General features: G+C 40.1%; 2 protein-coding genes and 1 long non-coding RNA gene across 7 annotated transcripts; 2 read left to right on the top strand and 1 right to left on the bottom strand.

Annotated features, from left to right (window-relative positions):
- Positions 1–21,845: 21,845 nt before the first annotated feature.
- On the bottom strand, positions 21,846–58,502 carry LOC124252449 (inhibitor of carbonic anhydrase-like). The gene is made up of 17 exons (XM_046685969.1): positions 58,378–58,502; positions 51,607–51,779; positions 47,908–48,016; positions 46,837–46,998; positions 45,665–45,812; positions 44,779–44,834; positions 41,459–41,637; positions 39,933–40,104; positions 38,876–39,018; positions 36,373–36,463; positions 35,165–35,221; positions 32,136–32,291; positions 29,149–29,290; positions 25,166–25,230; positions 24,306–24,490; positions 22,800–22,986; positions 21,846–22,052 (listed from the first exon to the last, which is right to left on the bottom strand). The coding sequence occupies exons 1-17, from the start codon at positions 58,418–58,420 to the stop codon at positions 22,018–22,020; spliced, it is 2,103 nt and encodes a 700-aa protein (XP_046541925.1). The 5' UTR covers positions 58,421–58,502; the 3' UTR covers positions 21,846–22,017.
- Positions 58,503–58,636: 134 nt separating this feature from the next.
- LOC124229842 (uncharacterized) lies at positions 58,637–64,965 on the top strand. Its single transcript, XR_006886007.1, has 3 exons — positions 58,637–58,849; positions 64,134–64,177; positions 64,282–64,965. It is a non-coding gene; the product is annotated as an uncharacterized LOC124229842 (long non-coding RNA).
- Positions 64,966–75,521: 10,556 nt separating this feature from the next.
- TOPBP1 (DNA topoisomerase II binding protein 1) lies at positions 75,522–137,009 on the top strand. 5 transcript variants are annotated; one of them, XM_046676177.1, is made up of 28 exons: positions 75,522–75,658; positions 76,271–76,361; positions 78,336–78,470; positions 79,955–80,098; positions 80,767–80,948; positions 82,385–82,581; positions 83,563–83,742; positions 84,465–84,619; positions 86,169–86,332; positions 86,480–86,727; positions 95,888–96,204; positions 97,114–97,286; positions 100,799–101,010; positions 102,279–102,565; positions 109,224–109,397; positions 109,480–109,595; positions 116,003–116,126; positions 116,701–116,847; positions 116,962–117,064; positions 118,350–118,542; positions 120,148–120,368; positions 121,227–121,393; positions 121,635–121,746; positions 124,233–124,396; positions 125,140–125,277; positions 129,364–129,453; positions 129,616–129,777; positions 136,203–137,009. In XM_046676177.1, the coding sequence occupies exons 2-28, from the start codon at positions 76,278–76,280 to the stop codon at positions 136,344–136,346; spliced, it is 4,533 nt and encodes a 1,510-aa protein (XP_046532133.1). In that variant the 5' UTR covers positions 75,522–75,658; positions 76,271–76,277; the 3' UTR covers positions 136,347–137,009. The 5 variants fall into 5 exon arrangements, with proteins under 5 accessions (XP_046532133.1, XP_046532127.1, XP_046532141.1 ...); XM_046676171.1 differs by having other exon boundaries at positions 84,450–84,619; XM_046676185.1 differs by lacking the exon at positions 109,224–109,397 and having other exon boundaries at positions 84,450–84,619.
- Positions 137,010–139,426: the final 2,417 nt, after the last annotated feature.

Raw genomic sequence — 139,426 nt, 5'->3', positions numbered from 1 at the left:
TGTTGTGCTCAGACAGAAGGAAAGTGTCCCGTTGTCAGCTCTTCCATGTACCAGGCACAGTTCGGGGGCAAGATCTTGTGATCTTGACCAACTACCTTAGGAGATAAGATCAGTCCCCCATTTTTCAGAGGTGGACACTAGCGTAGAATGACAGGTCCTCATTCACAGAGCTCCAGGACCTGAACTCAAATCTCCTACATCCCAGCCTTCCTTAGACCACAGCAGCCTTCTTGATAGTCATCTTCTCTTTATTTATCCAGAAGAGGAGGAAAGGGAAGAAGGGAGGGAGGAAGATGAGAGAGAGAGAGGAGTTAAGAGAGCTTCCAGTTACGGACCAATCCAAGTCATGACCCAAATCTTCCACCGTAAACTGGATAAAACTCTTACATTTCAACAGGATTGACCCTCTTGTAGAAAGAGCTGAGCTTGTGTGTACGTGCAGGGGGGTTGGGGAGCTGACCTAAATGGGGTGGGCAGGAAGGCACTGGTCCTCTGAACCAATATTTGTTCTTTGCAAATGTTGTCTCATTTACAAAGCAGCAGAGCAAACAAAGAGCCTCTGTCTGCTTGAACCGCCCCTGCCCCCTCTCCCCCACACTGCTCTCTGCCCAGCACCAGGGCCAACTCCTCTCAAAGACCTGCCCCTGAGTCTTCAGGACGGTGGGATCAGGCAGACTGAAAACTGATGATCGCAGACCTGTTATCCCACAGACCCGCTGACTCAGGGCGAGTATGGAGAGACAGGGGGAACCAAGGGCAAGGTCCTTTTAGGAAAATGTCAGGCAATTTGAAATGCCATATACCACCACCTCTCTCTCTCTCAGATCTACCCCTCAGAAGTCCCTAGACAGTGGAAGATTCCTAGGGTTTCTATTCGTTTCCAGGGGGAGTCCATAAAAGTATCATTTTCATGAAGAATAGTCCTGGGCCAGATAGCTTCACCAACAAATTCAACCAAACATTTAAGAAGAATTAGAAAAATCTCATACATGCTTATCCAGGAAACAGAAAAAGAAGGGGCACTCCCTGACTAATTTTTTGAAGCCACTAAGTATAGTTTGAAAGCAAAACCCGTCAAGGACATCATGACAAAGATAAGAAATACCTTTTATGGACATGGATGCAAAAATCCGAAGCAAAATATTAGCAAACTGACTCCAATTAGCAAATTGAACCTAAAAGGGACACTAAATCATTCCAAGTTAGGTTTTTTCCAGGTATGCAAGTTATCTTTTGAAAAATCAATCAGTGCAACTGATCACATTCACAGAATAAAAGAGAAAAATTATATGGCCATATCCATCAGTGCAGGAACATCATTTGGTAAAATTCAACATCCATTCATCTTAAAACCTCTTAGCAAACTTATCCTAGGAATCTTGCTTAATCTGATGAAGAGTATGTATTCGTGTGTGTTTTATATAGATATACATATGAAATACATATGTACAAATATATATAAAAGAAATCTATATAAATTCAGTGGTGGAATGGTGAATGGAAGCTTTCCCTTTGAGATCAATAAGAGGATCAAAAGATGTACTATTATCATTTTTATTCAACATTTTTACTTGCAGTCCTTGCCAGTCCAGTCAGATAAGAAAAAGATATAACATGTAAAAGGATTGAAAAGGAAAAAGAAAACTGCCATTTCCACAGATGTGATTGTACATGTATAAAATTCTAAAGAAACCAGATTAAATATTAGAAAAATAAATGTTAGGCGTTATTGCTGGATGTGAGGTAAATATACACAAATCAATTGTATTTCTGGATACGAAGTGAAAAATACATGAAAAAATGCTATTCAAAGTAGTGTAAGAAGAACAAATGCCTAGGAGTAAGTACCAAAAATGTTTAAAATTTTTACACATCAAACTATAAAATAGTATTGAGAATAATTAAAGAAACTCTGTTAATGAAGGGCTATACCCAGAACATGGAGTGGAGACCTAATATTATAAAGATGTCAATTCTCCCAAAATTAATATATAGATTCAATATGCTCCCAATATAATCCCCAATAAGTGTTTTATGTTTTTTGGAGGGAATTGACAATATAATTGTAAAGTTTATTTGGAAATGCAAAAGACCTAAAATGAACATTTGGTATAAGTTGTAGCACACCAAGATAAGAACAGGATGTCTTTGATTTTTCTAATCTTTTCTGTGCAACTCTGGGCACTGAGATCTGTAATACAATTGTCAGGTTCATCCAATTCAGGTGTTCATTATCAATAAAATTACCTAAGTGCTTTCTGTTACTTGACTGGACTAGTAGTAAGGAATAAAAATTATATACTGTACACTAAATACTTAAGGATTTGTAGACATACATCCACCACAATTGGTATATTGTCTAATTTTTATGTTCATTCTAATTCTTCCACGTTAAGAAGTAAATTAAACTCTTGACCACCTATGGTTCAAGGTCTTTTTAAGATTCTCCCCATCTTCCTCTTCCTTCTGATACATATATGAAAATTTACAAAATACGCAAAAGTTGAGATAAATAATGTAATAAACTCCCATACGCACCTTACCCAGCTTCAGGAAATGTCAGTATTTTGCCACTCTTATTTCATCCATCCTCCCACTCTGCTATTTTTTCTGGAATATCATGTTATTTCACCCACAAAAGTGTGTGCCTCTGACAGCTAAGGAACTCTTTTTTACATAACCATTATACATTTATCACACCTGTCCAAATTAACAATTATTCCATGTTACCATCTAAAACCCAGTTAATATGCTAAAATCTCTAGTTATCTTCAAGAAATTTTTTTATTGAGGTTATGATAGTTTACAACATTGTGAAATTTCAGTTGTACATTATTATTTGTCAGTCACCATATAGGTGCACCCTTTCACCCTTTGTGCCTACCCACCATCTCCCTTGCCCCTGGTAACCACCAAACAATTCTCCTTGTCCGTGTGTTTGTTTATCTTCCACATATGAGTAAAATCATACAGTGTTTGTCTTTCTCTATCTGGCTTATTTCGCTTAACATAATCCCCTCAAGGTCGACCCATGTTGTTGCGAATGGTAGGATTTTGTCTTTTTTATGGCTGAGTAGTATTCCATTGTATAAATATACCACATCTTCTTTATCCAATCATCAGTGGATGGGCACTTGGGTTTCTTCCACATCTTGGCTATTGTGAATAATGCTGCAATGAACATAGGGGTGCATAAGTCTCTTTGTATTGTTGATTTCATATTCTTTGGGTAAATACCCAGTAGTGGTATAGCTGGGTCATATGGTATTTCTATTTGTAATTTTTTGAGAAATATCCACACCATTTTCCATAGTGGCTGCACCAGTTTGCATTCCCACCAGCAGTGTATGAGGGTTCCCTTTTCTCCACAACCTCTCCAACATTTGTTATTTTTTGTCTTGGTGATTATAGCCATTCTAATGGGTGTAAGGTGACATCTAAGTGTAGTTTTGATTTGCATTTCCCTGATGATTAGTGATGTTGAACATGTGCCTATTGGCCATCTATATATCTTCTTTGGAGAAAGGTCTGTTCATATCCTCTGCCCATTTTTTGACCAAGTTGTTTGTTTTTTTGTTGCTGAGTTGTGTGAGTTCTTTATATATTATGGAGATTAACCCCTTGTCACATATATGATTTGCAAATATTTTCTCCCAATTGGCGGGTTGTCTTTTTGTTTTGATCCTGGTCTCCCTTGCCTTGTAGAAGATCTTTAGTCTGATGAAGAAGTCCCACTTATTTATTCTTTCTTTTGTTTCTCTTGTCCGAGTAGACATGGTATTCAAAAAGATCCTTTTAAGACTAATGTCAAAGAGTGTACTGCCTATAGTTTCTTCTAGAAGTTTTATGGTTTCAGATCTTACCGTCAAGTCTTTTATCCATTTTGAGTTTATTTTTGTGTATGACGTAAGATAATAGTCTACTTCCATTCTTTTACACATGGCTGTCCGGTTTCTCCAACACCATTTATTGAAGAGACTTTCCTTTCTCCCTTATATGTTCTTAGCTCCTTTGTCAAAAATTACCTGTCCACAGATGCGTGGTTTCATTTCTGGGCTTTCAGTTCTGTTCCATTGATCTATGTGCCTGTTTTTGTGCCAGTACCATGCTGTTTTGATTACTATAGCTCTGTAGTATATTTTGAAGTCAGGGATTGTGATGCCCCCAGCTTTGTTCTTTCTTTTCAGGATTGCTTTAGCTGTTCGGGGTCTTTTGTTTCCCCATATGAATTTTAGGATTCCTTGTTCTATTTCTGTAAAGAACGTCATTGGGATTCTGATTGGGACTGCATTAAATCTGTAGGTTGCTTTAGGTAGTATGGACATTTTAACTGTGCTTATTCTTCCAATCCACGTGCATGGAATATCTTTCCAACTCTTTATGCTGTTATCAATTTCTTTCAGTAATGTTTTATAGTTTTCATTGTATAGGTCTTTCACCTCCTTGGTTAAATTTATTCCGAGATATTTTATTCCCTCTGTTGCAATTGTAAATGGGATAGAGCTCTCAAGTTCTCTTTCTGTTAGTTCGTTGTTAGAGTATAGAAATGCAACTGATTTTTGTGAGTTGATTTTGTACCCTACAACTTTGCTGTAATTGTTGATTATTTCTAAGAGTTTTCCAATGGATTTTTTAGGGTTCTCTGTATGTAAAATTATGTTGTCTGCAAACAGTGAGAGTTTCACTTCTTCATTGCCGATTTGATTCCTTTTATTTCTTTTTCTTGCCTAATTGCTCTGGCCAAAACCTCCAGTACTATGCTGAGTAAGAGTGGTGAGAATGGGCACCCTTGTCTTGTTCCTGTTCTCAGAGAGATGGCTTTCAGTTTTTCCCCATTGAATACGATGTTGGCTGTGGGTTTGTCATATATGGCCCTTATTATGTTGAGGTACTTTCCTTCTATACATTTCATTGAGAGTTTTTATCATAAATGGCTGTTGGATCTTGTCAAATCCTTTCTCTGCATCTGATCATGTGGTTTTTGTTCCTCATTTTGTTAATGTGATGTATCACATTGATTGATTTGCGGATGTTGAACCACCCTTGTGATATAAATCCCACTTGATCATGGTGTATGATCTTTTTAATGTATTGTTGTATTTGGTTTGCCAATATTTTGTTGAGGATTTTTGCATCTATGCTCATCAGCAATATTGGCCTGTAATTTTCCTTCTTTGTGTTGTCCTTGTCTGGCTTTGGTATCAGGGTGATATTGGCTTCGTAGAATGTGTTAGGAAGTGTTCTGTCTTCCTCAATTTTTTGGAATAGTTTGAGAAGGATAGGTAATAAATCTTCTTTGAATGTTTGGTAGAATTCTCCAGAGAAGCCATCTGGTTCTGGACTTTTTTGGGGGAGGAGGTTTTTGATTACTGTTTCAATCTCTTCACTTGTGATTAGTCTATTCAGATTTTCTATTTCTTCTTGATTCAGTTTTGCAGGGTTGTAAGAGTCTAAGAATTTATCCATTTCTTCTAGCTTGTCCAATTTGTTGGCATATAGTTTTTCATAGTATTCTCTTATAATCTTTTGTATTTCTGTGGTATCCATTGTAACTTCTCCTCTTTCATTTCTAACTTTATTTGAAACTTCTCTCTTTTTTTCTTAGTGAGCCTGGCTAAGAGTTTGTCAATTTTGTTTATCTTCTCAAAGAACCAGCTCTTTGTTTCATTATTCCTTTTCTACTGTCTTTTTTGTTTCAATTCATTTATTTCTGTTCTAATTTTTATTATTTCCCTCCTTCTATTGACTTTGGGCTTTGTTTGTTCTTCTTTTTCTAATTCCGTTAGGTGTAGTTTGAGATTGCTTATTTGAGATTTTTTTTAGTTGTTAAGATAAGCCTATATGCAATGAATTTACCTCTTAGGTCTGCTTTGCTGCATCCCATATGAGTTGGTATGGTGTATTTTCATTTTCATTTGTCTCCAGATTTTTTTAATTTCTCCTTTAATTTCTTCAAGGGTCCATTGGCTGTTCAGTAGAATGTTGTTTAGTCTCCACATCCTTGTCCCTTTCCAAGCCTTTTTCTTATAGTTTATTTCTTGTTTCATAGCATTATGGTCAGAAAAAATGCTTGATATTATTTCAATATTCTTAAATTTATTGAGGCTTGCCTTGTTTCCCAACACGTGATCTATCCTTCGGATTGTTCTATGCAAATCTGAGAAGAATGCATAATCTGCTGTTTTTGGATGGAATATTCTACTTATATCTATTATGTCCATCTGGTCTAGTTTTTCATTTAATTCCACAATTTCCTTGTTGACATTCTGTCTGGATGATCTATCCATTGGTGTGAGTCAGGTGTTGAGGTCCCCTGCTATTATTGTGTTGTCATTAATATCTCATTTTGGGTTTGTTAATGGTTGCTTTATGTACTTTGGTGCTCCTGTGTTTGGTGCATAAATATTTATAGGTGTTATATCTCCTTGGTGGAGTGTCCCTTTTGTCATTATATACTGCCCCTTTTTGTCTCTCTTTACCTGTTTTGTCTTGAAATCTACTTTATCTGATATAAGTATGGCAACACTTGCTTTCTTTTGTTTGCCATTAACTTGGAGTATCATCTTCTATCCGTTCACTCTGAGCCTGTGTTTGTCATTGCAGCTGAGACGTGTTTCCTGGAGGCAGAATCCTGTTGGGTCTTGTTTTTTAGTCCATCCTGCCACTCTTTGTCTTTTGATTGGAGAATTCAGTCCATTTACATTTAGAGTGATTATTGATATATGAGGACCTAATGCTGCCATTTTATTGCTGGTTTCCTGGTTCTTCTGCATTTCCTTTGTTTCTCATCATGTATTTCAGACTACCAATTTGGTTAGGTTAGACATACCAATTCTATGCTTGTTTTCTTAGTTTTCTCCTTATTTATCATTTGTGCCTCTGTTCTAATTATTTGTTTGGTGGTTACCATGAAGTTAGTATAAAAAATCTTATAGATGAGATAGTACATTTTCTGATAGCCTCTTATTTCCTTAGACTAAGCTGATTCCATCTCCTTCCTCTTCCCCTTCTAAGTTGTTATTGTGACATCTTATTCCATCTTGTGAGTTTGTGGTTAAAATTACAAGATTATATTTATTTTTGGTGTTTTCCTTCCCTTTATCTTTAATTTATAATTAAGTGTTTGCTAAATTTTTCTGATAGCTCCAATTTTCTGATTTTGTCTATCTATTTATCTCCTTACTCAAGGTTTTGTAACCCCTTTCTTCTTTTTTTTCAGGTATCTTGGCCTTCTTGAGGATTTCTTGTAGGGGATTCTTGTGTTGATGAACTCCCTCAGCTTTTGTTTATCTGGGAAAGTTTTTATTTCTCCATCATATCTGAAGGATGTTTTGCTGGATAGAGTATTCTTGGCTGAAAAAAATTTTTTTAAGTTACCTTGTTCAAATTAGAACCTAAAACAAGATCCAGGAGTTGTGTTGGTTATATCTCTCAAATCTCTTTCACTCTAGAACACTCCTTCTCCCTTTTACGCCATTTACTTGTTGAAGAAACTGCATCGTTTGTCTTTTAGAATTTCCAACATTCTGAATTTAGCTGATGTATATCCCTGTGGTGTGATGTAACATGTTATTTTGTATGTAACAGTATTTTGTAGAAAGCCCCTCAGTTTGTGTTTGTCTTATATTACCTTGTGATTTGATTCAGGTGTGCATTTTTGGCAGCAACATCACAAAAGTGATGCTGGGTTCTTTTCAGGGTATTGCATTAGAAGGAACTCGATAGTGATTTGTCTCATTATCATTTCTGTTAACTTGGTTTTCTTGGTTAAGGTGATGCCTGACAGGTTTCTACACTGTAAATTTCCCTTTGTAATTAATAACTAGTTAATAGTCTGAGGCTATTTAATATTTTGTTCCTTATCACACTTTCACCTCCTTTAGCATCCATTGATGATTCTTGCCTGAATCAATTATTACTATATTGGTTGCCAAATAGTGATTTTTTCTGATGTATCATCCCTTGTACATTTATCAGTTGGCATTCTAAAGTAAACAAATGCTTCCCTTTCTCCATTTGGTTATTTCCTTTTATTTGTTTTTATCAGCATGGACAGAGGGGGTTCCTTCTTTATTCAGCAGGTTATGATCCTTTACTGGCATCCTTTTTTTTCCATTTTTTTATTGTGGTGAAATACACATAACATAAAATTTACCGTCTTAGCCGTTTTTAAGTCTACAGTTCAGTGGCATTAAGTACATTCATATTGTGCAAACATCATTACCATCCATCTCCAGAACTCTTTTAATCTTGCAAAACTGAAACTCTATACTCAATAAACAATAACTCTTCATTTTCCTCTACTCCCAACCACTGGTAACTACCAGTCTGCTTTCTGTCTCTATCAGTTTTACTACTCTGAGTACCTCATATAAGTGGAATCATACAATATTTGTCTTTTTGTGATTGGCTTACTTTGCTTATTGTAACATCCTCAAGGTTCATCCATCTTGTAGGCATATGTCAATAATTTCCTTCCTTTTTAAGGCTGAATAATATTCTATTGTATGTGTACACCGTATTTTGCTTATCTGTTCATCTATCGATGGGCACTTGGATTACTTCCACATGTTAGCTGTTGCAAATAATACTTTATAACCATGGTTGCATAGGTATCTCTTTGAGACCCTGCTTTCAGTTCTTTTGGGTGTATATTCAAAAGTAGAATTTCTAGATCATATGGTAATTGTATGTTTAATTTTTTAAAGAAATTCCCTATTGTTTTCCAAAATGGCTGTACTATTTTACATTCCTATCAACAGTACACAGGGTTCCAATTTCTCCACATCCTCATCAACACTTATTACTTTCTGTTTTTTTTTGATAGTGGTCATCCTACTGGATATGAGATGGTATTTCATTGTAGATTGGATTTGCATTTCCTTAATGGTTAGTCATGAAAGAAACCTTTTCGTGTGCTTATTGGTCATTCATATAATTTCTTTGTGGAAAAGTCTGTTCAAGGCTTTTGCCCATTTTTGAATTGGTTGTTTTTCTGTTGTTGAGTTTTAGGACTTCTCTATATGTTCTGGATATTAATCCCTTAGCAGATATCTGATTTGCAAATATTTTATCCTATTGTGTGGGTTGCCTTTTCACTTTGTTCATAGTGATTTTGATTCACAAAACTTTTAATTTTCATAAAGCTCAATTTGTCTATTTTTGCTTTTGTTGCCTTTGCCTTGGTGTCATATCCAAGAAATCGTTGCCAAATCCAATGTCTTGAAGGTTCTGCCCTATGTTTTCTTCTAAGAGTTTTATACTTTTAGGTCTTAAGTTTATGCCTTTAAACCATTTTGAGTTAATTTTTGTGTATGGTGTTAGGTAAGGGTCCAACTTCACTCTTTTGCATGCTTATATCTTTTCCCAGCACAGTTTGTTGAAAAGACTGTCCTTTCACTCATTGAATGTTCTTGAACCCCTTGTGGAAAATCATTGACCGTATATGCAAGTGTTTATTTCTGAGCTCTCTATTCCATTCCACTGGTCTATGTGTCTGTCTTTATGCCAGTATCATACTTTTTTGATGTCTGTGATATTATGGTAAGTTTGAAATCAGGAAGTGTGAGTCCCCCAGTTTTGTTCTTTTTCCAGAGTGTTTTGGCTATTCAAGATCACTTGAGATTCCATATGAATTTTAAGATTTTTTTCTCTATTTCTGAAAAAAGCCATTGGGATTTTGATAGGGAGTGCATTTAATCTGTAGATTGCTTTGGGTAGTATTGACAACATAACAATATTAAATCTTCTAACCATAAACGTGGGATGTCTTTACATTTATATATGTCTTCTTTAATTTCTTTCAGCAATGTTTTAGTCTTTCACCTCTTTGGTTAAAATAATTCTGAAGCATCTTTTTGATGCTATTGTGAATAGGATTGTTTTCTTAAATTCCTTTTTGAAATTTCACTGTTAGTATGTAGAAAAGCAACTGATTTTTGTGTGTTGATTTTGTATCCTGCTACTTAACTGAATTTGCTAATTAGTTCTGACAATTTTTTTGTATGCAATCATTAGGATATTCTACATATAAGATCATATCATCTGCCAACAGGGATAATTTTACTTCTTCCTTTCCAATTTGGATGCCTTTATTTTTATTTCTTGCCTAATTGCTCTGGAAGGAGCTTGCACTTATGTGTTGAAAAAAAATTTTTCTCCCCAAATCCCTCCAGTACATAGTTGTCTATTTCAGTTGTGACTCCTTCTAGTTGTGGCATGTGGGATGCCGCCTCAATGTGGCCTAGTGAGCGGTGCCATGTCCACGCCCAGGATCCAAACCCTGGGCCGCCAGAGCAGAACGTGCGAACTTAACCACTCAGCCACGGGGCCGGCCCCCAAGTTTGTTTTTTTTTAATCATGAAAGAATGTTGGATTTTGTCAAATGCTTTTTCTGCATCAATTTAGATGGTCATGTGGGATTTTTCCTTCATTCTATTAATTTAGTGTATTACATTGATCAATTTTCATATGTTGAACCATCTTTGCATTCCAGGAATAAAACCCACTTGTTCATGGTGTATAATCCTTTTAATATGCTGCTGAATTCAGTTTGTTAGCATTTTACTGAGTATTTTTGAATCAATGTTCTTAGGGATATTGGTCCATAGTTTTCTTTTCCTGTAGTGTCCTGTCTGGCTTTGGTATCTGGATAATACTGAGTTCATAGAATGAGTTAAGAAATATTCCCTACTTTTCAATTTTTTGGAAAAGTTTAAGAAAGATTGGTGTTAGTTCTTTAACTGTTTGGTAGAATTTGCCAGTGAAGCCGTCAGGTCCAGGTTCTTTTCTATTTGGGATAGTTTTGATTATTGATTCAATCTCCTTACTAGTTAAAGGTCTATTCAGATTTTCTATTCCCTTGTAATTTAGTCTTGATAGGTTTTCTGTTTCTAGGAATTTGTCTATTTGATTTAGTTTATCCAATTTGTTGACATACTATTGTTAAAGTACTCTCTTATAATCCTCTTTATTTCTGTAGAATCAGCAGTAATGTCCCTGATTTCATTTCGGATTTTAGTAATTTGAGTCTTCTCTCTGTTTTTCTTAGTCAAGCAAGCTAAAGGTTTGTCACTGTTGCTGATCTTTTTGAAGAACCAACTTTTGGGTTCATTTATTTTCTCTAGATTTTCTATTCTATTCTCTATTTCATTTATCTCTGCTTTAGCCTTTATTTTTCCTTCCTTTTTCTAGCTTTGTTTGTTATTCTTTTTCTAGCTCCTTAAATTGCGAAATTAGGCTGTTGACTTGACATCTTTCTTCTTTTTTAATGAAAGCACTTGTTGCTATAAATTTCTTCCTTAGCACTGCTTTTGCTGTGTCCCATAAGTTTTGGTATGTTGTGTTTTCATTTTCATTCATCTCTAAGTATTTTTAAATTTTACTTGTAATTTCTTCTTTGATCCATTGGTTGTTTAAGAGTGTATTGTGTAATTAACTTACACAAATTTATGAATTTCCCAGTCTTCCTTCTACTGTTAGTTTCTAACTTCATCCTCTCGTAGTCAGAGAAGATCCTTTGTTTCATATCTATCTTTTAAAATCTATCAAGACTTACTGTGTGGCATAGCATATGGTCTAACCTGGAAAATGCACTGTGTGCACTTGAGAAGAATGTGTATTCTGTTGTTGTTGGGTAGAGTGTTCTGTATATGTCTCTTTGATCTATTTGGTTTAATGAGTTGTTCAAGTCTTCTATTTCCTTACTTCTCTTCCTTACTATCTGGTTGTTCTGGCCATTATTAGTAGGGTATTGAAGTCTCCAACTGTTACTGTAGAACTATCTATTTCTCCCTTCAATTCTGTCCATTTTTGCTTCATGCATTTTGATGGTTTGTTGTTAGGTATATAAATGTTTTTCATTGTTATATCCTCTTGCTGTATTAAACCTTTTGTTAATACACAATGTCATTCTTTGCCTCTTGTAGGCTTTCTTGATTTAAAGTCTTTTTTGTCTGATATTATTATAGCCAACCCTGCTCTCTTTTGGTTACTATTTGCATGGAATATCTTTTTCCATTCTTTCACTTTCAATCTCTTTGTGTCTTTAGATCAAAATAAGTCTCTTAGATACAGTGTGTAATTGGATTATGTGTTTTTTCTATTCTGCAAATTTCTGTCTTTTGATTGGAGAGTTTAATTTATTTACCTCTAAAGTAATTTATTGATAAGGAGAGACTTACTTCTGTCATTGTACTATTTGTTTTCTATATGCCTTATAGCTTTTTTCTCCCTCATTTCCTGCATTACTGTCTTCTTTTGTGTTTAGTTGATTTTTTTTTGTAGTGAAACATTTTAATCCCTTCCTATTTCTTTTTGCGTATACTCTATATTTATTTTCCTTGCTGTTACCATGGAGATTAACTTTAGCATCCTAAAATTATAACACTCTAATTTGAATTTATACCATCTTCACTTCAATAACATAAAAAACTCTGCTCCTTTACTGCTGTATTCCCCCGCCCCTTTCAGTTGTTGATGTCACAAAATTAAATCTTTATACATTGTGTGTCTACAAACATAAATTAATAATTTTTTAATGCATTGGTCTCATATATGTAGAAAACAAAATGTGGAGTTACAAACCATTGTTACAATAATACTAGCTTTTATAATTGCCCATATATTTTGCTTTAAACTTTATTTTTGCATAAGGCTTTGAGTTATAGTCTAGTGTCTTTTGATTTCAACCCACAGGACCTTGCCTTAGCATTTCTTGTTACTGAGCATTTCTAGTAGTAACAAACTCCTTCAGCCTTGATTATCTTGGAATGTCTTAATTCCTCCCTCATTTTTGAAGAACAATTTTGTCAGATATAGGATTCTTGGTTGACATTTTTTTTTTCTTTTAGCACTTCAAATATTTCAGCCCATTGTCTTCTGGCCTCCAAAGTTTCTGAAGAGGAATCTGCTAATTATCTTATTGAAGATCCCTGTATGCGATGAGTTGCTTCTCTCTTGTTGCATTCAACATGTTTTTGTTGTCTTTGGCTTTTGACACTTTGGTTATAATATGTGTCAGTGTGGGTCTCTGAGTTCATCCTACTTGATGTTCATTGAGCTTCTTGGATATTTATATTTATGTCTTTCATCAAATTTGGGGGAGTTTTCAGCCATTATTTCTTCAGATATTCTCTCTGCTCCTTTCTCTTCCCTTTCTGGGTCTCCCATAATGCATATGTTATTCCACATTGCTGTGTCCCACAGGTCCCTTAAGCTCTGTTCACTTTTCTTTCATCTTTTTTCTTTATGTTCCTCAGACTCAATAATTTCAATTGTCCTAATCACTAATCACTAATTCTTTGTTTTGCCTGTTCATATATGCCTTTGAATCTCTCTAGTGAATTTTCATTACAGTTATTGTACTTTTTAGCTTCAGAATTTCTTTTTGGTTTCTTTTTAGGCTTTCTATCTCTTTATTGATATTTCCATTTTGTTTATTCATCATTTTCTTGACTTTCTCCACATCTTCTTTTAGTTATTTAAGCATTTTTAAGATGGTTGTTTTTAAAGTCTTCATCTAGTAGATTTATCATCAGGTCTTTTTCAGAGACAGTTTCTTTTGGTTTATTTTTTTTTCTTTGAATGGGCCATACTCTCCTGTTTCTTAGTATGCCTTGTGATTTTTCATTGAAAACTGCATTTAAATCTAATAATGTAGTAACTCTGGAAATCAGGTTCTTCTTCTTCCATAGAGAACAAGAAGCTTTGTCTTTTTATTGCTGTAGGCTGTCTTTGTGCCAAGAATCTGCCTGGGGTGTAAACTTAAAGTCTTTTCAGGTCTTTTTTGAACCTTCTCTTTTCCCTGGGTATGTGCAGTGACTTTCTAATGTCCCCTGAATATCTATTTTCTTTTGACTGTCCTAGTCTTAATGTCTGGCTCTCAAAAGGGAGAACAAGAGAAAAATGAAGGGGGAAAGAAGCGTCAGCCCTTTAAATACTCTGGAAGTCACTTCACCTGGAGGAGGAGGTCTTGCAACAAGGAGGGGAAGTAACAACAATGGCTTCCCTCTTCTGTATCTGCACCTCCATGTTCAGAAGCAGCAATCAGTGATAATAACACAGATCCCTAATATTTGCACGACAGGATCCTTATTGCCCACCCTGACTCGCACAAGCTGTGTGCAAGCTGCTTCCGTAATGTGTGCATAGCCATGTGATGCAGGGCATCAAGGAGGGGAATGTGTAGCCATTTAGCCATTACCTAGCTAAAAAATGAAATTGACTGAAATTAATGGCAATTTACCTTTCAAGCCATTCCTAGAAGTTGGAAGTCTTCAATAAATTCCAGAGTTCCAAAATAGTTACGACAGAAAGATTCTACCAGTCTAATTGTTGTCCGGGTAGGGAGACAGATTTCTGGTGCTTCATACTCTGCCGTCTTCCCAGAATTTTTCTCCTCACTTATTTAATTAATTAATTTATTCACTTATTTATTTATTTTTGAGGAAGATTAGCCCTGAGCTAACATCTGCCACCAATCCTCCTCTTTTGTGCTGGGGAAGATTGGCCCTGAGCTAATATCCATGCCCATCTTCCTCTACCTTATATGTAGGACACCTGCCACAGCATGGCTTGATAAGTTATGCGTAGGTCTGTGCCCAGGATCTGAACCAGCAAACCCAACCCAGGGCTGCCAAAGCAGGGCATGCAAAGTTAATCACTACACCACCAGGCTGGCCCCATTCTCCTCATTTATTTTGATGCTCAGATTCTTGTGAATTTCACTAGTGGGTGGCTCTTCAAGCTTGCTCCTATGTATTTTTTACAAGCCCCATCATTTTTTTTTTCAGTTTTTTTTTAATTGGACTGTCTTTTTTTTATTAAGGTTATAAAAGTTAACATCCTTGTGTAATTACAGTTGTACATTATTATTAGTCATGTTGTAGGTACACCACTTCACCCCTAGTGCCCTCCCCCCACCCCCCTTTCCCCTGGCAATCACCAATCAGTTCTCTTTGTCCATATGTTAACTACCACCTATGAGTGGAGTCATACAGAGTTCGTCTTTCTCTGTCTGCAAGCCCTATCATTTTTTAAGCGCTTCACTTTCTGGCAGATAAGACATTCAAGCCTATTTTCTACTTTCCCTGGACCAGCTCTGGAATCTCTGTTTCTGGAATCTTATTTCCCTAAGAAAACTTTATCCCTTTAGTATAGAATGGTATTTAGGAAACAAAATCTGGTGTTAGGTGTAGTAACTTCTTTGGAGAGAAACTGATACTAGGATCAGACAGAGCTAAGAAATATGTGTGTGTGTGTGTGTACACCTATAACACACATTTATATCTATTTCTCTCACTCTCTCTCTCCCCAACCGTGAGTTCACACTGATTCCTCCAATTCCAGTTGAACACCACAGCAAATCTAGTTTTCTTCCTCCTATATTTGTAACTCCCTTCTCTAACAATGAGAAAAGTGGATCCAAATATTCTCCATATTTTAAGCTCTGCTCACTTCCCCTGTACATAATCAATCTCCTGATCCTCCAGCTGCCTCTTTGGCCCCAGTCACTCAGGCTCCGCTGCCCCTGACCATCTCAAGGAAAGGAAAGGGAGGAGAAAGAATACATATTTTTTTAACTAAAGAAAAAAACAAAAAAGGGAAGGGAAGAGAGAAAGGTCAGGAAAAGGGAGAGAAAGAGGAAAGGGAAGACTTTTTATCTGCCTCCACAGTCACACAGTACTGTGACGGGCAGATAGCAGGATCATGTACAGAATGAGGAATGACTGAACAGAGATGGTCAGCATCTTTCAGTGTTACAAAGCTCTGGCTCCTTTCCCTCAACTCAGTCATTATTCTGTAATGTACTGGGAGACACTAAAGGCTGTTTGTCCTCAATTCAAGTCAGAGATACTTGGTCTGCAAGCAAAAGAACCTCCTAAGAAAACCCTTTCCTCGTCAGTATAATGTTCAACCTAACCCAGCTGCACCTGACCTCTAGGCCAACAAGTGCAAAGGCCACTGACTCCGGAGCTGAGTGGACTCTGGAAACCGTTATGTGTAAAGGAACAAAGGTCCCTGTTCAAAGGCAGGCATACAGGAAAAGCTGGTCTTCTCTGGCACTCTGTTTGCAGGACACTTGGACAGGCTTGCCAAAGATGGGAAGGGGGTTAGAGGTCAGGGCTGGGGGCGCAGTTTAGAGCTCCATGGCTGGGCCAGTTTCAGGCAAAATTGTGAAACAGACAACATGTTACAGGAGCTGCTCCAGTCCCCACTCCAGAGGCCCCTCTGGCCATTGACTTCTCCCAGGCCACAAAGTTGGATGGTGAGGAGGGGGAAGGAAGGCTAGGGAATTCTGAGAGCCTGGTATAAAGTGGGCCAGGACACCAGGGTGTCAAGCAGTCTGAATTTTAAAATAAAGGAAGGATCTCAGGTAGAGGAATCTGCTCCCAGAAGTGAAGCTTATTCTAAGATTTGTGTTTGGAAATCATCTGCCCAGTGCAAAGAGGAACATAGTGGAAGTGGCTGTGGCATGAAGTAAACATGGGAGGGGATAACAACTGCAAAGATTAGGACAGGAGGAGCACATGGCCCTGGTTCTCCCTGACGGGGCACCACTGAAGCCTATGTGATCTGGTCATTTGCTTCTATACATTCACTTCTCTACAGTAAGACTTTCAGTTGTTCCAAGAATTAGGCAAATTACTTAGCTCTCAGTGCCTCAGTTTCTCATCTAGAAAATGGGAATAATGATACCTACTTCATAGAGTTATTGCGAGAACCAAATTAGCAATTAAAGTAAATCAGCTAGTACTATACCCAGTGCATTAATCTCCTTCTTATTTTCATTTGTGTCATTACCAATATCTTCAAGTTCCTTGTACACAGCAGTGTGAGTCCAGCCCATCAAGTCATAGCACATCAGGGAGGCCTGCAAGTGTGCTGACCACTAGGTCTTAGACAACACATCGTAGAGAATATACAGACAGATCTGGTAGCATTTTTTTCCCTGTATAACAGTTACCTGTGCACTCCTTTTATTCACCTGTCCATTCTTGTAGACAGGTACTGGGTATTATGTGCAATCTGTGGAATAAAGTGAGAATGACATTGGAATCAGAGACTCCTGGGTTTGCATCATAGGCCATATAGAAGCGGTATGATGCTGGACAAGTTACTTATCTATTCCTAGCCTCCCTTTTCTCATTAGTAATAGGAATATGAATACCTACCTTATAGGGTCATTTTGAAGATTACTTGCAGTGCTATTAAAATGCTGGCCCTGCCTGACATGTAGCAGATGCCAATAGATGGCGATGACTATCATTATTACAGAACACTTAGCGTGGACAAAGTACCGACAACACATTCAATGAATTAATGAAGTGATTCTACATAATTTCTTTATGACTCCTTGCATTGCTAATGGTCCCTTCAGCAAAACATACCCTGCGAGGCCATCTAGTACAATGACTTCATTTAATAGAGAGAAAAACTGAGGCCCAGCCAGAAGATGTAACTGGTAGGCTGCCCAGCAGGGCAGAGAAAGCTAGAACCTAGGACTTGGGTCTCAATGTCTTGAGCAATGTCAAAGCATCCTGTGACATGTTTTCTTGGAAGGTGTCATTCATATTTTCTTCCAAGGTTATTTAGAGCTTTCACTTCCCATTGCTCTTTCACCAAGAGAAGCCAAGTCCCGAGATCTTCAGATGGGCCCGCAAGAAGTGGCTGGTTAAGCTGAGCAGAGTCTAGTGCTCCTGGGGCCAAAACAAACAGATCACTGATCCCTCTACTGCCCCACAGCAAATGCCATTGTTTACTGTCCCTGCTCCCATAGAAAGAGAAAACCAAAGTCCACCTAGTTTCTCAGCTTTTCCAAAGTAAACCTCTGACCTATACGGATTTGTAGATAATTGATGTCAACTGTTGTTTTCCACAATTGATTTATCTTATCCTTTTAGTTGTTCTAAATGTTTCCACAGATAGGTCTTCTACATAAATATGTGCAGTTTGTCTACATGTGTAATCTAACAACACATCATCCCCACAGGGTAGCATCTGCCTAAAAACAGGTTAACTAGCCTCTATTCCCACTCCTTCACCCTAGGGAAGGTGGTGTGATGTCACTAAAGAATCACTGGACTGGGGCCATGAATATACAAAAATTGTACACCCAGTAGTGTGTGTGTGTGTGTGTGTGTGTGTGTGTTACTAGGGTGAGAGTCCTAGGCTTTTATTAAACCTCAAAAGGATCCATTAGTACCTCAAATATGTTGAAATGCTAAACATTAATCTGTTCCGGTCTTCTTTCTAAGTTCTTAGAATTGGGAGAGAGTGGAGGTAGGGAACATGATAGCTCTTCCTCAGTGCCAGTGAAAGGTCCCTGTTGGACTGGGGTCCTCAGGCTCCTGCCACAGGTCTATGTCACTTAAGAGTGCAAAGTTGGCTCTCCTGGTGGGGGAAACTGGTGGCAGAAACTCAAGCCCATCAGAGTTAACAGTCTCCAAGGCTTTGGGCAACGAGCCTGAGGACTTTGTGGCAGATGAAACTCCAGGAGAGAGTCTTCCTAGAAGGCCCAGCATAAAGTCTAAGCATGCCTGTGGCTTTCTAGGGGCAGCCACAGGGAGATGATCCAGGACCAGCTGTGAAAATACCTTTCCCAAGAAGGACTAAAGGATCTGGAGCAATCTGCACCCGGGATCTGAACCAGCGAAACCCTGGGCTTCCAAAGCGGAGCACACAAACTTAACTACTCAGCCACGGGGCCGGCCCCTATTATAGGATCTTACATTCTACACAAAGTGGTATAACATTATTTGATGCTAGTATTAAGCTAAAGATGTATATTGCAAACCTTGGAGAAGACGTTAAAAAAGAAGAAGACTAGCTAATAAGCCAATAGAGAAGATAAAATGGAATACTAAAAAATACTCAATTAATCCAACAGAAGGAAGAAAAGAGGAAGCAGGGAACAAAGATGAGACAGAGAGAAAGCAAATATCAATAATTACATTATATATAAATGAACTAAACATATCATTTAAAAGGGTAGTGCTTGTCACACTCAACGAAAAAAGAAAGACCCATCTACATGGTCTTTATAAGAAACCCACCTTAATATAAAGAAAGGTGGATTAAAAGTAAAAGGATAAAAAACAATTAACTAAGCACACACTAATAATCAAAAGAAAGGTGGAGTAGTAATATTAATATCCAGTGAAGAATACTTAAGGACAAGAAGTATTACGAGAGACAAGTAGGGATATTTCATAATGATAAAAGGAGTTAATTCATCAAGAAAACCTAACATCCTAAATGTGTATGCACCTAACAGAGCCTCGAAATACATAAAACAAAATCTGATAGAACTGGAAGGAGAACTGAGCAAATCCATACTTATAGTTGGAGATTTTCAGTAATTAATTCATAAAACAGAAAGAAAATGGTCAAGAAAGAGGATTTGAACAATAACATTTAACCAACTCGACCTAATTGCTATTTATAGAACTACATTGCATATTATAGGACTATACATTATAGAACTACACCCAACAATTACAGAAAACAGATTTTTTCAAGTATACATATAGAAAAGTATACATATCAAAAAGATAGACCATATGCTGGCCATTAAAAAAAACTCAATAAATTAAACAGAATTGAAGTTAAACAGAATGTATTCTCTGATCACAAAGGAATTAAATTAGAATCCAATAACAAAAACATCTCTGGAAAATCACCAAATATTTGGAAATTAAAAATAACTTTTAAATAATCAACAGATCAAAGAAGAAATCTTTGGAAAGTTAGAAAAACAATTTTTACCTAAATGATAATGAAACTACAACATAGCAGAATTTGTGGGATGTAGCTAAAGTAGTACTTAGAAGCAAGTTTATAATTTTAAATGTCTATATTAGAAAAGAAAAATGTTCTAAACAATTGATCTAAGCTTGCACCTTAAGAATCTAAGAAAAAAAGCAAATTAAATTAAAAGTAAGTAGAAGAAAGGAAATAAGGCTAAGAACAGAAAATGTGATAGGAAATAGACAAACAATAGTGAAAATTTATAAAACGAAAATTTGTTCTTTGAAAAATTCATTAAAATTGACAAAGCTGTGGCTAGGCTAACCAAGAAAAAAGAAGAGAGAAAAAAATTACCATCATGAAGAATAGAAGAGATATCACTACAAATCCTATAAACATTAAAAGAATAAGGAAATATTTTGAACAATTTTATGGCAAAAATAGACAATTTAGATGAAATAGACAAATTCCTTGAAAAACACAAATTTTGCAGCTCTAGATTTTCATTCATTCTTTTTTAAACATTACACTTTGCTGTTTGCTATGTTCATGTTTTCATTTAAATGCTTGGGCATGTTCATAAGAACTGTTTTAAGCTCCTTGTCTGAATACCATCATTTCTGTGGTTTCTAGGTCTGTTTCTATTGGTTGCTTCTTCTCCTGACTCTGGGTCACATTTTGTGCTTCTTCACATATCTGGTAATTTTTGCATTTGATGCTGAATATTATGTATGCTACCTTGTTGAATATTTAGATTTTGTTGTTTTCCTTAAATGAGTACTGAGGTTCATTTTAGAAGGTGGTTAAGTTACTTGCAGATCAGCTTGGTCCTACCAAGGCTGGTTTCACTCTCAGTAAGCGTGGTTAGAGAGCAGCCCTTAATCTACAGCTATTTTTTTAGCCCCATGTCCAAGGCATGACCTTCAGTGAAATCCTTAGGTGTCCAATGACGTCTCTTCACTCTGGTTGGTAGGAACGTGAATGATTCCTGGCCTGAGTGAGCCCTGGGAATTGTTCAGCTTCTAGGTCTCTCAGTTATTCACTGCCTAGCCTGATGGATTTCAATTTCATTCTACACACATGTAGATTGGTGTTTTACCAGAAACTCTTATACAGATCTCTTCTCTATACAAACTCCAGTCCCCTTGGCTTCCCCAAGCTCCATCTCTGAGTTAAACAGAACGTATTCTCTGATCACAAAGGAATTAAATTAGAATTCAATAACAAAAACATCTCTGGAAAATCACCTCTGGAAAATTTCCTCAACTCAAAGTAATGGGCTTTCTTGGGTTCCCCCTCCCTGTGCTGTGATCTGGAAATTTCCTCTAGCCAAAAAGTAGGGTCATCATTCTGCTCTCCTCTTTTCTGTTCCTTCTTTCAAGGATCATAATCCTATGCTGTTATTGTCTAATGTTTGAAAACAGTTGTTTCATATATTTTGTCCAGTTTTTTAATTGTTAATGGAAGGAGGGCAAGTCCTGTACTGGTTACTCTTTCACAGGCAGAAGCAGAAGTCCACACTCATAATACTGACATTTAACAATGTATAACTTAGGTTCCTATTCAACATTTATTGAGGCACTATCATAGGCTGGCATTATGGTATAATAAATATGGCAATATCTCTGATAAGAACGTGACTTAAAAGAAATGTGTAAATCACTTTCAGGAAGTTGACTGTAAAAGTGTAGTCGGATTGTATTTTTACAGTAACGTTAATATTTTCAAATTAATCTGAATCAGGAGTTTGATTCCACTTGACATTATGAATTTTATATGTTAAAACACACAAACTCATTCCTTATCCTTTGTTTTTATTATATAAGTCCTTGATACTATGCACACTGAGGCTTTTTTTTTTTTTTTGCACACTTGTAATCACCATTCAGACTCCCGCCAGACATATTTATTGCTTAAATCTTATTTAAGTGACTTGACTCTTGGGTAAAATAATCAAAGAATAGAGAGTGACGTTGATCTAATCTTGTAGAGTTCTAAAAAAAGGTACACTTGATTACATATTAAATTCAGATGCACAATTCTAGTATAAAGAAATAGTTTTCTCTTCCCGAAAATCTGAGAACATTTCATGAAGCTTTCTGAAAAGATACAGTAATTTTTATTCATTTTAATTTTTGCATCAATTACAGTACACAATTATAAAGATAACTAATGTTAACACAGACCCACATTTAGACAAGTGAGCATGTGGCCCCACCATATTTGCAGGCTCTGAGCATCTCTGCGGTTGCCCACTTTCACCAGTTTTTAATTTCCATGGAACGTGCAGGCATCCACAAGTTCTGTGAAGTAGAACAGAAGAGAAAGACCTTCAGGTACTGCCTGTGCTTACTAAACACAATTCTATTCCTATTTTCTAAAAGTAAATGGTAGGTAATAAAGGTTTTTTTAAAACTCACTCCCTCTCTCTCCTAACCAAGGTGAGTGCTATCCTTAAATACCTACTTTTTCTTTTCCTCCTGTTCTCATCATCTCCAACGTGCAATATAGTTCAACAAAAATTCAGGCACACTACCAATAATTTGATTATTATTATTTTATATCTCCAACATTTCTCTCTCTATATAGAAAGGGCCTACTATAGGCTAAATACCTTTGTTTCTATTAATATTATTTACATATTTTAATTAAAATATTTGAAAATTGGTCCTTTATGAGTGGTATATATGTGTCATTTCCCAACCTTCTCCATATACTGAAGTACTCACACACATACATTTTCATTTTATTAGCAAAAAAAATGGAAATACACATGTAAACAAGTTCAATTTCCAAATGATCTCAAGGCCTTTTGCACTCTCTGTCTCTTTCAAACAATTTGGCCTTCTTTCAGGCAGTGTCTTATACTGTTATCTAATTGGGTCACCCCATTGATAAGTCTGAATCCTCCTGCAGGGCAAGGAGCAAGCCCTACACATCTTTGCGTTCCTGTTGGTATTGGCCCAGGGCTTGGCACATGATGAGCCTTAATCCAAACTGGTTTACCTTGACCCCCGTGTTATTACTCCTCGGTGTTGTATTCTACTCACCAAAGGATAAGCATTGTTTCACATTAGCAATAGCCATGAGATACTCTGGCCCTAAGTATTTTTGATAAGTTGTTGTGTCCTGAAGGTTAGCCAGACATTCCGTGTCATCACTGAAGAGCAGGTCCTTGGGTGAGGATTGGAACAGCTGGAACATCCTGTATTCAAACCCATTTCTTCCAAAGAGCTCCTGGGTCAGACAGACAGACAGTGAGTGACCAGCAGCAGCAGGGAGCATGAAACTGTACAGTCTGCCTCAGAAGACCTGAGTCTGCTGGGCCACTCAGCCCCAGCCCCTGGGAAACCCAGCACACGGCAGCAGTTTAGGAGGCACGGGAGTAAAATGGCAAAAAGTATGGCTTATGGGTTCAAATCCTGGCCCTAGCTTGTCCTTGTCATGCAATTTTAGGAAAATTCCTTCCTGAACTCAGCGAACCTCAGTTCACTCATTAGTAAGTAGAGATAAGAACACTAAATACGAGATGATGTATGCAAATCAACTGCTAAATAGAAAAGGCTCCAAGGTCACTGTATCACTATTCTGCCAATCATTGCTGAGTGTTTTTAACTTTCTAGGTCATACTTGCATGTCTTCCTGCTGCCCAGAGCCCTTGCTACCTTTCCTCTTCTATTCTCTGGATCTGCCAAAGGCACCCAAAGGAAATCCATCTCTTCCTTCCCCTCCCTTCTCTTCCTTTATCCACTTCCCTTGTGGCCAAGGTGGCAGCTCACCCTGTGTGGGGCCCCTCCCTTCAAAAGTCCATGACACAGAGCCTCTCGTTTTGCCAGCTCTCCTTGGCTCGCCATCCTTTAACTGGGTGTGTGGGCAGCATATGCTAAGACTCGGATTACATCTTTGGGGCTCCTCCCAGAATGGGGTGTGCTAGTGCAAAAGGGAGACGAGGCTTTGGGTTTTCTTTAAGACCATTTGATTTAGGCAGCCCGCTACTCCAGAGGATCAGCTTTTGCTGGCTGCCTGTAGAGGTCATACATTGTCTGACTATTGGCTCTTTAACTTTCACGAAGCCTAAAACAGTGCTCATCCTGCTCAAGTTCAGGAAATGCCCTGGCATCCACCCAAGGTCAGGTAGAGTCACCTCCATTCTGCTTTTCCCACATACAGCTCAGCCAAGTGCGAAGGGCACTGAGCCAGCTCCCCTATTCCTGTGACAAAAGAAGAGAGAAGGGGCTAACTCTCACGGAGTAACTGAACCAGCCCAAGAGGCAGCATGACTCTGCTTGGAGAGTCCAGAGAGTCTCGGGAAACCCTCCAGGTGCCCACGTGTCTGAGGCTCTTTCAGTCCTCTTTGATACCCTAGACAACCCCAGAACAAGAAGTGAACGCAGCCACCAGCTTTCCGCTTTCCTCAGAGGCAGAGCTGCAAGAATCAAGTTCTAGCGCCCAGGGAGAAAGAGTGTGAGCCTGGGCCGGGGTGTGTCCCTTCAGCTCTGCAAGTGAACTGAGCACTCAGCTGGGGCGTGCAGACGGGACCCCCTGGGTGCCCGTACCTGTTGGTTGAAGAGCCTTCTGCGAATAAAATCTGCCTTATTTTGCCTTGAGACCACAGCATGATTTGGGACTCTGGCCAGGTGGCAGCTCTGAGCCTCGGTCACAGGCTTCCTGGTACCATCAAGGCACAGCAGCTGAAAGTCTTCCTTCTTCAGATCCTTAGCCCATGCTTCAGGGTTCTTTCCTAAGGAGAGAGAATGGGTCAGCCATAGCTGACAGCTTTGGTCAAGGCACCCTCACTGGGGAATGTGACCGACCACCAGTGTCTGGGAGAATCACAGAGAATCACAGAGAAATAAAACAATTAAGATTTCAAAATAAAACAGAAGAGAAACATTCATCAACTCACAAATTCATAATCTTTCTGGTTAGTGATTTTTTGGTCCTGTTAAAAGCAAAGATTTTCTAACCAGACCGGTAAAAGCCCTAGCCAGAAAGGACAAGATTGATAAATTGAACTATATTAAAATTAGGAATGTCTGTTCATCAAAAGACATCATTAAGAAAGTGAAAAGCCAGGCTTTTCAGAGAGGGACAAGATATTCTCAATACATACAGCTGACAAAAATTTGTATCCAGAATATATAAAGAATGCCTATAAATCAAGAGAGCCAGATGTGCTCATACGCACTGTGGCCTCGTGTGTTTGTGGGTTGAGCTCAAGGCCAATGTGATAAATAACCCTATCAAGTCTGACCAGATGTGAAGAATTTTCTCATTCCCTAAATAAAAAACGTTAGAACCAAAGTCACTGGAATCTGGTAGAGTTAATAAACTTCCCTCGTTGCCCGATGGGGAGTGATCTCCTGTGAGAGCCTCAGATTTTTCCAGGGGAGGAGAGGACAGTGCAGGCGCGTACCGTCAGTGTTCTGCAGGACCGCGGAGTGCTTCACGAAGGCCACATCTCCCTTCTCAACCAGACACCTGCACAGCGAGGGTCAGCTCAGTGGGGAGGATCAAGGAGTGGGAGAGAAAGACGCCAAGAGGGAATCGCCGAGAGCTCACGCCCCCTCCACCTGGGCCACGGGCCACATCTAACACTGACCACTTCTGCACACACAATTGTAAGGCCCAGCTGTCCTGGGAATTACAGGGTAAATGGAATAGGAAAAGAAATCCGCTCCTTTAGTTTCCATTGCAGATAACCATTGTTGGGTTCCTCATTTTAAATACTGATCTGATTCTCCAGAGATGTTTGTGTTCTCCTATTAACAGGGATATTCAAGGATGACTCTGGTTGGATCAAAACTCACATCAGAGATTAAAATCAGCAGGGAAGATGTGATTTTGAAGGAGTCTTGTCACACCTATACGTCTATTCAGCCTTAATAAAAGTTAACGTGCTTCACTAGATATTTGGTCACTCATAATTCCCTGAAAAATGTTTCTCTGTGTTTAAGGTGCATTCTTTATGAGAAATGTTGAGCACATTAAAAATTGGTTTTATGACATTCAGGCAGTGGGAAACTGATATTACTTGTTAATTACCAGGAGCAGCTCTCCAGTTTTCTCTCTCTCCTAACTTCAGATCCCTCTCTCCTTAGCTAGGATCAGCTACTCCCATTCAAGTCCCCTCAGCTCCCTGGCCCTATTTCTTCCTTTACCCCTCCCCTTCATGCATTCCCGGCCCTGAACGAGCACGACCATCTGCCTCAGGTGTGTCCACACCGCAGCAGTGAGGTATCACAGGCCTCCCGACCATTAACTTCACCTGAGGTTCCTGCCTGCCTTTCTCTGCTCTAGACCTGTGCTTCTCAAGGCCGGGACCAGCAGCATCAGCACCAGCCGGGAACTTGTTAGAAATGCACATTCTCGGGCCCCAACCCAGACCCACTGGATCAGAAACTTCTTCAGCGGGGAGTAGGGCAGGGGTGGGGGGACCAGCGATCTGTGTTTTAACAAGCCCTGGAGGAAATTCTGATTTGTGCTCCACTGTGAGAACCACTGCTTGTGACAGCCAGCTCCCCACTCTGTAATGAGTTCAAAATGTTTTCCCACTTCCCTGCAAACCTCTGTGTCTCCCCATACCCGCTCCCCAACACTCACTCTGACATGTGCTCCTGCTTCTCAGAGAAAACATAGAAATCATTACATGAGCTTTCTTTCAGCATCCCTCTGCCAAAACTGCCAGACCCAGGCTCTAGTGCTCTTCTCCCGCCCTCCAGGTACAAAGAAGGAAGCAAGGTCTCCCTCCCAGCAGAAGCGTCTCCCTGCTCTGCATCCCACCCTGCCTGCACTCTCCGACACTTTCCGCTTTAGCTATCCTCTTTCTCTTAGATAATTGGAGCCTTTCCCTGTTCACTGGGCTCTCTTCATCAGCACTCACACTTCTTTTCTTTTTTAAAAAACAATAAGCCCTGCCTTGATCCCACACTGCCCTCAGTTATGGGCCCCTTTCGCCCCCACTCATCCAATCACCTAAATGGAATATTGCACTTACCATAACCAGCCTGTGTTGATCACAGTATTACAATATTATATAGTATTATAATGTGATTTTTATATCTAGGAAGACAAAATTCCTTCTGTAAAATTTTATTTAAAATTTCTTGGCTCTCTTTTGATCTACCAAGCTCTGACACTTTTTTGAGAACTGACTCCTGCCCCCCAACCCCCTCAATTCACCTGGTCACACTCAAGGCAGCTACAACTTTACAATGCAAAGTCACTGCATGAGTTGTGTAAGTAGGAAACTTTCACCTGAACTGGGCTGACAATCCCATTTCCTGGGAATTAGGACTAATACATTATGGTCTGCGTTTGACTGCTTCTTTATAACTGAGGAGCTGCGCCAGCGCTGGGGCTGCTGGTCACAGACATTTCCCTTCATGTAGACTGAGAAATAGAGAAAACCACTCTGCAGGGAATGAGAAAATGAGGCTGATGTGCAGAAAGAGAGAGAGAGAAGCAGCAGAGTGTGTCCCCTCACACAGTCATGTGCTGCATAATGACGCTTCAGTCAACGACAGACCGCATATACAAAAGTGGTCCCCTAGGATTAATACAACATAGCCTAGGTATGTAGTAGGCTATACCATCTAGGTTTGTGTAAGTACACTCTGTGATGCTCGCACAATGATGAGATCTCCTAAGCACACATTTCTCAGAACGTTTCCCCGTTGTTAAGCGACACAAGACTATACTAAAAACTTATTCATTGTTTTTCTGGAATTCTAATTTAACTGGACATCTTGAATTTTATCTGGCAACCCTTGCCTTAAAGTATCTTGGCTGGTTCCCGAGGCTCAGGTCTCAGCGCTTACAAGGAAGCTCCCAGAGCACCTGTTAAAACTTCTCCCTTGGCTTAAGGTGGTTCACATGAGTTTTCATTTGCAACCAAAGGCATCCTTATTCATTTTATTAAAGACATTAGACAAGATAAGTAGACAAAATGTATAGTATTCTAGAGAGTGACACATGCTAAAGAAAATATAAAGCAAGAAAAGTAGATATGAAATATTGGCAAAGATGTGTGTATGTGTCTGTGTGTACGCACGCACATGAAATTATAGATGGAGTGGCCACGAAAGACTTCCCTAAAAAGTCCTAAAGGAAATGAGGGAATTACCATGATGACATGAGGAGAAAGAGCACTCCAGATGGCGGCAAGAACAAGTGCAAAGGCCCTGAGGCAGAAGGGTGCCTGATGTCTTCAAAGAACAGCTGGTAAGCCAAGATGGCTGGAGCAGAAGAGCAACGGGGAAAGACGAAGGACAGGAGGTCACAAAGGGCCTTCCCAGATCACAGAGGGGTCTTATAGGTCAAAGAATGACCCTGACTTTTACTCTGAGTGATATGAGAAATTACTGGTGGGCTTTAAGCAGAGAAATGTGATGCTGTAATTTATGTTTTAACAGACTTGCTCTTGCTGATGTGTTGAGAATAGATCGTGGTGGGGGAGGAGGAGAGAACAGATGCATGGAGACCTGTGAGGGGGCTATTATAACAATCTGGAGAGAAATGATGATGGTTTGGATCAAGGTGGTGTCAGTGGAGATGGGTGATGAGGTCAATTCTGGTTATCTTTTGCAGGTAGAGGCAACATGATTTGATAATGGGCCAGATATGGGGTCTGAGAGAAAGAGTAGACACAAATAACACATAGCAAGGTTTTGGCTTTTTTTCCAAAAGGAAAAATGGAGTTGCCCGGATTTTCTCAGGCCTGTCTCCCTCTCAATATTTACTCCTCAGTTCACATGATCCCTCTGCTTGCTGAGGCCGTCCCTGACCACAGTGTCCAAAATTGTCCCTACTCGAGTCATGGCCACATCACCCCCCTCCATTCCTCTGTAGCACTCACTGCAGTCGGAAGTGACTGTCCTCTTTGAGAGGTTTACTGTCCTTCTCTCCCCCCAGGGCTCAGGGGTACAGGGCCGTGTGTGTCTTGTCGCTGCTGTAACCCCTCTACCTAGAATAGTGCCTGCCACCGACTAGGTGCTCAGTAAGTCTTTCTCGAATGGATGGAGGAGCCCAGGAATATCTATTAAAATGCACTCATCAGCCAGATGTAGGAAGCACATGTCCTGTGCCCTCTGATTTTAAATGGGCTCTGAAAGATTCCATGACATGTCCGACATCACGCAGAAGAAAAGAGCAAGAGTAGAGCCAGCACTGGGACCCTGCACGCATCATCCCTGCCTCTCCCCTGAGGCCCAAAGTCAGCACGTCTGCAGGAGAGTACTCCAGAAAGGGGCTGGACTTGAGTCCTCAGAGCCCCTGGGAATTTGCACTTCTGTTTTCTGGCTCCTCCTAAATGCAGCACCCACATGCTGGGGTGAGGAAAGGACAAGAAGATCACTGGGCTGGTGCCAAAGAGGAAGGTGGGGCACAGACACTACTCGCCTGAGCGCCCCGCTGGGGCCGTAGTATCTCTCGTGGCTGTTGGGAGCACACGTGTGGGCTGGATTGCTGCCGCCGCTGCAGAGAGCACAGAGACTGGAATCCGGATCAGACCCAGGCGCACAGCTTTGACTGAAGAATTCATCTGTGCAGAAGACACAGGAGGTCAGCACTTCCTGCCTGTGTTAGCAAGAAAGCCTCAGATTTTGTCCCTAGAATTGCCTGAATGACATAAAGACACATTTGGGTATTTAGTATCATATTATTAGAAACAAGAACCTTAAGGAATAAAGAAAAGGTTGCAGCTGGAGCAAAGTAAAGGGGAATGGGCTGAAGTTGGGACAAGGGTCTGGGAGCTCACAGACATCCACCCCATCCTGGCACGCAGCAGTGGTGTGGAAGGACAGACACAGATTTAACCCTGAGAGAGTGGACGAAAACGGAAGTCCTGGCTGGTTGAACCTGTCCCATGTTTTCCGACCTCCGCTGCCCCTGCTCTGCTTTACAAGGTCAGCCATCGTGACTCCAAGTCCAAGAAGGCACCTGAGAGGCCCAGCCACCAAGCCCTGTGCTGGGCTCCAGGCAGCACGTGGAGAAAATCGTACAGGCCCCAGCCCCTCCTGGAACCCAAGTCTACCAGGCAACAATCACCAGTGAATTTGTGTTTCCCCCTGTGCTCTGGGGAAAAGAATATGGTTCCACAAGCTGCAGATAAAGGAACCCAGTATAGACCCAGGGGCTCAGGGAGAAGCCTCAAAGTCAAGAGAGGAAGAGTGAATACGAATTACCCAAGTGAAGGACGAAGGGACAAGAGCTTTCCAGAAAAGGAGCAGCATCTGCAAAAGCCTAGGGCAGGGGTTGGGTGTGGGGGGCAAATGCACAGAGAGCTTAATGGGGCTGGACCACCCAGAACAAGAGTGAATGGGGCAGGGGCGTGGTCCAGACCACCTTTTACATGTTTGCGTAGATTTTCTTCTTTATTCCTAGAGAGTTGGGGAGCTTCTGAAGGGCTGTAGATAATGCAGGACCAGAGGTAGTGGGCAGGATATAGTTAGATCTGCACTTTGTGAATATTGGTCTGGCAATGTGAGGTGCAGGCAGGAGGCTACTGCAGTCATCCAGGGGAGATGAGGGCAGCTTGGACTAGAGTAGCACAAAGGGAAGGGAGAGAGGTGGAGCAGGAAGAACTCGACCTCACTAGTGATGGATGGGATGTGGAGGATGATGGCTCGGTTTCCTGCTGGGACAAGTGGATGGACTGTAGCTCCTCCACAAAGCTAGGCAGCTCTGGAGCAGGACCAGGCTTGCCAGAGAGGATGCATTCCATCTTGGACAGGTTAAACTTAATATGCGATTGGGATACCCAACCAGATCGTGTCAAATAGGCAGTTCAATAGGTACAGGTCTGGAGGTCAAGGAGAGATCTATGCTAGGATAAAAACTTGACAGTTATCAACATATAGACATAATATTAATAATAGTGATAGCAGCAAACATTTATCTGGTGCTCGCTATGTGCCTAGCTTTGTACATGTAATATTTGTATGGATGGTAATCGAGGCTGTAGGCATGGAAGTGAGTGCTTGAGGATTGAGTTTAGAGAGGGGAAAAAAGTTGCTTTAAGTAACTCAAACATTCATTAACCAGGTTGGGAAAGGGGGTCTTGGTAGGGGTAGGAGAAAAACCAAGCCAGTGTGTTTTCACAAAAACCAGGAGATAGTGTTCCAAGGTGATTTGAAGAAAGAGAGTTCATGGAGAAATGGACTGGAGCACATTCTTCCAGTTGAGCAACACGGAGGTCACCAGTTGCCTTGACCAGAGTTCTTTCTGTGGAATGATGCGGAGAAGCCAGAGGGCGGCGAGTGGAGGAGTGAGTGGGAGGTGAGTGGTTCAGACCATGGTTTTAAGAAATCTTGCAGTAAAGGGGAGGAGAAAGAAGGCAGGAGCTAGAGGAGAATATTGAGAGAGGGAAGATTTTTGAAGGTAGAAGACATTGAGTGTGTGTACATGTTGAAAGAAATTGTTTGGATATACCAGAGGGAGAAGAAGTAACCGAGGGTATGAGGCTCTGGGGAGGGGAGCAAGGCAGGGGCTGACACCCAAGTGCAGGTGGAGGGATCCACTGGTCTGTGGAGAGAGGCCAAGCAGACGCAGCCCTCAGGAGGCCCAAGACTTTGGCGGTGGGATGTTGAGGGGGAACAGTTTCAATGGTCTCTTGCAGGTGCAGATGAGATCATCTGCTGAGGAAGTGATATACGGATGTGGGATGGAGGTGTGTGGGCAGTTAGGTCATTAGGATAATTATTGGGAAGTGTGGGGGTGTGGAGAAGAGAAACAGTGGGGCTGCTCATGACTTCCAGGGGCCTACTGAAGCCAGCAGCTGGAGCATCTCCAGCGGAATGAACTGCCCTGTGACTCTCTCCAGCCATGTTCAGCTGCTCAGGTGCAGAGGGCAAAGAGAACAGGCAATGGGGTTCATGCAGGACTGGGACTTGTCAGATGGCTGGGGAAGGCAGGGGAGCAGGAGTCTTTTAGGTACTGGCGAGAGTGTTGCTGAAATGACTAGCATAAGAATCTAAGAAAGATGAGGATGCAAGGGAAAGCTAAAGGACTTGCTGGTGTAAGGTTTTCAATTTTACCAAAGCAGCCAATTCAGTTTATATGGAAAAACAATACACACACACACACACGTGCACACACATACACCCCACTCTTGCTTTGCAACCCCAGGCTTGTTCCCTGATAAAGAATAGGGTTATTCCCTGAGATCTGCCCTTTGGGCCAAGCCACTCCCTGCAGAAGCAAGGAGGTGAGCAGAAAGGGAAGGACCTGCCCAAGAAGACGCGAAGCTTGCCCACAATGTCTGTCCAGCCCTTGACACCACCACCCAATTATGCCATTCCTTGCCATTCGTTGAACTGAATTTCTCCCCCTACACAGGCACAGGCCCAAGGAAGGGGCTGCCACACCACCTCCCAGAACACACTTACCAAATTTACAGGACCCAGTTTGGTTGTATATTAAGCCCATGGGGATGTGCCAGCCTGCAGAAGTGCCAACGGCACTGTGGCAGGATTTCTTGCCTTGCAGAGAGTTCCAGGTGAGGTCGGCATCTGATTTCTTAACCACTGCCACGACGTAGTAACCTTGCAACAAAGATTCCAAGATGCAATTTCAACAGCTCCAGGGCCCTCCAAAAATGTATTCTAGAGCTGCTGAGGCTAGCCTCTGCCGGCCACTTTCCCAGGAGAGGGGGAATAGCTTGAAGCCCTCACCTTACTCTAGCAGAGGACCCTCCCAACAACTGCTATTATTAGGTACTGGGCCGAACAGACTGACACTACTGCTCTCCAGATATGTCTACATACATCCATTCACAAATATTGACACACAAACTTCATACTTTTTCAATGGAATCCTGCTATACATTCTTTTCTGCGAGTTGCTTTATTCTTCCTAAGGAATATATTGTGGATACCTTTTGATTCAGTAGAAATAGATATGGCTATCTCATTCTATTTATTGGTTGGATCTAAGTTATGTCCCACTGTATGGATTATTTTATAGTTCCCTTCCTGGTGGGCATTTACATTGTGACCCATTTCTCCTTATTACAACCCACTTATCTATATGTCTTTGTATATATGAGTGTGCACCTGTTACATATTTCTGTTGACTAGAAGTCCAAAAGAAGGAGCTTTCATGACTTCTTTTTTAAAATTGTCTCTCATTTTATAGGTTTACAATCATGTCATTTTCTAATAATGACAATTTAATCTCTCTTTCTTTCCCCAATATTAAAACAAATCTCTTTTTCTTATCTTACTGCATTCAGTTCCAAAATGATGCTGAATATCTTTGGTGGAAGACAGCCTATTTGTCTAGCTCCTGATTCTAATGGGAACACCATTGATATTTTATCTATTTCTATCCCAATATTATGTAACCGAATTGTACTTATTGAGTAAGGCCTAAACTGCAAAGCTGAATTGATCATAAGATTAGAATCATAAATCTTCAGAATTAGAAGATAATGTGGCTCACCACCGCCATCCCCCACACACACACACTCTCTTTCCTGCTATTGAGGTTCATGTCTCTATATATTCAAGCCTGGAAAAGTTCAGAGTCAACATGACAGTTGGAAGACTTGCCTCGCCAGTCACTTCCTAAATGACCTCAGACAAGTCACTTCGCATCTACGATTGTAAATTTCTCTTCAGTAAAATGGTGACAGTGATACCCACCCCAGAGGGCTATTTAGGGGGATCAGATATGCTAATGTGAGCATCTTGTACATTAGGAACGGGAAGGGGAGTTTACATCGATTGGTTGCCAGCCATGTTGCTAGTGGCAGAAGCAGCCCCAGAACCCCTCTCTGGTTAAGTACAATCTCCTGAGGCCGCAGCAAGCCCATGCCTCCCCAGCAGTGCTCTATTACACCATCCCAGTAGCCAAGTACTATTACAGTGTCTTTCTTGAGGTGTAACTATTTCTGCACAAAGGGCATTAATTATTATCATCTGTTTTGTGTGTGTGTGTGTGTGTGTGTGTGTGTGTGAGAGAGTGGGTGGGTGGGTTCATGGACTTGAGTGTGGCTTTGGGGTTAAAGCCTCTCCATCTCTACTCAGATCTACCCTTCTCCATCACAGTCAGCCCCCCTGAACTGTCTTCCAGGGTCCTTGTTGACCTACGTGTGCATATCACTGCAGTTCCTGGAAATTTCAACCACTCTTGCAGCAGTTGGAGTTCTTTCAGACTTCATGTAATCTATAATCAGAATAGACTTCAGGGCTGATGAAATGCCGGCCCTTAGGGTTGGGGACAAAGTCACAACTCAGAGAAGACTGTTGGCCATGAAAGCAGAGAGGGGAGTAGGACAGCATACCCCAGGGCTTGAGTCCTGCTGCAAACAAAGGGGAGCTGCTGCGGCTTCGCACTCCACAGGGCTTTGTGGAGGGTGGGCAATGCAGGGCCTCTGACCAGGTGCTAGGCAGTGAACAGAGACGCTGCTTGTACTGTGGTGTGCCAAATGCGCCCAACTCCCCCAGCTCGCCTGGCTCCTAAAAAACTCCAGACCCAAGGGAGCACCTGTTTCCATCTCAGGATCCTCTGTCACAGTGGTTTCCAAATCTTAATGTTGGAGGACTTGTTAAAACACAGGGCAGTGGCCCCATCCTTGGAGTTTCTGACTCAGTAGATCCAGGATGGGGCCCAAGAACTTTCATTGCTAAGAAGTTCTCAGGTGATGCTGAGGCAGCTGGTCCAGGCACCACACTGGATAGAGAACCACTGTTCTCGCTAATGCCCAGGATTAGGTACTTCAGGGACAGATACAGACCCTCTCTGCCCATGTGGAGACACAGATGGGAGAACCTGTCACCTGGCCTCATACTCTAAAGACGAGTCGACTCCCCTGCTATTCAAATCCAGCTGCTAAAAGCTACAGGATTGATTTCATTGTCCTCCTCCTGTTCATTAGCAGCATCTATGAATCTCCTTCTCTTGAGAGGCCTCCACTCAGCCCCAGAAATGTCAGGAACGGGCTCCTGCCCCGGTGCTGACCTTCATCCAGAGAAGGGCAGGCAGCATGTGACAAGGACCAGTGTGGTGTGTCAGGAAGGGGACAGGGTTTCCAGGCACGGCGCCGCCTCTTCTCAAGCCCAGGTGCGGCCACATCCTGGCTGTGTGGCCCTGGGCAAGTCACACAGTCCCTGAGCCTCTCTTTCCCCATCTACAAAGCACGGGACAGTGATACCCACATACCAGAGGAGTGCTGAGTAAACGGGAATAGTGCAAGCAGGAGTCTTTGATCTACTATAAAGCACCTACAAATAGTAATTACTATTACAGCTTCATGAAGCTTTGCTCCTTTACAATTAACTGTGGCATCTCCTTTTTGTTTGTTTGTTTGTTTTTTAGAACTCTAGTAACTTTTGTTTATTTCTGAGCCTTTCTTCACCCTCTCCTCAACAATGGGCCTTTATTTTTGAGTCCCAGGGTTACTGATCTGACTCACCTTCCACGGGTGTATGCACACACTTAGACCCAAGCTGCTCATTGCCATCTGTAGGCACTAAAAAAGAAAAATTAAAAAATCAAGGTACATGGCATTAAACTCTCACATTACTCAGTCCAGTGTCATGAGCTTCTCAATCTCAAGAGTCAGGAAATGAGGAGAAACACTAACTAAGCAGTTGGTCATTGGTCATCAACAAGCCAAGATTCTGCCATCCTCCTCTCCCCCGATCTTTGCCATTTGAACATTAAGTTCCATCCCAGAATCTCCCCAACACTCAGGAAGCTACAGAGAAAGGAAATGAGATGCTTGCTGAAAGCAGGGGAGCAGAGACCACTGCAGATCTTGCCAAAGATCTTTCCACATTCACTGTGTGGTTCAAGTCATCCTCACATCCTTCCTTCCCCTCAGAGCTCTGCACTATGGTAAGCAATCATTATGTTCTTGTTATGTTGGAGGGGAAAGAACCAGTCCATGGAGTCAGAAAGACCTGGAAGCAGTCTTTATTCTATCTTGGACACATCATTCAACTTCTCTAAGCCTTAGTTTTTACACCTGTAAAATGGAGATACCACTATTTACTTCACAGAGTTGGTTTGCTTTAAAGGATAACATAGATGCCTAGCAGATGAGGCGTCTAACAAATGATATGGGTGAAATCCACTTTTCCCCTAGCTTTATTTTTTCAAGTGGATGGATCCTCACCAAAGACCATGACCTTGTGGCCCCACCCCTCAATCTTCCAGTGTAGCCAGAGTGAGTTAATTTCGGTCTAGTAAATTTCACAAAAGGATCCAGGCACTTGTGGCTCAGTCCCTTTTTCTCTACTGAAGAGAGCGGGGAGAGGCTGGTTTAAATCTTCTCACCTATGACAAAATGCGTTTTCCTCCGCCCTCAGCCATGGGGTAAGCCAAGAGACGTGTTCTCCTGAATTAGTGGGCAACTCTAGTTCACAGGCAATTTGGCAAGCCAGGTGGCCTGCTCTGTACCATGCCCTCCAACATCATTCTTTTAGTAACGAAGTTGTTACTCTGGTCTCTTTCTGCCTAACTCCTATGTCTGTATCTTAATTGGTTCTGACTCTGGGGAAGGGAGATGTTATCTACTAGCTCCCTACATTCCAAAAATAGTTACTATTATCTCAACAATGAACTAAATTATTTCTTCATCTTTCTATGTCCGTGGCCCAGAGTGAATAAACCACTTACTGTAGTTCTCGGCCAGGACAGGCACCAGACCACACTTGCCCGCTGTGTAGATGAATCCTCCATCTAAGCTCACGGCATCAGCTTCTCCTTTCTGAAGTTAAGAAATAAATCAGTAGCACAACAGTGAGGCTGTGATCCTGTCTCACTGACCCTCAGAGGTTTCCATCTTGTTGACTTCATGTCACATGTCCTTGTGATAAACCCAATCATGGATCACCCAAAGCTTCTGCCACATAAACATGGGGTTTGCAAAACTGGACATGCTTTTGGCCCATTGACCCAGGAACAAGAGCCCAACCCATGTCATGCTCCCTGGCCCTCTCTGTGTCCCCTCATGAAACCAATGCTGAGTACTGGACATGTCTCACCACACTTGCTTTGTGACCACTGTCACTCAAAAATCCACATGGCCAGACTCAGGGAACATATTTAATATGCTTCCGTGGAACACGTTTTCTTCCACATGATGGTGTTTAATTCTGTTCCCCTAACCCCATTAGCACTATACTCAGAGCCCCAGCACAGCAAAGATTGTCAATAAATAATTAATTTCTCTAATTAAATAATTTATTAATAATTAACTTGTTATTTTAATCAATGAAATTTTCCAACAACAGAGCAAAATAAGTACACTTACAGTCTTAGATAAGGTCATCGAGACAAAAACACACAGACACACACACACTTTTCACTTAAAACAGTAGTAACTATAGAAGCAAAAACTTATCAAGCCCTTACAGTGGACCAGGCCCTTTCTAACCACTTCACAGTGATTACCTCAGGGATTCCTTACAGAATCCAGTAAGGTGGGTACTATAATTCTCCCCCTTTATACATTAGCAAACTGAAGCAGAGAGAGGTTAAATAATTTGCCTGATAAATAGTCACTAAGACTTAAATTCAGGCAGTTTAATTCCTTAACTTCTGTTTGTAACCACAAAACCACACAGTCTCCAGGATCTGACTACTCCAAAGGACACATCCCTAAAAACTACTTTATATACATTTTTTTCATCCATAAAATGGGTGATAAATATACATCATAGGCTTATTGTGAGGATTAAATGAATTAATGAAAGTTAAGAGCTCATAAACATGCTTGACACACAGTAGGGAACTCCAGAAATACTAGCTGTCATGACTATTAAAGATGAACTCAGAAATATTGATGGTTATAGAACAAAAATCTTCAATCCTAGGCAGGCTCCTAGGCAGGATGTCCCTCAGGGCTCCCTGGACTCCAGAGCTGATCACCAAAGGAGTCTGGGTCTTGGGCAGGCTCTGCGTTTCTACCAAGCCTACCATATTATCTATAATAGCAAAAGATTTGGAAATAATCCAAATATAGACATTTAGAAATTGGTTAAATAAATTGAGGCAGAAATATTTGATGAAATATTATGCAGCCATTAAAATCATATTTTAAGTGAATTCATTACCTAAAAAAGTGCTCACCAACTGTGCTCACGACTTTAATAATAACAATAGCTAACATTTATTGGCTCTTTACTATATGCCAGGCAATGTTACAAGCACTCAAATTCATCTAATCCTTATTATTGACAAATTTAGGAGACTGTATAAATTGCAAGATCTTAATCTTATCGGTTTGTGCCAGAGAGATTTACCAAAATTAGGATCCTCTTTCTTAACAAAGTTTGTATGTCTCCTAAGTTTGTCAGTTTTTCATCCTTTTATTTATAAATTTATTTTTTCTAGTCACAAAAATATTATCTGCTCATAGAGAAATAGAAAGTTAATAACAACACAACTTCATAACTCAGAAATTATGTGGTGATGATCTCCGAGTTATGAAGTTGTGAATGATTTTATTTATTTTTCGTTTCTCCTCCAGCATGTAATTTTTTCTTTTTTTTGAGGAAGATTAGCCCTGAGCTAACTACTGCCAGTCCTCCTCTTTTTGCTGAGGAAGACTGGCCCTGAGCAAACATCCATGCCCATCTTCCTCTACATTATACGTGGGACGCCTACCACAGCATGGCTTTTGCCAAGCGGTGTCATGTCCACACCCGGGATCTGAACTGGCGAACCCTGGGCCGCCAAGAAGCGGAACGTGCGAACTTAACCACCGCGCCACCGGGCCGGCCCCCAGCACATAATATTTTTATCACCAGAAAACATATTAAAGTCATGACTAAAGGATTGAGAAGGTTGATTTGCCCTCACCATCCAAAGGGGCCCCGACCACCCCCTGGGATGACACCCCACTTCCTGCAGCTCCTAGGCAGGATGCCCCTCAGGGCTCCCTGGACTCCAGAGCTGATCACCAAAGGAGTCTGGGTCTTGGGCAGGCTCTGCGTTTCTACCAAGCCTGAGCTGGAGGGGCCTGTTGGGTGGAGTAGGGTGGGGCTTTGGAGGGTGGGGGGCAGCACACAACAGATGCATCTCAGCCGCAAGGCTGACAGGAAGGCATCTGGGAAGGGGGCAGAAAGGCCATGTGTCTGTGTGTCTGAGCTCAGCTGTGGAGTGGGGCCCTGCTTACCACGATGGCAGCGATGCAGTCTTCAGTGGTCTCCTCTGTGGTGCACTCTAAGGCGCCACCGCTCACAGCACTCCACTCGTCACACTTGGTCCTCTCATGTTGGCCCACTGAGCACCAGAGCACCCTCTGGGGGTCTTCCACAACTGGGATGAGTGAAGAAGAGCCAGGCATCCAAAGGAAGACCCAAGATGGGTCTGGGGGTTTAGTGCCACTGGCTAATGGCTGCCCGATGGAGTCCCTACTGACAGCAGCTGAGTTCTCATATCTCATGCCCACATCACCACTCATTCCTGCCTATCACCCCCAAGAGAAATGGGGAACTCGGTTCTCAGAAAAAGCAGGGAAGGCAGAGCAACTCCCCTCCCTCCTGAACTCACCTGCTCAGGCATCACCACCTCCAGGGAGGCCTCTGAGCACCAGCCCAGCTCAGGGCCTTCAGGGGTTTTCTCTTACAGGATGGGGTTCTCCCACCCAGGAAGCATTCCCAGGTGGTAGTCACGGGCTCTGTTCTGGAAGGGCCTGCTTGCTCTCCCCTTACCCAATGTCTCTGCTCACCACTGTATGCCCAGGCCTAACACAGTGGCTCTTGTAAATACTCAATAACTATTGGCTGATGACTAAATGAATTTTAAAAAAGAAAGAAGGAAGGAAGAAATGAACCATAGGGATCCAGAGGAAGGCAGGAGCTGGATTAAAACCTTCTGAAATTCTATTTCCACTCCTGATGGTGGCAGAGGCCACGTTCCCACTTCAGTTTAGGATGGGCTATATTCCCATTCAAACAGAACTGCCTCAGGGAAACTTGACCCTGGTTAATACAAGGGAGCCAGAACCATCATTACTTCAAGTGTCTGTAATCAGAAGGTCCTGAAAACCCTTTTGTGGTCTCAAAATTCAGGCCTTTTCCCCAGCTCAGCAGAAAATCCCTTCATTAACCCAACGCAGTTGGTAGCGCCCTTGGGCTCCCAGGCCAGTGAAGGTTGGGTGAGGCCTGCAGGCACCAGGAAAGCCTCTATGGCCCCCATCCTGTGTGCTGCCCTCCCAGGACCTTGCATACCTCTCCTTAGATGCTGAATGGCAGCTGAATATTCATATCCCAAGTACAGCTTGGCATCCATCTTAGGTGGGACTCTTAAAAACCCAAGGGTGGCGTCTGTAAACAGCAGGTCCTTCCCATAAGGAGAGCCAAAGAGCTGGAATGCTAAATTCTTGTCACTTCCAAAAATTTCCTGTTCAAAGGATAAAAGAAACAGTGAAGGAAGGAGGCTGGCATAGAGAAATAAAGGGAAAACAAACCCCACACCAGACAGGAAAAGAGAAAGGGTGAGAAATATGAGCACCTGAGAGTGAAGACAGTGGCCAAGGCCCTCGGCAGTCCCTATGCTCACAGGGGGCCCGAGTCTCTGTCCGAGGAACGCTTTACTCAAACCCCAGCTTGTCCACCTTTGAGTCTCAGGGAAACTGCCAGGGGCTGCCCCCAGGTCTGTAGGATGGGGTACAGGTCACCGTGTGCCAGGCAGCTGCCCCTCTCCAGTGCTATGTTCCCCCAGGGCAGTCCTTGAAGACTGCCTCATTCGTGGCTCTCTGATTGCCCAGAGTGTCTCTAGTGGTCTCTATTCTGGAGCGGCTTGTGATCTGGGACCCTGCCATCAAGCCTGAAGGTCAGGAGTCCTGGGCTTGGCTCCCAGCCCAGACCAGCACTGAAGGATCTCAAGCAGTCCCCTTTGCCTGTGACTCCCACTGACCAGCCCCAAAGCAGTTCCTGGCGGGAGCTGATGGTAACACCTACCCACACACTCTTTCCAGTATCTGTCTGCTTTTTGCTTTTGCAGTGGCTATGCATGAAATGTCACTTGCTGCCTTCTCTGGCAAACCCCCACACTTCCAAGGGGTGCACACAGCTTACTCCCCAGGGCCCAGGAATCTTCCCAGATATAATACCCTGCAAATCAGTCCCTCTGTCCTCTGCAAAGTACACACTCCACATCCCCAAGGCTGTGCCATCTCATCTAGTGATCATTTGTATGTACAATATACTCATTGTATCTTCCACATTCCTTTCTAAGCGACTCAAGGGCAAGTCTTTGTCTAGTTCATCTCTGAATCCCCAGTGCTGAACAGAGAGTGCTGACAGAGATGGGACAGGGTGATGAATGAGGGCTGGCTGGGAGAGACTGCCACCAACGCAGGACAGAGGGAGAATGCTCACGGCCGGGTACCTGCCGCTGAGGGATCACAGGCCAATGGGATAATAATGGAACATTTCGTGGAGGAGGGGCATCTGCACTGCATCCTGAGGATTTCTTTAGAACTGAAAAGAATAAAATGGGACAAGGAAGGTCTTCTGCAAAGAGTCTTTGGCCTTCTGGGTCGATGATGCTAGGCGAGGGTTTTATGGCCTCTGCTGTCTATAACATATACAGCCTAAGTGTCTTGTCAGTGAAGCAGATGATGTGTGCCGTGGGTCCTGCTGTGTCCTACATCCAGAAGGACTTCCAGAGTGGCTAGGACGGTATTAAGGAAAATGCCCCAAATCCAAGCAGGAACCCCTAAGCAGGAGGGGAGTACAGTGGGTGGGGATACCTGGGCCCGGTTAAGAAGCTCCCAGATCAAGTCCTCCTTGCCGTCCACGCTTCGAGCCACAATGGCGTGAGAAGGGACCAGGGCTAGGTGACACTCTTTATATTCCTCCACTGGCTTCCGGACCATGTCCCTGCAGAGCAGCTGATAGTCATCCCTGTCGACCCTGTCTGGCAGGTTCTCTAGGGGAGGAAAGCCCAGATGAGCCGACTGCAGGCCGAGCCATGAGCTCTGGTCCCTGCTCCTCACTGCATCACCAACTGTCTGACCTTGTTGAAACAACTTTCGAGGTCCAAGATGAAGCCGCTCCTACCTGGGATGCCATGTCAGCAGACGAAAACGTAGACAACGTCTTTTGCCTGTAAGTGCTCCACTTGACCAGAAACACAGTGTATTCCGTCAGCCAATCGCCAGATGCCAAGCCAGCTCTGGGCTCTATACTTATTTCCTTGTTCCTTCTCACCCCAAACAAGGTTGACCACATGACCCCAAACCAATCAGATATTTTCTGTTTTTCTCTTCCTTGCTCTTTATTCTTCATCCTATGAGAGCTCCCTGCCTTCTGCCCCATTTTGCAGTTAGAATGGAGACTGTCCACTTCATGAAGTGTTAAAGTTTGTTTCTATCACCTAAATTGACTTCTTTAATCATTCTTTTTTTTAACAACCTAAAGAGGACTGAAAGGGAATATTTTCCAAATACGTTTTATACCGATGAGAAACCTGAGGCCTCGGGAGATGACATGACTGGTTCTCACCACAGACAGACAAGGGCTGGGAGGCGTGCTTGGCCCAGGGCCACTCTGACTGCCTCCCATCTCTGTGGCTCTGCTAATGTGAATGGTGACAGAAATGTTTTCCGAGCGCTCACAGCACACCAAAGACTGTGCTGAAGGCTCTCCACACTCTTTTTCGTTTAGGAACATGATTATCCCATTCTAGAGATGAGTAAACTGAGGCTGAGGGAGGTGAGGTAACTCGTCAAAGTCTCAGCTAGTCTGAGGCTGACACGTCGCCATGCTGGGAAAACCCAGGTCCCCCACCAAGGCAGCAACTGCCCTGGATGCAGAGGCTGCTGCGGAAAGGCCATGGAAGGGTTGAGGGGTGGATGGAGGCCTGGGGGCCCGGCCATGGCACTCTATAGGTACAAGAAGGACCAGAAAACCTTGTGAGGAAAACAGGCTCTTCGGTTCCCCTTGTCTAGGTATTAGAAGGTGTTCTGGGTTGAACTGTGTCAGCCCCAAAATTCGTATGTTTGAAGTCCTCACCCCCAGTACCTCAAAATGTGACCTTATTTGGAAATAGAGATGTAATTAGTTAAGATGAGGTCCTACTGGAGTAGGGTGGGCCCCAATCCAGCATGACTGGTGTTCTCCAAAAAAGGGGACATTTGGACACAGACAAGACATGCATACAGGGAGAACGTCACGTGAAGAGAAAAACAGAATTTGGGGAGACGCAACTACAAGCCAACGAATGCCAAGATTGCCAGCAAACCACTAGAAGCCAGGAGAAAGGCAGGGAACAGACCCGCCCTCAGAACCTTCAGAAGGAACCAACCTTGCCAACGTCTTGATCTTAGAATTCTAGCCTCTAGAGCTATGAGACAATACAATTCTGTTGCTTAAGCCACCCAGTTTGCGGCACTTTGTTATGACAGCCCTAGAAAACTAATACAGGTCTTTGGGGTTGACAAAAATCTCATATTGAAGGAGTACTATTAGGGCTCTTGTGAATGGTTACAATTTTAATTAGATATGTCCTAGAGAAAACACATTTTGAATCCTTATATTAAAAGAAAAAATTTTACGGGCCGGCCCCGTGGCCGAGCGGTTAAGTTCACGCACTCCACTTCGGTGGCCCAGGGTTTCGCCGGTTCAGATCCTGGGTGCGGACATGGCACTGCTCATCAAGCCATGCTGAGGCGGCATCCCACATGCCACAACTAGAAGGACCCACAACTAAAATATACAACTATGTACTGGGGGGCTTTGGGGAGAAAAAGGAAAAATAAAATCTTTTAAAAAGAAAAAGTTTTAAACGATTTAGTAATGTTTGAATTAAACTAAAAGAATCAATATGATCTAATATCTTCAGAAAGAAAGAACTTTTCTACCTCAGTCACCCAAGGGCCCAGTGGTGGCAGCAGCGGCCCAGCCACACTCATTTTCACCCCCAAAAGCCCAGCGGATGGTCCCTCGTAAACTTCTACTTAAGAGGCAATGAGGGCTCTTGTAGAAGAGCAGACGAGTGGCCTTCGGCAAAGGTCAGTCAGCAGGGTCTGGGACGACCTGTGGCTCTGGGAAAGTGAGGATGTTTTCAAATACTTCAGGGTGAGTGTTAGAAGAGGCTGCCCACTGGAATAGCTCAGGTACCGCGAGCAACGAGAAGAAAGAACAATTATTTGGAACAATTTGATTCTGAAAGATGAAACCCAGAGATAACCCCACTAATTAAAATTACTGATAATAAAACAGGCATCAGTTGCCAAAATGCTAATGAACTGGGTCATTGTGTAATAATGAGGGGACAGAGGACTGGGAATGGCCGAACACGGGAACAGAGGACACTAAACTTCTATTTCATGTTAGAGGGAAACGCTAGGTTGGGAGGAACTAGGCCCACGTAAAAACGAGGACTCAATTCTCATGGAGGTAGCAGACATTTGCTTTAAAAGTGACCTTAGCATAGTGAATATACATTTGGTTTTAAACATCTTGAGTGATACAAGTGTGGTCTGTATCTGACAGAAATTTAATTGGTTATAAAAACCCAGACTCTGTAACCTCAACTTGTCTGAAATACTACTTTGTTTGCTTCTGGTAAATTGCCCAAAATTCTGGAAAGTTTCTTTGGGGTTTTTTTTTTAATATAGAAATAGAGAAGAAATACTTTTTTGCCCATGGTAATGAAGCTGTTGCAACAGATTTAATTGTAGATGTGCTAATAAGTTTTGAAATCATTAAAATAATTTGCGTGTTTGAAGAATTTAGGAGCCATTTATAATGAAGTGTTCAGGAGTATGTGATTAAATTTGAAATTGATATTTCGGTGACAAGAGAATTTGATTATTAAAACTTGTGTTGTCTTACTAGCTGGTAAGTATGGTTTAAATGCTCAGAAAATTTGTTTAGTAGATTTATAGACTGAATAATTTGAGCACTAAACAAAGTACAAAAGAACAGAAATTTTTTTATACAAAAATTCTCCTGTTTCATTAAAGATCTTGTCACCCATCTCTAGACGGAAGGAAACTTTCAGGCAGGAACCAGTTCCCCGGGCCAGGCTGTGGCCCACATGATTCTTCCTCCATCCAGAACTCACCAAACACAGTCGTATGCCTCACGAAGGCCACATCCCCCGCACCATCCTGCAGACACCTGAGGGACAGGACACCTGTGTTCAGGCCACCGTCTGTGACTCGGGCTTCTCCCTCCCCCATGCAGCCCTCTGAGGCTCTGCCGGGACCACTGGCTCACAGGGCTTTGCCCACAGTTTCCTGGGCTTCTGACTGTCCCCACAGAGGCGATGGCCCTGTGTGAGGGGCTGTGAATCCCCACAGCCAAGCCCAGGTCGGAAGCAGGCAGGAGCCCCGTGAGCCACAGCCCAGGCCACTCTGGGGAGGGACCGTCACCTTCCTCTTCCAAGCCAGCCTATAGCAACAGATTTTTTTTTTTTAAGTAAAAGTTTAAAGTCTTTTACATGGAGGATAAAAACTCTGGATCGTCTTGGATTCCTAGCCAATTTCACTCCAGTTTTTAGTGGTAGCCATTTCTCTTACAGGCATGGAGTATGGAGAGGTGCCCTCAGGGGGCTGAGAGGGAGCTGGGGAGAGGCAGGCACATGTCCCTGGCACGGGGAGATGCTCAGGCAGAAAGAAGCAGGCCAGGAGGTCCTGGCCTTTGGCCCGGCCAGGAGCCCCAGCCTGTGTCTGTGGATCCCAGAGTCCCAGAGACAGGTCTGTCCCCTCAGCCCTCCCTGGTCCAGGAGGGCAACACAGGCAGATCTCAGACTCTGGGGAGACAGGAGGGGCTCCCACACAGAAGATTGCTCCTCAGGATGGTTAGGAGTGAGGGTGGGTCGTGGGAAGCACTCAGGACGGGGGTTTCACACTGATGCTCTAGGTGGACGGGGCAGGCCCTGTCTACTCCGTGTGCCTTAGTTTCCCCATCCTTAGTGTGAGAGGGAGGAGCAGAGGGGTCTCACTCACTTGAAGGCTCCTGAATAGCCGAAGTATGGTTCTTGGGAGGAACAGGCACACTTGTCTGTCCCTTTCCCCGCACACAGTTGACACAGGCTGGGGAACTTCTTCCCATCCACACAGGGGACGCAGCTGCTGGAGAAGAACTTGGCCACTGCTGCTCAACACAGACACACAGACCTCAGGGCATGAGCTGGCCGGGGCCTCTGGGTTGTGCATGCGTGTGAGTGAGCGGCTGTATGTGAGAGCCCATGAGTCTGCTGCACACACTTCCCAGGACTGTCCTGAAGAAGTGAGTATTCATGGGCCGGCCAGGTGCAGCCTGCCAGAGGTGGCTGACAGTGCGGGTGCCCAAGGGAGTAGATGACCGGGGTCCCTGTGCGTTCAGACATCACATTCACAACATGGGCCAAGGGCTCCAGCCTGTGAGACACTTCCCTGCCTCTCCACTGCAGGGCACAAGAGCTGCTGACCTACACTGAGCCAAGTTGCATCCTAGCGCCCCTCATCTTGTTAACTAAAAACACAGAGGCTCTAGGGGGGCCGGGCAGAACTCTAACCACAACAGGAACCCTTGACAGCACCCTTTACCTCAGGACATGGTCCCACCCACCCTTCTCCCCTTCTGTGATCAAGGGGCTGTGGTGGCTCATGGGGATCCCTCTTCCGGGAACCCACAGGAGTGGGTTGGGATAACTTGCCTAGTGGGGGAGTGGGGGCATCTCAACAGCCACCTCACAACTGCCCACACAGACATCCAGCAGAGTCTGACACTGAGGCAAGTGGGAACCCCAAGAGAGGGCAAACATGGGCAGAGCTGTGGCCCAGGCTCAGCACTCCATTTGATCCCAGCAGCCCCTTGTCCCTGTTACGGAAGAAACATGCATGTTCCAGAGCTGGCTGGACTCAGAAAGACGCACTTTTGCAGAGCACAGACAGATCTGGCCTTCACCTTTCAAGGGCTGAAAGGGCACCTAGGCTCACCTTGGGTCATCACAACCAACAAGAAGACTGGAGTACACAAAAACTCATGGCTCCGTCCACTCAGCCCCCCTTGCCTTTGTCCCAAGTCCCCACCTAAGGCACGTTCACCTGACAGTGATCGTATGGCCCCAATACAATCCGTATGGGCGACTGGAGTCGGAGCCCTGCCTGCAGGCACACAGCCCCAGCCAGCTTACCTTCTTGGAAGGGGTCAGAGGGAAGAAGCAACCCGATAGGGATGTTCCACCCAGCAGACCTGCCAAGGCCCGTGTGGCAGGACTTCTTGCCTTGGAGCTGGTTCAGCTGGAAGTCGCTGGCCTTCTTCACCAGGGCTACGACATAATGGTGGGTTTGTGGATCTGCAAAGGAGCAGAGAAAAAGAAAGGCCAAAGGAAGATGCCACATTGTCGCTACTAACCTTCTGGAGTGTGCAATGGGGAACTTGAGGGGATCCTAGGACCTGCACCAACCCCTGGTAAGCAGGCAGAAAAGGAAAGGAAAAAAGCCTTTGATTGACAGGAGAAAGAAAACTGTCCCTTTGCAAGTCAATAAACACTAGCTCCTTTTCTGCTGGCCCCTCCAAGCCGTTGGAGACATGAGCCAGTATGGGGGGAGGGCACCAGCTTTCCAGGGCCTACAGAGTGCTCTCAGAGAGAGCTTCAGCTCCTAGTCCTTGTGATGTTACTGTTTCTCCCAAAGGGCTTTTCTCCACTCTCTGCTTCTCTGTCTGCAGCCCAGACACAAAGGTGAAGATGTGAGAGGAAAGACGCAGGATTTTGCCAGGACCCTGCAAGTTGGAGTCAAATTGAGGCGGGCTGTGCTCACGCACACACTGATGACACTAATGGATAAGTATGGGGAGGAGGCAAAGCCCCACTCTTCGACTGTCTCCAAACCTCTCCTCACTACAGACACAGGCCCGTGTTCTGTAGCACCTGCAGGGGACTGAGCACAGGGAAGAGGCTGTCAGAGCCCGTGTGTCTCCAGTGACGGGCCTCCTTTGATGCAATCCCACTGGATGACGGACTCTGGACAGCACTCCCCCTCTCCTCCAGCAGCACCAAGGGCATGTCCATCAGGACACACAAAGTTCACAGCTTCCCAGAGAGCCAGCATCCAGCCCTCATGGGTCAGCACAGGTGACAGCCTCCTTCAGTCCAAAGAGCTCCTGCAAGTTTGTTCCTTGCATGTGTAACGCTGACCGAGTCACTGTCTCCCCCATGGCTGCAGTGTCAGACCAGAGACCTGGGTCCCCGGGGAGAACACACCTCTTTTTGACCCATAGAACTCTGCCACGACGGGTTTCAGGTTGTAGGGGGCCAGGCCTGCTTCAAACACCAAACCTCCATCGATGGTCACAGCGTCTGCTTCCTTTGCCTGGAAGAGAAGAGACCAGCCCACGGATGGAGCCCCTCCGCTCTGAGGAGGGCTCACCTGCCCTCTGCCAAGGACACCTGCCCACAGATACTTGCATGGCTCAGACCTCCTCCGCCTCCCTCGCGTTGGCTCCAATGTCACCTTCTCCGTGAGCCTTTCTCCAGCAACACTCCTAACTACTAACTCACGAACGCTGGATGCCCCTTGGTTTTTCTCCTCAGCCCTTGTCAACCATCTGACAAACTTTCTTTATTGTCCGCCCTCCCGTTTGCAATGTAAGCTCCACCAAGGCTTACGTTTTTTTTTTGTTTTTGTCCTCCTGAATCCCAGCACCTACCGGAAGCAGGTGTTCAACAAATGTCTGTTGGATTAGAGAGTGAATAAATTGCACAATACTTCCTCCTCAAGAAGTCACGTTTTGACTTTCAAAGGCTCTTTCAGATCTAGATTCCTTTTCAAGGATCTGTCAGCCAAGGATTCCTTCCTTCCTGCAAGAGGCAGCAAGCTCACAGCCTCCTCTCGGAAAGGAGGTTGGATCATTTCCCTACTCATCATGGAAATCATTCTTTTTATTCATTTCTTAATTGACATTTAACATTATTTGGCTTTTTCTGAATTTAGTATTGTGTTTCTATATATTTGCCTCCTTTTCCCCACCCCATTTTTTCTTATATATATTTTACAACACATGTACATATATATGTGTGTATGTACATACATATGTGCTAAAAACAAGACAATAGGCCGAAAAAGGAGTTGCTTATGCTAAGTCCCATGTCACCAAATCGAGACTTAACTTAACTACAGTTTCAGCCTCTCCCAGAAATGGAATCTTAAACTAGTCAATCTGGAATCACCTGATCAGCACTGGTGAGGCCATGGGCCTGACAGACGCCCACCATCCCCTAAAGAAAGATGACCTTGCCACAACCAATCCACCTTGTTGCCTAGTAAAACCTCCTTGTTCCTGCTCCCTTCTGCCTATAGAAGTCTCTCTTTGTACAGCTCTTTGGAGCTCTTTTCTACCTGCTGGATTGGATGCTGCCGGATTCATGAATCATTGAATAAAGCCAATAAGATCTTTAAAATTTACTCTGAGTTTTGTTTTTCATCACATATATGTATGTGTGTGTTTATATAAAATAAATATAAACATGTATAAAGTTGGTACTCCACTAGTTGCATGTATCAGAACTCAACTTAAATCAACTTAAGAAAGGGAGGGATTTAGTATAAAGGTAAAGGACCAAGAAGGCCACTGGGCCTGGTGAGCACCATCAAGGTCAGAAGCAATAAGAATGGACACTGGTTTCAGTCCATCTCCGTGGGCTCCAGCTCATGCCTGTGGTTCCAGGTTCTTCTTGTTCTTCTCCACTTTATACACATCTTCCACTCCTGACTGCCTCCTCCTCAGGTTCCAACCTCAGATGCTGAGACAATAGTCTCATAGAGATTCCTTAACGAGCTCCCACAATTGCATAAGGTCAAATTCCTGTAACAAATCAATCCTCCTCTCTTTGTATATGAATTAGAGAAAAATAAGTAAATCAAAGTTTGTGTTCATCTTTATGACCCTTACTGAATATTTCCAAATTGTTTTCCAGAAATGATGTAGAAATGTAGAATGACAGTAGCAATGCGTACCAATTTCATGCAAACCTACCAGCAAGAAATGCTGTCATATAAGAAATGTCCTTACATTACCAGGTATAAAATGTTATTTTAAGAATTGTTTTATTTGCATTTCTTCAATTATTAAAAAGGGTGAGCATTTTCCTTTATTATTTCGTCTGTTAGCTGTAATTTCTTTTCTGTGAGTGCTTTGTTTATAGCTTGTTATTCTTAAGCATTTCTTGTAAATTTAAATGACATCTTTATACAGTTTTTACAACATACTGTTTTGTCACAGTTGATATGAATGTATTTTTTTGTAGGCTTAGGGCTTTAAAAATTTTTTTCTTTGTCACAGATTTAAAATTTTTACATTTCCGAATTTGTCTACTTTTGTGATTTATCTTCTTATGTCCATCTCTGTTAGATTGAGTCAACTCCCAGATTCAAGCTGGGGGTTTATTTTGGTAAACGGATTAAAAATTTCCCTTGACTATTTTTTCTAAGTGGCTGCCCAGTTGTCCAGCTAAAGAATCCTTTCTCAGCGGTTTGTTTGGAAAGTTTGTCGTATCATGCATCTATCTAAATCTGTGTGTATCTTACCTAAATATATTAAGCCTAGGGCCCCAGGCTCCTGATGTTGGACATTTACCATGGTCTGCATCTCTATTATGTCATGTAAATAATCAGACAGATGGAAGTTTATACAGAAGCTGGGAATGCATCCAAATTTTGTTCTCTCCCAGGTCTTCTACGTCTGCACCGGGACCCCGTTCTTCATAACACTGTGATTGAAGTCTGTTACAGTTTCAGGTTGGCCTTAGTCACCCACAGCTAATTTTCTTTTCCATAATACTATTTATATTCTCATCCATGTGCTTTTTCTTAAGATTTTATAGTTATTTTATTGATTCTTTTAAAAAGACCGTATTTTGATGAAAATTATATAAAATTTATTAATTTTGGGAGAATATTCAAGTATATGATATTTACTCTTCCCATCTAGGAATATGGTATATGTTTTAATTTATTAATAAATATTGTTCATTTGTCCTAGACTTTTGTTTTGTTTTTGTTTTTTTGAGGAAGATTAGCCCTGAGCTAACATCTGCCACCAATCCTCCTCTTTTTGCTGAGGAAGACTGGCCCTGAGCTAACATCCGTCCCCATCTTCCTCTACTTTATATGTGGGACGCCTACCACGTCTGCACCCGGGATCCTAACCGGCGAACCCCGGGCCACCAAAGCAGAATGTGTGCACTTAACCGCTGCACCACCAGGCCGGCCCCTGTCCCAGACTTTTGTATTATATTTATAAGAATCTTATGGATCTCTCATATGACTTTTTTTTTCTGAAACTTTTTTTTTGTACAGTATTTTAAAAGTAAATGAGGTGATAATTTCGGGCTATTTTTCCCCAACTAATAACTGTTGACATATGAAAATGACATTAATTGTGATATATATTTTACCAAACTAATTTATTCATTAATAAATAATTATAGTAACACTTCTCTTGATTCCACTATACTTTCTAAACATGCAATCATCTGAAAATATTGATATTTTGTTTGTTTCCCTTCATATGCATTTTATATATGATTGCAGTACCAGGAAATTCCAAAAACAATGTTAGGGAATAAGAGTGACACTAGAGCTTCTTGTTTTTTTCTGAGTCTTTATAGATTTCTCTTCCATTGCAATTCTGTCTTTGCTTTACCATAGGCATTTTCACTGAATCCTTCTCTATTTGTTTTTAATTATTATTATTATTATTGTTTTTTACTATTAAAGAGCACCTATATTTTTCTCTACAGTCCCTGTACTTTCAGGTTTTCAGCTTATTTCTTTCTCCTCTATAGCACGGTCTAGTTCCCATGGGGAGAATGTTGTACTGAAGCAATAAACAATATAAGTCCAGAAAAAGAAAGAGAAGGTATGGGTTTTCTTCTGCTCTCCTTTAGGCAGCAGTGACTTACCGCAATGGCCTTGATGCACTCCAGGTAGGAGGTTCTCTTCACACAGACGACATGAGGACCATCTGCTGGAACGACTCTTCTCATATTCTGGCCGAAACGGGAGCACTTACTGGCCTCATGAGTTGACACAGTGCACCATCTCACAGTTTTCACAGAGACAGCCAGGCACAGCCCTGGGGAGAGAGGCCAGAGGTTGAAGGGACCCATAGCACTCACCTTTCTCTGCTGGTGGAAGAGGTTAAAGACAAGGTCAAGTGTTGACTGTGTGGTACAAATTGGATTGGCTGCATGGCTCATAAATTGTCAGGTCCCATTTCTCTGATTTTGCCTTTCCTCTTGGAGAGAAAAGCCAAAAGCATCCCCAAAAAGTTACACATAGAATTACCATATGATGCAGAAATTCTACTGCTAAACATATACCCAAAAGAAGTGAAAACAGGGGCCGGCCCCGTGGCCAAGAGGTTAAGTTCGCGCACTCCACTTCCGCGGCCCAGGATTTCGCTGGTTTGGATTCTGGGTGCGGACATGGCACTACTCATCAAGCCATGCTGAGGTGGCATCCCACATGCCACAACTAGAAGGACCCACAACTAAAAATAAATATACAACTATGTACCAGGGGGCTGCGGGGAGAAAAAAGAAAAAAATAAAATCTTTTAAAAAGAAAAAAGAAGTGAAAACATGTACTCAGATACATGCATTACACAAATAGTCATAGTAGCACTATTTGCAATCGTCGAAAAGGTGGGAACAATCCAAATGTACCTCAACAGATGAATGGATAAATAAAACGTGGTATAACCAGACAATGGAATATTATTCCGCCATAAAAAGGATGAAGTAGGGGCTGGCCAGGGGCATAGTGGTTAAGTTCCACCTCTCTGCTTCAGCAGCCTGGGGTTCACAGGTTCGGATCCCTGGCACAGACCTACACACACTGCTCACCAAGCCACGCTGTGGTGGTGTGCCACATATAAAATAGAGGAAGATTGGCACAGACATTCGCTCAGGGCCACTCTTCCTCATCAAAAAATAAATTAAATAAATAAACAAGTAAAATAAGAAAAAAAAAGAATGATGAACCTCAAAAATGTTATGTTAAATGAAAGAAGCCAGACACTAAAGGCCACACATTATATGATTTCATTTATATGAAACATCTGGAAAAGGTAAATCTATAGAGACAGAAAGCAAATTGGTGGTTTCCAGAGGCTGGGGAGAGGGGAATGGCACTGACTGCTTGATGGCTACGGGATTTTCTATGGGGATGATGAAACTATTTTGGAACTAGATAGAGGTGGTAGTTGCACAACATTGTGAGTGTGTTAAACACCACTGAATTGCACACTTTTAAATGATTAATTTTATATTTGTAAATTTCACCTTAAAAAAGAAAACGAATCGTATGGGAAGGAAGCTGTGGGCCTCGTGATTTAGTCCGTATCCTGACATTGGATGCTCTGACCTTACATGGTACTAATTGCTGGAGCATTGAAATCAGTGCCTGTTTATTTCACTGGCATTTTAAGCTGTAGTAATTAGTGTAGAGAATATTACAAAGACAAAACGCTGTTTACAAATCTGCAGTATTTGAGCAAAATGTCATTTTAAATTAAATCTAGAAGATGAAAGCTATGGCAGTAACAGCTCCCAGCTTCTGATGAGGCCGTGGATGTCAGGCAGTGTGGCAAAAACATTACCCTCCTCTAATGTCCACAATTGTCCTGCCATTTAAATATTGGTGTTCTCGTTTTGTAGATGAGATTAGGGGAAAAAAGAAAAGAAAAGAAAAAAACCTCTCTCAAGGACATTAAATAACTTGAGATGAAGCTAATGTTTGAACTACCCAGGTTTGCTTGAGTCTGAAATGTGTACTGCCTTTTAACCGTCTGTAAGTAGAAAATATCAAAAGACATGGGACAGGAGATGCCAAATTTCCTTAGACAGAATCCCACACCAAAGACAGGGAGTGACAAAAGGAGCCACTCGGCTATATTTGAAAAAGCCTTTGATAGTAGCAGCCCAGGGCAAGAAGAGCAAGCCAGGGAATGGAATCATCCAGGTCACGTGCCCTGCAGAATTGAAACGTCTGGAGTAACAACAGCTCACATGTGCATTTTGAGCCTTTCCAAACACCTTCCTCTGCTTGCTAATATAGATTGTTAAAACATTTTGTGCTTAGAAACAACTGGCAACAGTAGAGACAAGACAACTCTATAAATGAAAATAGCTTTGTGAGCAGGTTAAGTTATACAAAGAGCTACGACATACAACTGCAGTTTTTTTCTCTTTCTAAGAAATGCACTTATTGGTAAAGCCTTTTTGAAAGTCTGTATTTTCAGTCATCACTGTGCTTATGTTCAAATGATTAAAATTGTAGCTTTTGCACTTCTAATTTTTTTTAAGCGTGAGTGTAAAACAGGGTGAATGAAGTTTGCTAAAGAAAGCTAAAGTCTTGACAGAAACATGGTTTTAAAACAGAGAACTAAAAAATGCAAAAAATAAAAATAAAAACAGAACAAAAAACCAACAGCAATATGGACTTCTGCTTCCACCTATGAAAGAGCAACTGATATGGGACTTGCCGTAACACTTTAAACAACCGAAAAAAAAAAAAAGTATGAAAAAACTGTTTAAAAATATTGGACCACAGGAAGTAGAGGACTATGATCCCTAAGCAAAGGGAAACGAATAAGGTGAATGTTATAATCACCCCAGCTTAGTTCCTGGACAAAATTTCCAGATGGCAGGGCAGAGAGGAGAAAGACAAATAGCCAGATGGCTTTACCAAGTCGAGGAGACAGAGATCATAGGTGGGTAAGGCTGAAGCAAGGAGAATCTGCAGCACAGTGTGCCAAAGAGCAGGGAAGTGCAAAAAGAGACAGGAGAGAGAGACTGAGATCCAGAAATCTGCATACCCTTGAGATTCTGGCTAAATACCAATTCGAGCATTGTAAAGGTCAGGCAAAGACAACCACCAGGGAAGAAACTTTAATGAGGAGCCTAAGCCAAAGATTTCCTAGAGCTCAAATGGGATTAGGAATCATTTGAGTTCCCATCATTTAGAGTAGAGAAAAATCTCATTGAATAAACAGTGCATTTACTACAGAGTTCAGAAGTAAGCTAAATTCACCCTAGAATAAAGTCTAAAAATCTTGAAAACTAGTCTTGAAAAAATTCAGCTGATCTACGGATAATATGACTACCTGCCAGAACAGAGATGACCAGTCTTTAAACAAAAACAACAAAATCCTTTCAGTGGTATTTAGCACACTCACAATGTTGTGCAACTACCACCTCTATTTAGTTCCAAAATAGTTTCATCATCCCCAAAGAAAGTCCCGTAGCCATGAAGCAGTCAGTGCTATTCCCCTCTCCCCAGCCTCTGGAAACCACCAATTTGCTTTCTGTCTCTATAGATTTACCTTTTCCAAATGTTTCATATAAATGAAATCATATAATGTGTGGCCTTTAGTGTCTGGCTTCTTTCATTTAACATAATATTTTTGAGGTTCATCATCCTTCAGTGGGACATGGTTATTCTTTTCAAAAGCAAGTCCTGGAATCAATGGATATCCATATGAGAAAGATGAATCTCAACCCTTACTTCACACCAGACACAAAAATTAACTGAAAATGAATCATAGACCAAAACATAAAAGATGAAGCTATAAAACATCTAAAATAAAACAAGGAAGAAAATACTGCAACTTTGGGGGTAGCCAACTATACTTTTAGAGAGGAAACAAGGCATAACAACAAAAAAATAAAAATTTGATAAGTGAACCTGATCAAAATGTAAAACATCTGCTCTTCAGAAGATATCATTTAGAAAATGAAAAGCTAAGCCACAAACTTGGAGAAAATAACCACAATACATCTATTTGACCAAGGGATTGTATCCAGAATATATAAAGGGCTTTTTAACTCAATAATAAGTCAAATAATCCAATTTAAAAATGGGAAAAGATTTGAACAGATACTTTATCAAAGAAGATACAAAGGTGGCCAATAAAACCATGAAAAGGTGCTCAATATCATTACTCATCAGAGAAATGCAAGTTAAAACTATAGTGAGATACCACAATTCACCTATTAGAATGGCTAAATGTGAAAAGATTGACAACACCAAGTGTTAGCAGGATGTGGAGCAACTGAAATTCTCCTGCATTGCTGGTGGGAACGAAAATGGTACAACTCCTCAAAAAAGTTTGGCACTTTCTTAACAAGTTAAAAATACACTTACATTTTCTTGACAAGTTAAACATACACTTAGCATTATGACCCAGAAATTCTATTCCTAGATATTAAACCAAAAGAAATGAAAACATATGCCCACCAAAAGACTCGTACACTAAATGCTCATAGCCACTTTTTTCATAATATCCCCAAACTGGAGACAACCTAAACATCCAGTAACAGGTGAATGGGGAAACAAACTGGGGTAAAGCCATACAATGGAATACTACTCAGCAATAAAAAAGAATGAACTTTGATACACGCAGCAATGTGGATGAATCTCTAAACAATTATACCAACACAGAAAAGGCCAGACACAAAAGACTGTGTACTGTACGATTCCATTTATGTGAAATCCTAGAAAAGGCAAAACCTGTCTATAGTGGTAGACAGTGGGAATGACTGGGAAGGGGGAGGGGACACTTTGAGAGTGATGGAAATATTCTGTACCTTGACTGCGGTGGTAATTACATGGGTAGGTATATTTGTCAAAATTTATTCAACTGTATATATACTTAAAATGGTACATTTTCTTATAAGTAAATTACACTTCAATAAAAGTGATTTTAAAAAGAAAGAGAAAGACAGTGTGTGCAAGCCAGCTAAGGGTAAACTAGAGTTGAGTAAGCTAGACTAGGCCCATCATCAATAACACTCCACCCAACCATGCGGCACTTTCAAGAAAGGGCAACCAGAGCCCGCCGTGAATAGTTTGAACCGATCCTGGAAGGGAGAAGCTGCCACTGGCCACATGTTCACTGCATGGAGAAAGCTCTTAAGCCCCAGAAGAGCAAACGGCCAAGAAAGGAGGTGGAGGCTGAGGTCGGGGTATAGCCTGTTCTGAGCCCCTGCTTCTTGGTTCTTGCAAGACCTACTAATAATCACTCCCTCTCCCTTGATCTTTTTAATTTAAGCTGGTTTGGTTGCATTTTTCTCATTTGCCACCAGAAGAGTTTTTGTTGGAAAAGAACATTGAGCTTTGAAGAATGCACATCCCATACTCCAGCCTCGTCCAGTGGCCAAGAGGGAGGGAATGAGGCAGGGAGGGAGGGGCCAGGCCGCTCTTGCCTCTGATTTGTAAACACTGAGGAGATTGGGAAAATGAACTTTGGGTCAGCGCCTGACATTGCCAGGAAAGGCGGCGGAGGAAGAACAAATAACACAAGCTCTGTTCAGGAAGAATGTGGGAGGTGGGCGGGCTGCACTCCGATGTCCTGGTGGCCACCGTCCGGCCACAGCTGTACCCTACCTTTCCCGCCTCCCCAGCCCCAGCAGAGCTCACTGTGAGGCCCCATGTGGCAGTACTCGGCCAGAGAGGGCCCCCCCGTGGCACTCCTTGCCCCTCCTGCCTTCCCCTTCCTCTGCCCTGCCCAGGTTAGCTCTCCCCTCCTGTGAGACACCCCACCCCAGAAGTTATTTAAGACAGCCTGAGGCCGGAGAACCACGGCTGCGGAGAATGTACCGCGGTTGTGTCAGGAAGGGCTCTTCACACACGTGAGCCCATCGACTTCTTACTATTACCCTCCTTACAGTGACCCAGCCAAGAGCCCTGAGCACTGTGCACCGCCCCCCCCCCCCAACACAGGAAGGGGCCCTGTGCAGGATTTTTACCAGTGATAACTCACCTGCGTCTAGAGCTCTGCCTTTAGGTACATTACCTCATTTCACCTTCACAGCAACTGTGGGTTGTGAAAAAGCATTCCTACTGAACCGATGAGGAAACCAGCTCAGAGAGGTCAAGGGACCACCTATAGTCACACAGTACTGAGTGGCAGGTGGATCCCATTCTAGGGTATTGTTTTCCCCCTACATTCCTCTACCTCTGGAGTGTGTGGAGGGATGGGAGGCAGTGTACGGTACAGAGCAGGAAAAATCCTTCTGGTTAGATACCTGCCCTTCTCCCACATGATACTGACCCTAGGCCCTGGGAAAAATCCCATCTGTCACCTGACCCTGTTTCCTTCACCGTGAAGGGATCAAAAGCCTCCAGGTCAGGGATCATGAACTGCTTCTGTAATGGGCTAGCAAGTAAATATTTCAGGCTTTGTGGACCACACAGTCTCCGGGCACGTACTCAGTTCTGCCGTCGAAGCCTGAAAGCATCCATGGACAATACTTGCCTGAAAGAGCATGTGTGCTCCCAAAACATTTTATTTACCTGCACTGAAATCCGAATTTCATATAATTTTCATGTGTCAAAAATATTGTTCTTTTGATTCTCTTTCAACCACTTAAAGATGTGAAAACATTCTTGGCTCACCCAGCTGTACATCAGGCGGCTGGCGGGATCTGGCCCACTGGTCTTAGTTTGCGAACCCCTGCTCTAGGCTAACGGGGTTTCCGAAAAGACGAACGAAAGTGTGGCAGGTGCACGGGTGCACCCGGTGCCCCGGCGGGTAGAAGGCACTATGGGGCCAGCCAGGCGCCAGGCTGCTTCGGCGCCCTTTAGATCCAGGCAGCGCGGTGTCCCGCTATGGCCGACCCTTGGCTGGCTCCCGGTCCCCATCCCCCTGCCTCCCAGTGCGCACTCACCCAGGGCCCCCGCGTATAGCAGCGCGCAGATGGCGAGCCTCATTCTCCACTGCGGGCGCGCGACACCGACTCGGCTCCCCGCGCCTCGGCCACCTGTAACCTGCCCCCGGGGGCCGGGGCGGGGCGGGGGGGGGGGGCGGTAGGGCCCGCCTCCTCCGAAGGGTTCGCCCTTCTGGGCTGACTGCCCTAGCCACGCACACGCGCGCACACACACACACACCGCACCTCCCCGGGGCAGCTTGCCAGCCGCCCTGGCCCGCCGCGGGGCTGGAGGGCCGCAAGCCGACCCCTCGCCACCGCCCCGCTGCTGCCCCCTCTGCCCAGCGCCCGGAGCTGGACCTCCGCTCGCGGGCTGGGGGTCTGCGTCCTGGGTGTACGAGCCGAGCAGCCTCGGAACCGACTGGACTGAGCGCCCTACTCCACAAAGAGGGAGACTGAGGCCCAAGGCGAGAGCGATCCCCTCCGGTCCCAGGTTAGTTACTGGAACGCAGGTTCCCGGATCCCCAGGCCTTCATTTAGCCAAGCAGCACTGAAATGTTTGCAAAACAGACTCCTCGGGACCGGGTGGGTCATCCTCAGGGGCTAAACTGTGGCCCTTCCCCCAGGAAGGCCTGTGCACACGTGTACACAACGTTGTGAACACAATTTTCAGGGATCCTCAGACTCTTCCTCCGAAAGCGTCTCTGTTCTCCACTCCGGGTCCCTCCCAGAAGCCCCCCCAAATGCCACGGTCCCCTGCAACCCTCTGCTGAAGGCTGAGGTGAGCGAAGCTCTGAACCCGGAGAGGGCAGCTGCCAGTCGCCCCTGCAGCCCGCAGCCCCGGCCTATTGAAGTCTGGGCACTCTACCTGCGGGAAGTCCTCCGAATTTAAACAAAGTTGTAAGGCCTTTTTGTTGAAGTAAAATAAACAGAAGTAAAACTTCACATATCCTAAGTGTACAACTTGATGAAGTGTCACCAGACGAACACACCCGTATAACCAGCACTGTCTCAGGAAACAGAACGTTAACAGAGCTGGATGGCCCCCTGCTGCCCTCTTCCGGTCACTTCCCACCTCCCGCACAAAGACATCCATTATCTCCGCTTCTAACAACAGACACTAATTCTGCTGAGTTTTGAACTCTATAGAGATAGCATCATACAATAAGTACAATTTTGCATCTGGCTTCTTTCACTCAAGGTTATATTTGTAAGATGCATCTATATTGTCGTGTATGGTTGTCCTTCATGCCTTTTCAGTATTGGGTATTACCCCATGCTGTGTATGTAGCACACTTTATCTTTCCTGTTCAGGACCTAGGTTCTAGTTTGGGCTCCTAAAAACAGTGAGTGTTGCTATGAGCATCCTAGTAAATGTCTTTTAGCTCATAAAGGTATGCATTTCTGCAGGGTATTTCCCGGGAAGAGTAATTGCTGGGTTATAAAGTAGACATATGTTCAGCTTTAAAAGGTACTGTCAAACAGTTTTTCAAAGGGTTGAGCAATTAACACTCCACCTTAAGAGGATAAGAGTTTGGTTGCTCCACATTTTTGCCTTTTTGGTGGGAGAGTTGGTGGTTTTGCGCTGTAATTTTGAGTTTCTCTGACAACTAATGAGGTTGAGCATCTTTTTATAAGCTCACTGACCATCCAGAGGCCTTCTTGTGTAAAGCATTAGTTTCAGTCTTTTGCTCCGAATACAGTTTAAATAGACTTTCTACTGAATTAAGTTTGGGGACTGGCAATATAATAATTCAAACTACAAACCAAGACTCATCTAATAAAGCATCCTCAGAACTGGGCCTAAAAAATATAAGATTGTGTTATAATTGAACCTGAACAGTCTATCATCATTTTGACCCACCATAACTCTTTATTCTGCACCCTCTCCCCGTGTGCAAAGGGTGAATCTCTGCTAAGTAAATATTGTTGCTTGTTTCAGCCCCTACCAAGACTATGAAAAGTTCTTCCTTCTGGCAGAGATTAACCCTGCCCTCCACTAAGGCCAGAGGTGGCCCGGAGGGAGTCAGAAGAGACTGTAAATCACAGGAGAAGTCACATGGTCAAGGGCGTGAGACTGTAATACATAAATCTGGACTCTCCTTCCTCTCTCTGAAATACACACAACCCCCCTCAGAGGAAACAGCTTCTCCTCTTCCTTCTTCATCATACAGACATCGCCATCCTTGAATGATCCAATGGGAGATTGTCACCATTCCTCTCCTACTTCACATCACCTCTAGCCAACTGAGTTAGGTTTTCAGTTCAGGAAATGTGCATTGTCCCTCTCTGTGCCGCATGACTAGGAGTAGGGTGGAGTGAGGACAGGACCTCTTACATCTGGGCAGCTTCTAAAGTGACCCTCTGGGCTTCAGAGGGAGACCAGCTGGAACCCACTGAGAAAGGCATAGGAGCCTCAGTTACACAGGGTCTGGGCTGTGCAGAGAGTTTGTCACAGTCCCTGTTGACCGCAGCCCATCTGCTCATGAGCTGGAAATATCCAGCATCCTTCTGGTCAGAGATTCAAGCAATCTCTAGACCAGCAATCCCTTCTGAACATCATCCCAAAGGAAAGGAGGAACAAGTCCTCTCCTTGGTGAGACACTCATCAGGAGGTCCTTGGCATGGGATTTGCCCCAGAGACTGCGAAGGGGTAAACCCCGTCCTCTGGGCCTGCTGTGATGGTGACACATAAGTCCTGAAGCTACCCGCTGCGCCCACCCCATGCGGAAGACACTAGAGGGCAGAGATTCCGAGGTGGGTCTCTCAGCTACTTCTACTTCTCCTTCCACTCAAGGAATCCTTTGACCTCTCACTTTTGAAAACAAGAATAGCAGTCTCTTCCTCTTTTTAATATAGAGGAAACAGAATTTATGTAGTTTTCATGAGAACCTTTTATTGAACTTATACATACACATAAAGTGTGCAAATCATAAGTGTACAGCCTATGGATTGGCATGACGTGAACACACCCATGTAACTAGTACTCAGATAGAGAAGGAGAATATTACCAGTACCCCTAAAAGCACCCTCATCTGCGTTATGGTCACCAATGATCAAAAGTCATCATTATTCTGATTTTGAACACCATAGATGAGTTTCACCTATTTTTGTCCTTTATAAAAATGAAATCATAAAGTAAACACTGTTTTATGTCTAGCTTCTTTGTCTAAACATAATATTTGTGAGAGCCAACCATGCTGTTCACATATTGTAATTTGTTCATTCTCGTTGCTGTGTAGTCTTTCAGTGGAGAATCTATCAACGTCTATTGACGGACATTTGGTTTTTGTTGTTTTTTTTTTTATTTGAGGCTATTATGAAGTAATACTTCTGTGAAAATTCCTGCACGTGTCTGTTGGTGAACATGTGTGTGCATTTCTGTTGATATATACACAAGGATGCATTTGCTTGATCACAGGGTATGCCTATGTCAGCTTTCATAACTGCTGCCAGTTTTTTAAAGTGGTTGTACAATTTCCACTCTCCTCCCACTTCCAACAGAGTATGAAAGTTCCAGGTACGCTACATCCTTGCCAACACTTGGTTTGGGTTGACTTTAATTTTAGTTATTCTGGAGCACCTGATGAATTCACTGTAGTTTTAATATTAATTTCCCTGATGACTAACAAAGTTGGAAGCTTTTTCGTATGTTTATTGGCAATTTAGATTCTTATTTTATGATTGCTCATTATTCTATTGGATTGTCTGCTTATTTTTTATTGAGTTGTAGTTCTTTATATATTCTAGTTATGAGAACTTTGTTGGACATAGGTATTTCAAATATCTTCTTCCATTTTGTGGCTTTCTTTCTTTTAATGGTGTCTTTTTATAAACAGAAATTTTGAATATTTCCGAGTCCAATTTCAACACTTTCCTTTATGTTTAGCACTTTTAGTATACTATTTAAGAAATCTTTGCCTGTTCCAAGTTCAGGAAAATATTCTCCTATGTTTCCTTCTAAAATCTGTATAGTTTTACCCTTCACATTTAGATCTAGAATTCAGCTGGAATTGATTTTTTTTTAGACGTAGACAGATTTGTTTTCCATTCATGTGAAAGAGAAATTAGGTTAAAAGAGGCAGACGACTTTCTTAACATCACATTTTTTTTGCCCCAAATACTCACTCATTAGGTCTTCTTGAATTTAACAAATGATTTATAAACCCTCTCATTTTTGCTGTATAACTACAGTTATAAACTGAATGACTGGGAAAGCTAGCATAATGTCATAGAAGACAAGGCTGAGCCATATGGCCCAGATTTTTTTGGAACTGATGTTTGTGAATGGTGTGAGACGGGAGCCCGTATTCACTTTTTCTTCCACATATATGTCCCATTGACGCAACACCATTTACTGGAAAGGTAACTCCCTCCTCACTTCACTTTAGTCTAAACTGTGTCAAAAATCAGGTAGCTGTATACGTGTTTCTGGACTCTCCATGCTATTCTACTGGTCTATATATCACTCCTTCTGTTTGTATCTCACCGTCTCGATTTCTGTAGCTTTATAACAGGACTTGATATCTCACAGTGTAGAGTCCTCCAGCTCGTTCTCCTACAAGATGGACGTGGGCTTGTTTGTTCGTTGTTGTTGTTGTCTTGGCTTTCGCAGTTCCACATAAATTTTAGAATTGACATGTCAATTTCCAGAAAAAATACCTGCAGAGATTTGATTGGAACTATACAGAAATATAGGTCAGTTGGGGGGGATGTGACATCTTGGCAATATTAAGCCTTGCAATTCATGAATATGGTACATCCCTCCAGTTATTTAGGTCTTCGTCACCAGGTCTTCTCTTGATAATATTGTGCAGTATTCAGTTGAGAGGCTTTGCACATCCTTACTGGATTTGTTCCTAGATATAAGCTGGTTTTTTTTGGTGCTATTCCAAATGGTATCATGATTTTAATTCATTTTCTATTTGTTTGTTGCTGATATGTGAAAAAACAATAGGTTTTTGTATATTGACCTTGAATCCAGTGACCTTGCTAAATTATCTTATTAATTATAATAGTTTCTTTCGGATTTTCTGTGCACATCCTTATGTCTTTTGTGAGCAATGTCCGTTTTGTTTCTTCCTTTCTGATCCTTATAATTTTATTCTTTTTTGTATTTACTACACTGACTAGACTTTCCAGTACATTATTGCATAGAGGTAGTGATAGATGAAGAAAGTTTTCAACAATTCCCCGCTAGGTAAAACGTTTGCTGGTGTTTTGTTTGCTTTGTTCAGATATCAGTTAACATATTAAAGAAGCTCCCTTCCTTCCTGAGCTTCCTAAAATTTTTTTTTATCATGAATGGGTGTTGCTTTTTATCAGGTATTTTTTCCTGTGCCTATGGAGATAATTATATGATTTCTCCTCCTTTTCATGTTACTGTGGTAAACTATTCTAATTGATTTTTAAATGTTAAATCACTATTACATTCCTGGAATAAACCCGACTTGGTTGTCATGTATAATGCTTTTTATATGTTGTTGAATTTGAATTTCTAATATTTTGTTTATGATATTTCTGCATCTATCTCATCTTTTTTCATGAGACAAATCATTCTGTGGTTTTCTTTGATTTTACTGTTTGGTTTTAAGGTTATGATGGCTTGTAAAATGAATTGAGAAATGTTACCTCTTTTCTTATCTTGTGGAAGACATTCTGTAAGAGCAGTGTTATTTTCTTCTTAAATGTTTGGAAGACCTCACCAGTGAAGCCACCTGTGTCTAGAATTTTCTTTGTGGAAAAGTTTTTAATAACAGATCAAATTTCTTTAACAGCGAGAGAAATATTCAGATTTTCTGACTCTTCAAGTTCCTTCAAGGTAAGGTTTTTTTTCAAGAAATTTGTCCATTTCATCTAAAGTTCAAATTCATTGATTTAAAGTTGTTCACAATATTATCTTTATACTTTTTTTATGTTTACCAGTTTACTATAAAGGATACAGACAGACAGCCAGATGAAGAGGTTCATTGGTGAGGTCTAGAAGAGGCCCAGGCACAGGAGCTTCTGTCCTTGAGGAACGGGGGCGCACCACCCTCCCAGCACGCTGATGCCTTCACCAACCTGGAAGCTCTTCACGTGTGGAGGATTCTTGCTATAATCCTCTTTTTCATTGCTGGCATTGGTAATTTATGTTTTCTCCTTTTCCTCGATTGGTATTGCCAGAGATTGGCATTATCTATTTTATCAGTCTTCACAGAGAGCCAACTTTTGGCTTTCTTGATTTTCTCTATTGTACATTCATCCGTTATTTCATTGATTTCTTCTCTCTTGACTTTCTTTGGGTTTTGTTCTTTTTCTAGTTTATATAAAAGGAAGCTAGTATTATTGATTTTCAGCCTCTATTCCACTCTAATACAGGCGTTGAAGGCTATAAATTCCCTATAACCACTCTTTTTCTTGATATGTTATATCCTTATGCTTATCCAGTTCAAAATGTATTCTAATTTTCATTGTCATTTCTTATTTGATTCATAGTTTATTTAGAAATGTATCGCTTGATTTCCAATGTCTGTAATTTCCTAGTTATCTCATGCTGTTTAGCGTAATTCCACTATGGTAAGATATACACTGAACAATTTCAGTCTTTTGAAATGTGTTGAAGTTTGTTTCATGGCCTAACACATAGTGACATTTTACTGTTTAGGGTGCATTTTAAAAAAATGAATATTCTGTGGTTGTTGGGTAAAGTGTTTTATTTATGTATATATGTATATACCATATATATTATATGTATATTATTTTTTATGTGTTTTATTTATGTATATTTGTACGTTATGTTATATATAAATAAAATACATATGCGCAAATATATGTATAGTGTGTGTGCATATACATATATGTATATATATCCCTATTTGAAAATTGTGTTGTTCAGTTCTATTTTTTGGGGGGGGGGGTCCGATTTTTCTATTAGCACTCGAGAGAGGTATGTTAAAGTTCCCCACTATGACTATGGATCTGTTTATTTCTTCTTTTAATTCTGCCAACTTCTGCTTTATGTATTTTAAAACTATGTTTTTGAGTGCATACATATTTGGGAGTGTGAGATCTGACTGGTGAGTTAGTCCCTTTCTTATTGTGATCATTGTGAAATGCCTCTTTTTATCTCTAGTAATGTTTCCTGTCTTAAAGTCTTCTTTGTCTAATATTGGTATAGTTACAACATCTTTCTTTTGGCTATTGTATGCATGGAGTATGTTTTAATCCTGTTGCGTTCAGTGTTTTAGTGTCCTTATATTTGAAGTGTGTCTTTTATAAGCAGCATATATTTTTTAAATTCCATCTGACCATCTTAGACTCTTTTTTTTGAGGAAGATTAGCCCTCTGCTAACATCTACCACCAATCCTCCTCTTTTTGCTGAGGAAGACTGGCCCTGAGCTAATATCCATGCCTATCTTCCTCTACTTTATATGTGGGATGCCTACCACAGCATGGCTTGATAAGCAGTGCATAGGTCCACACCCGGGATCCGAACCAGCAAACCCCAGGCTGCCAAAGCGGAATGTGCAAACTTAACTGCTGCACCACGGGACCAGCCCCTCATCTTAGACTTTTAATTGGCATATATAGTTTGTTGACATTTAATGTAATTACTGATATATTTTGGTGTTATTCACTGCCTTACTACGGAGATGCATCACTTAACCATGGGAATATATTTGAGAAATTTGTTGTTAGGCGGTCTCATCGTTGTGTGAACATCATAGTGTGTACTCACACAAGCCTAGATGGTATAGCCTACTACACACCTAGGCTATATGGTACTAATTTTATGAGACCACTGTCATATGTGCAGTTCATTTTTGACTGAGAGATCGTTATGCAGAGCATGACGGATTTGCTTTCTACTTGGCTAACCATTTTTTTTAAAAAAGATTTTATTTTTCCTTTTTCTCCCCAAAGCCCCCCAGTACATAGTTGTGTATTTTTAGTTGTGGGTCCTTCTAGTTGTGTGGCACGTGGGATGCCGCCTCAGCATGGCTTGACTAGCGGTGCCATGTCCGCGCCCAGGATTCTAATCGGCAAAACCCTGGGGCCACTGAAGCGGAGCGCACCAACTTAACCACTCGGCCACGGTGTTCCCTTTCTTCTCTTGTCTTCTTTTAGATTAATCAATCTTTTAATTTGTCCATCCTTTCCCCTCTATTCACTTGTTAATTACATTTTCTTTTCCTTTTCTTTTAGTGAATACCCAATAGATTACAACATACACCCTTGATTTATCATAGTGTAAAAACACTATCACTTCTACAAGTTCCTTGCTAATGCTATGGACTTTGTAACATTTTAAGTGCATTTCCTCTCTTCTGTCTGCTGTGTTATTGTTATGCACTTTTAATTACATTTATACTTTGGAATGTCATAAAATATTATTAAGTCAATATTTATTTACAACCACATATTTCCTCTTTTCATTGCTCTCCACTCCTTCCTCAATTTCTATCTTTCCATCTGGGGTCATTTTTATTCTGTCTGAAGAATTCTGGGGGCCGGCCCCATGGCTGAGTGGTTAAGTTCGTGCGCTCCACTTCGGTGGCCCAGGGTTTCACCGGTTCAAGTCCTGGGTGCGGACATGGCACCACTCATCAAGCCATGCTGAGGCGGCGTCCCACATGCCACAACTAGAAGGACTCACAACTAAAAATACACAACTATATACTGGGGGGCTTTGGGGGAAAAAGGAAAAATAAAAATTTTAAAAAAAAATTCTTTTCCCTTAGTACAAATCTAGCAAAGAATTTTCCCACAGTTTTAAATGTTTTTAACTAACAGTTTTGTACGATGTTTTTGCCCCACTCAGTATAATATTGTACTCTGTTAATTATTTTCTTTCTTAACTTTAATAATGTCATTTTATTGTTTTCTTTTGTCCATAATTTCTGTTGAGAAGTCAACTAAGTCAACTGTTGCTCCTTTGAAGGTAATGTGTCTTTTTCCTCTGGCTGCTTTTAAAATATTCTCATCATCTTCTTTATTTTCTTTGGTGGGTCCCTGATGTGCCTTACTGTGACTTTACTCTAGCTATGAATATATGGGTGAATATATGAACTGTTTTTCATCGCTTTTGGAAAATTCTCAGCCATTATTTGTTTAAATGTTCCTCTTGCCTCTTGTTTCTTCTACTTCTGTGACTATAATCCTATGTGTAGTAATCTTCTTAAAATACGCACATATATCATGCTTTTTCTGTATTTCTATTCTTTCTTTTTTTCTCACTGTGCTTTAGTTTTATATTGACCTGTCTTCCAGTTTACTAATCCTCTCTTCTGTGCATCTATTGTACTCTTAAATTCATTTATCAAGAAATTAACATCAATTATTGCCTTTTTCAAGTAAACTCACATCTTAGATTCTCTTCTGGAGTAAAACAGGCTCTTTGTTGCTTATGAGGTTATTTCTGAGTTATAAAAGTTGTCTTTCCATGTTTTTGTAGTTCCTGGATTCCCTCACTCAATCTTGGCTGCCACAGTCATACAGACAGAAAGTGCCAGGATACTTTTTCTTGCATCTGGAGTGGAATTATTGCCTTTTTCACTTCTAGAATTTCCATTTGATTTCTTATTTATATACTCCAATTCTCTGATGAAATTCTCCATCCCTTCTGCTATTTTCACCATCTTTTCCCCTGTTTTCCCCACACTTTACTCTATTTTCTTGGCCTTATTGATCATAGTTTTTAAGGGTCCTTGTCTGTCTGCTAATTGAAATATCTGGATTATTTGCAGGTATATTTATTTTATGTGTCTTTCTATCAGTTTTTTGGACATATAGTTCTCTTGGCATGCCTTTTACTTTTTGCTTGAACAACTGGACATTGTGTACGAAATTTTTTAGAAGCTCCAGATGATATACATCATTTCCAAGGTACATTCAGTCTTTTAAGAAAATAAAATGAGGACTGATCACTTTGATCCACTCAGATTGGGCTGAACCAAGGCTAGGCTGCAGTTTGGGTGCCCTCTCTAATGCCAACTGAAAGCCTGGTGTGGTAGACAGAATAATGGCCCCCCCGAAGATGTCCATGTCCTAACCCACAAACTGTGGAAATGCTGCATTTCGTGGCAGGGCCATTCAGGTTCCAGCTAGAATTAAAGTTGCTAATCAGGTGGCTTTGGGATGAAGAGATTATCCTGGATTATGTGGGTAGGCAAAGGTAATCGTAAGAGTCCTTTAAATGTGGAAGAGGGAACCAAAAGAGTTAGCGTCTGAGTGCTGCAATGTAAGAAAGACCCTGGGGGTCGGCCGGTGGCGCAGCGGTTAAGTGCACATGTTCCGCTTTGGCGGCCCGGTGTTCGCTGTTTGGGATCCTCGGTGCGGACATGGCACCGCTTGGCAAGCCATGCTGTGGCAGGCGTCCCACATATGAAATAGAGGAAGATGGACACGGATGTTAGCTCAGGGCCAGTCTTCCTCAACAAAAAGAGGAGGATTGGCAGCAGATGTTAGCTCAGGGCTAGTCTTCCTCACACACACACACAAAAGAGTCTGCCATTCCTGGCTTTGAAGATGGGAGTGGGTGGGACCATAAGCCAAGAAACATGACCAGCTCTAAAGTTGGAAAAGGCAAGAAAATGGATTCTCCTGTCAAGCCTTCAGAAAAGAGCACAGCCCTACTGACACCTTCAACTTTGCCCAGTGAGACCCATTTTTCACTTATGACCTACAGAACTATAAGATAATAAATTTGTGTTATTTTAAGCCACTAAGTTTGTGGTAATTGTTACAGCAGCAATAGGAAACAAATATACCTGGTCTATTCCTTGGACCCTCTACAGAGTGGAATTGTCCCTTTTGCCTCCCATCCATGGAGCTTCAAATTGTGCCAAATATCCAAAGGGGAAAATGAGTCATCTGTCAGGCTTAGTTCTCTGCACCTCCCTTCTCACTGGGACCTTGCCTCCACTTCTGCCATTTCCAGCCCCGGACTGCCAGAGCTCTGCTAGCAGTGCCCCCAGCTCAGGTGAAGCCAAATGCCTCTTGCCTTGTGCCCAGAAGTGGCAGGTTCCCCCAGGGAGATGTGACTGCAGAATGTCATCTCACCTCTCTGTGTTATCCCCTCCCCTTCCAGAAAGTTGGCCCCTCTAGTGTCTAATGCTCTTAAATAGATGTTTTTTGGGTGCTGTATCCACATCTTGTAGATGCACTCAACAAGGGCACAATTCCTGCAAACCTACTTCATCACGACACAAGCACAAGTGCGGACTACATTAGATACTAATTTTTAACTTTCATTTTTTAAAACTCTAGTATATTATTTCTGAATGAATGAATTTCACAGGTTATTGTGCTCATTTATAACCACCCTAGCCCTTCCTTCATTTATTCATAACTTTGAAAGGAAATAGGGTCTCTGAGAGTGGAGACCACATTTTTCTTGTTCAACACACTAATCCTAGGTTGGAAAATAGTGCCTGGGATAACATAGGGCTCAAAAAAAGTGATCGAATAGATGAATAAGTGCACATAAATGACTGTCTCAAAAGTAGGTTGAGCAATCTTCTCTGCAGACCTGTGGACAAAAGGCAAATAGGGTCCAGAGGTGAACATTCCTCTCAAGGTTAATGATCCACCTAAAACTAACACAGCCCAAATCCATCAGGGCCAAGGTGCCCTCTGACCTCTGAGTGGAGCAACCTACAAAAACTTCCTATGTACAGGGACAAGGTCACATTGCAAAGGAAGGAACCCAAAGTGTTCAAGCCATCTCTGTTGCATTGGCACAAACTCTCACAATACAGAGCAGAAGGGTAGAAGATCGTGCTGTAGGAAAGAATTTAAAGATGTCATGGCAAGAATGGCCTTGGAAAATTAAGAATTTGTAAATTTATCATGAACTGTGTACCAGGCACTAAGCTGATTTTCAAATATTAATTTATAGTAACCCTATAGGTAAATGCTATTCTCATTCCCATTTCATACAGGAAGAAAATGAAGCACAGAGAAGTTAAGTAACTTGCCCAAGGTCAGACAACTAGTACACATCAGAGCCAGCGTTCAAACTAGGCAGCTTGCTTCCATAGTCAATGCTCTTCTCCATGTGGCCTCTGGCATTTGTCTCTGGAGTAATTTCACTCTTTCCTCTTTCCAAGGGCTTTGTAGTAACAGAGACAATTTTTGAATTGGCAAAACAGTTTTCCAAATCTTGCCAAGTTCAGAATTGACTAGGTTAGTACTAGCTGCCATAACAGATAAAGCTCCAAATCTCAATGGTTTAACATGATGGCAGTTGACTTCTGGCTAATATAAAGCCCAACTGGCAGCAGGGGTGGTAATTTGTTGGAGAGGCAGGGGTGGGGAGCTCACCTTCATAGTTCTGGTCGGTCGTTCAGAGATCCAGACGGAGGGAGGCTCTGCCATTTTCAACATGGGGCTTCCAAGAACGCCCTGTGTGTTGACACCCAGAATAAGGAAGAGTGTGGAAGGTAGTACAAGAGTCTTGTTTATGGACCAGGCCTGGAAGTAATAAACATCACTTCTACCTGTAGTCTATTGGCCATAACTCAGCGCATGAGCACATCTAAATGCAAAGAGGAGGGGAATTGGAATCCCTGCCTGGGCAACTTCTTCCCAGCAACAACACGCACTGTGAAAGGGAAGCATACATCTTGGATCTTTTGTCTTAGACTGCCCCCAGAAAACAGACTTTTAGACACGACTTTTCAAATGTTTTGTTTAGTGAGTAAAGAAACACAGGTAAGAGAATGAGGAAGTGAGATAAGAAAAAGAAGGCATCTAAAGGATGTATTATGTCAGCTACCACGTGGAGACCAGGGCTTAATTCCACTGGGGAAACTCTGAGAGCCACGGTAGAATATCCCATCCCAGGAGTTTGCAAACAAGAGTCTTTGTACACCAATTCCTGTCAGTCATTGAGGGTTTTTTCCATGGGTCGTAAGTCCTCTTGCCCTTTGGCCTACTGTGTAGGTGGCAAAGCAGACTCCTGGTGTCAGAGAATGCCTTCATACAAACACACATGCTGGCATCTGGAAGTTTCCCAATGTGTTTAAGAGTGGTAAGGTGGAGGGGATATGTGTGGGTAGCTAAGGGTCTGCTAAATGGTCTCTGCCAGAATCCACCATAGGCCAGAATCCAGTGACAAATGGACTAAAAACACAAGTTGCTGCCCACCCCTCCCCTGCCCTGTTGCATACCTGATATACAATGCTGGGGCAGGGACAGAATAACTACAATAAAACTCCCTTCCAGAAAGGGGAGGAGAGGAGGCCCGTAGCCATTGCTGGGCAGTATCAACTCTGAAGTCCTACCGGGCAGGCACTGGCTCCTCTGCCTGATTAGATTCAGATTCAGCTCTCTGAAAGTAGCTCCTTCACTCACTGCTCTCTAAGGTCCCTGGCACCTCTCTCTGGGAGGGTCTTCCTTTTCCATTATCCTCTCTCGCCATTTCTGGAGAGGTATGGAGGAGTTTGTGCTCCTTGGGGGCTGGATGACTTTTCACCCACTTCTGCCTATGCAAGCTTGAAGACTGTATCAAAGTTCGAATACTCCAGGCTTCTGGTTTCTTCACAAAGCAATTATCTCAAAACTCTAGTAAACTTCAGGTCTATTTGCTTCCAGTCAGTTTCATGCGGTAGTGGGGGACGTCTCACATATGAGACAAGGGCAAGGGCAAGGGCAAGGCCTGACTGATTAGACTGGTGAAGAAACATGAGACACTTTTAGATTTAGATGGTTTATTACTTCTATAGATGGGAAAAAAGAAGAAGAAGCCAAAGGTGCCGGCTCCCCGGGTCCTCCTCCCAGATGCCAAAAAAGATGCCACTGAGACAAAATGGGCTATTATGGGAAGTCCTATTGCTGAGGAACCAAATTAGATAGCAGCTAAGTGGTTTCATAATCTGCAGCTCTATTCTGAGGGGAGTGGTGCAGAAAACTCGATACCTCATCAGAATCTGGGAGGTGATGAGAAACTACCTGACGACAGCTTCCGGGGAAGGGGGGGAGTGGGGTGGCGGAAGACAAGTGGGAGGTGGCCTCCCAGCTAGCAGCTCCTTAGAGGCCTCCTTTCCTCTCGTGTTCCAGCAGGAGCACATGGTGTTTAGCTGAGGCTCAGACATGCTGTAATTCCAACCTCTGCCTACGTGGATATGTGCAAGGTTGCCAGGAAGCCATAGCAGAGCTGTTCCCCTATGGTAGTAACCACACCTGCTGTTCTCTCCTATGCTAATTTTCAAGCCTGGTTGCTATCCTTGGCCCCATACGTCTCTCTCTCTCAACTGATGATGCCTACCCAGCTTGGGTAGGAGGACCGTATTCTTAACTAGATCTTTTCTACATGGAAGGGTTGTAATGGACATTTGTTGCCAAAAACCTCTCTCAGCTTTATCTCTTGTTTTCAGGGCCTAGATACAGTCAGCTTTTCCAACCTTGCAAAATGCCACATTTGTGGATTTTTTAATTCCTTTTCATTTTTTGCTTGCAAACAAGCCAATTCTTCCCTGAGTTTGTCTCTTTCTTATAATATCTAATTAAATGCAGCCAATAGAGTGAGCCCCAGTGGCCTAGTGATTAAGTTTGGTGCACTCTGCTCTGGTGGCCCAGGTTCAGTTTCTGGGTGCAGATCTACACCACTCATCTGTCCGTGGCCATGCTGTGGAAGCAGCTCACATACAAAAAAAAAAAAAAGAGGAAGACCGTCAATAGATGTTAGCTCAGGGCTAATCTTCCTCAGCAAAAATAAATAAATAAATAAATAAATGCAGCCAGTAGCAACCAACATGTGCCACTTACGTTCCATTTTGCCTCCTCTTCCTACACCTCAGCAGACTCAGTAGGCCTATGCTCTACCTTCCAAGTTACTGAAGACAACCATTTAAACAAATGTTTTGCACTGCTATTTCTGCAGCAATAAAGATCATTTACTAATTTCATTTTTAAACTATACATCCTTTTATTTATACATATTTATTCATTTACAGCTCTGGAAACGTAAATATAAAACCCTCAGAAAATCTATTTTTAGTTTATCTTTTAATTTTGATAAATCTTCTCTATATAGTAAAATATAACAGAAATAAATACTTATACTCCCACCACCTATATTTTAAAAGTAACTATTTTGTCACATTTGTTTCCTGTGTTTTTTCATTCTACAAACAGATAAAGTTCCCTTTAATCCTACTCCTAGCAGGGTGTGGAGTGTCTGGTTCTAGGTGACAAAACTGACAAAGAAACAGGGGGGTGATCCTAAATGTCAGGGAGGTAAGGGAAAAGTTAATCCTTGAACCCATTTTCTGAGGCAGCTTCCTGAGGGCACATCACAACTATTCTTCGTTTTCACCAAAATCTTCATGGACCACAACCCATGTCACCACTTTCACCCTTTCCTAAACGATTGCTGTTCAAGCAAACTTTAAAAAGTGCATCAGAACCTCCTGGAGGGCTTGTTAAAGCACAGAACGCTGGAACCCACCCCAGAGTTCCTGACTCAGCGTGTCCAAAGTCAGGCCCAAAACTTTCATTGCTAAGAAGTTCTCAGGTGATGCTGAGGCAGCTGGTCCAGGCACCACACTGGATAGAGAACCACTGTTCTCGCTAATGCCCAGGATTAGGTACTTCAGGGACAGATACAGACCCTCTCTGCCTATGTGGAGACACAGACGGGAGAACCTGTCACCTGGCCTCATACTCTAAAGACGAGTCGACTCCCCTGCTATTCAAATCCAGCTGCTAAAACCTACGGGATTGATCTCATTGTCCTCGTCCACTTCATTAGAAGCATCTATGAATCTCCTCCTCTGGAGAGGCCTCCACTGAGCCCCACAAATGTCAGGAACGGGCTCCTGCCTGGGTGCTGACCTTCGTGCAGAGAAGGGCAGGCAGCATGTGACAAGGACCAGTGTGGTGTGTCAGGAAGGGGACAAGGTTTCCAGTCATGGTGCTGCCTCTTCTCAAGCCCAGGTGCGGCCACATCCTGGCTGTGTGGCCCTGGGCGAGTCACACAGTCCCTGAGCCTCTCTTTCCCCATCTACATAGCACAGGACAGTGATGCCCACATACCAGAGAAGTGCTGAGTAAACGGGAATAGTGCAAGCAGGAGTCTTTGATCTACTGTAAAGCACCACAGCTTCATGAAGCTTTGCGCCTTTACAATTAAGTGCGGCATCTCCTTTTTTTTTTTTTTTTTTTTTTACACCTCTAGTAACTTTTGTTTATTTCTAAAGCTTTCTTCACCCTCTCCTCAACAACGGGCCTTTATTTTTGAGTCCCAGGGTTACTGATCTGACTCACCTTCCACGGGTGTATGCACACACGTAGACTCAAGCTGCCCACTGCCATCTGTAGGCACTAAAAAGAAAAACAAGAACAATCGAGGTATATGGCATTAAACTCTCACTTTACTCAATCCACCGTCATAAGCTTCTCAATCTCAAGAGTCAAGAATAAAACGAGGAGAAACACTAACTAAACAGCTTGTCGTTGGTCATCAACAAGATTCTGCCGTCCCATTTTACCTCCTCTCCCCCGATCTTTGCCATTTGAACATTAGGTTCCATCCCAGAATCTCGCCAACACTCAGGGAGCTATAGAGAAAGGAAATGAGATGATCATTGAAAGGGGAGGTCTTGGCAAAGACCCCTTTGCACTAGGCGTGTAATGCAAGTCATCCTGACTTATTTCTTCCCTTCAGGCCTCTTGGCTGTGCTAGGCGGTGACTATATTCCTGCTACATTGGAGGAGAAAGAACCCAGGCTGTAGAGTCAAAAAGACGTGGACGCCATCTTAATTCTACGACTTACTGTGTGACCTTGGACACATCATTTAACTTACCTAAGCCTCAGCTTTGACATCTGTAAAATGCAGATACCATAGATTTGTTCTGAATGGTAATATATGGTTTTGCGCGCACTGCCTGGCAGGCGGCAGGTGCACAACACTGAGGACGCCCTGTTCTTCGCTGCCTTTCCTTCGCCCCGGGTGGCACCTCCTCTAAGGTACTGCGGCCCCTAGCCGCGGTCCCCAGCCCTGGGCGCTGGACCATGCTAAGCCGACCCGGCCAGCCCTTCAAAGCCCTGAGCGCCAGGCGGTGCTGCCCAAGGCCGCCGAGAACTCTCTCCAACTAACACGCCCCGCCTCCTCCCGCAGCGGCGGTGGCGTCACTTCCGACGGAAGAGGCGGGCGCGTCCGCGCGTTGGCGCGAAAGTCGGTTCCCGGCCCCGGCTGTTTCCGGGTTCTGCCGTAGCCTCGGGCCGGGGGCGCCGCGGCGGGCGGGCGGGTGTGCGCCGTGGGGGCGCCCGACCCCACCCGCCGCCCCACAACCCCTACCCAGGCTCAGCCGAGGTGAGTGCGGCCGGAGCGGGACCCCAGCGAAGGGCCCGGCGCCTCTTCTGGCCTCGGGGTTCTTGTTTCCGGCCCTGGTAACCGGCCCTCGGACGGGCGGTGGGACTCGGGCCCCGAGGGACGTGGCTGCGGCTGCACCGAGAGCCGGGCCTTTCCCTGGGAGCTGGGGAGCCGGAGCGGCCGGCCCTATAGGCGGCATGTCCTGCTAGCTGGCTTCCAGGTTTATATAAAAGCCGTTTACCGAGGGGTGGACAGGCTTTGAGGGCCGTGGAGACGCGCGGGGACAGATTCGTTGTGTGTGTCCCTAAGCCAAGTGCAATTGAATGCCCTTTAGCTTAGGGGACTTAGAGCCCCATAGTAAAGGCCCTCAGTGTATTCAGTGTAGGGACATTAATTTCATTCTCTGATTTGCAAGGATTGGTGTTGTCATCTTTTCCCTTGACTTTGCCCACATTCCTGCGTTTCTTGAAAAGATCGTGGACGAGTCCATGAGCGAGGCCAGAATGCCAATCTCTAGGCATTCTTGTCTGTGCATTAAAATAGGTGCTTTAAACATTTAACTCCGTACTTGATGTGTTTCTGTTCTCGTTAATGGTTCCTTTATTTTGACAGTTCAAAAATGTCCAGAAATGAGAAAGAACCGTTTTTGGTGAAGTTTTTAAAGTCTTCAGACAATTCTGAATGTTTTTTTAAAGCTCTTGAGGTAAGGATAGTTGACAACGGCTTGTTTGAATCTGTGAATTCATTTTCTTGTTTTTAGTGTTTTTGATTTGTTGTGCTTTTTATGTCTTCATAACAGCTTATTTTCATAGTAATTTACTGTAGTCTGCATTAATATAGATACATCATTCTTACGTATTTTTGAATTGATGTAAGTATATCATTATTATGTATCTTGGGGGGCTTGAAATCTATCAGGACATTTCTCTTGAAAGTGACAGATCTGCTTTTCTTGAAAATTAAGTTGCTTTCTTTTGTCTGCTACCCAGAGTAGACCTTTGTGTGCTGAAAATATTTGAATCGGTCATGTACTGGTTACACTTCATCTTTTGGTTAATTGTTAAAAGTGTGTTTCGTCCTTTACAGTAGAATATGGGAGGATGTAGGGTAGTATAGAGCCGGGCTACTCACTGGCTCCAGCAGCCTCCGCATGGCCTGACACTTTGTTCGAAATGCAGATCCTAGGGCCCCACCTCAGACTTACCAGTTAGAATCTGCAGTTTAACAAGATTCGCAGTGCGATTCCTGTGTACATTCAAGTCTTAAGAAGCACTGATGTAGCACGTTTTTCTTCAAAGTTCATTCATTCAGCAAGTACTTATTGAATGTCCGTGATCTGATAAGCACTATTTTAGTACTTGTGACACAGCAGTGATCAGAGCAGGCAAAGATCCATGCTTTCTCAGCTTACATTCTGTTCCAGCAGGAAGAAATAGACATTGATCAGACATGATAAATGAGTAAAGTATATAGTATGTTGCAAGATGCTAAGTGCTATGGGAAGAGAAAAGAGCAAAACAGGTTAAGGGTTCTGGAGGATGTTTGTTGGGGGAGAAGGAGAAGAGAAGGTTACGACTTTAAATAGAGTGTGATCAGGGTAGGCTTTGTGGAGAAGATGACGTTTGAGTACACTTGGAGGAGGTGAGGTAGCCATGTGGATATCTGGGGAAGAAAGATTCAGGCAGAGGGAACAAGCGTACACAGGCCGCTGGGAAAGTGCTTGGAGAGTCTGTCCAATATAGTGTGGCTCTAGTGTGGTGAGCAAAGGGTGGGGGGAGAATATTAAGGGATGCTTCAGAGAGTAAGAGTAAAGGGGTCGTGTAGGGCCATGTGGACCATTATAAACACTTTAGCTTTTTCTTTCGGTGAGATGGAGAGCCACTGGAAGGGTTTAATCAGAAGAGTAACATGATCTGAGTTAACCGTTTAAAAGGATCACTCTTAAGTATTTAACATACGAACTTCAAGATTGGTTCAGAAAATGAGTGCTTACTAGGTGCCAGGATATGGTGGCAAACAAGGTAGATGATGAAACTGTCATTCTTATAAAGGACACTCTATATAAAACCTCTATATACGTAATATCAATGTTATTTTTCTTCATAAAATAGACTAGAGGGATGGGGAAGCGTATTTTAGAAGGCATGATCAGGAAAGGCATCTCTGAGGAGGTGACATTTGAGCAGATCTGATTGAAGTGGGGGATCAAGTCAGGTGAAGGCCTGGGAGAAGAGTATTCCAGGCAGTGGGAGCCAGAGCAAAGCCTTTCCATGAGGTCCTGCTTAGCTTGTTCCAGGCCTAGAAGAAAACAGGAGTGGCTAGAGTAAGCAAGAGGGATGAGCGGTAGAAGGTCAGAGGGGAGATGGGCAGGGCTGAGACTCAGGTCTGTAGGCCATTGTAAGGAACGTGGATTTTATTGAGTGTGGTGGGAAGCTCTTGGAAGTTTTTGAGCAGGGAATGACATGACCTGATTACTAGCTCCTGCACGGAGAATAGATTTAGGGCAAGGGAGAGAGAAGGAACCACTTTGGAGACGTCTGCAGAGGGCCAGGTGACAGATGATGGTAGCTTTCAAGAGGGAAAAAGCTAGATTGAGATGGATTTTGAAAATAGAATTCATAGGACTTAAATACCAGTGAATAATTTCTGGTGTCTTCTTATTTCATTCTTCTCTCAGTCAATAAAAGAGTTCCAATCAGAAGAATATCTTCAGATTATTACAGAAGAAGAGGCATTGAAGATAAGGGAGAATGATCGATCACTTTATATCTGTGACCCTTTTAGTGGCATTGTCTTTGATCACCTCAGAAAGGTTTGCTAACTTTTAGTGTGTTCCTTTGGTAATCTGTTTTTTGGTTTGTTTGTGCTCCAGTGAACATAGTTCTTTACTGATCATGAAGTATTATGCACATTATGAATCCAGAGGGATCTTTTGCTTTTGGGAAATGAGAATAGTATTTTTAAAGGCTAATTATGTTACAGTAGGCTTTTGTTATATGTACTTTTCCTGTTTCAGGGGATTTAACTTCACTTAGTATAAGTGAGCCCTATAGTAATGAAACAGTTTAGTGATGGAGTTCTGCTGTCCTTGAACTCAGTTTGATTGGGAGCTAATTCAGGGAGAACTGATAAAGAGTAGGAAAGGCCCTCCACGTAACACTTGGTACTTACTGTCTTTCCTGTGTGCTTTTGCATGCCAAATTTTAGTACCTCTGCCTTGTAGAGGGTCTGAAAAATTACATGCTGAAAGGAAGTATTTAGGGGGTGAGTACTGCTAATATACCAATGAGCCATCTTATTTCTTTTTGTTGATTCTAGAGTCTACTGACTCATTAATTTTTGGTGTCTGGACAACAGAGAAGCCTTGAAATAAAAGTAAACTGGCTGTAATTCCATCCACATTACAGAGAAGTGATTCTTGTTTGAAGGAGAAGAAAACATAGAAGAGTAGGTAGATGCAGTATGTGTACGATTTATGGAAGGTCTGTGCCCGCTTTTGCCAAAAGCACTGTTGGTCTTACCCTCCTTTTGGAAATAACACTGCTTGTCAGAACCAATAGCATCAAAAACTCACTTTTCTCATGACTGACCAAAAGGATAGCAATAATCATTTACCCTATGTATTTAAATCAGTCGTGCCCTGGTGACTTTGGCAATTGTAGGCTTTTTAGTCTGGCTTGAATGTGCTGGTGATGATCAAGACTGTCATCTTTATTAGCTCAATTATCAATGAAAATGAAAGGTCATTTTTTGAGTAACCTGCAGTATCCTAGGAAAAGTCTTTGTGGGTCTTGCTTGGAAAGACATTGAGTTGCAGACAAAGTGTTTAAAACACAAACATAGAAACTGCCTAGGATGGTACATTTCTTTGTGACATAAGTATTTTAGAGGAGGCTCTTACACTTTTAAACTGCTTCACTGGCTGGGTGTTTCATTTGAAAAGTATTATGGGTATACCTAATTATTATAGTATAAGAATGTTACTCATATCCCCTATTATTAAGAATGTGTTTGTTTCAGAGATTAAAGTTTCGATGGCAATTTTGAGTGAGCCTGGCTCTTGAAGCTTATTTCTTTTGATAGCTTGCGTTGTTTGATTAGCTTTTGTGTGTGTTTATTTAATGTGTAGTGTGTCTGAGAAATTATACAATGGTCTTTGTTTTTTTTTCTTACAACAATTTGGTGATTTTTCTGTAGTGGTCATCAACTTCTGTAAAGAGTTGGTAAATATTACGAAATGTAATTTTATAAGACTGGAGGTCTTTTTCTACTTACCAAACTTTTTCTTTTTTGTAGCTTGGCTGCAGAATTGTTGGTCCTCAAGTAGTCATATTTTGTATGCAGCACCAGCGATGTGTTCCAAGAGCCGAACATCCAGTTTATAATATGGTTATGTCTGATGTAACCGTATCTTGTACAAGCCTGGAAAAAGAGAAAAGAGTAGGTGTTGAGAGGAATATCATGACGTGTATTTGTTTATTTCTGCACTTAATTTTTCACTATGTAGGAGATACTTTGAAAGACCTTTAAGTTTTGGTGTTCATGACTTATAACAAAGTTACTATACAGCAATGTATATCTTTTTTTATTTTTTAGTAAATTGAATGCAGTGGAATCTGTTGTATTGAAAACTGGCTAATTAAGGTTTTTTCTTTTGATTTAAAAGGAAAGTCACTTTTTTCCCTACGTGGTTGATGAGTTTATTTTTGAATCGCTTGCATTTTTCCACCATAGATGGTTAATCAAAAAAAAGGATTCTGAGAGAGAGATTTAAAATGTATTTTTCTTATATATTATACATATAATTTATATTGTTTAAAACATACGTATGGTATATTAAAATATATTGTTTATTATAGAAGCAACATAGTTTAATAAATTCATGGAGCTGAAAGGGATAAATTTAGGAAAATAATATATAAAATTTATTTATAATTCATATTTATCTTCCAAAAAGTAATTTAGTTAATTATTTAACTTCGTAGTGGTGAGAAACATTTGTGTATTCAAGCTAACAACAACAAAAGATATTTATAGGATGTCGTGTAAAAAAGGGAGAGAGATGATTTGCTTCAGTATTAATAATGCATTTTCTTTTGGGGCCACAGGAAGAAGTTCATAAATATGTACAAATGATGGGTGGACGCGTATACAGAGACCTTAATGTATCAGTCACTCACCTTATTGCAGGAGAAGTTGGCAGCAAGAAATATTTAGTTGCTGCGAACCTGAAGAAACCTATTTTGCTTCCTTCCTGGGTAAAAACACTTTGGGAGAAGTCCCAGGAGAAGTAAGAAAGACATTTAGATATTTTGTAGATTTGAAAAAGTGATACATTCAATCATTTTGGCATATTGTGGGTTTTCATAGGGGAGGTTTTATAGTATCCTCTTTGGATTTGTTATTCAGGGAGAAAAATGGGGTTATTACTGTTTTCTCCAATGAAAACAAACGAGGTATAAGTTGATAGGTAGAATGAACTATGGGGTTAGTATTGGCTGCAAGGTAAGAAATGCTTTGATAATAAAATTGTTTTTAGCAGAAAATGCTTGTGAAATACTTAAGATAATTAGTGTGGCAACTGTAACTCTTCTGTTGCATTATTCTTTAATACTGTGCTCGGATGTAAATTAATCATTTTGGCAGTCATATTCCCTCCCAAAGGGAGCATATGTAATGTTGGATATAAACATATGTAAAAGCCATTAACTGAGATGTGATCATTCAGTAAATTTAAAAAAAAATATATAGTGAGTTATACACTTTTTTTTTTTTTTTTTGCTGAGGAAGATTAGCTCTGAGCTAGCATCTCTGCCCAGCTTCCTCTATTTTTTCTATGTGGTATGCCAGCCATAGCATGGCTTGATAAGTAGTGCATAGGCCCGCACCCGGCACCTGAACCTGCAAACCCCAGGCCATCAAAGCAGAGCACGTGAGCTTAACCACTATGCCATGGGGCCAGTCCCTGAGTGAATGTCAGTAGAGCTCATTTTATGTACCTGGCCTGAGCTAGGCATTAGATATATGTAGTGATCAAAACAGGATAGCATCCCTGCCCTCATGGAGCTTAGAGCTATTTCAAGGGACAGAATTGATTTTCCCCTAAAACTAGATTAGCAACCCTAAGTCCAGGTGCCATTGTTTGAGTTAAATAGGCATTTTTCTGGTCTTCCTTTCAGTACCATCCAGGACATCCTAAATATATCTCCCCCTTGGCACCCTCACTCCCAGCCTGGCTGTTTCTTCAACACATCTGCCTAAAATGGCAACAGGATGATATCGATATTGTTGGTGTTCTGCCAAAAATCATGGCTTATTATTTACATACTATAATGGAAGGATGAAAAGTCCGTTATTTAAGTAGGTAACTAAAGAATCTTTGGGTTTTTAGGTGGAGATTCAGACTTATTGAAAAATACACCCCACTTTGATCAGCATGGACTTAGAGTTAATGAAATATATATTTTTCCCTTCAAACAGTTTTATTTGAGAGACGCTGTCTGAAACATTATTTTTCACTAGAGATGATGTTGAGCTAGATGATCAGTTAGTGTAATTCTGAGTGTGTGTCCCCGTTCCCCTTATCTTAAAAGTGATTAAAATCCTAAAAAATGAGGAAAGTATTAGTGATATTTCTGTTGTTTGTCGTTATTCTGGTAAATTTTAAACTATCTGGTATATTTAACATGTTAAATTTTTTTCCTTTTTATCATTTGTTTTCCCCAGGAAAATAGCTAGATACACTGATATAAACGTGGAAGACTTCAAGTGTCCTGTCTTTCTTGGTTGTATAATCTGTGTGACTGGCTTGTGTGGCTTAGAGAGGAAGGCAGTTCAGCAACTCACGATTAAGCATGGAGGTCAATACATGGGGCAGTTGAAAATGAATGAATGTACACACCTCATTGTGCAAGAACCGAAAGGTAAAACTGTTTCCCAAATGGACAAATGCAAAATTTTCTCTAGTATTTAACATTTTAAAGTCTTTACAGTATAGCTTTTGCTTCTGACGTGTCATAAATTTAGTATGATAGTTTTTCCCTAACATCTTGCAAAGATAGTTTGTTTCACAATCTGTAGAAAAATTACATGACTCTCCTAGTGTTTATCCAGGTCATTGAATAAATATAAAGAAGCAAAAATTTCCAGTGGTGTTTTATCTAAATTTATTATCAGATCTTTTGCTTTTAAAAAAAAAAAACTCCCCTACACAGTTACCAAATACTTGAGAAGAAATTTGCATCAATAACAAGAAAGCTAATAGATATAGCTAAATTACATTTCTTTGTAATGACAAATTTAAAAGGCTTGACTTAGTTTTTAATTGAGTGTATCAGCTTTACTAAATGAACTAGAAGTTTTAACTTGAAGATACACCTTGCAGAACATGAGGCAGTTATTAGAAAAATACATTATCAATAAGAATTCCTTAAAATTGCAGTTCATTTTGGTGTTCTACAATCTTTATTCTAGAGAATATTTTTTTATGTTTTTACTTTTTATTAGTTTTTATTTTTATTTTTTCAAAGATTTCATTTTTCCTTTTTCTCCCCAAAGCGCCCCGGTACATAGTTGTATATTTTAGTTGTGGGTCCTTCTAGTTGTGGCATGTGGGACACCGCCTCAGCATGGCTTGATGAGCAGTGCCATGTCCGCACCCAGGATCCGAACTGGTGAAACCCTGGGCCACCGAAGCAGAGCGCAGGAACTCAACCACTAGGCCACGGGGCCGGCCCCCTAAAATATTACTTTTTAATATGCTGTATGGCATAGTTTTTAAGAGTAATTACTGGTAACTAATTTTGTCTCTGGTGAGTTTTTTTTAATACTCTATCATAATTTGAATATTTCTACAAAGATAGATTTTAATGATTTGAATTTCTCTCTCTCAACGAACATGATAGGTCAAAAATATGAATGTGCCAAGAGATGGAATGTACACTGTGTGACCACGAAATGGTTTTTTGACAGTGTTGAGAAAGGTTTTTGTCAGGATGAATCCATATACAGGACAGAACCTAGACCAGAAACAAAGGCTATGCCTGATACTTCAACTCCTACTGGCCAGATCACTACAGGTGACGGTAAGTCTCATTGGGATTAAAGTAAATGATCATTTTGAAGGCAATCAGTTTTTTATGTAAGAATTGATTTGTTACTAGGATCAGTGAGATGCAGTTGGGAATGCTTCCAGGCATAAGCGTGTAATAAAACAACCAAATTGTACAAAATATTAGTCCAGAACTTCTGATTTTTTTTTATAGTGAAAGCGTACTTTCTTTCATACCCTGATGCAAATTATACAAAATGCAAAAGATGATTAGAGAAATTAAGAATACTAATAGATAAAGACTTAAAAGAATTAATTTTTTAAACCTCAACTGATGTGCAAATATTAGTACATTTTATTCACTGCAATTATTATAGATATCTGTATTCGTATAAAATTTAAAGCTGTTTCTGTTCTGTAGGTGCTGTGTTGGCAGTTTAGCAAATGTAAATTTTTTTTCAAATATAAGCTTCTTGGACCTTACAACTGACAACTTCAGATTTTTTATCAGAAGCAAGCAACTATTAAGAAAAAATATATTAAATGTGTTTTCGTTTAAATGAGATAGGAAACTTAGTTTTGTTTTCAGTTTTCATACTTTGCCCACAAGATTTCAGTAGAAGCATTTGTATCTTCCTTTGGAAATTAGCCCTTTGTGTTTAAGAAAAGTTAATCTATAGGAAAATAGTAATCACAATTATTTTATCTCTGTAAATTTATGCATCTTTTTTTAATACATAGGTCGTACTCTTTCAGATGTCAGCCATATTTCCAACATCACTGCAAGTTGCATAAATGAATCGATATGTAATTCAGTTCTTAATAGTAAAGTGGAGCCTACACTTGAAAATCTAGAAAATCTGGACATCAGTGCATTTCAGGCACCTGAAGATTTATTAGATGGTTGTCGGGTATGTCTTTATTATGTAATAAATGCAATAAGTGATAATATACATTAGAACTTCCTAGCCTGACTTTGAAGACCCCTCAGAGTTGAGTTTGCTCCTTATCTACATAAACCCTCCCCTCTAGCTAAGTAGATGCACTGATTAGGCCATGTCCATCCTTCAGCTGTCAGGGTGTCTCTGCCTGGGATGTACCTTCATCTGTCATCCTTCAGAGTTATATAACTATTATTTATTAAATATTTATAATATGCTACATACTGTGCTAATCATTTTATATATATTGTTAATATGTTGTATAAATTCTCACTTAATTCCCACAAATAACTCTAAAATGGATGTTATCCTGAGGCTGAGATGTAGAGGATTAAAATTCTTGTTCAGAGTCATACAGACTTTAAGTAGCCAGCCATCCACTCCAAAGCCTGTATCCCTAACCATTAGACCCACTGCTTTGTTTAATATTTCTTGGGCTGTTTAGTTTTTTAGTGTTTGAATAACTATCTTATCAGTGCCTTGATGGAAACATGCTATAGGTCTCCTAGAGTTGAATACTTACTGAATATCTTCCTACTTGTAGAATCAGTAGGCTATGCGTTTTAATTCTCAAAGAGCAGCAAAGATTTAACCCTGTTTTGTTGCTAAGAAAGGAAATTGGGCAGATTACCTTACCCTTCTATACTTTTAAAACTTAACAACTTACTAGCAGAACAGAAAGTGTCCTTTATAATCTTTTATCCTAGACTATTCTAATTCTGAATATGACGTTTAATTATTCTTTACTTATAGGAAGTATATAATTCCACATTTTTGTTAAAATATATTCTAGTAATGGAGGTTATTTAGTTTGGGATATAAATGCAGTTAGGAATAGATTTATCATTCTTAAGAAATTTTTTAAATGACACATTATGTAAAAGATGAAAAAGATTTTTATATTGATTAAATTGGTTTAAATATATGCTGATAGTTAAAAATAAATCAAATTATTGCATATGCATTATCCTCAAAGCATTGTGCTCAGCTTTTTGCCTTAAATTTTCTTGTTTAATCAACTCTGTGAAAAAGATACCTCAATTTATAGGTAAGAAAATTGGGTTAAAGAGCTTGAGTAACTTGCCATGGTCATGTGGTTAGTATTGGCAGCTGAACCAAAATTTAAACCTAGATTTTCTGAATTTGGACATTTAACTCCACTTTATTTCTATAATTACTTTAAAATTTACAAGTAGTAAGATCTTTACAGTTTAAGAGGCTACCTGCGTTTTAGAAATTTCTGTGCAGTAATATTCAGAAGATATTGTATCCTGGCTTCTATTTTATATAAAGCCTCAGAATGCTTATCAAATAGACCCTGAAGAGTAATAATGCTGTGAGGTTGTGAAGGAGTTTCAGAGTATCCTCCACTTCTTAATATATCTAAAAATGTACATAAGAATTGCCTTATTTACACACAATGGATTTAGATATATATTTTTAATAAATGAGTTTTTATTGAGAGAAACAAATCGTCTTAAATGCGTTAATCTAAAGTAACTATTTTCTCTCTTTGCAGATATATCTCTGCGGTTTTAGTGGCAGAAAGCTAGATAAACTGAGAAGGCTTATTAACAGTGGAGGCGGAGTTCGTTTTAATCAGCTCAATGAAGATGTAACTCATGTTATTGTGGGAGATTATGACGATGAATTGAAGCAGTTTTGGGATAAATCAGCCCACAGGTTCTATCAGTTTTTAATTCAAAGCAATTTCTACTCTGTAATGATTTTTCTTAAAATTGCATGTCCATGCAAGTATGGAAACTGCACAGCAAGTGCGATGATGGCTATACAGTCTAAACTAATATAAAGTATGTACTATCTTTGTAGGCCTCATGTAGTGGGAGCAAAATGGTTGCTAGAGTGTTTTAATAAAGGTTATATGCTTCCTGAAGAGCCATATATCCACGCCAACTACCAGCCAGTGGAAATTCCAGTGTCAGATCCACCTGAAAGTAAAACAGCCCTTTTAAAAAAGAACAGCAGCTTCTCTAAGAAAGACTTTGCTCCTGTTGAAAAGCATGAACAAGCTGATGAAGATCTGCTCTCTCAATATGTAATTAATAACCCAACAATAGGTAAGAAATAGTTGATTAGTGTTTATAGTGATTAAGAAATATTTTAGTAGCAGTATATGTACATAGGTGATTTCTGCCAGGTTTTCTAGGTAAGTTCTTCCCTTAAAGTTTTGTTTGCTACTTTTTCTAAGCAGGCAAGGCTGAAGGGTTCTGACCCCTTCTTCTCTCTTCAACTCACCAGCTCCTCTTTGATCTGTTTTCTATACTGGCATCACTTGGTTTGTGTGAGTTTGTAGCAGTATTTTATTCTATTTTACCCTTGTAGCAAATGCCTCTTACTTGATTATTGTGGTTTTAATGCATACGGTGCTGCAACTGTGGTCTGCCCCCTCTGTATGTGGTTCTCCTCAGTGTGGTAAGGGAAACTGCCAGTGAAGAGTTGCGAGCAGCATTTCTTCTCTTTTTAAAAAAATTTATTGCAAAATATTTAATACATCCAAAAAGATATAAAGAATAGTGTGATGAGTAACCATATACTACTGTCTAGCTATAAAAAAAACAGAATATTTCATTATGCCAAAAGCCTCTTGTGAATCCCTCCTCATTTTCTTTATAGTTTATAACGTGTGTATATCTGTAGACAATACACTGTTTCATTTTTTGTATATTTTAGCTTATGTAAATGATACATGGTATGTACTCTTTTGCTACCCTCTCCCAAACTGAGAGATACTTAGCTAATCTAAGTAGCTGGTTGTGAATATACCACACTGCTATATGAACATATCACAATTTATCCATTTTCCTACCTGTAGACATTTTTATTGTTTCTTTCTTTTGCTAATACAAGCAGTACCACTGAGATTGTTCTTATGTAAGTCTCTGTGCACGTGACCAAGAACTTTTCTAGGGTGGGCATGGTCGATTCATGGGATGTGTACATCTTCAACTTCATACGTAATGCAAATTGCTCTCGGAAGTGTTTGTCTTAGTTTACCACTTTACACTAGAACAACAGCGAGTAAGAATTCCTCTTGTTGCATTCCTTTCAACATGTAGTGTTTCTTGTAAGGCTTGAAATTTTTGCCAATTTGATGAATGTAAAGCAGGATCTCATTGTGGTTTTAATTTCATAACTGATTACTAATAAAGTAGAGCATCTTTTTGAGTGTTACTTGGCCATAATATATTAAGGTAGTTGAATTTTTCATTCTATTCCTTTGGGGTTTGTGCTTTTCTATTTTATATAAGAAGTTTTCCTACCCTAAGGTCAGAAAGTTCTTCTCATATATGTATATTTAGAAGTCTTAAACTTTTCCCTTTTCACATTAATGACTTCAATGCATGTGGAGTTGATTTTTGTGTTCAAACTGAATTTTATCCAAGTGGATAATCACTTATTTTCAATATTTTTATTGAATAATCCATCCTTTCTGCACTAATTTGCACTGCCACCTCTGTCATTTATTAAGGGTCTGTTATGTGAGGATCTGTGTTTGGGCTTTCTGTTCTGTTCCATTGAGATACCAACCTGGTAAACTGTCAGTAGCCTTGTAGTATGTTCTATTATCTGAGATGAAAAGACTCCAATTTTCTTTACAAAAATGTCTTTACTCTTCTTGAACCTTTGCTTCCATGCACATTTTTTAAATTAGTTTGTCAGTTTGCACAACAGCAGTGTGAGAATTTGGTTGGAATTGTATTGAGTTTATAATCTGGGGGAGAATTGACATCTTTACAATGAAAAGATCTTCCTGTCCATGAACATAGTTGTCACCATATAGTTTTCTTTTTTTAGTGTCTTTCAATAAAGTAGTTACATTCACAAACATCCCAGGCATGCTATGGTAGAACTATTACTAATTTCTTGCTTTCTATCTATATGCATATTTGTTCTTTTTTATATTTTAATTCATATATCTTAAAATTACATTATTGAACTATTTTCTAGTGTATAAGAATGAAACATTTTGAATATTGATCTTAAGTCTTATATTAATTTAAATTTTTCTGTGGACTATTTTGGGTATTGAACTTTTTTAAAATTGTGGTAAAACATACACATATACATAACATAAAATTTGCCATTTTAACCCTTTTTATGTTTTCAGTGGTATTAATTATATTCACATTGTTGTCTGACACGGCATTACCTTCATCTCACAACTATTTTATCTTCCCAAACTGAAACTCTATACCCATGAAACCATAACTCATTCCTCCCTCCACCTGGTCCCTGGCAACCTGTCTCTATGAATTTGACTCTCTAGGGACCTCTTGTAAATGAAATCATACAATATTTGTCCTTTTGTGTCTGGCTCATTTCACTTAGCATAATGTCTTCAGTGTTCATCCATGTTTTAGCGTGTGTCAGAATTTCATTCGTTTTTAAAGTTGAATGATATTCTGTTGTATGTGTGTACTACATTTTGTTTAACTATCCATTGATGGACGCTTGGGTTGTTTCCACCTTTTGGCTGTTGTGAATAATGGTGCTGTGAATGTTGGTGTACGGGTATCTGTTCAAGCCCCTTCTTTCAGTTCTTTTGTGTATATTCCCAGAAGTGGAATGATGGATCATATGGTAATTCTATGTTTAATTTTTTGAGAAACCATGCTATTTTCCACAGTGCTGTAACATTTTATGTTCCCATCAGCAGTACACAAGGGTTCCAACTTCTCCACATCCTCACCAACATTTTTCTTTTCTATTTTCTTAATAAAAGCTATCCTAATGGATGTGAAGTGGTATCTCATTGTGGGTTTGATTTGCATTTCCTTGATGATTAATGATGTTGAGCATCTTTTTATGTGTTTATTGGCCATCTGTATATCTTTGGAGAAATGTCTATTTATGTCCTTTCTCTATTTTGTAGGGTTGATTTTTTGTTCTTGAGTTGTAGGAGTTCTTCGTATATTCTGAATATTAGTAATCCTCTGTAAGATATGTGATTTGCAAATATTATCCTCATTCTTTGGGTTGCCTTTTTATGTTGTGTCCTTTGATGCACAAAAGTTTTTAATTTTGATGAAATCCAGTTTATCTTTTTCTTTTTCTTGTTGCCTGTGGCTTTTGGTGTCATATTCCAAGAAATCATTCCAAATCAAATATCATGAAGCTTTTCTTCTACGTCTAAGAGTTTTATAGTTTTTGTTATTATTTAGTGCTTTGATCTGGGTGTTGGTATTTATTAAGTACTTGTCCTGCACTCATTGGAATGATCATATGGTTTTTCTCCTTTAATATGTTAAATTGTATTAGTAGATTTTATATTGTTAAGTTTAAATTTTTCTGAGTGTGATATATTCATCTTTTTAATACATTACTATATTTAGTTTACTAATACTTTAAGATTTTATCTATTCAATGTGAGATTGGCCTATGATTTCCTTTTCATGTTGTCTTTTTGGGTTTTGTTATTAATTGATAAAATGGACAGTCTCAGAGAGAGTTTGTGTAGCATTAGAGTTGTCTGATACTGGAATGAGTGGTAAAACTCATCTAACTGGTCCTGGTGTTTCTCTGGAGGAAGATTTTGTAGCACAGAAGTGATTCATGTAATGGATATGGAACTATTTAATTGTTCTCTTTCTTCTTGACTCTATTTCGGGAAGCTCTGTTTTCTAAGAAACTTAAAGACCAATTTTATTAGTCTTTTTAACAAACCAGCTTTTGATTTTTTTGTTTTGTTTTTGTTTCATTTATTGTCTTATCCTTTTTATTCTTTTTCCTCTAATTTCTTAAGTTGTATAGTTTGTTTTTTGTAGTCTTTCTTTTGTCTAAGTATTTATGTATTTAGATTTCCCTAAAAGTACTAACTTACGGTTGCATTTCACCAGATCTTTTATGTAGCATTTTTGTAATTGTTCAATTCTGAATATATTCTAAGTTTATTATATCCTTTGGTCTGTGAGATATTTAGAAGGTAGCTTTCATTAAATATTCTTCTGTGCCTCAGAAAATTGTTTTCTCTGATTGTTGGGAGGTTTCTATACATACATATGATATCAAGATATGTCTCCTCTATTCTATGGATTAATGAAATAAATGTGTTAAACTCCTTCTCTGTAGTGGTAGCTTTGCCAGTTTCTCCATGTAGTTTTGTCAAGTTTAGTTTTTTATATATTTTGAAGTTTTATTACATGGCGATCCTTGTTTTCCTAATGATTTTGGTTTTTTTAACTTAAAATCTATTTTGTCTGATGTTAATACAGCTATGCCTGCCTCCTGTGGGTCAGTATCTAGTATGACTGACTTTTTCTTTTAACTGCAAATTTGGTCAATTTACATTTATTGTTATTTGTGCTATATTTTGATTATTTTCTACCATCTTATTTTGTGTTATTTGTCCCATTTTTCTATGCTTCCTTGGGTTTTTTTTGACATTTTTACCTTCTTTTGAATGGATTGAGTTTGCCCCCTCCCACTGCAAATCCCAGTTCTATATCTTCCTTCCCCTTTTTGATTTGCAAGTTAGACATACTGTGTATATTTCTAGTGATTACCCTTGGAACTTTAATGTGCGTCATGACTTAAAATCTAAAGTTAATCAGAATTTTTATCTTCCTTTTGAATAACACAAGAACCTTATAACACTTTATCTTCAACATCACTACTAACCACACCCCTGCACGTGAACTCACTGACACACTCAGCTTCTCTGGTTTTGCCTGGTGTTGTCATTGTCTTTTTTAAATCTCACAGTTAGCCATTATTATTATTGTTTTATATGGTCAATATTTGTTTTGATTTACCAACATGTTTAGCTATTTCTTTGCCCGCCGTTTCTCGTTGCATCTGAGACCTCTCTTCTGGAATCATTTTCTTTACTCCTGCAGTATATTCGTGGGCAATTCCTTCATTTTCTGTTAATGTTTGTATTTTTCCCTTGTCCTTAAAGACAGTTCTGCTAGGTGTACAGTTCTAGACAGTTACTTTGTCTAAGCTCTTTGGAGACATTATTTCATTGTCATCTGTTTCCATGGCTTCTGGATAAGAAGTCAGATGTCAGTCTAATTGTCATTCTTTTGTACAAAATCTGTCTTTTCTCTCTGACTGTTTTTAACATCTTCTTTTTGTTTTTCATGTCCTGGAGTTTTGCCATGTATTTGTCCTGCTTGGAATTCATTGTGCTTTCTGAATCCAAGAATTAGTGAGGTTTTTCCCTTTGTATTAAAAAAATTCATCTATTATCTCTGAACATTGCTTCTCTCCTATTCTCTATATTCTCAAACTCCCATTAGCTCTCTGTATGGGTCACTTAACTTGTCTTTCTAATGTCATCTTTTTGTCTTTCTGTGATTTATTATGTGTGATTTCTTTAGATTTTCCTTCCAAATCACTATTTCTCTGTTGAGCTCTTGCCTAATGTGTTTAACCCATCCATTAAATTTTCAATTTCAATAATTGTTTTTTCAGTTCCTAGAAGTTCTAGTTCTTTTAATAGTCTGTTATTCTGTATACGTATTTTGTTCTTTATTTCTTGAAACATTTAAGGCTATTGCAACATCTGAATGGAGAGGAGGGGTGATTCTCTTGATAATTGTTCACGGTGCATGGTATCCTCATGTGTGTTGTGATATTTATTGTAAACTTGTTCTTAGGACTCTGGGAATTGTAAGAAGCCTGGGGTGAGAGTTTGTTCCTCCAGAAAAGGTTCATGTTTAAATCTGCCAGGAGCCTAGGAGTTTCCCAACTTCGGACACCTCTAAGTTAGTTTATTGGCTGGATATTTCTTAACCATCAGGCTGGTGTAAATTTGTACCCTAACCTATTTTGAGGCCCTGTCTATGATGACATATTTATAGGAGAGATCTTGTTCCCCCTTGACCCAAAGCGAGAGGCTAGTGTACTTGTCCTATCTTTTTTTTTTCTTGAGGAAGATTAGCCCTGAGCTAACATCTGTGCCCATCTTCCTCTACTTTATATGTGGGACACCTACAGCAGCATGACTTAGCCTAGCAATGCCTTGTCCGCACCCGGGATCTGAACCGGTGAAACCTGGGCCGCCAAAGCAGAACATGCGAACTTAACCACTGTGCCACTGGGCCAGCCCCTGTCCTGTCTTTTTGAAGGTGGATTTTTATTGGTTGATTAGTTTTGGTCTCCATTTTCACTGAAGGCATTTCCCTTTATGGTTTCTGGGTTTGTTTCCTCAGGGTGTACTCTGCCCCGCCTCTAATTTATGTGAGACCAAAGGCTTGGCTCCTATACTTCCATGTGATATCCTTAAATTTTAAGAGTCTAGGTTACTGCCAAAATAGATTCAGGGTAACCATTAGTTTTAGTAACCACTTAATGCTCTGGATTCATGCTACTACTTCATTTTTAGCCCTTGAGAATCTCCCTTGCTTTTGTGCAAACTCGGCTATGCATTCAAGGATGCCTTTAATATTTTATCTTATATTTTCGAGTGTTTTATAGTGAGAGGGTTTCAAATGTCTAACCTACCATATTTCTAGAAGGGAATTTCCAGTATTCCTTTTTTTTTTTTTTTTTGAGGAAGATTAGCCCTGAGCTAACATCTGCTGCCAATCCTCTCTTTTTACTGAGGAAGACTGACCCTGAGCTAACATCCGTGCCCATCTTCCTCTACTTTATATGTGGGACACCTGCCACAGCATGGCTTGGCAAGTGGTGTGTAGGTTCACACCCAGGATCTCAACCCGTGAACCCCCTGGGCCGCCAAAGCAGAATGTGTGAACTTAACCTTAAGGTGCACCACTGGGCCCGCTCCCATCCGGTATTCCTTTTTGTATCTGCACTATTTCTGTCCATGGTGTACTGAAAAATTGGTTTTTGTCAGACCATTTGCTTATGCTTTAGTAGTGCGTCATATCAGGAGAGCATCCTAATTTTCTAGGATATTCTAAGGAAGCCACAGATTGACAGGGAACAGTTTTAGGCACTATCCTTCAGCAAGGGTACTTCGGGGAGGCAAGCGATTAGTTTCTCAAACCTTCCTAAGACAGCTAGTAGTCTACTGACTTTGAAAGGATTTAGTGACAGTAGATCTCGGTGAATCCCCAGACACCTTAAAAAGAATGTAATCAAGTATTTTATAATTACTTCTTAAAGCAAAATTACTTTTTATTTGAGAGAGCTTTTTCTTTTTTTTCTTAAGATTTTATTTTTTCTTTTTCTCCCCAAAGCCCCCCGGTACATAGTTGTAGATTTTAGTTGTGGGTCCTTCTAGTTGTGGCATGTGGGACGCCACCTCAGCATGGCCTGTTGAGCCGTGCCATATCCGTGCCCAGGATCCGAACTGGCGAAACCCTGGGCCACCAAAGCGGAGCACACGAACTTAACCACTCGGCCACGTGCTGGCCCCTGAGAGAGCTTTTCCAATAACAGATTTATCAAGAAGTGTCTGTTGGGATTCTGAATGGGATCTGTTTGAAAAAGGAGTTTTGCTCCTAAAATAAATGGAAAGAACTGCTGTAGAACATGTTAATTTCTTCTGAATTTCTTAACAACTTCAAGGTTTTAGTTATAATTCATAAGAACGTGGTATTTCTAGTTTGTTTTTATAGTAGTAGTCTTAAAATTCCACTGGGCTTATTCTTCCCATCTCACCAGCAATATATAGACATCGCAGTTGTTTGTTTTTTCTTCTAGGTATGATTGTGAAATCATTAAAATTGCAAAAAAAATTGTTTTTACATTTTATATTAAGAATGGCTATTTAAAAAACTACTTGCAGGATGTTTTATAGTATCATGTCACCTTTATTTCCATCTAAGCTTCCCCATCCTCATATACCTCTATAAATTATAAATATATTATTACCCCTTAGTTCTTATAGTATGAAACTGAGGGCCAGAGAGCCTCGTGATCTACTGATTAGTAAGTGCTCTAGACAAAACTGTGCTTCTTCAGAGTATCAATAAGTGCAATATAAATGCTTGTATTAAGTAGGAATTATAAGATAGATGGTAATAATTAATTTATAAGTGAATATGTTAATATCTGTTGGAGATGAGGATAGAAATAAGAAGATGGCACTATAAATATTATAGACCCTGGAGTCAGACAGACTTTGGTTTATATCTCATTTCTGCCACTTAATAACTATGACCTAAGGCAAGTTATATAACCTCTTTAAGCCTGAGATTCCTCTTGAAGAAAGGATATAGGTATACCAATAGTGTCAACCTCATAGTATCATTAGCATTAATTACATGCATATAAAGCACTTAGGCACAGTGCCTGTTAAGGGAATAAATGAATCCTTGAATAGCATCCAGGCTCATTGGAATCCTGTAAAGCAGGGGTTGGCAGACTTTTCTGTAAAGGGCCAAACAGTAATTGCCAGCCACATTCTGTGTCTGTTAGATATTCTGTTTTGTTTTTTTCTGTTTTTAAAAATATTTTAAGATATAAAAACCGCTCTTGACTCACAGGCTGTGGGCCCAGTTTGGCCCCTGGGCTGTAGTTTGCCAATCTCTGCCATAGAATGTTACCTTTCAACACAGCAGCACTAGAGTTTTCAAAAACATACTGAGTTTTTCCCTCTTAAGCTTTTAGCCTTGATTTGACAATGTTTCTTGTGTATTAGGTGCTATGTATTTTAGTTATTGGCATCTATATTTTTATATAACTGTGTTTTTTTCTTCTACCCATCTGTCAGCCAACTTTATCCTAAAGTGAAATGGTTTAGACCATTTCCTTGGGCCCTTGATCAATTGTCCTCTTAAGAAATCTATAGAAGCTAATATGCTCCAATTTCAATATGAAACATTTTAGGAACTTTTGACAGAGAAGTAATCATTAGTCTCTTATTATTGCCTTTATACCAGTATTTCCATGTGAAGGGCTTGACCCCTTAGGCCTGTTACTTTTGTTTCTTCCTTAATGGTATTTTCTCAATTCTGTTGTGAATTATCTAAACCAGTTTTGGAACTAAGACAGGCCTGTGGAGTTACTGGAGTTTCCTAATTTTCAACTGATGAGAGTTTCTAGTACACTGGGAATGCTTAGGACAGTAACATGATTGCTTTTGTCCTTCCTAGTGGAAGATGGTAATATTGATACATTCTTGGTGACCCAGAAGATGGGTTGGGTTCATATCTTTTCTTCATTGTATACTTATAAAGCCTTAGTTTTGTATGTGTGGTTATAATTCTCAGGCTCCGTGTTACCTTAATATCCTTGCTAGGAAATAAACTTTAACCAGAAAGAGAAATTATCTGTTAGAAAACATTTCTTTTTCTCTTCCAGTTGAAGCTGCAAAGTCTCAAGTTGGGCCCTTTAATGATTCTACTCATATATCTCTTCAAGAAGAAAACCAGTCTTCTGTCAGTCATTGCCTCCCTGACACTTCTACAGTTACTGAAGAAGGTTTATTCAGCCAAAAGAGTTTCCTTGTTCTGGGTTTTAGTAGTGAAAATGAAGCTAATATTGCAAATATCATCAGAGAAAATGCTGGAAAAACTGTGTCCCTTCAGAGCAGAATTGTTGCTGATTACGCTGTGGTTCCTCTGCTGGGGTGTGAAGTGGAAGCAACTGTGGGAGAAGTTGTTACAAATACGTGGCTGGTAAGAAAACACTGTAGCAGTCTGAAATATAGTTTTGAAGGATATCTCAATACCAAGAGTGTTAATGTGTATCTCTTAGGCAGTTCAATTCAGGTAAATTGGTGTTTGCATTTGATCACTGTTTAGATATTGCTTTTAGCAAAGGAAATACTAAAATATGAAAATTTGCTACCTTCTTGGTCCTGATCCTGGTAGAATAGGAGTTATCGTTTCCTAGAGGCCACAGCAGCAACATTCCTTCTTAGCACATTACTCCAGATCATTTCGTACTATTTCGGCCTTCCCTGTTTTCTCATGACCAAAGCATGATATGTACCTTTCTATTATTCCATCTTGTTGGCTTACCACTGGCAATTTCACCATTGATTTTTTTTTTTTAACTTTCCAAGAATTTAAAGGAAAAAATTATAAACTAATACCTTGGAAGAAATTAAATTTAAAACAGTATTCAGTAATTTCAATGATAAATTGGCTGATTTTAATATCCTATATGATAAATTGATTATATTTTTCTTTTTTTTCCTTTTGTTTTTGTTTTTGTTTTTGTTTTTTTTGAGGAAGATTAGCCCTGAGCTAACATCTGTGCCCATCTTCCTCTACTTTCTATGTGGGACACCTACCACAGCATGGCTTGCCAAGTGGTGCTGTGTCCGCATCCGGGATCCAAACCAGCGAACCCCGGGCTGCCAAAGCGGAACGTACACACTTAACCACTGCGCCACTGGGCCGGCCCCATGATTATATATTTCTTTGATGTTGTGATTTGAAGTGTATTGAGCATACATAAGTTTATTTTAAATTAAAATTGCTTTTCATCTAAATTAAAATTACTGCTACTATGATAAAACCAGTGTTAACCACTAGTTGCTTATTTCAGGTTGATATTATTGTTTCTCTTATTTTTAAAAGGTAACTTGTATAGACTATCAGACTTTAATTGATCCAAAGTCAAATCCTCTCTTCATGCCAGTCCCAGTAATGGCAGGAGTGACTCCTTTAGTGGATTGTGTTATTTCGTTCAGCCAGTGTGTGGGAGCAGAAAAAGATTCATTGACATTCTTAGCAAATCACCTTGGAGCAAGGTATGTAGTATTTTTAGTGGGCCTGTTGTGTTGGTTGTACCTTCTATTTGTTTTGATGTATTTGAGAGCATTCAAATTAGAATTTGGCTGGGTGTCTTTATAGTACTTACGGGTAGTATCTAGTGTATCTATGTGATGGCCCAAAGTGGGAGAGGAGAGAGTGCTACTTCATGGATGCCTGGCAAATGTTAAGATTACAGGCACTGGGGCCGGCCCTGTGGCTGAGTGGTTAAGTTCGTGCACTCCCCTGTAGAAGGACCCACAACTAAGAATATACAACTATGTCCCAGGGTGCTTGGAGGAGGAAAAGGAAAAAAAATAAAATCTTAAAAAAAAAGATTACAGGCATTAATGCTTACCTAGAGAAAAGGGAATATTTAAAGCTGATACATGGACCATTATTGAATATTGCTTGGCACTAAGCTTTATTCCCCTCCACGTGCCATATGGGTGATTTATTCTTTTTCAGTATACATTCGTTGTTTCTCTGGTTTTCAGCCAGAAATGCAAATGTTAAGTGGGAATAATGAATACTTTGGAAGAAATAAAATGTATTTAAAAGTTACCTCCAAAATTCAAATTAGCCCAACCCGTGTGATTCACATTAGATGGTGGCTGTTTAAAAAGGAAGTAGAAACTGTTACAGCAGTGAATGTAAATGAGCTAAACTTTTACATTCAAAGAAGAGTCCTTTTAGATTAGATCATGAAGCAACACTTAAAACGCTTTTAAACACGCGATATACCTCCAGGCCGGCCCCGTGGCTGAGTGGTTAAGTTCCAGCGCTGCACTTCAGAGGTCCAGGGTTTTGCTAGTCCGGGATCCTGGGCAGGGACATGGTACCGCTCGTCAGGCCATGCTGAGGCAGCATCCCACGTAGCACAGGCAGAAGGACCCGCAACTAAAATACACAACTATGTACTAGGGAATTTGGGGAGAGAGAGCAGAAAAAAAGATTGGCAACAGTTGTTAGCTCAGGTGCCAATCTTTAATAAAAAGTTAAAAAGAGACACACCTAAAGCAAAGTGATTCAGAATATTTGGGGGGGAAAAGTTGGGCAAAGATCTGTCAAGTAAATGCAAATGAAAAGAAAGGAGGAGTTGCACTTTTAATGTCAGGCGAGTTTAGATTCAAATCAAAAGGCATTAAACAAGAAAGAGAAGAGCACTGGAAATAGAGTGCTAGTCACAATGAAGGTAAAAAATACGTACGCCAGACTGAGCATGACTGTCGTTGGTAAAGCAGAAACAAGATATTCCAAGGAATCAACAAAAATACCTTACTTGTAGGAGAATTGAATTCTTATCTTTCACGTCATGACAGGTCAAATAGAAAACAGGGAAGGATACAGATGTAAATACCACAGTTAGATATCTACCCTGAAACAGTGAGCATGCCTTTTCAGGTGCCTGTGGAAGGCTCGTAAATGTCACCTGTAAAGAAATTGGCCTCAAAGAAAACCTCAGTTAATTCCCTAAAGTAGGAAGAGTGCCGACCATATTCTCTAATCACAATGCAAAAAAACTAGAAATGAATAATAGAGAAAATAAAAGCACCTTATCTACTGGACATTTTACAACTGTTTTTTTTTAGCTTGGCACCTGAGCTAATGTCTGCTGCCAATCTTCTTTCTTTTTTCCTTTTCCCCAGAGGCCCCCAGTACGTAATTGTATCTTCTAGTTGTAGGTCCTTCTGGCTCTGCTGTGTGGGATGCCACCTCACCATGGCTTGATGAGTGGTACCATGTCCACGCCCAGGATCCAAACCAGTGAAACCCTGGGCTGCCAAAGTGGAGCATGTGAACTTAACCACCAATAAAAAGCTTTTTGAAAAAAACTGAAATTGCAGAAAATCTAGAAAGTGAAAACAAGAATATGACAACCAACTCCGTGGGGTCCAACTAAAGCCGTTCTCAGAGAAAAATTCAGTAAAGTGGCTCTGCAGAAAATTAATATACAGAAATCATTGACCTTCATCTATACCACCAGTTAGAAGAGCTAATGAATACAAAGGCCTCTTACCAGGTCTGCGGTAGAAAAGAAGACACATAGCAGCAAGTTTAACATGAAACTTGAAAGAGCTCCAGAAACTTGTAAAATGCTATTGAGGGAAATAAAATAAGGCTCAAACAGTAGGAAAGGTGTACATGTTCTTGGAAAGGAAGACTGAACATTATAAAGAAGTTTCTGTTATCCCCTGTGTTAATGTTTACGTTTAACATGATCCCAATAAAAATGCCAGCAGAATTTTTTAGGGAGGACAATAAACAAACTAATTCTAACATTCATCAGAAAAGATGAGCAAGCAGGAAAGTAATGAAAATTCTGAAATAGAATAGTTATTTAAGTATACTTTGTAAAACCTCACTAAATATAGTGTAGCTATAAGTAGCAGAAAGTTCAATAAATGAACGAAGTCTAGAAATAGACCCAAATACAAATAGGAATTTAGTGCATGATAAAAGTGATATTTCAAGTTACTGTGGAAGAGATGGTTTAATCAATAAATAGTGTTCAGTAGAGTCTGAAGACTTCAGAGGAGCCACATCTCTTACCCAGATAAGTACCAAATGGATCAGTGGGTTAAATGTGAAAAGTGAAACCATGAACACACTAGGAAAAATGTGGGATATCTTAAAAACCTTAAGAGTGGGGAGCTAGAACATTAAACCTGGAAGTCATAAAAGAAAAAATTGAATTCGGTTATCTCCAGTGGTGGACTTCTGTTTCTGCCCCCACTCTCTGGTTTAATATTCTGTGATCTTGAGCAAGTCACTTAATTTCTCCGTATCTTTTCCCAGGTTGTATTTTTACAATATTTTGTAAAATATTGATATTTCACAAGTCCTGTGAGGATCAAGTGAAATTATATGTGAAGATGCTGTGAGAAGCTATAGTGAGCTAGAAAGATACAGTGTGATACAGTGTGCTTTCTCTACTCCCCTAGTTGTTCCATGCCTCCTTTTGGGAGGAAAGGACAAGGTGGGTGGGTGACGACTTATTAAGGAGGTAATTTTTCTGGTTATTTCTTGAAAGTCTAGTTTAATTTGCTTATGTTTTTATAAAAAGTTTAATTATAGCAAAACATTTTTATCCTAGAGTAAGCATTTGTAAGTGGATTGATTAGCTTAATTTAACCAATAGAACCAACTTTTAATCAGTAAGTATTTTCTTTTTTTTTTTTAAGATTTTATTTTTTCCTTTTTCTCCCCAAAGGCCCCCCAGTACATAGTTGTATATTCTTCGTTGTGGGTCCTTCTAGTTGTGGCACGTGGGACGCTGCCTCAGTGTGATTTGGTGAGCAGTGCCATGTCCGCGCCCAGGATTCGAACCAACGAAACACTGGGCTGCCTGCCACAGAGCATGCAAACTTAACCACTCAGCCATGGGGCCAGCCCCAGTATTTTCTTATCCTTAGAACTTTAACCACACTTGTGCATTAGAAACTTTATTCTTAGTTTGCTGGCTAATTGTGTATCTGACCATTTGCTTTTCTTTAAATATAACTTTCAGTGTTCAAGAATTCTTTGTTCGCAAATCCAATGCAAAGAAAGGTATGCTTGCCAGTACACATCTTGTATTGAAAGAACCAGGTGGTTCTAAATACGAAGCTTCCAAGAAGTGGAATTTACCAGCAGTCACTATAGCTTGGCTCTTGGAGACCGCTAGAATGGGAAAGAAAGCAAATGAAAGCCATTTTCTGATTGAAAATTCACCTAAAGAAGGTTAATATTTTTATTTTGTTCTTTTATATATATGTTTACGATTTGATGGTTTCTGGGATGTGACTGTGCCAAAGCTTGTTTTTAGGAGAGGTCATTGATTTCTGCTTTTCACATTGGGTACAGCGAGCCAGGATTGGGCATTCATTATCGGGTGGCAAAATAAATGTGTGTTCATAGCACAGATGTTTAATTTATATCTGTCCTATCAACCCTGGCACTATCTGCAAGCTAGAGGATACAAAATAATTTGGGGACATTCTAAGGTCTCAGTGTTCAAGTCTAAAGATGTGAGCTGGGATCCCATTTACTGTTCCTTCTGTGGCCTGCACTGACACACCATGTAATGAATGTGCTCTCTCATCTTTGGACTTGTGCAGGTTTTCTCTAGCCCACCTCATGCTTGCCTGTTGCTCCTCCTCATCTTTCACTTCTTGGCTTGGATGTCACTTCCCCTGGGAAGCCATTCTTGCCTCACCAAACGTGGCCCTTGTCTTGCCGTAACACCCCGTATTCTGCTTTTTATAGCTCTTACCCAGTGTTATAATTCTGGTCTACCTTCATATCTCCCTGCTCAACTATAAGATCTGAAAAGGCAAGGTGTATGCCTGTCTTATGCATTATATGTTTCCATTGTGCAGCATTGGGCCTAGCATGGAGTAGCCATCTAATAAATGTTTTTGTTAAAGGTTGGAAAAAGGTGGGAGGCAGGGGTGGGAGGACACAGTAGCCCTGCTTGTAAGATGGTGGCATCCCTGGGCAAACTTGAGGGACCAGTGAGCAGCTTGGGAACATCTCTCAGAGCCGTCGCTTACCCACACTGGAAGTCCTGCAGCTGAGGCAAGCTGATGTTAGGTCATGTTAAAGTTTCATTGAGGACTTTCCCAAAACTGGACTGTAGTTGTTAACTCTGAGAATATAATTGGAATTTTCTTTTTATTCTGCCGTTAACTAAGATGACATTTATTTATATAATTTTTGGCAAATTGTAAGGTTTATTGAGAATACTTCAAGGCACAAGAAGCGAAACAAGAAATTAATTTCGTTAATCATTGTCTCAGTTGATGTGCTTGTCTCACTCAACGTGTGTTTAATATGCCATCTGGTGTTTCTCAGAAAGTACTTATATAACCGTGTGGTTTCAAGTGTACCTGAGAATTCACGTGAAAACTAACAATAAGATGTAAAAACATCACTTCTTGTGTGCCTCTTTAGAGACAAAAGATGACATTAGTGGCTCACGTTTGCTTCCTTTTATTTTAAATCTCTAGAACAAAGTTTGGAAACTGAAATAGTAAATGGGGTGAATCTAAATCCAGATACTCCAGAGCAGCCTGCCACACACGTGGACACGCACAGGAAAACAGCTGTTACCCCCTTAGATATGAACCGCTTCCAGAGTAAGGCGTTCCATGCTGTGATCTCCCAGCACACTGGGCAGCACTCAGTTTCCCCAGCAGTGGGCCAGCCGCTCCAGAAGGAGCCCTCTTTACACCTGGACACGCCATCAAAATTTCTGTCCAAGGACAAACTCTTCAAGCCTTCCTTTGATGTCAAGGTAGGTTTATAGAAAATGGTCCCAGAGTTAACAATTTTATAGTTCATAATGAAGTTAGAGCACCAAATTCTGCATCACCTCTAAAGTTTGCAGTAGTAAATTTTCCAGAGACATTGACAAGTGAATTCATATTATTGAGTCCTCGTATATACCCTGGGTTGAGGTAACAGCTAAAGATCTATATGGTGTGAAGTCAGGACATCTGGGTTCCGGTCCTAGGTCTGCCATGAATGGTATGACTCTAGACAGATCATTGGGCATAAGTGAGCATCAGTTCCTTCTAACGCAGATTTATCATAAGGATCAAATGAAATGATGTAATGAAATAATTTTATAAACTATAAAATAATATAAACACATTGCTAGTTATGTTTGATTCTAGGAGTACACCCAGTGCTTGCTTTCTGAAAATGTCTCTATTATCACCTACTTTTCAATCATTTCCCTTAAAAAGATGAGTTAAGTGTATACCCTTCTTTGATCTCCTGAGCACTGGAGTATGGCTCTCTTTCTGAAAACTTCACTCACAAATCAAGGGCTAATTTAACCTTCTTAGATGGTTTCCTTTTATTTCCTGAAGATGCTTTCTCTCCTTTAGGAGCTTTTGGCCTTTCAAGTGGCTATCCAAACCATTGTCTATGATTTCTTTATCCATGAACCTTTGTACAATTATCTGTTGAAGTTTTGCTCATAGGGTATTAAGAAGCAATATTTTAATACTTTTTACTAGTATGTTTTGGAGCACACTTATGAAGTTTACAGATTATTCATCTTCAGAAAATAAATATAAATTGATACCTGGGACAGTTTTCTTCAAGCAAAATCTTTGATCAAATCTATTCTGAAGTAACATTTTGTACTGTGATTAACACTGCCCCTCATGCCTTAAGAGACCGAGGAAAACCACTGGTTTGGGAACTGGGAGGTCTAGATCAGGCCTCTGCCTCTTAAGGCAAGTCAGCCTCTTTGGGCTCCATTATTCCCCTCTGTACAATCAGGGAGTGTATCTAGATGCTCTCTGCGGTCTCATAGCACACAGACTCTGAAGAGTCAGTGAAATGATTTGATTAGGCCAGAAAATAGTGGAAATATTTCCAGGCATTCAGAACATTCTTTAGATTCTTTGCTGATGATTCTGAAATAGTCTCAGTGAAGGTACAGAACACATTTAAAGGTTTCGCTGTTTAGGTCATAGTTTATTTAGCAATGTTTTTCTCTGTTTTTTTTTCCTGGTACGTAAAATAGTACTTCGTCTTATAATCAGTGGTTCTTCAAATTGACGTAATATGGTGTATTGAATTTTTTACTCTGAAAACAGGAAGGGCCCATGGAATAATCTCAAAATTGAACATCTATTAGGTCTTGCAATAAAAAACACACCTCTTATTTAAACTTCATTTTCAATTGACACACATCAGAAAAGTACAATAAATGTGCTGCTAAAGGAAATATCATTGTTAGCAGTTGGGAATCCACTGCACGTGTTCAGAAAGAGATCGTTGCCAGTGCCATGGAACCTTCCTTGTGCCCCTACCCCGTCACTCCTTCCTCTTTCCTCCCCAGAGGTATCACTCCTGACTTCGGACACTATAGCTTGGTTATGCTTGTTTTTGACTTTTAAATAGGTGGAATTGTAGTGTTTATTCTTTTGATTCTTCCCTTTTTCTGTTCAACTACCATTTGAAAGATTTATCTATGTTGCTACCTCTGATTTTATTACCATGCAGTATTCCATTATATGGATATACCACAATTTACATATCCTGTCTACTGTTGATGGGCATTTACCTAGTTACAAATTTTTGTTCCTACAAATAATGCAACTGTGAACATTCTTGTGCATGTCTCTTGGAAAGTGTGGGCATGCATTTCTTTTTGGTATATAACTAGGAGTGAGGTTGCTGGGTCATATTTTAACTTTAGTAGAGACCAGCAAACTGTCCAAGTGGTTGTACCAGTTCATACTCCCACCAGTAGTGTATTGAGCACCCAGTGTTCCCCATCCTTGCCAACAGGGTATTGTCAGTTTTGTGTTTTTTGTTTTTTGGGGTTTTTTTTGAGGAAGCTCAGCCTTGAGCTAACATATGCCAATCCTCTTTTTTTGCTGAGGAAGACTGGCCCTGAGCTAACATCTGCCAATCCTCCTCTTTTTGCTGAGGAAGACTGGCCCTGAGCTAACATCTGTGCCCATCTTTCTCTACTTTATTTGTGGGACGCCTGCCACAGCATGGCTTGTTGAGTGGTGCCATGTCCGCACCCGGGATCCAAACTGGTGGACCCTGGGCCACCAAAGCAGAACATGTGCACTTAACTGCTGGGCCACTGGGCCGGCCCCAGTTTTGTGTTTTTAACTTTATACTTGGAAATAATTTCTCACAAAAAGTTGCAAAATAATAATAGTACAAGGAATACTCACATACCCTTTACTCACATATATAGAGTTTTCATTCATTTCCAGATGGAAGGACTTTGTTTCATTTTTAATTTGTAGGTTTATTGCATTGTGATCAGAGTGTTGTTTTTAATATTTCTACTTTACAGAACTTACTGATCATTTCTTTGTACCCTGATATATATATCGTCAGTTTTTGAGAACATTCCTTAAAGAGGAAGATATATTCTCCATCAGGGTGTAGTGTTAGAGAGACGTATACACACACACACGTACACACACAAGATCTAACTTACTGATTATGTTGTTTAGATTTCTTATGCCCTTTCCTATTTTTTGTTCACTGAACCTGTCTCGTACTAAGTGGTATCTTCAAGTTTCCTAATATTGATCAGTTTCTGTTTCTCCTTGTATCTCAAGTGTTTTTTGTTTTAAATAGATAATGGCTGTGTTAAGTACTGCATAGATATTCATGTCTCTTATTTAAGTTGGAATGTGTCTGTTGTCTCATTTAATGCTTTTTGGCTTGAAATCTGCTTGGGTATCAGGATTTCAATCCCTACTCTCCTATTATTTTTATTTGTCTCATAAATCTGTGCATTCCTTTGTTTTTAGCCTTTTTGGATTACTACGTTTTAAGTATTTCTCCCCTATATAGCATAGAGTTGAATTTTGTTTTATGAACCATTTTGAAGATTTTTCTTTCAATTAGACAGGCTAAGCCCATTCACGTTTAATATGACTTAAATTTGATCTCAGTTCTGCCATATATTGTGTTGTCATTACTTTGTGGTTACGTTATATACGTGTATATTACGTGTTTCTTCACTAATTGTATCCTCTTTGTTTCTTTTTTCATTATGGTATTTAGGAAGGGGTTTGTTGATTTGTTTTATCATCATGGTCACCTTTATATTAATATTTCTTGTAATGCCCTTAATCCCCCTTCTTCTTACTTAACCAGTTTTAAATTGTTTTCACTCTTACTTAGTGCTTCCGCTACAGTCAATGATCTTATTCTGTTTCTCGTTTTTCTCCCTCCTGCTATTTTTAATTACATTTTTCTACTTTGTCAGAAAATAAAAACTTTATATATGTACTTCAACTGTGGACCTCACCCTTGTTCTAGTCCTAACTTGGCAGTCACATCTATGAAATGTGCACTTGTCTGTCCTTTATGAAGCTGCCCTGTCATCTTTTGGAGGATGAAGTTCCTGTGTACACTGTACACATGGACTCCTCAGGAATGGCCCTGGTACAGTGCCTCCTGAGTCCTGTACACTCAGGACTTTTACTGAGGCCTTGAGTCTTCGACAGATTGTTTGGATGTACTATTCTTAGTTGCTCTTTTTTTTCCTTAAGCTTCCTTAAAATACTGCTCCACTGCTGCCTTGCTCTGTGTTTATCGTTTTTGAAAATTCTGGTGCCAGTCTGCTTATGTTGTCTTTATAAGTTAATTCTTTTTTTTTTTTTTTTTTTTTGCCTCAAGGCCATGTGGATTTTTCTTTTTTTTTAAGTCTAATAATTTACAAGGGTATGTCTAGATATTGATCATTCTCAATCAGTTTTCCCTGGCACATGGTGGGGTTTTAAATGTTTAGAATTTGGATCCTTCTATAAAATCTTTGGTCTGAGAGTTTAGAAGGATGGAGCTGCCAAGCAACTGAGTTGACTAGAACGGATTGGGATTGGGGCTTAAAGATCAAGAGTTCACGTTCTGGACCCATAAAGTTTGAGATGCTTGTTAGATATCCAAGTTGTGTTGTCAGATAGGCAGTTACACGTAAAGCCTGAAGTTAGGGGAATGGTCTAGGCTAGGGAAAGAAATTTGGGTTCTGAGTTTATGGGTAATATTTAAAGCTACCTGAGAATAGATGCCGAGAGAACAGAAGAAGAAATCCAAGGAACACCCTGAGGGGCTTGAATTCAGAGGAGGTATCAGCAAAGGAGACTGAGAAGGAGCCACCAGTGAGGGAAGAGAAAGCCTAGAGAGTGTCTTGGAGGCCAAGCAAGAAAGTATTTGAGGAAGGACTGGTTAACTGTGTCAGATGCTGCTGAAAGATCAAGAAAGGTGAGAACAGAAAATTGACCCCTGGATTTATGCTTATGGAGGTCAGTGGTGATCTTCACAGTAAGGGTTTTGATGACATGGTGGAGGTGGAAGCCATTGTGGGTTCATATGGGAATGTGAGAATTGGAGACATTGAATATAAACAATGCATTTGAGGAATCTTACTATAAAGGGAAACCAAGAAATGGCGTAGTAGCTGTAACGCAAAGCAGAGTCAAAAGAAGATTGTTTTGTTTTTTAAGATGGAAGAAATAACTATGCCAGTGTGACTGATCAGTAGAGATCCAACTGATAATATAGACGAGAGGGGAGAACTGAAGCTGTGTCTTTGAGTTGGTGAGAGCGGTTGGGATCTAATGCTCAAGTAGAGGAAAGTACCAGAAGGGAAGCAGTGTTCATGGCACAGGTGCTGAAGCTGGGGAGATGTGGTATGGGAGCTTCTGATTTCTTTTGTTTATGAAGAATCCTTTTAAATGCTGTGGAGAAATAAGAAATTAAAAAAAAAAAAACAAAACTTTAGCAAATAGAAAGCCTTACCAAATTCTTGCAAAAAAGATAAAACATCGCAAAGATCTATAAAGGTAACATCCTATTAAAAATGCAAACAGAAATAGAATAAAAAATCTGAGAGGAATAATTGGGTAAGCACTAGCCCTATTAGTTACTAAAACATCTTTTGCAGTCATTGAAGCAGTGTGTTATTGTCACATGGATAATCAAATCAATGCATGAGATTATGCCCCACAGATAGGAGAATGTATTAATGATAAAAATGGCATTCAAATCAAACCACTGACTAGCCATCTGAGAAGACAGATGGGATGAAACCTCACCTTATGTCGGAATAAATTTCAGAGGATCAGATACTTAAACACAAGAAGTAAAGGCATAAAAATTCTGGAACAGGCCATGAAAGAGTTTGTTTTTAAATAATCCCAGTGTGAGGAAAGCCTTTCTAACTATAACATATACCCCAAACGAAATAAAAGATTCATATAAATTTGACAGCATTAAAAGTTCTCCACATTCAACTATGCAGATTTTATAAATGTGCAATAAAAATATTTGTTTTAAAAAATATTCTCCATGACAAAAATTTAACAAATGACTATTTGAGAATATGTGTAAATCTCAGTGGACATATATACATATAAATTTATATAATTATATTCATGCAAGTGAAGATAAAAAAAGACTAATGACCCACTGGAAAAATGGGCAAAGGATAGGAAGAGATAGCTGTCACAAAAAAGCAAATAGAAATATTATACTGCATAAAGATGTTTAATCTCATTGAGTATAAGACGATGGAAAATTAAAGCATACAGATAAATTTTTTTAACTTATCAGATTGGCAACAAAGAAAAATGTGATACCCGCTGTGCTGTCAATCATGTTGGGAAACACACACTAATGCATGAGAATGTCAGCGTTGGTACACACATTTTGCTTAAATGGTCCCATTACTCTTGGATGTACAAAATGGTGTATGTACAAGGTTATTCATTGCATCATTATGCCGGCCAGAGATTGTTAATCTAAATACTCAGTTGAACACTGGTTAGATGCTTTCTGCTGTGTATGTGGAATACTATGCAGGTGGGAAAGAGAATGAGCAAGCGCCCAGACAACAGTGACCTCCTCTCGTGAGGGAAGTGTGAGTGGCTTGGGACAGGAATGTATTTTGTACGTTTGAAGATTTTTCACAGTTCTCAGCTCTGTCTGACTTTTTAACCTTCCTTAGTTCCCATCTTGTTTATATCCATCCTTGCTTACTTGTTTTCTTCTGTGTTTTTGTTTGCTTGTTTTGTTTTTTGGTGTCCTTTATTTTTACTGCACCTGCAACTCTAAGAGTCTAAGGGTCAATGTGGTAAGCGCCTTTGAAAATGGAAGCTTGGTAGTCTCTCTGAACCAATTTGCTGGACATTATGAATTTTTTTTCCTTCATTGTGTATAGACACAGATAGTATTTTGTTGTTCTCACTGTTGTTTGGAGGGCAGCCAGAGAAGGTTAAAACTAATCCAGTTAATTTTGAGGATTATCTTCCTTGTCTCCTCACCTCTCCTCCTTTTTCTGTTTCCCTATTCTATTTACCTTTCTCTTCCCTCTCTCTCTCCTCTTCTTCCTTTCTCTCTCCTTTCTTCCTCTCTCTGTCTCTTTCTCCCTCTTTCGCTCTCCCCCTCCATATATATAGGATGCACTTGCAGCCTTGGAAACTCCAAGAGGTCCCAGCCAACAGAAGAGGAAGCTGAGCACACCACTCTCAGAAGTCATTGTCAGAAACTTGAAACTTGCTTTGGCAAATAGCTCTCGAAATGCTGTTGCTCTTTCTGCCAGCCCTCAGCTGAAGGATGCCCAAGCAGAGAAGGTAGACTTCGATCTCTTATTAAAAGGAAGTTTTAGATAAAACATTTCAAACAGTAGTGATATCTGTCTCTTTTGTTTTCCAGGAACGGGAAGAAGCCCTGAAGCCACTTCACAAGGTAGTGGTGTGTGTTAGTAAAAAACTCAGTAAGAAGCAGAGTGAACTCAATGGGATCGCAGCCTCTCTAGGAGCAGATTACAGGTAGTTGGCACATCTTTCTCTTTGGTGGTAATGTGGCCTAAATTTATAGGGAAACCTAAAGCTGTTTTGAGTATCTACAAAGAAACATTTATTTTGCCTTTTGGTGTGTTGTATTATCTACAGAATCTCTCCAGTTGACATTTAATTTACCACATCCTTTTAAAATATGCTCTGCGGGCCAGCCCGGTGGCGTAGCGGTTAAGTTTGCACGTTCTGCTTCCGTGACCTGGGGTTCACCAGTTTGGATCCCGGGTGTAGACCTATGTACTGCTTATCAAGCCATGCTGTTGCAGGCATCCCACATATAAAGTAGAGGAAGATGGGCACAGATGTTTGCTCAGGGCCAGTCTTCCTCAGCAAAAAGAGGAGGATTGGCAGCAGATGTTAGCTCAGGGCTAATCTTCCTCAAAAATAAATAAATAAAAAAAAACACCCTCTACCATATGAGTTCACTCTGATGTGTTTATTTTTTAGGGTATGTCCCACAAATATTTGAGAACCTTTGAATATTTTGTACCAATTATGATTCTAAGAACTTGAGATCCGTGAATAATAAGTACAGTCTAGAAGAATCCTTGTCTTCAAGGAGTTTATAGTCTAGTAATATATCTAGGTCAGAGATGAAGCGTATTTTTACCTTAGTGATTTTCAGATTCGAGTCCTGTGAGTAGTTCTAAGTACTGCAGCACTCCTGAATTAAAATGGTCTTTTTTGAGGATGTTTTAATTTCTATCATTTTCCCTACTTTGGAGACATAGATTATCAGCTCTTCCCTCAGCCTGACAGCCAGGCTAGAGACAAGTCTCTAGCACAAATGGCATCAGTGTCGGGGACTGAGACCCTCCGTACTCCAGCCACGCTGAGTTGACTGTCCTCCTCCCCTGTCTGCGGTGCTGGCTTTCTCGATCACTTGTATTCAGCCATTCATAGGTAGCATAATGAGTGGTCTTATAAATAGCTAACAGTTTGAGGAATATGATTAGCTTCATCTTCTCCTTTGTAAGTCTTATTTCAGTTAGCTTTCTATTTGAGATCAGGAGAATTTAAAAGTAAGACATATGCGTGATAGTTACAGGCATCCTAGTGTTCAATGCATCTATTTTAGAAGAGTGAAGCTTTCTCATAACTATGATTTGTATTGTCTGTTTTGTATACATTATTATATAATATGATCTATTATAGTATATAGCTACCTCTTATTGTATTTATATTACCGATTCCTAGTTGCTGAGCACCCAGTATGAGCCGAGCGTCATCTCATTTCATTCTCACAGTAACCCTGTGAGGGTGTATGTATTTGTCAAAATTGAATGCTTCCCGGGATGTTGTGTTTGCGTATGGACTTGATGTAAGACTTAAAAGGAACATGTAGGACTTGTGTTTTTATAAGATTTAAAATGCCAGTTCTCTCAGTACAAAAAACAGAATATGTTACTGAAATCCCAGAGTAGGATTTAACTGGTCGATCATATTAATTTAAAGCTTTCCTTATATCTATTCCTGAAATAGATTTCTCAGACTTGGCAATGGATGAGAGCAAAGAACCCTTTAAAATGTAGAGGTTACAGTATTTACGTGTTCATAGGGTAATGACTTCTCAAGTGAAGATGTCCCAGATGTCCCCTTCCATAAGCTAGCACCAGAACATCCTGAAGAGGCCATTTGATACTGTCTCCCGCCTCCCACCAGTGAAACATCTAGACCAGAACCGCTCAACACATCCGATGCAGCATCCCCTTTTTATTACATATATAACGTTCCCTATACTAAAATGGATTTCATAAACATAACTTGCCTACTTTATAATTTTAAAAAATAAAAGTCAATAGGAAGCACATAACAATAGAATATATTTTTAGTATATAAATACCTGTGCCTGGCAACATGAGAAGAGATGAATATTCATATTTTTGAATACGTACATAAAATCACTTCAATTGTTACAGCCACAGGGCTGAAACAGATATGGAGACTCAGATTCCATGAGCAGCATTTCTGTTGGTAATAGGACTTTACCAAGAGTTCACAATTTGGCAGTGTTCCCAATGAAGCAAAGTACATCTTCCAGCAATTACTCAATAGCTAGTTGCATGTCTGGCATATTAGTGTATATTAAAACTGCAAAAAAACCCCGTGTGTTTATATGTAAAATAGGTTCCAGACTCATCTAATTATAAGCAACTTTTTTTACCTATGTGAATTTCTGTCAGGACATTAGAAAATCGTCTAGGATGTGGAGTAATTGTATGTCTGACTGTTCTCCAGAATTTCTAGCAGCCCTAGGTCTCACTAAGTGCTGGTGGCGCCCCAACATACAAACGCGCTATTGTGATGACCAAACTCACCCCACAAATTTCCAACATAGCTCCTGAAGTGAAGTAACAGTTTTGCTGAAAGCGCTGACCTAGACCGAGGGTTGGGCAGGCCACCATCTGCTTTTGTAAGTGAAGTTTTATTGGACCACAGCCATGCCTATTCGTTACCTGTCATCCGTGGCTGCTTTCATCCAACAAGGCAAGAGTTGAGCAGTTGTGAAAGCGATTGTTTGCCCTGCAAAGCCTAAAATATTTATCATCTGGTCTTTTAAGAAAAATTTGGAGACCTCTCATCTGAACCATCTGTAACCATTGGCAGTCTGTCCTTGAAGGACCTCTGAGGACTAAAGCTCAGTTTCTGTATTATCGCGGTGGAGTTGACTAGTAGTAAACCTGGATGATTCAGGCAAAAATACTCCTCTCTTTTTCTGAATTATCTTGATAATTTATTTGTATCCTTTTACCTCACAAGAGACATAGAAACAATTATTAGAAAGACTAACAACTAAATTAGGGAAGGGGTTTTTTGTTTCTTTGTTTGTTTTTTTATTGAGTTATTGATAGGTTACAATCTTGTGAAATTTCAGTTGTACATTATTGTTTGTCAGTCATGTTGTAGGTGCACCACTTCACCCTTTGTGCCCACCCCCCACCCCACCTTTCCCCTGATATTCACTAAACTGTTCTTAGTCCATAATTTTAAATTCCTCATATGAGTGGAGTCATACACAGATTATCTTTCTCTCGCTGGCTTATTTCACTTAACATAATTCTCTCAAGGTCCATCCATGTTATTGCAAATGGAATGATTTTGTTCTGTTTTGCAGGTGAGTAGTATTCCATTGTATATATGTACCACATCTTCTTTATCCGTTCGCCTGTTGCTGGACACTAAGGTTGCTTCCACGTCTTGGCTATTGTAAACAGTGCTGCAATAAACATTGGGGTGCATAGGACTTTGGGGATTGCTGACTTCAAGCTCTTTGGATAAATACCCAGTAGTGGGATGGCTGGATCGTATGGTACTTCTATTTTTAGTTTTTTGAGGAATCTCCATACTGTTTTCCATAGTGTCTGCACCAGTTTGCATTCCCACCAGCAGTGTATGAGGGTTCCTTTTTCTCCGCAACCTCTCCAACATTTGTTGCTATTAGTTTTAGATATTTTTGTCATTCTAACGGGTGTAAGGTGATATCTTAGTGTAGTTTTGATTTGCATTTCCCTGATGATCAGCAATGATGAGCATCCTTTCACGTGCCTATTGGCCATCAGTATATCTTCTTTGGAGAAATGTCTGTTCATGTCTCCTGCCCATTTTTTGATTGGGTTGTTTGATGTTTTGTTGTTGAGTTGCGAGAGTTCTTTATATATTATGGATATTAAGCCTTTGTCAGATATATGACTTGCAAATATTTTTTCCCAGTTAGTGGGTTGTTTTTTTCTTTCAATCCTGTTTTCATTTGCCTTGAAGAAGCTCTTTAATCTGATGAAGTCCCATTTGTTTATTCTTTCTGTTGTTTCCCTTCACTGAGAAGGCATGGTGTCCGAAAAGATCCTTTTAATACTGATGTCAAAGAGTGTACTGCCTACGTTTTCTTCCAGAAGCCTTATGGTTTCAGGTCTCACCTTTAGGTCTTTAATCCATTTTGAGTTTATTTTGGTGAATGGTGAAAAAGAATGGTCAATTTTCATTCTTGTACATGTGGCTTTCCAGTTTTCCCAGCACCATTTGTTGAAAAGACTTTCTTTTCTCCATTGTATGCCTTCAGTTCCTTTGTCAAAGATAAGCTGTCTATAGATGTGTGGTTTTATTTCTGGGCTTTCAATTCTGTTCCATTGATCTGTGCACCTGTTTTTGTACCAGTACCATGCTGTTTTGATTACTGTAGCTTTGTAGTATGTTTTGAAGTCAGGGATTGTGATGCCTCCCGTTTTGTTCTTTTTTCTCAGGATTGCTTTAGAAATTCGGGGTTTTTGTTGCCCCATCTGAATTTTAGGATTCTTTGTTCTAATTCTGTAAAGAATGTCATTGGGATTCTGATTGGGATGGCGTTGAATCTGTAGATTGCTTTAGGTAGAACGGATATTTTAACTATGTTTATTCTTCCAATCCATGTACATGGAATGTCTTTCCATCTCCTTATGTCGTCATCCAATTCTCTCAGAAAGGCCTTGTAATTTTCATTATATAGGTCCTTCACTTCCTTAGTTAAATTTACCCCAAGGTATTTTATTCTTTTTGTTGCGATTGTGAATGGTATTGTATTCTTGAGTTCTTTTTCTGTTGGTTCATTACTGGAGTATAGAAATGCTACTGATTTATGCAAATTGATTTTATACCCTGCAACTTTGCTGTAGTTGTTGATTACTTCTAACAGTTTTTCCAATGGATTCTTTGGGGTTTTCTATATATAAGATCATGTCGCCTGCAAACAGCGAGAGTTTCACTTCTTCCCTCCCTATTTGGATTCCTTTTATTCCTTTTTCTTGCCTGATTGCTCTGGCCAGGACCTCCAGTACTATGTTAAATAAGAGTGGTGATAGAGGGCATCCTTGTCTTGTTCCTGTTTTCAGGGGGATGGGGTTCAGTTTTTGCCCATTGAGTATGATGTTGGCTATGGGTTTGTCATATATGGCCTTTATTATGTTGAGGTAGTTTCCTTCTATGCCCATTTTGTTCAGAGTTTTTATCATAAATGGCTGTTGGATCTTGTCAAATGCCTTCTCTGCATCTATTGAGATGATCATGTGGTTTTTATTCCTCAGTTTGTTGATGTGGTGTATCACGTTGATTGATTTGCGGATGTTGAACCATCCCTGTGTCCCTGGTATGAATCCCACCTGATCCTGATGTATGATTCTTTTGATGAATTGCTGAATTCTGGTTGCCAAAATTTTGTTTAGAATTTTTGCATCTATGTTCATCAGTGATATTGGCCTGTAGTTCTCTTTTTTCGTGGTGAGGGAAGGGGTTTTTTACTGTTATTTTTAAGGATACATGGGGAGTAGGAAATAGAGTTGTTTATAGTATAATTTAGGAGGCAATATTCCATCTTAATTTGTTTAGTTTACCTATTTAAAAAGTTCGGAGATATTTCTTATTTAGGAGAGGCAAAGTATGTTAAGTATCCATAAAGAGAAACCTCTGTTTATTTTGGTGATTTAATTAGAAGTGTAATTTTTACTTCCTCTTTTGTGTTTACTTGATCCCTTGAAGGTTGATATATTTCACATTTTTTAGCTGATTTTCCTAGGTCAGGAGAGTATTAAATGGGAAGAATCAGGAGGTCATAGCATAATGTAATGGTTAAGAGAGTGAGTTTTGAAGTCAAAATTGGCTCTACCAGGGCCAGCCCGGTGGTGTAGTGGTTAAGTTGGCGCACTCCCCTTCGGCAGCGGGGGGATCGCCGCTTCGGATCTCGGGCGCAGACCTACGCACCACTTACCAGGCCATGCTGTGGCAAGTGTCCCACATATAAAGTAGAGGAAGATGGGCCACAGATGTTAGCTCAGGGCCAGTCTTCCTCAAAACAAAATAAAAAACTGGCTCTACCACTTACTGAGTATCCTTGAACATGTTACTTAACCATGTCCTTCAGTTTTCTTCTCTGTAAAATGGATATATTGATGCCAGTGTCTTAGGATTGGTGTGAGGAATGGATGAGATCGTGGTATGTAAAGTACACAGTCTACTCTGAGGCATAGAGCAATGTACGGTGAAGAGTGGCTGCCGGCAGCGGAGGACAGACTGGATGCTTTAGCATTTTATTGCTTTGAAAATACCTTTATTATTATTAGAAAGTGATACGTTATAGAAGAAACTTTGCACAATTCAGAAAAGTGTAAAGAAGGAAGTGATATTTTAAAGAATGCCATTCCACATATCTCTCTGCATTTATGTACCTAGCAATATATGTATAAAATTTGACAAAAAATGTGGAGTGGAGCCTATCATTTGATATTTTTGCTTATTCTAGTTCTTGAAAGTTTAGTGAAGGTCAGAAATATTCTATTCATAGAGAGTAGTGATCATCTTAAACTAATGTAGATATTTCTCTTAGTTATTTTTTTTTCTGTATTTGGTTGGTTCAGGTGGAGTTTCGATGAAACAGTGACTCATTTCATCTATCAGGGGCGACCAAACGACACTAATCGAGAGTATAAATCTGTAAAAGAAAGAGGAGTACACATTGTTTCAGAGCACTGGCTTTTAGAAGTAAGTGGTACTTTTTCTCGTCGCCTCTCTGTTAAGTGAAAACGTATACAGACATTATTTCAAGGCACTGATCAGTTTCTGTATATGTAAACAAGTTGATAAACTTAACCTCACATTTCATTTCTTTGGCATCAGAAACTTAAGATCTTTATTACTTAAATACTTAACAAGTCTGTAGTGGGTACTCTTTCTGATTCTCTGATTCTTTTCACTAATTAAAAATGATATGAAAGAAAATTTTATAATAATTTTAAGAGCATTAATTTAGCACACCAATACAGTTTAGAACTGTTTCTTTTCTCTTTTATTTCTGGTTATTCCCTTGAGTGTGATTGATACTTGACAAAAGCATAGAAATAGAATTAGATTTTATACTTTAGTGGACATTAAAAAGCGAGGACAATTTGTCATTTGTATGATGGAATTTTTAAGTGTCAACTACTTTTCAAAACTTCAGTTTTGTACACTTTTGCCATCTTAACATAAGGTATTGGTTGTCCTTCTTCCTACTTAACGTCATTTATTCACTAAGATTCTTTTCAGTCCTGTTTTAAAGTACATTATTGTATTGCAGTGTGCCCAGGAGTATAAACATCTTCCTGAATCTCTTTATCCACATACTTATAATCCCAAAATGAGCTTGAATATCAGTGCAGTGCAAGATGGCAGACTCTGTAACAGTCGGCTACTCTCAGCTGGTTCTACAATAAAGGATGATGAGGTAGATAATATGGATAATATATTTACTCCCTCCTTCAGCTGAATGTATATATATTGCTGTGAAACCTTATACAAGGGCTTGGTTTGAGAAATTGTGATTTTTCTTCTTCAACAGCCAGATCATTTACGTATAGAAGAAAATGATATAGACAATATGACCACCAGTGATAAAGAATCAGCAACAGCAAATGGAAATGGAAGGAATGACTCTAAAGGAGGTAAAGTGTTTTAAATTATCAAAAAAAAAGTTTATAAATATATATCTTTCATACAGAATGCTTTCTTTGCATCAGATGGAAAAATAATTTTCTAGGTTGCTAAATACAAGTAAAGCGTATATTTAACAATTGAATTGAGGTTGCAGGCCAATCAGTAAGTAATAATTTGCAAAGCCTTAAGTGTGAAACTTGTGAAATTTGTGGGCCTAGGTATTTTACAGTTAGTGTGGTACAGCCCTATTCTATTAAAGGTAGGTAGAGTTAGTGAATTTTTAAAAATTTGTTCTTTGGTTCAGATCTTTTCAGTGATTTTCAAAAAGTTTTATTATATGTACAATATGTTTTCACATAGCTTTAAAGGTACAGAAAGAGGTATGAAGAGTTTCTCCCATCCTTCTAGTGTTATTAGTTTCTTATGTATCCTTCTAGAACTGTCTTATGCATATGTAATCAAAAGATATGTTCTCTCCTTTCTTGCTTTTTAAAAAATAAATAAATGGTGGACTACTATATATATATGCAGTTTTATACTTTGATCTTGATCTTTTTGTTTAGTAGTTCAACTGGTGGAGTGTTTCATCTTGGTACATAAGGAGCTTCTTCAGTTTTTTTTCCTTTTTTTGGCAACTGTATAGTATTTATTGTATGAATAGCCCACTTTATTTAGCCAGTCCCTTGTTGATGGCCATCCAGGTTATTTCTGATTTCTTGCTAATATAAAGAGTGCTGCAATGAATAGCTTTATAGGTATCCTCTTTTTAAGGGATTAATATTTTCTATTTTCCTTACTCATCCTGCCCCACCAGAGCTTTTCCTGTGGCTTACCTATTTAGTTAGTCTAGTCTGTTCATTCCAAAAGTGTTATTTAGTACCTACTTCAATGTTAGTCCACAAGGAAGCCAAAGATAAATATATTGTGGTTGTGTTTTCAAGGACTGCAGGGGGAAATCACACACATAGCTGACTGTGATGCACCTCAGAGTATAGTACGTAACATGAGAGAGGGTCAGAGGCAGGCAGGGAGCCCTCCGAAAGGATAAGCCCTGCAGGTTCCAGAGTGTCTTCGAAGAGCTTCCTGAGTATTTCACATACAGTCCTCAGGTCAGGGCTGCCGTCACGTTCCGCAATGTTCATGGTCTTCGTACATTACTGTGGCCTATAGTGAGTATTCAGTACACATGAAGTTAATGCATTTGTCTTCAACCAAATCTAGACAAAGTAGTTAATAAGATGTGATAAAAAGGAGAAACTTAACCTTGATTGATGTGTTTGCGTTTGTTTCAAGCTCTGACACAGACCTTGGAGATGAGAGAGAACTTCCAGAAGCAGCTGCAGGAGATAATGTCTGCAACATCAATAGTGAAACCGCAAGTGCAGAGGACTTCTCTTTCCAGAAGTGGTTGTAACAGCGCTTCTTCAACCCCTGACAGCACTCGCTCTGCCCGCAGTGGACGAAGTAGAGTCCTGGAGGCCCTGAGGTGCGTACCTGTCGCTGATGGCAGGAGGGCGTGACTAGAGCACTGGAGAGAAAGCTCCTTATTTAGCTTCCCGCTGACTCAGTTCCATGAGTTGAGCCTAATTTTTATTTATTTATTTTTTAATCGGTAAAGCAGAAGTTTAGAATATCAACACCAATGAAAGGATTATACTGCTCGGCCTTATTTAGCCCAAACTATATGTATTATATTCAGATATTATGAGAGGGTCAGAGGCAAGTTGGTTGTGGCCCTTTGCCTACTTAGGTTTTCCTCTTTCCTGCCCTTGTTCCAAGCAGTTCTAGACTTCTTACGTGGGGGCAGGAGGCAGACACAGAGGTTTGTTTCCTACCAAGCAACTGCTTCATGGTGAGGTGTGATTAATACTTTCTCTCACCTCCGCTGAGAAGGAGATGATTTGAAGATCCAGTTTGCCTCATTTGCTAACTGTATATTTCATGGGGCTAATTCCTTATCTGAGTACTGAGTAAAAGTGTCTTTTTGTTTAATACACTTCAGATCATAGTTTATCATTATAGAGAGCCTAAATCTTTCACCAAGTCAGAGTAAATAAATACATTCTGAGAATAAAAGCCTGTCTTCCTTGTATCTGAGGCAAATGAACTGTTTGGGGGCACCATCAGCTTTGGTCAATTATTTTTACTAAGATTCCATATATATATGTTTATATTTGTATATATTGATGTGTATATTTATTTTTATATATATATTAAAAGATTGAATATATTCATTGAAGGAAAATTCTATTTACTCTCCAGTGGAATTGTCATGATTACACCATAAAACGCGCTTTACTCTGGTTCAGTATAAGGCTGGTCTACCTTAGTCTCTCGGAGGTTTGGTTACCAAGGGCCAAAAGGACTTTCTTTTAAGGCAGCCTTTTCTGTATGCTTCGCATGTAATTCTTGTTCTTATTATTTCAAGCGATAAAAATACAACTACTGGTAAGCAAAGTAGCCAGTTTTCTGAACATTATCATGTTTCCCTGGGCCTATATAATTAAGAGAGATCTGGTTTTTAAATGCAGCAATCATTTCAGATTTTTTTCTTTTAATTTCTTGACAGTAAACTTTGCCCCTGAAGTTTTAAATATATGGACATTCAGTCAAAATATGTGTTTTATTTTCTACCTAGAACAGATAAGTTTCTGATAGAAACATCTTAAAAAGAAAAAAATTCCCATAGTTAATTTATTCAGTAAATTTTTTTTTTTTTTGAGGAAGATTAGCCCTCAGCTAACTACTGCCAGTCCTCCTCTTTTTTGCTGAGGAATCCTGGCCCTGAGCTAACATCCGTGCCCATCTTCCTCTACTTTATATGTGGGATGCCTCCCACAGCATGGCGTGCCAAGCGGTGCCATGTCCGCACCCGGGATCTGAACCAGCGAACCCCGGGCCGCCGAGAAGCGGAACGTGTGAACTTAACCGCTGTGCCACCGGGCCAGCCCCCTCAGTAAATATTTTTGAGTGCTTATTGTGTGCTAGATGGTGGGCATGTAAAAGTGAACCACAAATTTACAGTCTAACTTACAAGTGTGGATTTTGTTACTGCTACCTGTTTATTAAAATTGTCGCTTTTATTTCTTAGGCAGTCTCGTCAGACAGTACCTGATGTCAACACAGAGCCCTCCCAAAATGAACAGATCATTTGGGATGACCCTACAGCCAGGGAGGAGAGAGCAAGGCTTGCCAGCAATCTGCAGTGGCCCAGTTGTCCCACACAATACTCTGAGCCTCAGGTTGACATTAAAAAAGTGGAGGATTCTCCTTTCCGGGAGCCTTTACATGACTCAGAAATTGCTGAACAGGGTAATGAGAAAGAAATGTATTTGCTTGTTTGTATTAAGTACATGTTTACCTCTTAAAAATAAACAGATAAAGCACATCGTGGTTCTCTGAAGTGTGCGTGCAAATAAAACTTACTAGATATTTCTGATTTTGGTTTAAACTTAAGAGTCAGAAAAATAATTATAAATTGAGGTAATTTATTAGTAAAGTGAAAAATATTTTGATTCTTAAATTTGGAAACTTAGGATTAGTTTTTTGTTTTCCAGACATGGTTGTCACCATTGTGCTTTCTTTCATTCTAGGGCTTTTTGTATCTGTGTAGTTAATGCTTGGTTTTTCTCCTAATCTTCTTGTTTTCCTTTAAGTCGTCTTCTGAATTCCGCCCAGCACATACTTGCATTTGTTCTTTGGATTTGCGTGGGTTCCTTTCTGAATTCCTCTATTTTTTTCTTCCTTGGGCTTTACCTTGAAAACAGAATGCTTCCTGCCTCTCATCTTTGGTCATCTTTCCCCCTTTGTCTTTCACATCACATAATTATTTCTCTATACTAGGTATATAGATTTGTCTCTGCGTCTGGTTTTCTCCAAGTGTAGAATTGCCTTTGTTTTACAAAGTTGGGTTACATTTTACTGATCAAAGGTTGGTATTTAAAGAAAGGGTTGGGAGAAGCCGACAGATAACACCATTTGCCCTTTTAAAGCTAATTAATTGCATTTATTTATAAACTCTAGAAATAGGCTACTTCTTTTGCATGTACTTTTTACCTTCCAGAATTTGTGTTTAATTTTATCTTGGCTAAGACACATGAGAATATTTCCCAGACTTTGTTCTTAGTCGTACATGGATAGCATCACATTGCAGCATTTTATTTTCCTCAGCTCTCTGTGGTCCTGGAAACATATGTGTGCCTGAAGCCCCAAAGCACTCGACCTGTGATGAACTGGAAACTCCAATAAAAGACAGCCACCTGATCCCTACGCCTCAAGCCCCCAGTATTGCCTTCCCCCTGGCCAACCCGCCTGTGGCCCCACACCCTAAAGCACAGGTTTGTTTATCCTGAGTATGGTGATGTGGCTTTTGGATATTGCTGCTCTGCTGTATTCAGAATTTGTTGATATCAATAGCAAGGATTCATCTAATATTGAAAACTGCATTTCTTTGCATTGTATTATTATTTCTATATTTGATAACTCAGAAGACTAAGTAAAATATCACTATAAAAGAACCGTATGCCAGATAACTTTCCTAATGTTAATTTTTTCTGAAATAAAACTCTTCCATTCCAGATTATAACGATAGAAGAGACCCATGAAGACTTAAAAAAACAGTACATATTTCAGTTGTCATCTCTGAATCCTCAAGAACGTATTGATTACTGTCATCTGATTGAAAAACTAGGTACAAGTATTTTACTTAAGTCAAAAATGTGCTCTATAGTAACCTTATTTGGAAGTCAAATGTAGTTGATATTTATATCATTTGTAAGATGTAGAAATTGAGATTTAAAAGAAGGGTAATTAGTCTAGGGCTATACATTGAGTCAGCATTAGAACTTTGATTTTATAAACTTCTAATCTAAATCTAAACTCACTGGGTCATAGGATTTAAAGATTTAAATTGAAACAAACCATTAAGGTTTAAGAAATCTCTTGTGCTGCTTTGGACAAATCTTGGACAAAAATCAATGAAATTATACACTTACAAGATAAATAAAGCTACATTTTTGTGAAGTTGAAGGTATGGTAACATCCAGAGAGAAGCTCTGTCTTATGTAACATTCTTATTCCACTAGTTGTCAGGCTGTCTGTCTGACGTCATTCTCAAAACTTCATACTAGAAAGGTAACCTGTCCAGTAGACAACAACATGAGTCACATATGTAATTTTAAGCTTTTGAGTAGCCACGTTTTAAAAAGTAAGAAGAAACAGGTGAAGTTAATTTTAAACATATAACCTAGTGTGTGCAAAATATTATATTCAACATGTAATCAATATAAAATATCAGTGAGATATTTTCCTTTTTTTTTTCTTACTAAGTCTTTGAAATCTGGAATATATTTTACACTTACGGCACGTCTCAGTTTGAACTGGCTGTGCTTCAGGCGTTTGAGAGCCACGTGTGGTTAGTGGCTACTATATTGGACAGAGCAGCTCTATAGAGTTAGGAAAATGATAGGAAGAGAACTTAAGCTGACAGCTTGACATAGAGAAAACATTAAGAAATAATGGTAGTTTTAACAGTGGCTCTGAGTCATCAAGAAAAGATTAAATGTTTAATTAAATGTTTAAGAATTCAGAGAACTACATATATGTTTTTTAGAGATTTCTGTCAAATACAGTTGTACACGTGAGATGCTGTTTCTTGGAAACTTTCCTCATGTGGAACACTTTGTTTTCCAGGCACCTAATAGATTAGGCAGTGTTATAAGTCAGCATCGCTAAACTTTACCTAGAACTCACCAAAATGGAACACTCCAAGACTCTGTCTCCTATAGATTGTTCCGTGTCTGCAAACTGTGGGCAAGAATAGTAGCAACTAGCAGAGAATTGTCTAGAAGAGGACAGAGCAGAGGCAGATGAGTACAGATTGTGCTGGAATTGGGAGTCTGTGACTAGAAGGCTTTTGATATTAGAAAGCAAAGAGACCCTTCATTTTATAAATGAAGCAGCTGTGGCCAACCGGTGAACATAATAAATCAGTCTATTATGTTCTCTGGGTTACAGAATAAATTTGTTGTATAGACTAGGTATTGATAGATTAACAGGGAATTTTAACCTTCTTCTTTTGTCCCTCTGTAACCCTGGGTGAGTTACTCTGTACCTGTGTCCTCATGTACAATTTGCAGATAATATAACCTACCTTAGTAGAGTTGTGAGGATTAAGTGAGTTAATAATCTGGAGCAGTTCCTGGCATATAGTAAGTGCTCAGAAAGTATTGCTGCTATTATTATTAGAGTTGTCTGTAAAGCATGAGTAGAGTTCAAATGTTTTGTTGACGTCTTAGAAAGTCCTTGATCCAACTCTGCTAACCAGTAGTCAAGTTAACCTCTAATGTATAAATCAAAATCCCTGTTTCACATAAGCTTATATTTACTTATGCGTTCTTCTTCCTCAAAGTCAGGCTTCATGCATACATATCTGAGAAGAGAGTTCAGCTCCACCACTGCTTCATGTCTCCCTAGTGTGTGGGTTTTCCTCCCAAGCTTCTGTGTTGGTCTGCTGACCTAATTTCCACTCACCAAGACTTTTCTTCTGCTTTTAGTCTGTAGGGGCCCCCTTTTGACTTCTGTCTCCCTGCTTACCCGTATTCAGTGCTTGGAAATTGCCCTGGTAGTTGAGAGAAACTTAAGAGATCTAACAAGCACCTGCAGTATGTGGTCCTCCTTTGTATTCTGTTTCTTCTTATATCTTAATTGTAACAAACTAGTGCAGATAAACAAGAAAATGTGAATAAGGATTTAGTATTGAGATAGCAAAGAAGTTTTGTTAATTATATTAGATCTGGTGATTGCATTATGGCTGTATAAGAAAATTCCCATGTATTTTAGAGATGCATACTGAGTATATAGGGGTAAAATACCATGATGTCTGGAATTTACTTTAAAATAGTTAAGCAAAAAAAGGCAGATAGATAAAGTAGGGATGGCAAAATTTTGATAATTTTAGAACCTAGGTGGTCAGTGTATGGGGATTCATTTTACTATTTTTGTATTTTTTCGTAATAAACATTTTATAAAATATATGTGTAAAGTAATATAATTATCAGCCAAGATTTTTGGTTTATTTGATGCATTTGTTTATAAATAATTTCTGTGCATAGTTGAGATGCGTTTTTCCCAGGACAAAGCTAAGAATCAGTAAAGTACCACTTTTCTCTGCTCAAGGTGGATTAGTGATAGAGAAGCAGTGCTTTGATCCCAACTGCACACACATTGTTGTGGGACATCCACTTCGAAATGAGAAGTACTTAGCCTCAGTGGCAGCTGGCAAGTGGGTGCTTCATCGCTCCTACCTTGAAGCATGCAGGACAGCTGGGCACTTCATGCCGGTGTGTATTCCAATGAATGGGAAGGGTCATTGTTCTTTAAAAGTAGATGTCTTAATTGATTCCAGCGCATACACTGACTGTTCATGCAATTGAAATAACCAAATATGACCAATTAGATTAACCAATTTTATAAGATCTGCATTAACAATTAAAGCAAAAAAAATTAAAGATCACAGATCCAGATTCTTAGTTATATCAGTATTACTTAATTTGAATGTGGGGGGCATTTTTTGAGATTAGAAAATTTCAAGATTATCTCATTGTGAGCTTTTATCTTTACTGCCAGTCCATTAAATATTAAACTAATTATTTGAAATATTGTTGGTTCCTACTGATCTTCACAGTAATATCTATTGTCTAGTTTCTGAAGTTTTCAATCAAGATCCCTTAGGGATCTCTTCTGTAGACAGGTAATCCAGCTGTTAATACATACCTGCTCTGAGACTATGTCCTCCTGTGAAGCTCGTCTTACGCTAGGAGAAGCCCAATAATCTAAATACTGCCAATTGCTAAGGTGCAGTTATCTGTGTTTCTTAGAAAGGTATGCAATATTTTTCTGCTTTCTAATTAAAAACCAGATATGCTTGACTCTCCTATGAAGCCAGATTAATCTACACTTCCTCTACGCTTGTAAACTGGTGCTCACTTAGCACCCTCTGTATTTGTAACAATTGACTCATTGAATTGTGGACCCCTTGAGAACATCTTGTAGAAACTCAAAGTTGGTTGGACTGACTCTCTAGGAAGAAGACTATGAATGGGGAAGTAGTTGCATACTTGACGTTTTGACTGGAATCAGTGTACAGCAGCGAAGACTAGCACTTGCAGCAATGAGATGGAGGAGAAAAATCCAGCAAAGACAAGAATCGGGCATTATTGAGGTATTAACATATATAATTATTTAGGTAGTATAAATGGCATTCAATGTCATGACTTTTTCAGATTTTAATTTTTTTTTAAGAGAATGTGCTTGACAATGTGAGAATTCTATTTGTCTTTTATCCCTTGATTGATATACTTAGTTTGGACGTTCTCAATTGAGCTTAATGTTAATTCCTAATTCCTCTAATTGTGATCGACAGTAGGCTATATATAATGTTGATGGCTCTTGTAAAAATAATTTATATGTGTAAAACATGACCCATACTGTATTTCTTCCAACGAATCTTTTCAGCATCTAGCTTCAGGGGTTCTTAACTTGGGCTCCACAAGATTCTCCCAAAGAAGTTTGTAGATCAAATTCAAGAAGGCTGTACAATTTGGATGGGGGGAAAGTACATCCTCATCTTACTAACCTATAATTGAAAGCTAGCATTTCTTTTCATTATAAGTCTAGGCAACAAATCACAACACTATTAACAGTACCTGTGACTTCACCCCAACAGAAATGAGATATTTTGCTTTGCATCATAATTGCAAGTATAGGCATTCCTCGGAGATGCTGTGGGTTTGGTTCCAGACCACTCCAATAAAGGAAATGTTGCCATAAAGCAAGTCACATGAATTTTTTGGTTTCCAAGCACATATAAAAGTTATGTTTACACTATACTGTAGTCTATTAAGTGTGCTATAGCATTATGTCTAAAAAAAAATGTAGATACTGCAATTAAAAAATATTGCTAAAAAATGCTAACCGTCATCTGAGCCTTCAGTGGGTCGTAATCTTTTTGCTGTTGGAGGGTCTTGCATCGATGTTGATGGCTGCTGACTGATCAGGATGGTGGTTGCTGAAGGTTGGGGTGGCTATGGCAATTTCTTAAAATAAGACAGCAATGAAGTGTGCCACATCAATTGACTCCTCCTTTCACTAACGGTTTCCCTGTATCATGCGATGCTGATGACAGCATTTTACCCACCGTGGAACTTCTTTAAAAGTTGGAGGCAATCCTCTCAAACCCTACTGCTGCTTTATCAACTGAGTTTATGTGATATTCTAAATCCTTTGTTGTCATTTCAACAGTCTTCACACCATCTTCACCAGGAGTAGCTTCCATCTCAAGAACCACTTTCTTTGCTCATCCATAAAAAGCAACTCCTCATCTGTTAAAGTTTTATCATCAGATTGCAGCAATTCAGTCACATCTTCAGGCTCCACTTCTGATTCTAGTTTCTTGCTGTTTCCACCACATCTGCAGTTACTTCCTCTGCTGAAGTCTTAAATCCCTCCAAGTCATCCATGAGGGTTGGAATCAACTTCTCCCAAACTCCTGCTGATGTTGCTATTTTTACATCTTACCATGAATCATGAATGTTCTTAATGGTATCTAGAATGGTGAATCCTTTCCAGAAGGTTTTCATCTTGCCCAGATACATCAGCGGAGTCGCTATCTATGGCAGCTATAGCCTTCTGAAATGGTGGGGTGGTTTTGTTTCGTTTTGTTTTTTGGTGAGGAAGATTGGCCCTGAACTAACATCCATTGCCAGTCTTCCTCTTTTTGCTTGAGGAAGATTCTCCCTGAGCTAACATCTGTGCCAGCCTTTCTCTATTTTGTATGTAGGACACTGCCACAGCATGGCTTGATGAGCAGTGTGTAGGTCCACACCTGGGATCTGAACCCACGAATCCCAGGCCACTGAAGCGGATCACGCTGAACTTAATCACTATGCCACCAGGCCAGCCCCCAAAATTTATTTCTTAAATAAGAAGACTTGAAAGTCAAAATTACTCCTTGATCTGTGGGCTGCAGAATGGATGTTGTGTTACTAGGCATGAAAACAACATTCATCTCATTGTACATCTCCATCAGAGCTGTTGGGTGACCAGGTGCATTGTCAATGAGCAGTCATATTTTGCAAGGAATCCTTTTTTCTGAGGTTTATTCCACTAGTTGTCAGGCTCTCTGTCTGATGTCATTCTCAAAACTTCATACTGGAAAGGTAACCTGTCCAGAAGACAACAACATGAGTCACATGATCATGTTGGTCTCAACAGTGTGCTTTAAAATATTCAGTAAACCATCTTATAGACAGATGTGCTGTCATCCATGTTTTGTTCCATTTGTAGAGCACAGGCAGAGTAGATTTAGCATAATCCTTAAGGGCCCTAGGATTTTCAGAATGGTAAATGAGCATTGGCTTCAACTTAAAGTCACCCACTGCATTAGCCCCTAACAAGAGTCAGCCTGTCCTTTGAAGCTTTGAAACCAGGCCTTGACTTCTCTCTAGCTATGAGAGTCCTACATGGCATCTTCTTCCAAGAGGAGGTTGTTTTATCTGCCTTGAAAATCTCCTGTTCAGTGCAGCCGCCTTCATTAATGATCTTCTGGAGAACTCGCTGCAGCTTCTACAGCAGCACTGGCTGCTTCCCCTGCACTTTTGTGTTATGGAGACAGCTTCTTTCCTTAAACCTCATGAACCAACCTCTGCTAGCTTCAAACCTTTCTTCTGCAGCTTCCTCCCCTCTCTCAGCCTTCACGGAATTGAAGAGAGTTAGGGCCTCGCTCTGGATTAGGCTTTGGCTTAAGGGAATGTGTGGCTGGTTTGATTTTCTATCCAGACCACTAAAACTTTTTCCATATCAGCAGCAAGGCTATTTTGCTTTCTTATCATTCGTGTGTTCACTGGAGTGGCACTTTTCATGTCCTTCAAGAACTTTTCCTTTTCATTCACAACTTGGCAACTGTTTGTCACAAGAGACCTAGCTTTTGGCCTGTCTCAGCTTTCGACATGCCTTCCTCACTAAGCTTAGTCATTTCTAGCTTTTGATTTAAAGTGAGAGATGTGTGACCCTTCCTTTTACTTGAATGTTTAGAAGCCATTGTAAGATTATTAATTGGTCTAATTTCAATATTGTTGCTGAGGGAAAAGGGAGGCTAGAGGAGACGGGGAATAGCTTGTCATTGAGGAGTCAGAACACAAAAGTTTTCGATTAAGTTCACCATCTTATATGAGTGCAGTTCATGGTGCCCCGGAATGATTACAATAGTAATATCAAAGACCAGTGACCACAGATCACCATAATAAATATGATAATAATGAGAAAGTTTGAAATATTGAAAGAATTACCAAAATGGGATACAGACACGAAGTGAGCAAATGCTGTTGGGAAAATGGTGCCAATAGACTTGCTTAATGCAGGGTTGCCACAGACCTTCATGTGTAAAAGAACGCGATATCTGAAGCACAATGAAGCGAGGTATGCCTGTATCTGAAATACTGGTTATGTTCATCACTATTTAAAATTATAGTAGTTGTTCAACCACCATTAGGTCTTTTGATTTAATGCATTAATATAGAAGCACTTCTATTATGTCACAAATTTTTTAATATTTTGATAATTTTCAATAAAATGGTTTGCTTTTTAATTCTTTATACTTTATCTTGAACATTAAAAAGACGTTCATATAGTATAGAAATTACATCTCAATAAAGCTGTTAATTTTCTACAAAATTATTTAGAAAACAGACATGTAAGTTTTACCAGACTACCAGAGGGGGTCCATGGCTCACAGAAAGTTTACGAACCCTTGAGTGAAGGAATCTTCCGTGTTGTATTCTGAGTTCTCTGCTCTCTCCAGTTCCTTGTTAGCCCTGACTCTTTCTTTTAGAGTAATTCCACTGGCTTCTGTTAACTGTTATAAAATATTTGAGTAAGGAATATTTCTAATTAGTAACCATTTTCAAGAGAATTATGTAATGGAGGCTTTAGGCTCTACCTTTGATTAATTGTAAGAAAAAAATAATAGAAAAGGCTAAATAAAAGTCAGGTTGCTTTGTTTTAATGTTACCTAACCATCACATCATTTTCCTTCATTCTTCAAATATTTATTGACCTACTGTGTGCCAAACACTGTCGTGTGTTTCAAAGTATTGTGACAAAAGACAGTTACCACTGTAGCAAAAGGAAAGGTCTTAAGATTATTTGTTAACATAAAACTAAGTCTGTAGATAAAATGATGTATTGATCTGTATGATTTTGTCATTTATTTTCCAAATATTTTCCAACATTGATTATTTTTTATTTGTAGGGGGCATTTAGTGGGTGGAAGGTAATCTTACATGTTGATCCATCCCGAGAAGCAGGATTCAAACGCCTTCTTCAGTCAGGAGGAGCAAAGGTTTGTATTGGATTGACTTAATGAATTATTTGTTAACCAAGCTTGCTGTGATCAGTGCTTGATTTTCTGTGCTTTGTGAGATGGTAATCCTTAAGTACAGATTGTATAGTTGAATTACTTTGAGACATTGATAGATTGTGATGCCTCTTGTTTTTTCATTAGGTGCTACCTGGTCATTCTGTACCTTTATTTAAAGAAGCCACACATCTCTTCTCTGACTTAAATAAACTCAAACCAGATGACTCAGGAGTTAATATAGCGGAAGCTGCTGCCCATAATGTGTACTGCTTGAAAACGGAATATATTGCTGATTATCTTATGCAGGTTTGTAAGATTCTGTCTTTGACCTCCTCTGTAGCAGATATGCTTGTATGCATAGACAAGTGACTCAACAAAACCCTCAGCTTGTTAGTAAGAGAATGTTCGTCCCTTTCACTTTCATTCTTTTTTTATAATAACGCATATGTAAACATTTAGCTTGGAAGTTAAATGCGAGACCAGTATAAAAAACTAGGTACCTCTAAAAGCCTTAGAAGTGCCTATTAAAAGGTTGGACTATAAAAAAAGCAAAAATTGATTCTAGGAGTCCAAGGAGAAGCATTTACCCAAGGGTCCTCCTTTAATTTTCTTGAACTTTTGCATCGATACACAGTAAATACCTTTGTTAGACGCTGTGGTAAACCAAGCATTTGCTATATGGAGGGCTCACTCCACTCCTGTTCAGAAAGGGCCTATGTTGTGTGATTTGAACGGGCAAAGAAAAATCTTCCTGACACCAGAGTGCCTAAAATGCCATCAGGAATCAGCAAGGTATGATGCATGATCATGAATGTCTTCGTACAAAGGAGTTCAAACAGTGGTGTAGAGAAAAGGGAAAGCCAAAACTCAGCCTGCCTTGTGACTTGCTGCGTGTGTTTGGGAGCGCTCGGGATTTAATATAGAGAGAAAGCCTTTGTCATAAAGCAGTGGGACATACTTAGTAGGAAACTCTCCTTGAACACATAAATAACTTTAAAAAGCTCTATTTCTTGAGACATGAGGTTTTAAAAATTTACCCAGTGGGGAAAAGGGCAGGGTAGGGAGAATGTAGAGAACCCTACGTACCTCATTCCTTCCTAAAATTCGTGATCATTTCAGGTACACAGCTAACATCTAAGCAAGAACCAGTATCAGTCACCTGTATTGTGCTGGGCTAAGTGTTTGTACATGTGTTCTCATTTTGGTTTTTTTTCTTACATATGAAAGACTGTATAGAACGTATGTACTGGTTACAAAAGAACAAAATGTCATCTAGATACCCAGCTAAGAAATAGAAGCTTGCTAGTCCCATAGGAGCTCCCTGTTGCTTCCCCCAGTTGATCTGCCTACTTCCCCACCAGAAGTAATCCCCTATCTGACTTTTGGTTATTCACGTCCCTGCCTTTTTCAGGGTTGTAATGTGTGTCCGCTCCTAGCTATCTGGAGGAATGTGTTGGGGGAGTGAGCTGCTTTATGTTTCTACGTCTAAGTTCATCATTGCTAATCTCTAGCTCTCAGGAGTAGGTCAAAACAGAGCATTTCTGTGGGATGAAGCAGCAGGCTGAGGGGAGAGCAGCACCTTCATGGTCAAGTTCATGGTCAGCATAAGCCAAGTACAGTTAAGACTCTGAGATAGGCTCATCCCAGTGTTCCGACCTCAGGTTAAAAAGCTAGGTGTGGTGGCTGCAGAGATCTTGGTGATGATGGCCTTCAACGTGTCCTCAGTCACATTGCTCCAGGCTGGATGGTCACCTCTACTTCTGTGCACTGCTGTCATCCCAGGATCTCCACTCACCATCCTTTCTCCCTCTTCTCAGTTGTATCTCCTGTTTCTGAATCCCATGTCGCCCTGATCTGCTCTCTCATTTTGATAGAAGTCTCCTAGTAACTTCTTGAGAAAGAGCACATGGGAGATAAATTGTTTGAGACTTTGTGTGTAAAGTCTTTTTTCTCTGCTCACACTTGACCGATAGTTTGGCTGGGCATCAAATTATAGGTTGGAAACTATTTTCTCTTAGGCTTTTGATTGCTTGTTTCCTTGCTTCTGGTATTGCTGTCGAGTAACCAAAGCCCTTCTGATTCATAAACCTGTATATGTAACGCTAAACTAATAGGAAGTTCTTTTTATCCTCAGTTTTCTGAAATTTCAAAATGACATGCAATCATGAGGGTTTGTATATATTATTCTGGGCACTTGGAGGGCCCCTTCTGGTCTGGTAATGTATCTTTCAGTGCTGGGAAATTGAATTATTCCAGTGATGATGTTTTTTTTCCTCTGCATTCTGTTCTTTCTGGTACTTCTATTTGTATAGTGTATTTTCTTAGTTCTCACCTATTTTTATCTTCACTTTTTGAGAGATTCCCTCAGTTTTATCTTCCATGCCTTCTCTTGACTTCATTTTGTTATCATGTTTTTTAATAGAGACCTTTTATAAAGTTTTCTTATTTCTGCATAGTTTCTGCTTCCACTAAACTGCCTGTCCCCTCTTTGTTTTGGGTCTTTATCTTCCGCGTTAGATGAATTTGTCAGATATCTGGTAATTCCTGGCTTTCTGCTCATGATTTAAGAGAAGGGGATAAAAAAGCTGATTAGAAGTACAGAGCACAGTTCGGTCTTGTCGTTTTTGAGCTGGGTGACATAGCCTGGGTGGGCTGGTTATCGGGGACCCTTTCCTAGGTTCAGACCTTTATGTGCTTCTTGAATTGTTTCAGTTTATCCAGAGAGGAGTCTTCCAATCTGCCTGAAGGATGAGTCTGGCTGCCCTTTTTTTTTTTTTGAGATATAATTGACGTATAATGTTATATTAGTTTCAGGTGTACAACATACTGATTCAATGTATGTATGTATTGCAAATGATCACCACAATAAGTCTAGATCACCACACATAGTTACAAATTTTCTTTTTTCTTGTGGGGGGAACTTCCAGGATTGACTCTCTTAGCCACTTTGAAATATCCAATACAGTATCAACTGTAACCACCATGCTGTCCGTTACATCCCCAGGACTTGTTCATTTTCTAACTGGAAGTTTGTACCTCCTGACCACCTTCACCCATTTGGCCACCAATTCTCTGTATCTTTGAGTTGTTTGGGGTGTTTTTTAGATTCCACTTATAAGTGAGATCATAAGGTTGTCTTTCTGTTTCTGACTTATTTCACTTAGCATAATGCTCTCAGGGTCCATCCATGTTGCCACAATTGGCAGGGTTTCCTGCTTTTCTATAGCTGAATAGTATTCCATTACGTATATGTACCAGTTTCCTTTATCCATTCATCTTTTGATGGACACTCAGGTTGTTTCCATTATCTTGGCTATTGTAAATAATGCTGCAGTGAACATGAAGGTGCAAATACCTTTTGAGTTAGTATTTTTGTTTCCTTCAGATAAGTACCCAGAAGTGGGATTGTTGGATCATATGGTAGCTCTATTTTTAATTTTTTGAAGAACCGCCATACTGTTTTCCATAGTGGCTGCACCAATTTACATTACCACCAACAGTGCACAGGGTTCCCGTTTCTCCACATACTTGCCAACACTTTTTATTGCTTGTCTTTTTGATAATAGCCCTCCTAGCAGCTGTGAGGATAGCACATTGTGCTTTTAATTTGCATTTCTCTGATGTACAGCAATGTTGAGCACCTATTCATGGACCTATTGGCCATTTGTATGTCTTTAGAAAAATGTCTATTCAGGGGCCGGCACAGTGGTTAAGTGCACATATTCCACTTCAGTAGCCCAGGGTTCACCAGTTCAGATCCCAGGTGTGGCCATGGCAGCGCTTGGCAAGCCATGCTGTGGCAGGTGTCTCACATATAAAGTAGAGGAAGATGGGCATGGATGTTAGCTCAGGGCCAGTCTTCCTCAGCAAAAAGAGGAGGACTGGCAGCAGATGTTAGCTCAGGGCTAATCTTCCTAAAAAGAAAAATGTCTATTCAGATCCTCTGTCCATTTTTTAATTGCATTGGTGGGAGTTTTTTGTTTTCTTGCTGTTGAGTTGTATGTGTTCTTTATGTTTTGGATATTAACCCCTTATCAGATATATGATTGCAAATATTTTCTTCCGTTTGGTAGGTTGCCTTTTTATTTTGCTGATGGTTTCCTTTCCTGGGTGGAAGCTTTTTAGTTTGGTGTTTAGTCCCACTTATTTATTTTTGCTTTTGTTACCTTTGCTTTTGGTGTCAAATCCAAAAAATCATCACCAAAACCAGTGTCAAAGATCACACTGCCTATATTTTTTTCTAGGAGTTTTATAGTTTCAAGTCTTAAAGTCAAGTCTTTAATCCATTTGAGTTTATTTTCATATATGGTGTAACATAGTGGTCCAGTTTCATTCTTGTGCATGTGGCTGTCCAATTTTCCCAGAATTTATTGAAAAGACTGTCCTTTCTCCTTGTATATTCTTGGCTCTTTTATAAATTAATTGACCATGTATGCATGAGTTTATTTCTGGACTTTCTATTCTGTTCCATTGATCTATGTGCCTGTTTTTATGCCAGTGCTATGCTATTTTCATTACTGTAGCTTTGTGATATAGTTCAAAATCAGGGAGCATGATACGTGCAGCTTTGTTGTTCTTTTTCAAGAGTGCTTTGGCTGTCCAGAGTCTAACGTCTTATAGTTTTCAGTGTAACAGGTCTTTCACCTCCTTGGTTAAATTTATCGCTAGGTGTTTTATTCTTTTTCATACAATTGTAAAATGGAATTGTTTTCTTAATTTTTTGGATTTCTTCAGTTTTTAACTTAACTCTCTTTGTATTTAAAATGACTTTCTTGTAAACAGGATATAGTGGGGTCTTGCTTTTTTCTTTGGAATGTTTAGTCCATCGTGTGATTATTGATGTGATTGGATTTAGGGTTTTTTGCCATTCATTTTTGGTTTGTCTCCTCTGTTGTTCTTCCTCTGTTCCTCCGTTCTTGCCTTATTTTGGTATTAATATTTTTTAGGATTCTGCTTCATCCATTGTCTTTTGAAAGCAGAAGCCTCTCTGCCTTTTTGGTGGTTATGGGGGTGGTGTTTGACTCTACGGATTGCCACATGCTTTAACTTCTCCTAGTCTACCTAGAGTTAATATTGTGCCACATCACCTAAAACGTAGAAATTTTGCCGTCGTGTAGGTTCATTTGCTTCCCCTATCTTTTACACCAGGGGTCAGTAAACTATAGGCCGCAGGCCAAGTCCAGCCCACTTCCTGTTTTATAAATAAAGTTTTATTGGAACACAGCCTCATTCACTCATTTACACAGTCTCTCCAGCTGCTTTTGCGCTGCAGCGGCAGAGGTCGTCGTCTGTCCCACACGGCCTAAAGTATTTAATGTCTGACCCTGTGGAGGAAAGTTTGCTGGCCTCTGCTTTATATTGTAGTTGTCACATGTTTTACTTCTATCTCTTATAGCCTCACAATACAGTGTTTTACTTTAAGCAAGTTTTGCTTTAAACAATACTCTGTATTTTGAGGAAATTAAAAGGAAAAAGTAATCTTTCATGTTCACCCTGATGTATACCATTTTGAGTTAGTTCTTCCTGAAGAACCTAGTTTCCATTTGGTATCATTTTTTAGTTTGTACAAGTCTGATAGGGACCAATTCTAGTTTTCTTTTATTTGAAAAATAAATAAAGAATAAACTTTTATTCTTATGGGACATGCTGGGGTTTCTCCTCAGGCTAAAAGCCATAAAAAATGAAAAGAAGAAATTCAGGGGCCAGCCCGGTGGCACAGTGGTCAAGTGCGCACATTCCACTTCGGCGGTCCAGGGTTCACTGGTTTGGATCCTGGGTGCAGACATGGCACCGCTTGGCAAGCCATGCTGTGGTAGGCATCCCACATATAAAGTGGAGGAAGATGGGCACGGATGTTGGCTCAGGGCCAGTCTTCCTCAGCAAAAAGAGGAGGATTGGCAGATGTTAGCTCAGGGCTAATCTTCCTCAAAAAAAGAGGAAAAAAAAAGAAAGAATAGAAAAAAAGAAGAAATTCACCCCATACCATTATCTTCTTCCAGATGTCAACCTCCCGCTACCATTTGCCTGGTTTTATTTCTCCTCCAATGTCTAACAGTAGTTGCTTTTAAAATAGTTTGGTCAGAGTTATAGTTGTTATCCGTGGAAGAACTGGATTGAAAGGTTCTTATCCAGTATTTTGTGGTGATTCATTTTCATGTTATCAAGTCTGCCATATTGCCAGAAAAAGAAGTTTTATTACATTTCTAATAAGGAGGGAAAGATCCTTTTCTTTTATGTTGGAATATGGTTGTGAGGAAGAAAAATGCAAGGGTTTGGGGGTTAAATAGAAAAGTGTATGAATTTTGGTTTTGCAGCAAAATGTTGTATAACTAACATTTGTATTTTATTTGTAAAATGGGAAATACAAACACCTATCTCACATGTTTATTGTAAAGATTAAGTAAATATTTTCATAAATTTACACCAAGCATAATGTCTCACGTAAATGATAGCTAGTAACCGTATTTTTCCATATTCTGTATTTAATCCATATTTTATAGGTGAAACTATTAAGATCTGAACTATAAACTCATTTTTCTGATAAAGGGTAAAATTTTGTCACATAGGGTCTGTTCACTAAATGTGACAAATGCTAAATAGCATACCTTGGACGACAAATGTTTAACTTTTTCTGGTCAAAAAGCAGAATAAAGGAATCTATTACCTGATCATTTCACAGTTTGAAATCTGAAAAAAATGAACAATGATGTTGGGTTTTTCCCCTTTTATAGGAATCCCCTCCTCAAGTAGAAAATTACTGTCTACCAGAAGCTATTTCATTTCTTCAAAATAATAAGGAACCTGGGCCTGGATTATCACAAAAGAGGAAAGCTCCTGCAGAGAAAAATAAAATCAAACGAGCTAGAGTACACTGATCATATTTACTGTTTAGTTACGGAACATTAAATGTTTTTTAAATTAGAAGCCTGAATCTTACTGTGATGGATTTATGTAGTAATTTAAAGACAACTGCCTGAAGAATTCTGCTTCAGAGTATAATGATGACCCTGCTTGAAGTTCATTTTTACATCTGAAATTTTAATCACTGAAATATTAACTGTCCTGAATGGAAAGTTACCTAAAATAACAACAAAATGCAACTCCCAGCTAGCTTGTCCTTACACCACATTGAAGTGTGTAAGAGGCTTTTTGTTTATTTTCTTGTAAATATCTGAGGCTATAACAGTGGAGGTTTTAGCGAGGTGATGGATTTTGCCGTAAAACGTCTGCTTTAATTTGTAACAACAAGGAAGTTGTCATTTGGGATTCACTCATGTTTTCCCTGATTTTATCTTCTCACCATTTTACCTCTTTTTAACAGGAGCCTGAGCACAAGGTTTAATAGAGGAACTGAAGCTTTAAACTTAAATATGTATGTATATATGTATATGCATGTTTGTACAAATATCTGTGATGTTTGCCAAGTTTGAGCGCCAAAACTTGGAAAATAAAAACAATAAAGAATAAAAGTAGTGACTCAAATTAGTTCGAATAGATGAGTTTTTAAAAGAAAAGCATTCTAGTATCCATTCTCTTGCTGAAGCAATAAAAGATTTGTAAAACTTAGCTTAAAAAATGCATTGCTAGTTGTTTCTGATGTTTATTAGAACATCATTCTATTGGATTTAAAAAATATATTTTTTAACTCTTATTAAAACTTTTTTAAAACTCCTTATATCTCAACCTACAAAATTAGGTTGAGATTAATAAAGGCTAATGCAAACACCAATTACTACCTGCGTTACCACAATCCTCGAAATAGAAAGCTACCTCATTTTGTTTAAAGGACAAACCAGAATCAGGAACGTTATGTTGATATATAAAATTCACTTCCTAATGATTCTCTGAATTGGCCTTTCAAATGGTGAAAGATCAAAGTCCTCAACCTGGACACGAACCCCCTGAAGTTTTTCTCAGATTTTTCTCCACGTGGAGTATAGGTTTATCCCTGCCCCTCAACAGAACCGGCCCTTCAGAGTTTTCAGCTTTGAGCTAATCCATAGCTTAAGACAACACAGATTCCTCCACTGCCCAGTAGGTTGCAGTGTCATGTAAACTCTGCTCTCACCCCGCCCCTACACAAACCCGCCTGGACCTGCTTTGAGCGGAGCCATTTGGTGTTGGCTGGGGCGTTTCGTTGGCAGTTTGCAGTTTGCAGTGAGTGTCCCTGAATTTCACCACTTAAAAATTTTTTGAAATAGTTACTATTCCTCAAAACTTCCTGGTGAGCACACTGTTGATAAATGTTATGCTTCTGTTTTTTTCTACCCCAGATAGAATCTCCAAGATTATGAACTGTTTTTCCAGTTCAGGTCTTAAACGTAGGCTCCAGATCTCAGCTTCTCCTCCTGACTCTCCAGAGTCTGTTCACACCCTACATAAACTATTTCAACTCTGGCTTTGACACTTAGACTAAATGTCCCAATGTCAGTAAGGTCTCCTTACATGCAAATACTTCCAAGCACAGGTAGCTCTCTTATTTAAAAGGAAAAAAACTTGATTATTTTCTCCTCAGAATTGCTGTAGTATTTTAATCTGTGACACTTAAATTAGCACCTTACTATATTCCTCTATGAATTTTCTTGTGCACTAGCCTGATCTCACCAACATTCATGAATTCAACAAATATGACTCCTTAGCATGAAAGGTGGTACATGGGATTCAGGAGCAAATCCCCTAGAACATAGGTTCTCTCTCAGAGCTTAAGGAGGCAGGATCCTCAGTGCAGACACCGCGCTCAATTAAACTCAGATTTAGTATTTACATTATGGGCTGAATTGTGTTGCTGCTCAAAAAAATAAATAAATAAATAAAAATTCATAGGTTGAATTTTAACCCCTTAGTGTGACTACTTGGAGATAGGACCTTTAAGGATGTAATGAAGGTTGAATGAGGTAATATGGATGGAGCCTCGTAAGAAGAAGAGACAGGGAGTGCAGGGAGTGCATGCACACAGAAATGGTAAGGCCACATGAGTACACAGATGGTGGCCCTCTGCAAGTCAGCAAGAGATGCCTTACCAGAAACCACCCTGCCAGCACCTTGATCTTAGACTTCTAGCCTCCAGATTTGTGAGAAATTTGTTGTTTAAGCCACCAAGTCAGTGGTGTTCTTTTTTGGCAGCCCAGGCAGGCCAATACAATACAATACTAAAGTGCACAGGTTCTTAAGCTGAGGGCCATAATGCCTGGGAACAGACATAGGCACAGTTTTGTATATGTACATTTTTAGGGTAGAGCTCATCGTCTTAGAGTTCAGATCTCTAACTTCCCACCCAAAAAGCATACAAGCCACTGCCCTAATCCAAACCTATTGTTTCACAGATAGACCTTTCATCCAGAGGTGCTTTAATACATATTGCTTTATAGCAGCAGCTGGCAAACTTTTTCTGTAGAAGTCCAGGTAGTAAACATTTTAAGCTTTGTGGGCTGGGTCTTTGTGGCATTTTCCCTGCAACCCTTTAAAAATGTAAAAACCATTATTACCTCAAAGCCCTACAAAAATAGGCAGTGGGCTATAGTATGCTGACCCCACCTTGTAGCCCTAAAAATGCTTTTTAATCTGGATCTGTCAACAAGCAAGGCACCCGCTCTTTGTTTCCATTCTACCACCGCCTGAGCCTTTTGACAAAGCCATCTCATGTTTGTTTAGCATCTGGGAATCTGCAATTAAAATTATCAAGTATTTTAAATTTGTGAGGTATTTATGGAAAGGAAAGCCAGGGTACAGATAATTTTTTTAGGCTTTTTCAAGTCATAAAAGAATATTAAAAATTTTAAAGCAGTGGAAACTGATAAACAAAAGGAGGGAATCAAGCAATTATCCTATCATTATGAACTACATTTCAGGATAACCTGACAGTTGAGGAAAAACTCCTCTTTAAAGAATAATTCCAGGTAATAAGTGCAGAAGAAATGATAAAAGGAAACCATTTTAGAACTCCTAATGAAATCGT

Source organism: Equus quagga, chromosome 1, assembly GCF_021613505.1.
Source record: "Equus quagga isolate Etosha38 chromosome 1, UCLA_HA_Equagga_1.0, whole genome shotgun sequence".
In the NCBI taxonomy this organism is placed as follows: Eukaryota; Metazoa; Chordata; class Mammalia; order Perissodactyla; family Equidae; genus Equus; species Equus quagga.
This window is presented reverse-complemented; position numbering and strand designations above follow the sequence as displayed.

Excerpts from the sequence above, each read along its gene's own strand:
- LOC124252449 (XM_046685969.1), bottom strand. The coding sequence starts at position 58,420 with ATGAGGCTCGCCATCTGCGCGCTGCTATACGCGGGGGCCCTGG. Across the intron at positions 44,835-45,664 it reads GGCTATTCAGGAGCCTTCAA|GTGTCTGCAGGATGGTGCGG; the intron begins GTGAGTGAGACC and ends CCTGTCCCTCAG. Across the intron at positions 22,987-24,305 it reads GAAGGCTCTTCAACCAACAG|GAGCTCTTTGGAAGAAATGG; the intron begins GTACGGGCACCC and ends TGTCTGACCCAG.
- TOPBP1 (XM_046676171.1), top strand. The coding sequence starts at position 76,278 with ATGTCCAGAAATGAGAAAGAACCGTTTTTGGTGAAGTTTTTAAAGTCT. Across the intron at positions 109,398-109,479 it reads AGGATGCCCAAGCAGAGAAG|GAACGGGAAGAAGCCCTGAA; the intron begins GTAGACTTCGAT and ends TTTGTTTTCCAG. Across the intron at positions 124,397-125,139 it reads CAGCTGGGCACTTCATGCCG|GAAGAAGACTATGAATGGGG; the intron begins GTGTGTATTCCA and ends CTGACTCTCTAG.